The following is a 144,179-nucleotide window of genomic DNA, read 5'->3' as shown; positions in this document are numbered from 1 at the left end:
TTGCTCTACCTCTGTGTCGTCAAGTATACTATCCATCCATACATATGCTGCATTTTAGTTGTGTGCAGTATATAGTAGAAGGACAGTGCAGAATTTTGCTGACCACCAGTATATATATAGCAGTACGGTACAGTAGTCCATTGCTCTACCTCTGTGTCGTCAAGTATACTATCCATCCATACCTGTGATGCATTTTAGTTTTGCGCAGTATATAGTAGGAGGACAGTGCAGAATTTTGCTGACCACCAGTATATATAGCAGTACGGTATAGTAGTCCACTGCTCTACCTCTGTGTCATCAAATATACTATCCATCCATACCTGTGCTGCATTTTAGTTGTGCGCAGTATATAGTAGGAGGACAGTGCCGAATTTTTCTGACCACCAGTATATATATATAGCAGTACGGTATAGTAGTCCACTGCTCTACCTCTGTGTTGTCAAGTATACTATCCATCCATACCTGTGCTGCATTGTAGTTGTGCACAGTATATAGTAGGAGGACAGTGCAGAATTTTGCTGACCACCAGTATATATATATATATATAGCAGTACGGTACAGTAGTCCATTGCTCTACCTCTGTGTCGTCAAGTATACTATCCATCCATACCTGTGCTGCATTTTAGTTGTGCGCAGTATATAGTAGGAGGACAGTGCAGAATTTTGCTGACCACCAGTATATATATAGCAGTACGGTATAGTAGTCCACTGCTCTACGTCTGTGTCAAGTATACTATCAATCCATACCTGTGCTGCATTTTATTTGTGTGCAGTATATAGTAGGACAGTGCAGAATTTTGCTGACCACCACTATATATATATAGCAGTACGGTACAGTAGTCCACTGCTCTACCTCTGTGTTGTCAAGTATACTATCCATCCATACCTGTGCTGCATTTTAGTTGTGCACCGTATATAGTTGGAGGACAGTGCAGAATTTTGCTGACCACTAGTATATATATATATAGCAGTACGGTACAGTAGTCCACTGCTCTACCTCTGTGTCGTCAACTATACTATCCATCCATACCTGTGCTGCATTTTATTTGTGCGCAGTATATAGTAGGACAGTGCAGAATTTTGCTGACCACCAGTATATATATATAGCAGTACGGTACAGTAGTCCATTGCTCTACCTCTGTGTCGTAAAGTATACTATCCATCCATACCTGTGCTGCATTTTAGTTGTGCGCAGTATATAGTAGGAGGACAGTGCAGAAATTTGCTGACCACCAGTATATATATAGCAGTATGGTATAGTAGTCCACTGCTCTACCTCTGTGTCATCAAGTATACTATCCATCCATACCTGTGCTGCATTTTAGTTGTGCGCAGTATATAGTAGGAGGACAGTGTAGAATTTTGCTGACCACCAGTATATATATAGCAGTACAGTACAGTAGTCCACTGCTCTACCTCTGTGTCGTCAAGTATACTATCCATCCATACCTGTGCTGCATTTTAGTTGTGCGCAGTATATAGTAGGAGGACAGTGCAGAGTTTTTCTGACCACCAGTATATATATAGCAGTACGGTATAGTAGTCCATTGCTCTACCTCTGTGTCATCAAGTATACTATCCATCCGTACCTGTGCTGCATTTTAGTTGTGTACAGTATATAGTAGGAGGACAGTGCAGAATTTTGCTGACCACCGGTATATATATATAGCAGTACAGTACAGTAGTCCACTGCTCTATCTCTGTGTCGTCAAGTATACTATCCATCCATACCTGTGCTGCATTTTAGTTGTGCGCAGTATATAGTAGGAGGACAGTGCAGAATTTTTCTGACCACCAGTATATATATATCAGTATGGTACAGTAGTCCACTGCTCTACCTCTGTGTCATCAAGTATACTATCCATCCATACCTGTGCTGCATTTTAGTTGTGCGCAGTATATAGTAGAAGGACAGTGCAGAATTTTGCTGACCACCAGTATATATATAGCAGTACGGTACAGTAGTCCATTGCTCTACCTCTGTGTCGTCAAGTATACTATCCATCCATACCTATGCTGCATTTTAGTTGTGTGCAGTATATAGTAGAAGGACAGTGCAGAATTTTGCTGACCACCAGTATATATATAGCAGTATGGTACAGTAGTCCATTGCTCTACCTCTGTGTCGTCAAGTATACTATCCATCCATACCTGTGATGCATTTTAGTTGTGCGCAGTATATAGTAGGAGGACAGTGCAGAATTTTGCTGACCACCAGTATATATAGCAGTACGGTATAGTAGTCCACTGCTCTACCTCTGTGTCATCAAATATACTATCCATCCATACCTGTGCTGCATTTTAGTTGTGCGCAGTATATAGTAGGAGGACAGTGCAGAATTTTGCTGACCACCAGTATATATATATATAGCAGTACGGTACAGTAGTCCATTGCTCCACCTCTGTGTCGTCAAGTATACTATCCATCCATACCTGTGCTGCATTTTAGTTGTGCGCAGTATATAGTAGGAGGACAGTGCAGAATTTTGCTGACCACCAGTATATATATAGCAGTACGGTATAGTAGTCCACTGCTCTACGTCTGTGTCAAGTATACTATCCATCCATACCTGTGCTGCATTTTATTTGTGCGAAGTATATAGTAGGACAGTGCAGAATTTTGCTGACCACCAGTATATATATATAGCAGTACGGTACAGTAGTCCACTGCTCTACCTCTGTGTCGTCAAGTATACTATCCATCCATACCTGTGCTGCATTTTAGTTGTGCACCGTATATAGTTGGAGGACAGTGCAGAATTTTGCTGACCACTAGTATATATATATATATAGCAGTACGGTACAGTAGTCCACTGCTCTACCTCTGTGTCGTCAACTATACTATCCATCCATACCTGTGCTGCATTTTATTTGTGCGCAGTATATAGTAGGACAGTGCAGAATTTTGCTGACCACCAGTATATATATATAGCAGTACGGTACAGTAGTCCATTGCTCTACCTCTGTGTCGTTGAGTATACTATCCATCCATACCTGTGCTGCATTTTAGTTGTGCGCAGTATATAGTAGGAGGACAGTGCAGAATTTTGCTGACCACCAGTATATATATATAGCAGTATGGTATAGTAGTCCACTGCTCTACCTCTGTGTCATCAAGTATACTATCCATCCATACCTGTGCTGCATTTTAGTTGTGCGCAGTATATAGTAGGAGGACAGTGTAGAATTTTGCTGACCACCAGTATATATATAGCAGTACAGTACAGTAGTCCACTGCTCTACCTCTGTGTCGTCAAGTATACTATCCATCCATACCTGTGCTGCATTTTAGTTGTGCGCAGTATATAGTAGGAGGACAGTGCAGAGTTTTTCTAACCACCAGTATATATATAGCAGTGCGGTATAGTAGTCCATTGCTCTACCTCTGTGTCATCAAGTATACTATCCATCCATACCTGTGCTGCATTTTAGTTGTGCACAGTATATAGTAGGAGGACAGTGCAGAATTTTGCTGACCACCGGTATATATATATAGCAGTACGGTATAGTAGTCCACTGCTCTACCTCTGTGTCGTCAGGTAAACTATCCATCCATACCTGTGCATTTTAGTTGTGCGCAGTATATAGTAGGAGGACAGTGCAGAATTTTGCTGACCACCAGTATATATAGCAGTACGGTATAGTAGTCCACTGCTCTACCTCTGTGTCATCAAGTATACTATCCATTTATACCTGTGCTGCATTTTAGTTCTGCGCAGTTTATAGTAGGAGGACAGTGCAGAATTTTGCTGACCACCAGTATATATATAGCAGTACGGTATAGTAGTCCATTGCTCTACCTCTGTGTCATCAAGTATACTATCCATCCATACCTGTGCTGCATTTTAGTTGTACACAGTATATAGTAGGAGGACAGTGCAGAATTTTGCTGACCACCAGTATATATATAGCAGTACGGTATAGTAGTCCACTGCTCTACCTCTGTGTCATCAAGTATACTATCCATCCATACCTGTGCTGCATTTTAGTTGTGCGCAGTATATAGTAGAAGGACAGTGCAGAATTTTGCTGACCACCAGTATATATATAGCAGTACGGTACAGTAGTCCATTGCTCTACCTCTGTGTCGTCAAGTATACTATCCATCCATACATATGCTGCATTTTAGTTGTGTGCAGTATATAGTAGAAGGACAGTGCAGAATTTTGCTGACCACCAGTATATATATAGCAGTACGGTACAGTAGTCCATTGCTCTACCTCTGTGTCGTCAAGTATACTATCCATCCATACCTGTGATGCATTTTAGTTTTGCGCAGTATATAGTAGGAGGACAGTGCAGAATTTCGCTGACCACCAGTATATATAGCAGTACGGTATAGTAGTCCACTGCTCTACCTCTGTGTCATCAAATATACTATCCATCCATACCTGTGCTGCATTTTAGTTGTGCGCAGTATATAGTAGGAGGACAGTGCCGAATTTTTCTGACCACCAGTATATATATATAGCAGTACGGTATAGTAGTCCACTGCTCTACCTCTGTGTTGTCAAGTATACTATCCATCCATACCTGTGCTGCATTGTAGTTGTGCACAGTATATAGTAGGAGGACAGTGCAGAATTTTGCTGACCACCAGTATATATATATATATAGCAGTACGGTACAGTAGTCCATTGCTCTACCTCTGTGTCGTCAAGTATACTATCCATCCATACCTGTGCTGCATTTTAGTTGTGCGCAGTATATAGTAGGAGGACAGTGCAGAATTTTGCTGACCACCAGTATATATATAGCAGTACGGTATAGTAGTCCACTGCTCTACGTCTGTGTCAAGTATACTATCAATCCATACCTGTGCTGCATTTTATTTGTGCGCAGTATATAGTAGGACAGTGCAGAATTTTGCTGACCACCACTATATATATATAGCAGTACGGTACAGTAGTCCACTGCTCTACCTCTGTGTCGTCAAGTATACTATCCATCCATACCTGTGCTGCATTTTAGTTGTGCACCGTATATAGTTGGAGGACAGTGCAGAATTTTGCTGACCACTAGTATATATATATATAGCAGTACGGTACAGTAGTCCACTGCTCTACCTCTGTGTCGTCAACTATACTATCCATCCATACCTGTGCTGCATTTTATTTGTGCGCAGTATATAGTAGGACAGTGCAGAATTTTGCTGACCACCAGTATATATATATATAGCAGTACGGTACAGTAGTCCATTGCTCTACCTCTGTGTCGTAAAGTATACTATCCATCCATACCTGTGCTGCATTTTAGTTGTGCGCAGTATATAGTAGGAGGACAGTGCAGAATTTTGCTGACCACCAGTATATATATATAGCAGTATGGTATAGTAGTCCACTGCTCTACCTCTGTGTCATCAAGTATACTATCCATCCATACCTGTGCTGCATTTTAGTTGTGCGCAGTATATAGTAGGAGGACAGTGTAGAATTTTGCTGACCACCAGTATATATATAGCAGTACAGTACAGTAGTCCACTGCTCTACCTCTGTGTCGTCAAGTATACTATCCATCCATACCTGTGCTGCATTTTAGTTGTGCGCAGTATATAGTAGGAGGACAGTGCAGAGTTTTTCTGACCACCAGTATATATATAGCAGTACGGTATAGTAGTCCATTGCTCTACCTCTGTGTCATCAAGTATACTATCCATCCGTACCTGTGCTGCATTTTAGTTGTGCACAGTATATAGTAGGAGGACAGTGCAGAATTTTGCTGACCACCGGTATATATATATAGCAGTACGGTATAGTAGTCCACTGCTCTACCTCTGTGTCGTCAGGTAAACTATCCATCCATACCTGTGCATTTTAGTTGTGCGCAGTATATAGTAGGAGGACAGTGCAGAATTTTGCTGACCACCAGTATATATAGCAGTACGGTATAGTAGACCACTGCTCTACCTCTGTGTCATCAAGTATACTATCCATTCATACCTGTGCTGCATTTTAGTTGTGCGCAGTTTATAGTAGGAGGACAGTGCAGAATTTTGCTGACCACCAGTATATATATATAGCAGTACGGTATAGTAGTCCATTGCTCTACCTCTGTGTCATCAAGTATACTATCCATTCATACCTGTGCTGCATTTTAGTTGTGCGCAGTATATAGTAGGAGGACAGTGCCGAATTTTTCTGACCACCAGTATATATATATAGCAGTACGGTATAGTAGTCCACTGCTCTACCTCTGTGTTGTCAAGTATACTATCCATCCATACCTGTGCTGCATTGTAGTTGTGCACAGTATATAGTAGGAGGACAGTGCAGAATTTTGCTGACCACCAGTATATATATATATATAGCAGTACGGTACAGTAGTCCATTGCTCTACCTCTGTGTCGTCAAGTATACTATCCATCCATACCTGTGCTGCATTTTAGTTGTGCGCAGTATATAGTAGGAGGACAGTGCAGAATTTTGCTGACCACCAGTATATATATAGCAGTACGGTATAGTAGTCCACTGCTCTACGTCTGTGTCAAGTATACTATCAATCCATACCTGTGCTGCATTTTATTTGTGCGCAGTATATAGTAGGACAGTGCAGAATTTTGCTGACCACCACTATATATATATATAGCAGTACGGTACAGTAGTCCACTGCTCTACCTCTGTGTCGTCAAGTATACTATCCATCCATACCTGTGCTGCATTTTAGTTGTGCACCGTATATAGTTGGAGGACAGTGCAGAATTTTGCTGACCACTAGTATATATATATATAGCAGTACGGTACAGTAGTCCACTGCTCTACCTCTGTGTCGTCAACTATACTATCCATCCATACCTGTGCTGCATTTTATTTGTGCGCAGTATATAGTAGGACAGTGCAGAATTTTGCTGACCACCAGTATATATATATATAGCAGTACGGTACAGTAGTCCATTGCTCTACCTCTGTGTCGTAAAGTATACTATCCATCCATACCTGTGCTGCATTTTAGTTGTGCGCAGTATATAGTAGGAGGACAGTGCAGAATTTTGCTGACCACCAGTATATATATATAGCAGTATGGTATAGTAGTCCACTGCTCTACCTCTGTGTCATCAAGTATACTATCCATCCATACCTGTGCTGCATTTTAGTTGTGCGCAGTATATAGTAGGAGGACAGTGTAGAATTTTGCTGACCACCAGTATATATATAGCAGTACAGTACAGTAGTCCACTGCTCTACCTCTGTGTCGTCAAGTATACTATCCATCCATACCTGTGCTGCATTTTAGTTGTGCGCAGTATATAGTAGGAGGACAGTGCAGAGTTTTTCTGACCACCAGTATATATATAGCAGTACGGTATAGTAGTCCATTGCTCTACCTCTGTGTCATCAAGTATACTATCCATCCGTACCTGTGCTGCATTTTAGTTGTGCACAGTATATAGTAGGAGGACAGTGCAGAATTTTGCTGACCACCGGTATATATATATAGCAGTACGGTATAGTAGTCCACTGCTCTACCTCTGTGTCGTCAGGTAAACTATCCATCCATACCTGTGCATTTTAGTTGTGCGCAGTATATAGTAGGAGGACAGTGCAGAATTTTGCTGACCACCAGTATATATAGCAGTACGGTATAGTAGACCACTGCTCTACCTCTGTGTCATCAAGTATACTATCCATTCATACCTGTGCTGCATTTTAGTTGTGCGCAGTTTATAGTAGGAGGACAGTGCAGAATTTTGCTGACCACCAGTATATATATATAGCAGTACGGTATAGTAGTCCATTGCTCTACCTCTGTGTCATCAAGTATACTATCCATCCATACCTGTGCTGCATTTTAGTTGTGCACAGTATATAGTAGGAGGACAGTGCAGAATTTTGCTGACCACCAGTATATATATAGCAGTACGGTATAGTAGTCCACTGCTCTACCTCTGTGTCATCAAGTATACTATCCATCCATACCTGTGCTGCATTTTAGTTGTGCACAGTATATATAGTAGGAGGACAGTGCAGAATTTTGCTGACCACCAGTATATATATATATATATATATATATATATATATAGCAGTACGGTACAGTAGTCCACTGCTCTACCTCTGTGTCGTCAAGTATACTATCCATCCATATCTGTGCTGCATTTTAGTTGTGCGCAGTATATAGTAGGAGGACAGTGCAGAATTTTGCTGACCACCAGTATATATATAGCAGTATGGTATAGTAGTCCACTGCTCTACCTCTGTGTCGTCAAGTATACTATCCATACCTGTGCTGCATTTTAGTTGTGCGCAGTATAAAGTAGGAGGACAGTGCAGAATTTTGCTGACCACCAGTATATATATAGCAGTATGGTATAGTAGTCCACTGCTCTACCTCTGTGTCGTCAACTATACTATCCATTCATACCTGTGCTGCATTTTAGTTGTGCGCAGTATATAGTAGGAGGACAGTGCAGAATTTTGCTGACCACCAGTATATATATAGCAGTATGGTATAGTAGTCCATTGCTCTTCCTCTGTGTTGTCAAGTATACTATCCATCCATACCTGTGCTGCATTTTAGTTGTGCACAGTATATAGTAGGAGGACAGTGCAGAATTTTTCTGACCACCAGTATATATATATATAGCAGTACGGTACAGTAGTCCATTGCTCTACCTCTGTGTCGTCAAGTATACGCTCCATCCATACCTGTGCTGCATTTTAGTTGTGCGCAGTATATAGTAGGAGGACAGTGCATAATTTTGCTGACCACCAGTATATATATAGCAGTACGGTATGGTAGTCCACTGCTCTACGTCTGTGTCAAGTATACTATCCATCAATACCTGTGCTGCATTTTAGTTGTGCGCAGTATATAGTAGGAGGACAGTGAAGAGTTTTTCTGACCACCAGTATATATATAGCAGTACGGTATAGTAGTCCATTGCTCTACCTCTGTGTCATCAAGTATACTATCCATCCGTACCTGTGCTGCATTTTAGTTGTGCACAGTATATAGTAGGAGGACAGTGCAGAATTTTGCTGACCACCGGTATATATATATATAGCAGTACGGTATAGTAGTCCACTGCTCTACCTCTGTGTCGTCAGGTAAACTATCCATCCATACCTGTGCATTTTAGTTGTGCGCAGTATATAGTAGGAGGACAGTGCAGAATTTTGCTGACCACCAGTATATATAGCAGTACGGTATAGTAGACCACTGCTCTACCTCTGTGTCATCAAGTATACTATCCATTCATACCTGTGCTGCATTTTAGTTGTGCGCAGTTTATAGTAGGAGGACAGTGCAGAATTTTGCTGACCACCAGTATATATATAGCAGTACGGTATAGTAGTCCATTGCTCTACCTCTGTGTCATCAAGTATACTATCCATCCATACCTGTGCTGCATTTTAGTTGTGCACAGTATATAGTAGGAGGACAGTGCAGAATTTTGCTGACCACCAGTATATATATAGCAGTACGGTATAGTAGTCCACTGCTCTACCTCTGTGTCATCAAGTATACTATCCATCCATACCTGTGCTGCATTTTAGTTGTGCACAGTATATAGTAGGAGGACAGTGCAGAATTTTGCTGACCACCAGTATATATATATATATATATATATATATATAGCAGTACGGTACAGTAGTCCACTGCTCTACCTCTGTGTCGTCAAGTATACTATCCATCCATATCTGTGCTGCATTTTAGTTGTGCGCAGTATATAGTAGGAGGACAGTGCAGAATTTTGCTGACCACCAGTATATATATAGCAGTATGGTATAGTAGTCCACTGCTCTACCTCTGTGTCGTCAAGTATACTATCCATACCTGTGCTGCATTTTAGTTGTGCGCAGTATAAAGTAGGAGGACAGTGCAGAATTTTGCTGACCACCAGTATATATATAGCAGTATGGTATAGTAGTCCACTGCTCTACCTCTGTGTCGTCAACTATACTATCCATTCATACCTGTGCTGCATTTTAGTTGTGCGCAGTATATAGTAGGAGGACAGTGCAGAATTTTGCTGACCACCAGTATATATATAGCAGTATGGTATAGTAGTCCATTGCTCTTCCTCTGTGTCGTCAAGTATACTATCCATCCATACCTGTGCTGCATTTTAGTTGTGCGCAGTTTATAGTAGGAGGACAGTGCCGAATTTTTCCTGCCACCAGTATATATATATATATAGCAGTACGGTATAGTAGTCCACTGCTCTACCTCTGTGTTGTCAAGTATACTATCCATCCATACCTGTGCTGCATTTTAGTTGTGCACAGTATATAGTAGGAGGACAGTGCAGAATTTTTCTGACCACCAGTATATATATATATAGCAGTACGGTACAGTAGTCCATTGCTCTACCTCTGTGTCGTCAAGTATACGCTCCATCCATACCTGTGCTGCATTTTAGTTGTGCGCAGTATATAGTAGGAGGACAGTGCATAATTTTGCTGACCACCAGTATATATATAGCAGTACGGTATGGTAGTCCACTGCTCTACGTCTGTGTCAAGTATACTATCCATCAATACCTGTGCTGCATTTTAGTTGTGCGCAGTATATAGTAGGAGGACAGTGAAGAATTTTGATGACCACCAGTATATATATAGCAGTACAGTACAGTAGTCCACTGCTCTATCTCTGTGTCGTCAAGTATACTATCCATCCATACCTGTGCTGCATTTTAGTTGTGCGCAGTATATAGTAGGAGGACAGTGCAGAATTTTTCTGACCACCAGTATATATATAGCAGTTTGGTACAGTAGTCCACTGCTCTACCTCTGTGTCATCAAGTATACTATCCATCCATACCTGTGCTGCATTTTAGTTGTGCGCAGTATATAGTAGAAGGACAGTGCAGAATTTTGCTGACCACCAGTATATATATAGCAGTACGGTACAGTAGTCCATTGCTCTACCTCTGTGTCGTCAAGTATACTATCCATCCATACCTATGCTGCATTTTAGTTGTGTGCAGTATATAGTAGAAGGACAGTGCAGAATTTTGCTGACCACCAGTATATATATAGCAGTATGGTACAGTAGTCCATTGCTCTACCTCTGTGTCGTCAAGTATACTATCCATCCATACCTGTGATGCATTTTAGTTGTGCGCAGTATATAGTAGGAGGACAGTGCAGAATTTTGCTGACCACCAGTATATATAGCAGTACGGTATAGTAGTCCACTGCTCTACCTCTGTGTCATCAAATATACTATCCATCCATACCTGTGCTGCATTTTAGTTGTGCGCAGTATATAGTAGGAGGACAGTGCCGAATTTTTCTGACCACCAGTATATATATATAGCAGTACGGTATAGTAGTCCACTGCTCTACCTCTGTGTTGTCAAGTATACTATCCATCCATACCTGTGCTGCATTGTAGTTGTGCACAGTATATAGTAGGAGGACAGTGCAGAATTTTGCTGACCACCAGTATATATATATATAGCAGTACGGTACAGTAGTCCATTGCTCCACCTCTGTGTCGTCAAGTATACTATCCATCCATACCTGTGCTGCATTTTAGTTGTGCGCAGTATATAGTAGGAGGACAGTGCAGAATTTTGCTGACCACCAGTATATATATAGCAGTACGGTATAGTAGTCCACTGCTCTACGTCTGTGTCAAGTATACTATCCATCCATACCTGTGCTGCATTTTATTTGTGCGCAGTATATAGTAGGACAGTGCAGAATTTTGCTGACCACCAGTATATATATATATATAGCAGTACGGTACAGTAGTCCACTGCTCTACCTCTGTGTCGTCAAGTATACTATCCATCCATACCTGTGCTGCATTTTAGTTGTGCACCGTATATAGTTGGAGGACAGTGCAGAATTTTGCTGACCACTAGTATATATATATATAGCAGTACGGTACAGTAGTCCACTGCTCTACCTCTGTGTCGTCAACTATACTATCCATCCATACCTGTGCTGCATTTTATTTGTGCACAGTATATAGTAGGACAGTGCAGAATTTTGCTAACCACCAGTATATATATATAGCAGTACGGTACAGTAGTCCATTGCTCTACCTCTGTGTCGTTGAGTATACTATCCATCCATACCTGTGCTGCATTTTAGTTGTGCGCAGTATATAGTAGGAGGACAGTGCAGAATTTTGCTGACCACCAGTATATATATATAGCAGTATGGTATAGTAGTCCACTGCTCTACCTCTGTGTCATCAAGTATACTATCCATCCATACCTGTGCTGCATTTTAGTTGTGCGCAGTATATAGTAGGAGGACAGTGTAGAATTTTGCTGACCACCAGTATATATATAGCAGTACAGTACAGTAGTCCACTGCTCTACCTCTGTGTCGTCAAGTATACTATCCATCCATACCTGTGCTGCATTTTAGTTGTGCGCAGTATATAGTAGGAGGACAGTGCAGAGTTTTTCTAACCACCAGTATATATATAGCAGTACGGTATAGTAGTCCATTGCTCTACCTCTGTGTCATCAAGTATACTATCCATCCATACCTGTGCTGCATTTTAGTTGTGCACAGTATATAGTAGGAGGACAGTGCAGAATTTTGCTGACCACCGGTATATATATATAGCAGTACGGTATAGTAGTCCACTGCTCTACCTCTGTGTCGTCAGGTAAACTATCCATCCATACCTGTGCATTTTAGTTGTGCGCAGTATATAGTAGGAGGACAGTGCAGAATTTTGCTGACCACCAGTATATATAGCAGTACGGTATAGTAGTCCTCTGCTCTACCTCTGTGTCATCAAGTATACTATCCATTTATACCTGTGCTGCATTTTAGTTCTGCGCAGTTTATAGTAGGAGGACAGTGCAGAATTTTGCTGACCACCAGTATATATATAGCAGTACGGTATAGTAGTCCATTGCTCTACCTCTGTGTCATCAAGTATACTATCCATCCATACCTGTGCTGCATTTTAGTTGTGCACAGTATATAGTAGGAGGACAGTGCAGAATTTTGCTGACCACCAGTATATATATAGCAGTACGGTATAGTAGTCCACTGCTCTACCTCTGTGTCATCAAGTATACTATCCATCCATACCTGTGCTGCATTTTAGTTGTGCACAGTATATAGTAGGAGGATAGTGCAGAATTTTGCTGACCACCAGTATATATATATATATATATATATATAGCAGTACGGTACAGTAGTCCACTGCTCTACCTCTGTGCCGTCAAGTATACTATCCATCCATATCGGTGCTGCATTTTAGTTGTGCGCAGTATATAGTAGGAGGACAGTGCAGAATTTTGCTGACCACCAGTATATATATAGCAGTATGGTATAGTAGTCCACTGCTCTACCTCGGTGTCGTCAAGTATACTATCCATCCATACCTGTGCTGCATTTTAGTTGTGCGCAGTATATAGTAGGAGGACAGTGCAGAATTTTGCTGACCACCAGTACATATATAGCAGTACGGTACAGTAGTCCACTGCTCTACCTCTGTGTCGTCAAGTATACTATCCATCCATACCTGTGCTGCATTTTAGTTATGCGCAATATATAGTAGGAGGACAGTGCAGAATTTTGCTGACCACCAGTATATATATAGCAGTACGGTACAGTAGGCCATTGCTATTGATATATATTACTGGCATATAATTCCACACATTAAAAAATGGAGAACAAAAATGTGGAGGGTAAAATAGGGAAAGATCAAGATCCACTTCCAGCTCGTGCTGAAGCTGCTGCCACTAGTCATGGCCGAGACGATGAAATGCCATCAAGGTCGTCTGCCAAGGCCGATGCCCAATGTCATAGTAGAGAGCATGTAAAATTAAAAAAACAAAAGTTCAGTAAAATGACCCAAAAATCAAAATTAAAAGCGTCTGATGAGAAGCGTAAACTTGCCAATATGCCATTTACAACACGGAGTGGCATGGAACGGCTGTGGCCCTGTCCTATGTTCATGGCTAATGGTTCAGCTTCACATGAGGATGGAAGCACTCATCCTCCCGCTAGAAAAATGAAAAGACTTAAGCTGGCAAAAGAACAGCAAAGAACTGTACGTTCTTCTAAATCACAAATCCCCAAGGAGAGTCCAATTGTGTTGGTTGCGATGCCTTACCTTCCCTACACTGGACGGGAAGAGGTGGCGCCTTCCACCATTTGCATGCCCCCTGCAAGTGCTGGAAGGAGCACCCGCAGTCCAGTTCCTGATAGTCAAATTGAAGATGTCGCTGTTGAAGTACACCAGGATGAGGATATGGGTGTTGCTGGCGCTGAGGAAGAAATTGACAAGGAAGATTCTGATGGTGAGGTGGTTTGTTTAAGTCAGGTACCCGGGGAGACACCTGTTGTCCGTGGGACGAATATGGCCATTGACATGCCTGGTCAAATTACCAAAAAAATCACCTTTTCAGTGTGGAATTATTTTAACAGAAATGCGGACAACAGGGGGTATATTTACTAAGCTACCGATTTTGACCAATTTGGTGTTTTTTGTTCAAAGTGTCATCTCGGGAATTTACTAAACTCAAATCTCAGCAGTGATGAGGGCATTCGTATTTTTTTTTAAGTCAAAGAAAAAAAATACGAATGAATACACCATCGGTCAAATACGGCTGTTATTTGATACAACTCGGTAATTTACAAAAAATTCTATTTCACAAACACTGCCGGCAATAGCCAAACACTGCCGTAAAAAAATACAAATCGTAAAAAAAAGCAGTTTTAAAATAGACCTGCTTTTTTTTACCGTGTTCTGATAGGCATGCACGGATCCGTGAGATCCGTGCATGTTTATCAGTGGGAAGGGGTGTGAAAGGGTTACATTTTAAAAAAATAAATACGTGGTGTCCCCCCTCCTAAGCAAAACCAGCCTCGGGCTCTTTGAGCCAGTCCTGGTTGAAAATATATGGGGGGAAAAATGACAGTCCTTTGCAAGGAAGATGAAATATCACAGCAGTCATCATGCTGCAAAGCAGATAACTCAGGCCTTGGCAGCCTGGGTGGTGTTAAACATGTGTCCGGTATCCACCGTTAATTCACAGGGAATTAGACAATTTATTGAGTTAGTGTGTCCCCGGTACCAAATACCATCTAGGTTCCACTTCTCTAGGCAGGCGATACCGAGAATGTACACAGACCTCAGAAAAATAGTCACCAGTGTCCTAAAAAATGCAGTTGTACCCACTGTCCACTTAACCACGGACATGTGGACAAGTGGAGCAGGGCAGACTCAGGACTATATGACTGTGACAGCCCACGGGGTAGATGTATTGCCTCCCGCAGCAAGAACAGCAGCGGCGGCACCAGTAGCAGCATCTCGCAAACGCCAACTCGTTCCTAGGCAGGCTACGCTTTGTATCACCACTTTCCATAAGAGGCACACAGCTAACAACCTCTTACGGAAACTGAGGAACATCATCGCAGAATGGCTTACCCCAATTGGACTCTCCTGGGGATTTGTGACATCGGACAACGCCACCAATATTGTGCGTGCATTACATGTGGGCAAATTCCAGCACGTCCCATGTTTTGCACATACATTGAATTTGGTGGTGCAGAATTTTTTTAAAAATGACAGGGGCTTGCAAGAGATGCTGTCGGTGGCCCGAAGAATTGCGGGCCACTTTCGGCATTCAGCCACCGCGTGCCGAAGACTGGAGCACCAGCAAACACTCCTGAACCTGCCCCGCCATCATCTGAAGCAAGAGGTGGTAACGAGGTGGAATTCAACCCTCTATATGCTTCAGAGGATGGAGGAGCAGCAAAAGCCCATTCAATATTATACATCTGCCTACGATATAGGCAAAGGAGGGGGAATGCACCTGACTCAAACGCAGTGGAGAATGATTTCAACGTTGTGCAAGGTACTGCAACCCTTTGAACTTGCCACACGTGAAGTCAGTTCAGACACTGCCAGCCTGAGTCAGGTCATTCCCCTCATCAGGCTTTTGCAGAAGAAGCTGGAGACATTGAAGGAGGAGCTTAAACGGAGCGATTCCGTTAGGCATGTGGGACTTGTGGATGGAGCCCTTCATTCGCTTAACCAGGATTCACGGGTGGTCAATCTGTTGAAATCAGAGCACTACATTTTGGCCACCGTGCTCGATCCTAGGTTTAAAGCCTAAGTTGAATCTCTCTTTCTGGCAGACACAAGTCTGCAGAGGTGCAAAGACCTGCTGGTGAGACACTTGTCAAGTCAAGCGGAACGTGTCCCGTCAACAGCTCCTACTTCACATTCTCCCGCAACTGGGGCTGCGAGGAAAAGGCTAAGAATTCCGAGCCCACCCGCTGGCGGTGATGCAGGGCAGTCTGGAGCGAGTGCTGACATCTGGTCCGGACTGAAGGACCTCCCAACGATTACTGACATGTCGTCTACTGTCACTGCATATGATTCTGTCACCATTGAAAGAATGGTGGAGGATTATATGAATGACAGCATCCAAGTAGGCATGTCAGACAGTCCGTACGTATACTGGCAGGAAAAAGAGGCAATTTGGAGGCCCTTGCAAAAACTGGCTTTATTATACCTAAGTTGCCCCTCCTCCAGTGTGTACTCCGAAAGAGTGTTTAGTGCAGCCGCTAACCTTGTCAGCAATCGGCGTACGAGGTTACTTCCAGAAAATGTGGAGAAGATGATGTTCATCAAAATTAATTATAATCAATTCCTCTGTGGAGACATTCACCAGCAATTGCCTCCAGAAAGTACACAGGGACCTGAGATGGTGGATTCCAGTGGGGACGAATTAATACTCTGGGAGGAGGGGGATGTACACAGTGAAAGGGGTGAGGAATCGGACGATGAGGAGGAGGTGGACATCTTGCCTCTGTAGAGCCAGTTTGTGCAAGGAGAGATTGATTGCTTCTTTTTTGGTGGGGGCCCAAACCAACCAGTCATTTCAGTCACAGTAGTGTGGCAGACCCTGTCGCTGAAATGATGGATTTGTTTATACAACATAAGGGTGGGTGGGAGGGCCCAAGGACAATTCCATCTTGCACCTATTTTTTCTTTAATTTATCTTTGCATCATGTGCTGTTTGGGGCCTATTTTTTTAAATCTGCCATCCTGTCTGACACTGCAGTGCCACTCCTAGATGGGCCTTGTGTTTGTGTCGGCCACTTGGGTCGCTTAGCTTAGCCATCCAGCGACCTTGGTGCACCACTTTTTTTCTTTGCATCATGTGCTGTTTGGGACTATTTTTTAAATCTGCCATCCTGTCTGACACTGCAGTGCCACTCCTAGATGGGCCAGGTGTTTGTGTCGGCCACTTGGGTCCCTTAGCTTAGTCATCCAGCGACCTCGGTGCAAATTTTAGGACTAAAAATAATATTGTGAGGTGTTCAGAATAGAGTGGAAATTGTGGTTATTGAGGTTAATAATACTATGGGATCAAAATGACCCCCAAATTCTATGATTTAAGCTGTTTTTGAGGTATTTTTGTAAAAAAAACACCCGAATCCAAAAAATAAATTTTCAGGGAGGTTTTGCCAAAACGCGTCCGAATCCAAAACACGGCAGCGGAACCGAATCCAAAACCAAAACACAAAACCCGAAAAATTTCCGGTGCACATCACTAGTTTAAACTAACTAAGTTTAAGCTAACTAAAGTATGGTGGCAGGATAAGAACAGCCTAGAGTAAACAAACCTTAACATTAACTGTAAGAACCGGGGCCAACTGCCCAACAGGCAAGGAATAGCCAACTGCTCAAGCCTTGCGGGGACAAAACCACAAACCGATGAGGCCATCTGCCCACATCAGCATTGACTTGAGGCAGCAGTTCAGCCATGTAGAAGGAAAAAGGAGGGTCCACCTGGTCCGGTGATGCCCTGTGGTCCGCCACTGATTGTCCATGACAGTCCCTGACTGAACTGCCCCCCAGGGAAAAATGTACCTATCCTATCAAGAATTACACATAAGCCGTTCTGAGACCTGCCAACTCGAAGGTTTAACCTAAAAAACCTGTGCCGTCACCATACTCTAAATCCCTATTCTAACTAGCCCTAAACCAAACGAATACCCCTAAAAATGTCATCCACAAACCTATACATACCCTCGTCCGAGAGATGCACACCATCACCCCGGAACAGAGCATGACCTCTATAAGATATGTTCGGGTGTGAAATGACACGTCCACCACCAGCCACCACAGCGTGGCCCACAACCGCGTTCACCCTTCTGCGTACCAAATCTATGGCACCCAGTCTCTCAGCGACATGCCAGATCAAACGTTGGATGATGTCCGACCACCAGATTCTGCAGAAAGGCCATTCTGCAATCAAGAAATACGATACACCCGCAAAGCAACTTATCGACATACACCCTGGACTTACCCAATGCGTACAAATCCCAAACAAAGGCCATAAGTAAGGAAAGATGACTCTTACCTCCACTGGCCCTGCTGATCAAAAATTGGCTCCACTTCTCCCACACGGACAGATAAGCCACATAAGTTGCCAGGGCCAGCGAATGGTGAGCTAGTCCCTCCATGTCGGACGAATAACCTGCCATAGATAAAAGGGGCAAGACTAACCAAATGGGTTAGCGCACGGCGCCAGCCATCTAAAACGCAGTCAAAATGCGACAGAGCATCCACAATGCCATTATCGCTACCCAGCACATGCTGAGCTCTAAGAGTAATGTTACACTCTAAGCATCGTAGGACAATCTGCGCCAGAACCCTTATCACCGGAAGCAACGTCGAGCGCTGCCGATCAATAGCATGCACAACACCCAAATTGTCGCCCCAAAACACCACTTCCCTGTTCTTCAGCCTAGCAGACCATAGCTCCAGCACCACCATGATCGGAAAGACCTCCAACAGTAACTTATTGGTCGTCAGACCCTCCGTCGCCTACTCAACCGGCTCTGGGGCCGCACACCAAGCACCATGAAAAAAGGCCCCGAACCCGGTGGAGCCAGCCACATCTGTAAAGAGCTGGAGAACAGCGCTGGAAATTGGGGAAGGGGGGGGGGACCCAAATCCGCACACCATTAAAACTAGCCAAAAACACATCCCAAACCTTAAGATCCCTCCGGATCTCACTGGCTAACCTAATGTAATGGTGCGCACTCTCCAGCTTCCTGCAGAAGATCCACCCCATTGGGATTACCCTGCAAGCGAAGTTAAACAACCCCAAAAGCGATTGGGCCTGTCTAAGAGTGACCTTGCTACCAGCCAATGCAAGACAAACAATGGTAGCTGCTCAATCATTCCTGGAGATAATTATATATTAGGTGCTAGAAAGAGGGAAGGGTCACAAACAAACAGCAGACAGACAGAGAGGGGTTTTTTTTTTACCCCCCCCCTGGTATCGCCCAGCACACTAAAAATTACATGTAACCATACCTGAACCTGTCATAATAGAATTTCAGAGAAATTGGTCATATGCGTTTGCAAAGACATGTTTAGCTGCTGAGCCGCGTCAAGGCTTCTCTGAACTCAGCAATCCTAACACTACATAATGGCAGTGCCCATATAGGGCCGTGTGATTTGTCTACAGTAAGTCCTCATGATAAAGGCTCATACTAAAACACATCCAGAAAGAGGGTCATCTTACCTAAGAGCACCCCCATGATCTCCCATTAGCACTACAAGGAACAGCATGCCCTCCAAATGCTGCTCCCATTCAGTGCCTTCTCACACATGCAGACAAACAATGGTAGCTGCTCAATCATTCCTGGAGATAATTATATATCAGGTGCTAGAAAAGGGGAGGGGTCATAAACAAACAGCAGACAGAGAGGGGGTGCTTTTTCCCACTGGTATCCCCCCAGCGCACTAAAAATTACCTGTAACCATACCTGAACCTATCTGGTAATAGAATTTCATAGAAATTGGCCACATGCATTTGCAAAGACATGTTTAGCTGCTGAGGCGCGGAAAGGCTTCTCCGATATCAGCAGTCCTAACACTACATAATGGCAGTGCCCACATAGGGCCATGTGATAATTATATATCAGGTGCTAGAAAAGGGGAGGGGTCACAAACAAACAGCAGACAGAGAGGGGGGGTTGCTTTCCCCCCCTGGTATCCCCCAGCACACTAAATGCCAGCAAGACGCCATCATGAAACGCGAGACCTTTTCCTGAGGAAGCCGACACAGGCCAGCAAAGGTATCAATTTCGATACCCAAACAGACAATGACCTCCGTAGGTCCTTCAGTTTTATCAGCAGCAGTGGGAACTCCGAAGACCGAAACAGTGTTTTGGCTAGTCCAGAAGCTTAGCGCAACGCGGGGAACCTGCTGGACCCACTAGAAGAAAATCGTCTAAGTACTGCGCAACCCCAACTTCTCCCGAACTCTGTATCAAACACCAATGCAAATGTACTGAACTGTTCAAAATATGCACAGGAGATCGCACAGCCTATCAGGAGACACTTATCAATATAAAAGCCTTCATCAAGCCGAAATCCCATATATCGAATCGAATGACAGTTGCAACGGCAGTAAGTGAAAAGCCGATTCAACATCCAGATTACACATGAGGGCTTCATTACCAAAAGATCATACAATGTCCAATGCTGACTCAAAGGACTGATATGTAACGCTACAGAGAACGTCATCTATAGCATCGTTCACTGAAGAGCCCATTGGGGAAGACAGATGTTCAGCCTAAACTTACCAAGGGCCTTTTTAGGTACGACCCCCACCTCCCCGGATCAGGCCGTCAATAGGGGGCTCCACAAATGGACCCGCCATATGACCCAACGCCACCTCAGCCATTACTTTGTCACGCAACACCATGGGGAATTCCTTTGCAGAATGCAAGTTACCTGATGCGCCAGTCCTAACTTCCCTATCAACTGGCAGAGAAAAACCCACGAGAAACCCAACCTAAGAAACTCTACCGCCACACGATCAGGGCAAATGTCCAGCCAGCCTAACATTTCCCCCAAACACACCGGAGTTGGGGCTCTACTTAGAAGTGGCCACCGCGGGACCACGGCTTTGCTGACCAGCTGCGAGCCGCCCCCACCGACTGATCATGTGCAATCTTTGATCGGGTGTGTGCCGCCACACCGAATACAAAGGTGCCAAAACTTGTATTTCACACCCAGGGAATATTGCCAATTATTAAATGCAAAACATTTCCCACGGCCGGGTCGTGAGCGCCAGGCCTACCGGCAACCGTCTTAGCCGGCGCACTCCAATGGCCTTGACTCCCCCGCCGCACCGGACCAGCTTCAGGCGACTCATCATGATGAGTAACGTCTACAAACAGCTAGACATACTTTTTACCCAGGTCCATCACCTCGCGTCCATGCTGTTTGCGATGAAACTCCTCATCATAAGTCCTCCAGGCAGCACCCCTCAATGAAAGTCTATGGATAAGGAACATATAACGCACTACATTGATGTGCTCATCAGGTCGTGTTTCCAGATAGCACGCAGCAAAAACGTACATGCCGTGCAACCAGTTATGGTAAGACATGTATGCTTCCTCAGACGCATTATCCTTCTTCCTGGCAACCGCAACCGCCTTTTTAGTTTTGCTTGCTAAAGCAAAAACATTCACATACCGGTCTTTCCTAATTTATTATTATTTATTTATTAACAGTTTCTTATATAGCGCAGCATATTCCGTTGCGCTTTACAATTAGAACAACAGTAATAGAACAAAACTGGGTAAAAACAGACAGACATAGAGGTAGTAAGGCCCTGCTCGCAAGCTTACAATCTATAGGGAAATAGGCATAGATACACAAGGATAGATGCTACCTATTGCATAATGGTCCACCAGATTGCTAGGTTCTTAATGGGTTGTATGATGATACCCCACAAAGTTATCCAAGTGTCAGGAGGGTGTGAGACTAAAGAAAGACAAGATATGTGATGTTATGAATACTCTACAGAGGATGTAATTAGATAGGGAAGCACTGAAGGTTATGTGGGTGGGTCTGGAATTTGATAGGCTTGTCTGAAGAGGTGAGTTTTCAGGGAACATTTAAAGATTTGGAGACTAGAGGCGAGTCTTACTGTGCGTGGGAGGGCATTCCACAGAGTGGGTGAAGCCCGGATAAAGTCCTGTAATTTTGAGTGTGAGCAAGTAATGCGTGTGGATGAGAGACGCAGATCTTGTGCAGAGCGGAGAGGTCGGGTAGGGAGATATTTTGAGATGAGTGAAGAGATGTATGTTGGTGCAGTTTGGTTAATAGCCTTGTGTGTGAGTAAAAGTATTTTATATTTAATACGGTAGAATACCGGTAACCAATGGAGGGACTGACAGAGCGGATCTGCAGACGATGAACGTCTGGCAAGGAAGATTAGCCTCGCAGCTGCATTCAAAATGGATTGTAGTGGTGAGAGCCTATGTTTGGGAAGACCGGTCAGGAAACTATTACAATAATCAATGCGGGAGATAATGAGAGCATGGATTAGAGTTTTTGCTGTGTCTTGTGTAAGATAAGGGCGTATTTTGGATATGTTTCTTAGATGTATGTAACATGATCTTGAGACAGATTGAATGTGGGTAACAAAGGACAGTTCAGAGTCAAGAATGACACCTAGGCAGCGAGCTTGTGGGGTAGGGGTGATTGCAGAGTTCTCAACAGTGATAGAGATATCAGGTTGGAAACTACTATTGGCCGGTGGAAATATAATTAATTCTGTTTTGGAAATATTAAGTTTGAGGTGGCGAGATGTCATCCAAGATGAAATGGCAGAAAGGCATTCAGTGACACGGCCCAATACAGATGGTGACAAATCAGGGGAGGATAGGTAGATTTGAGTATCATCCGCATACAGATGGTACTGAAATCCGAAAGAGTTGATTAGTTTGCCAAGAGATGTGGTATAATTTTCCATCTAACATCAACAAATATTTGATTTACTGGTAATCTGTAGATATTAACATCATTTTAATTACTTGCAAATCGTATTTCTTTCTGCAAACTTCACTGCTCTCTCATACAGCCACCACTCCTCCCCCTATTCTCATTACACTACCAGTTTACACACCATCCACACTATGGCCAGGCTGGCAACCCCCCTTACTCATTGTCCTTCTATTCCTTTATTCTGTCCCCTGTTACCACCTCTATCCCTCTCTCACAGTCTCCTACATCTCATCCTCCCTCCTCTCCTCTGTCTGCCTCCCTACCCCTCTTCTGTTTCCCCATTGCAATTCACTTCTGCCCCTTCACACCACTTATACCCCACCGCTCAACCCTACACTTTCCCTCCTCTGCCTGTCTCCTCACCTCTCCTCCACCAGTATCAAACTGCACTCCCTCCCTGTTTCACGCATGCAGTCTCCCTTCCTAGCCAAGGCCCCAGCACCATCATCACACCCTCTTTATCTTCTCCTTCCAAATTACTCCTACCTCAACGCTACAGCAATCCTGATAATCTCATTCACATCTCTCCCACAAACTCATACCCCCTATCTTGTGCACTCTGGAATGCCCGATCTATTTGCAACAAACTGACCCCCACTCATGACCTTTTCATTTCCAACTCCCTGCACCTCCTGGCCATTACAGAAACCTGGATTACTCCTCATGACACCACTTCTCCTGCTGCTCTCTCTGCTGGGGGCCTCACATTCTCTCACACACCCCGACCCGGGGGTCGCCATGGGGGTGGTGTTGGGATCCTTTTACCCTCAAGCTACACATACCAACTTATACCTCCAGAACCTTCTCTTACATTCTCTACATTTGAGGTCCATGCATTGCGCCTCTACCAACCAACTAATCTTCGAGTTGCTGTAATTTACCGTCCACCTGGCATTTCCTCCAAATTCCTTGACAACTTTGCTTCCTGGCTACCTCACTTCCTCTCTTCTGACATTCCCTCCATTATTCTAGGTGATTTCAACATCCCTATCGATAACCCCACAAAATCACCTGCCTCTAAACTCCTTAACCTCACCTCTTCACTTGGTCTCTCCCAGTGGACCACCTCACCCTCCCATGTGAACGGGAGCTCACTGGATCTGGTTTTCACTCACCGCTGTGATATTTCTGATTTCTCCAATTCCCCTTTTCCCCTCTCTGACCACCATTTGCTCTCTTTCAACTTATCTATCTCTGCTTCCCCATCTCTCCCTCCTAAGGCTACCATCACGAAGCGTAACATTGAGGCTATTGACACCTCATCCCTGTCCTCCCTGTTTGACTCCCTTCTCTCTCCTCTTCTCTCTCTCACATGCCTTGAACAAGCCACATCCCTATACAATGCATCTCTTACTTCTGCCCTTGACTCTGTTGCTCCGCCAACCACTATTCACCCTCGCAGATCAACACCTCAACCCTGGCACACCAAATGCACCAGATACCTACAAAAATGCTCACGTACTGCCGAGCGACAGTGGAGGAAATCACGCTCTAAAGCAGACTTCCTCCATTTCAAATTCATGCTCTCATCCTTCAGTACTGCCCTTTCCCTTGCTAAACAATCATACTTCAAAATCCTCATTTCTACACAGTCTTCCAACCCCCGGCGCCTCTTTGCCACTGTTAACTCCCTCCTCTGCCCACCACCACCTCCTCTCCCTTCCTCATTGTCTGCTCTTGACTTTGCCACTTATTTCACATCCAAGATTGACTCCATACGTCAGGATATCACTTCCCACCAGACCAGCAACCAGCCACCACCCATCCCTTGCCACCCCTCCCCTTCCCTCTTACCAACTCTGACATCTTTCTCCCATGTATCTGGCGAGGAAGTCATGGCCCTCATCCGTTCCTCCCCCCCCACAACCTCCCCGCTCGACCCTATCCCCTCCCACCTCCTCCGTTACCTCTCCCCTTCTGCCTGTTCCCATCTTGCCCACCTTCTCAATCTCTCCCTTTCATCAGGCACTGTCCCCTCTGCCTTCAAGCATGCTCTTGTCTCCCCTATTCTTAAAAAACCTACCCTTGATCCTAACACTCTCTCCAACTATCGACCCATCTCTCTCCTCCCCTTTGCCTCCAAACTTCTTGAGCGTATTGTCTATAATCGCCTCACTGCCTTTCTTTCCTCTCACTCACTGCTTGACCCATTCCAGTCTGGTTTCCGTTCTCTCCACTCCACTGAAACTGCCCTCACAAAAGTCTGCAATGACCTCCATGCAGCCAAATCTAAGGGCCACTACTCTCTGCTTATTCTTCTTGACCTCTCTGCTGCTTTTGACACTGTGGACCATCCTCTCCTTCTGCAAATCCTTCACTCTCTTGGTCTGCGTGATACTGCCCTCTCCTGGCTGTCCTCCTACCTCTCTGATCGTTCCTTCTCTGTCTCCTCTCATGATGCTACCTCCCCCCCACTTCCACTAACTGTTGGTGTCCCCCAAGGCTCTGTTCTTGGTCCTCTCCTTTTCTCTCTCTATACGTCCTCTTTAGGTGAACTCATTAGTTCTTTTAACTTCCAATATCACCTCTATGCTGATGACACTCAAATCTACCTCTCCTCCCCTGATCTCTCCACGGCTCTCCTCACTCGTACCTCAAACTGTCTTTCTGCTATCTCTTCCTGGATGTCTCAGCGCTTTCTTAAACTCAACATGTCTAAGACTGAGCTGATCATCTTCCCACCCTCCCGCACAGCCTCACCTCCCACAATCTCATTATCCATTGATGGCACAACTATCTCCCCTAGCCCCCAAGTACGCTGTCTTGGCGTAATCCTTGACTCCTCCCTCTCCTTCAAACCACACATTCAGCACCTCTCACAAACCTGTCATTTTCATCTCAAAAACATTTCTAGAATCAGACCTTTTCTCACACAGGATGCCACTAAGATCATTATTCACTCACTGATTATTTCCAGACTGGACTACTGTAATCTCCTCTTAACTGGCCTCCCTGACAATCACCTCTCTCCACTCCAATCTATCCTCAATGCTGCTGCCCGGCTCATCTTCCTCACCAAACGCACTACGTCTACCTCCCCCCTCCTACAGGCCCTCCACTGGCTTCCCTTCCCTTTCAGAATCCAATTCAAACTTCTCACACTCACTTACAAAGCACTCACCCACTCCTCTCCCATCTACATCTCTGACCTTATCTCCCTTTACTCTCCCACCCGTCCTCTTCGCTCTGCTAATGCACGCCGTCTCTCCTGTCTTCTGATTACTTCCTCCCACTCCTATCTCCAAGATTTTTCACGTGCTGCTCCATTTCTCTGGAATTCTTTACCTCTCCCCCTCAGACTCTCCACCTCTCTACAAAACTTCAAACGGGCTCTTAAGACCCATTTCTTTACCAAACGTAGCCAAATCTCAACATAACCCTCTGTTCCACGCTCTCTATGTACCCCATCTGTGTCATCCCTGTCTGTCTACCCCTCCCCTTAGAATGTAAGCTCTCACGAGTAGGGCCCTCTTCCCTCATGTGCTTATACTTTTCTTACTTTAATAATCCTCAACCGCCCAGATCCCACAGTTTTTTGACCACCTGGAACTTATCTCTATGTTTACTGGTGTAGTTATGCTTAGCTGCCCTGTACTTGTCCTATATTGTATTCAACTGTAAGTCACTGTTTTCCTATTTTTTATGTGCATTTGTACTCTGTAATCGGGCGCTGCGGAACCCTTGTGGCGCCATATAAATAAAGGATAATAATAATAATAATAATAGATAGAGAAAAGCAGAGGACCTAGGACTGAGCCTTGCGGTACTCCAACTGAGAGAGGTAGCGAAGTAGAGGTGGAATCAGAGAAACGAACACTGAAGGAGCGATTAGATAGGTAGGATGAGAACCAAGAAAGGGCTGTGTCCTGAATACCTAGGGATTGTAGTGTTTGTATGAGAAGAGATGGGTCAACAGTGTCAAAAGCAGCAGAGAGATCAAGGAGAATAAGGAGAGAGAAATGTCCTTTAGATTTAGCAGTGACCAAATCATTCACTACCTTAGTCAGTGCTGTCTCTGTGGAGTGTTGGGCACGAAATCCTGACTGAAGTGGGTCCAGTAGGCTGTGTGAGTTAAGAAAGTGTGTGAGGCGAGTGTAGGCAAGTCTCTCCAGTAGCTTGGAGGGGCATGGGAGCTGAGAGATGGGACGGTAGTTAGAGAGAGAGTTCGGGTCAGAGTTTTGTTTTTTCAGAATGGGAGTAATCACTGCATGCTTGTATAGAGAAGGAAAGATACCAGTAGACAGGGAGAGATTACAGATTTTCGTTAAGGTTGGGATGAGCACAGTAGACAGAGCTTTACTAATTTGTGAGGGTATAGAGTCAAGGGGAGAGGTATTAGAGTAGGCAGATGAAAAGAGTGCAGATACTTCATCTTCATTTGTAGGATCAAAGGAAGAGAAGGTGTTAGAGGGTTCAGGCAGGGAATTGAGCAGGTCACTTGCTGTGGAAGAGCATACCATTTCATTTCGGATCTTGTCAATCTTGTCCTTGAAATAGGAAGCAAGATCTTGCGCACTGACAGTGGCTGGTGGGTTAGGTGAGGGAGGGACAAGAAGTGATTTAAATGTATTAAAAAGTCGCTTGGGGTTAGAGGCTTGAGCAGAGATGAGAGATTGAAAATATGTTTGTTTGGCAGTGTCCAGAGCAGTACGATAAGAGTGGTAGGTGGTCTTATATGTGAGAAAGTCACTTGAACTACGAGATTTACGCCACTGGCGTTCAACTTTTCTTGAGAGTTTTTATAAGTGTCTAGTGTATTTAGAGTGCCACGGTTGACATCTAAGTCTACGTGGAGTGTGATGGGTAGCTGGAGCCACTTCATCAAGTGCTGTTACTAGAGTTTGGTTAAGGTGTGACACAGCAGTCTCTGGAGAGGTGAATGTAGAAATTGGTGAAAGCAGTGGTTGCAGAGAGGTAGATAGTTGTTGAAAATTAATAGCGTTAATATTTCTGCGGGTAAGAGGTGTCCTTGTAGACTTTTGGGACATGGAGTTTGAAGTAATGGAGGAGAGCATGCATGTGATAAGGTTGTGATCTGAGAGAGGGAAAGGAGTGTTAGTGAGTTCAGAAACAGAGCATAGTCTGGTGAATACAAGATCAAGGCAGTGGCCCTCCTGATGAGTAGGGGAGTCAGTCCATTGGGAGAGGCCAAGAGAGGAGGTTAGAGAAAGTAGTTTAGAGGCATGGGGAGATTGTGGACTGTCAATAGAGAGATTGAAATCACCCATAATGATGGTGGAGATGTCAGAGGATAGAAAGTGAGGGAGCCATGCAGAAAAATCTTCCAGAAACTTTTTGGGTTGCCCAGGTGGGCGATAGATAGCTGCAACATGCAGAGAGAAAGGGGTGAAAATCCTAATAGAGTGTACTTCAAAGGATGTAAATGTGAGTGAGGGAACAGGTGGTAAAACAATGTGCGTGTAACATTTGGATAGTAATATTCCAACACCCCCTCCTTTGATGTTACCAGGCCTGGGGGTGTGTGTGAAGTGGAGGCCACCATGTGACAGTGCTGCAGGGGAGGCAGTGTCTGATTGTGTGAGCCAGGTTTCTGTTATAGCCAGCATATTGAATTTTTTTGCTATGAAAAGGTCATGAATAGCTGTTAATTTGTTGCAAACAGAGTGTGCATTCCATAAAGCACATTTTAGTGACTTGGAGGTAGATGGGAGACAAGTGATGTTGATAAGGTTTGTTGATTTTATATTCTGTTGTGAATCAGCTGAATGTGAGCGTGGTATGTGGATGGGACCTGGATTTGGGGATATGTCACCAGCTAGTAGAAGCAGAAGAAGAGAGAGATAGGTATAGTTGGGGGAGGTGTGTGATAGTTTCTTATGGTGACAGGTAGAGGATGTGACAGTTAGTGTACATAGATAGGTTAAAAGCTCATGAGTGTTAATAAGAGGGGAGTGGATTAATGAGGCTGCAATGTGTACAGAGCGATAAATAACAGGAATAGTGAAGGACGATGTCATTTTATAGAGGATACCATGAAGTGCTATGAAGAAAAACAGTTTGTGGAGCATGGTGTTTATAAAGAGTAAAGTATAGATAGGAAAATGCTTATGGAAATTGTTAATTAGATGGTAGATTTACCTGCTTTCCAATGTTTTTCAATGTTTGCGGTCCTTCACAATAATGCGGTCCTTCACCCTCGGACTGAAACCCCTGAGCACCGCAGTGTTAGCACAGTGCACCTCATCGGACTGGACGGACTCAAGGAGCTGGAAGACCGGCGCCGCCTCTTAGCGCCCCTATGTCTGGAAGACCGTCTATGGTCCCTTGACGAGCCAGACAAATCAGACAAAATCAAAGAAAGGTGAGCCCCCTCCCAACCCCGCCTGCACTGTCTACGCTTGCGCCTGCAATCACTTGTTGATGCCAAAGAGCTACAGTATCTGTAGCAGACACTGAAGAAACATCATGACCGGACTCGGAACTAACCCAGTCAGGGTCAGCAGAGAACTCACCAGACACTCCCACAGCTCCCTCAGTCTGAGAAGCCCTCTCGCTGGATACGGCTGCCTGCGCACGGTCCATAACGTCTTCTCCAATCCCGTGTATGTCACCTGCAGACATAGGAGAGGAAACTCATGACATTACAGGCACATTGCCCACATTGGGGGCATGAGACGACCCGCCACTAGTCGCGCCCACCACCGCCGTGGCCACTGCAGGCACTAGCGCCATCGCCTGAACTAAATGGGTGGTTATCGCCCCAACATCAGCCAGGTCCCCGGAGAACTCCCCACCGGACATGGTGGTAAGGAGAGGGACCAACGCTGACACTACAACAGTGCAAATGGAAGACACCCTTTCGGTGTCCGATCTCTGCCCCTGGCCAGACTGTGCCCCCCCCCCTACAGCCTGCACGCGCTGCGTATGCACCTCACACCTGCCAGGTGACCTGACCACCTCCGCATAGGATCAAGAATCCAGAAAAGACAGCTATTATGTGAGGTAGGTGCATACACTCTCGTTGAGGCGCTATCCAAATCTCCCCGCAGTGGCTCCAGCTCCTGAAAGGAGCTGCTAACACTATCAGCCGCTCCCTCACTGTCCTCAAAATGGCATTGGCGTCTAACCCGCCTGCATTGTCTGAGATTCCCACAGGTGACACCCATGTCCTCACACTGCCACTGACAGCCCTGCCACTGCCCTCTAACAGGCCCCCGGTGCCCAGTGCCAAAACTCTGTCACAGGAGACCAAGCTCCCCCTCCCGGCCGCGTGGCTCCCAGCCACGCGACTACGAGGAGGATCCCTGGAGGGAGAGGTACTGTAGTCAGAGGGAGCCGCCGTAAGTCGCCAGACCGTGCCCGCGTCCCACAGAGCCAGAGAGGCCACGTATCGCGGCCCGATCCTGGGGACGTCCACGGCCCCTCACCCCAGTCTCAGCCAGCTTGCTAGCACCCGCAGGGGAAGCCCGCAAGCGCGCATCTGTGACCTGAGCCCCCACTACTAGGCCCAGCTCCTTCCGCACCACCCGCCATGACAGCCGCCCCAGCACCCCTGAGGTAATGGGCGGAAAGTGCTACAACTCTGCGCGGTCTATCCATTGCTCACCAGGTACAATTAATGGCACAGTCAAAAGAAAAAAAGGACAAGGGAGAGGGGAGAGACCAGTAAGATAAGCAAATAAAGTAGGATAAAGATTCCGTCAGAAAGAAAGAAAGAGAAAGGCAGAAAAGAACAAGCTTAAACAGAGAGATCAAAGGGGGAAATCAGTTGCTGTAAAACCTCAGTACTTCTCTGTCCAAACGTCTCAGGAGAAAGAGACTGATTATCTAACAACACCCTAGCTTAACTTCACACAAGTACAACCACTTCTAGCTAAACCAATCACAGTCCCCTAGCAACTAGTTAAAACATTCCCAATAAAAAAGGTAACCCCTGGTGTGCCTAAAGGAAGCCTGAGTACACATAACCGGGAGGTTTATGACACTCCTGTCATATTAATGCCCTCCATGTTCTTACTGGCTGTATCCATTACCATACTCGCCAACATTACACATAAAAATGGAAGTTTGGAAAGCCAAAAATCAGTACAGACCATAATTTTTTTTAGCACATCTATGATCAGGTCTGAATTAGGCTCAATATGTGGTATATTTACGTAAGTGCAAGTTTACAGAAGAGATATTACCCATAGCAACCAGATTCTAGGTATTATCTTCTAGAGGGTACTAGATAAATAAGTAGAACCTAATTGCTACAGGCAACATCCCCACTTCTGTATAACCACACTTTAGTAAATATAGCCTCTGACTAGTGATGTCTTTAGAAGACAAAGATATGAAGCCAGGACACTATATTGACATAATGCTCTTGCCCCTTTGAAGCCAAGTCACTGCTGTGAAAGGACAGGTTCATGAAAGCTGTTAGTAGTAACATAAAGGGGTTGTCTTAGAGAGAGAACAATCCCTTCTCTATTGAAATTTGTTAAGTGATAATAAAATACAAAGAAAGCTGAACCCCCCAAGGGGATAGCTTGGCTGATTATGTGTAACCCCCCTGCACACTCCTCCCCCACCTCTACGCACAGGCACACAGAAGAATCTAGTTCTGTCTTTGGGTGATCAGCCTTATACCACAGATTCATTCTGCATGGCTGATACCCAGCAAAACCAGCTCACAATGGTAAAACATGAATAGGTAGGTCATTTATATTTCTCTATAGGCACATGCCAGTTTCAGCCTTCTGTACAGAAGATATTGTGCATTGTACGTACCCTAATATATGTAATATGTAATATGTATATATATGTAATATGTAATATATGTAATATGTAATATACATATTATCAGCCTGTTCTGCCAATATGGATACAAAGGCAGTAAGAGATTAGAATAACTACTTGTCTGTCTGTCTGTCTGTCTGTCTGTCTGTCTGTCTGTCTGTAGTATTGAGGTTCTTTATACTGTAGTATATGGTTGGTACATCTATACTATCATTCTTTAGAAATAATACATGTTTACCTGATCATATTATCACATTTACAGCAAAGTTAATTCTCTTTAAAATGACCTGAATGAAAATGGATTATCCAGTCATCACCTGTACTCTGGGGGGACCCCAGTCCAGGCGAGCAAGCCATTGCATCTCTGACACATCTAATGCATTCTTAATGAGTTGCACATTAAAATGGTAATGTGAATTCCTTAACCCATATTGCTTTATCTAGTAATCCTTTTTGAGGCGCCATCAACACTGAAAGAATTATTACTGTGACAATGACATTACTTAGCTGTGAGATAACCAGATCGCAGTCCCTGAAGAGCTCATCTAGTCAATGAGACTCTCAAAAATTGCATTAGATCACAAATGCACCTAGAACAAAAGCGTCATTGACATCCTTTATAAACAGTACACCTGAAACACGACCTGACCCACCAGAGCCCACCTGCTGCATGGGGGAGGTAGAGTGAGTGCACAGGCGGGATATGGAAATTGACTATAAAACATTGCAGCCATTTCTTCTGACCCAGGTCAGCGCCTGGAAGTGAAACATAAGGACGAAATGATGCAGTCTGCTTAAGTGTTGGATTCCATTCCTTGAGGGCCCATTCACACCTATCTGCTGTTTCAGCCATGTATGTCTGAAATGCAAATTACAAATAGGAAGAATGGATTCTTGTTGGCAGCTGCTAAGACTACAAAAGATCTGCGTGAATTACTTTTTTTTTTTTTTTACCCATTTTCCCAGCACATGAGTGTGAACTGTTCTGAGGACCACACACATAATAGACTTTAGTGATATAGGGGCCATTTTATCACAATACGCACCACAGACACGGCTGTGGTAAAAAAAAATCGTTCGCATTGTGATGTTAAAAAAAAAAATATTAAAGGAATTTAACAAAATGAAGGTTCCAGGACAGAGCTTTTGAGAAGGTTCTGATCTGGCGTATAAGGGACACACAGGGTACCTGTTTGTTTTAGCATCCTGCTTTCGTAATTGAAGACGTTCTGAGCATGCACAGTAGGTCAAAATCAATGTCCCGAGTCTCTGGACAATGGGCCGAATTCCGTAAGGATAGTTAATTCTGCTAATAGAATTTGCTATCCTTTGGAGCACATGCTGGGGGTCGCCCATCGCTGGGCAAGGCCGCCCAGCATGCTGACCAGAGCTTCCCCCCCTTCAACAAGCAGAAATTGCGATCACAGCAGAAATAGAGGAAGCCTCCTGCCAACTCAGCTTAGCTGCGCCGGCAGGAGACCTGTCGCCATCTTCCCGATTGCGGCAGCTGCATGTGACGTCACGCAGCCGCCGCAAATACACCCCTAACATACCCCCGTTCACGCCGCAACACTCCCGTATGTCCGGATCCGCCCCCGAAACCCTCCTCCCTGGAAATGGAGAGTTGCCTGCCCCGCAACCGCCTCTGCCTGATTGACAGGCAGAGGTGATTGCATATTCTGCACACCCCGCCCCGCAGAAAATGCGGGCGAATGCGCAGGATGGGCGCTGCGCATTCGCCCACATCTTTTTCAGTGGACGTAGTTCAGTGGAAGATTGCCGCAATCGCGCGGCAATTCAATTCCCGCGCATGCGCGATAGTTACTTTCGCATCACGGACGGACGCGATGATTGTATGATCAATTTACAAGTGAATATAAGGTGTTGGGATGCAGGGCTGGCCACCACTAACCCCTGAGGAAGTCCTAATATGAAATAAGGGACGAAACGCGTTGGGAATCCACTGGCACTCCGCTCTTCACTAAGAATTAACAGAAAAGCGTTTATCTATTTTTAAATTGTACGAGTCCACCTATTTGTTTTGTCATTTTTTTGTGTTATTATGTATTAAAAAATAAGATTTTACTTACCGGTAAATCTATTTCTCGTAGTCCGTAGTGGATGCTGGGGACTCCATAAGGACCATGGGGATAGACGGGCTCCGCAGGAGACATGGGCACTTTAAGAAAGAATTTAGGTTCTGGTGTGCACTGGCTCCTCCCTCTATGCCCCTCCTCCAGACCTCAGTTAGAGAAACTGTGCCCAGAAGAGCTGACAGTACAAGGAAAGGATTTTGGTAATCCAGGGCAAGATTCATACCAGCCACACCAATCACACCGTATAACATGTGATAACAACCAGTTAACAGTATGACAAATAACAGAGCATCAGGCCCAACCCTGATGCAACCATAACTTAACCCTTATTGAAGCAATAACTATATACAAGTATTGCAGAAGAAGTCGGCACTTGGGACGGGCGCCCAGCATCCACTACGGACTACGAGAAATAGATTTACCGGTAAGTAAAATCTTATTTTCTCTAACGTCCTAGTGGATGCTGGGGACTCCATAAGGACCATGGGGATTATACCAAAGCTCCCAAACGGGCGGGAGAGTGCGGATGACTCTGCAGCACCGATTGAGCAAACACAAGGTCCTCCTCAGCCAGGGTATCAAACTTGTAGAACTTTGCAAAAGTGTTTGAACCTGACCAAGTAGCCGCTCGGCAAAGCTGTAATGCCGAGACCCCTCGGGCAGCCGCCCAAGAAGAGCCCACCTTCCTAGTGGAATGGGCCTTAACTGATTTTGGCAGCGGCAATCCGGCCGCAGAATGAGCCTGCTGAATCGTGTTACAGATCCAGCGAGCAATAGTTTGCTTTGAAGCAGGAGCACCAAGCTTGTTGGAAGCATACAGGATAAACAAAGACTCTGTTTTCCTGACCCTAGCCGTTCTGGCTACATAAATCTTCAAAGCCCTGACCACATCAAGTAACTCGGAATCCTCCAAGTCAGTAGTAGCCACAGGCACCACAATAGGTTGGTTTATATGAAAGGATGAAACCACTTTCGGCAGAAATTGTGGACGGGTCCGCAATTCTGCTCTATCCGCATGGAAAACCAGATAGGGGCTTTTATGTGACAAAGCCACCAACTCTGACACACTCCTAGCCGAAGCCAAGGCTTATAGCATGACCACCTTCCACGTGAGATATTTCAACTCCACCGTTTTGAGTGGTTCAAACCAGTGGGATTTCAGGAAACTCAACACCACGTTAAGATCCCAAGGTGCCACTGGAGGCACAAAAGGGGGCTGAATATGCAGCACTCCCTTTACAAACGTCTGAACTTCAGGTAGAGAAGCCAACTCTTTTTGAAAGAAAATGGATAGGGCCGAAATCTGGACCTTAATGGAACCCAATTTTAGGCCCAAATTCACTCCGGACTGTAGGAAGTGAAGGAAACGGCCCAGCTGGAATTCCTCCGTAGGAGCATTCCTGGCCTCACACCAAGCAACATATTTTCGCCATATACGGTGATAATGTTGAGCTGTCACGTCCTTCCTAGCCTTTATCAGCGTAGGAATGACCTCATCCGGAATGCCTTTCTCTGCTAGGATCCGGCGTTCAACCGCCATGCCGTCAAACGCAGCTGCGGTAAGTCTTGGAACATACAGGGCCCCTGTTGCAACAGGTCCTGTCTTAGAGGAAGAGGCCACGGGTCCACTGTGAGCATTTCTTGCAGATCTGGAAACCAAGTCCTTCGTGGCCAATCTGGAACAATGAGTATTGTTCTCACTCCTCTTTTTCTTATTATCCTCAGCACCTTGGGTATGAGAGGAAGAGGAGGAAACACATAGACCGACTGGAACACCCACAGTGTCACCAGGGCGTCTACAGCTATCGCCTGAGGGTCTCTTGACCTGGCGCAATACCTCTGTAGCTTTTTGTTGAGGCGGGATGCCATCATGTCCACCTGTGACAGTTCCCACCGACTTGTAATCTGTGCGAAGACTTCCTGATGAAGTCCCCACTCTCCCGGGTGGAGGTCGTGTCTGCTGAGGAAGTCTGCTTCCCAGTTGTCCACTCCCGGGATGAACACTGCTGACAGTGCGCTTACGTGATTCTCCGCCCAGCGAAGAATTCTGGTGGCTTCCGCCATCGCCACTCTGCTCCTTGTGCCGCCTTGGCGGTGTTACGTTCCTGGTGCTCAGAACAGGAGAGATGTTGCGTAGTGAGTCCAGAGCACCAGGACGTGACGCTGAAATAAGGTGTGGTGTGGAAATAGCCCCTAGCACCCTACCTCCATTGTTTTACCCGTGTGTGACTATGGTTTCTTGGGCCCACGGCAGCCGCATTTGAAGGGCGGATTAGGTCTGCCCAACTCCGATGCCCCCAGGTGTTAGAGTGAGACAAGGTGTGAACCGAGACAGGATAATAACAAGGGGACCTCTAACTAAAACAACAGAAGGCTAGGGGCTACTAACTACCCTAAAACTAAATATATGTGCGGCACGCCGCCAAAGGAAAAGAACAACAGAACATACCACTGTCCACACCCCACACGGCACCGTCGTGTACCGGGGAGGACAGTGAGAAGCGGAGACCTCCGCAAAAACACCAGTACAAAACAAAAGCAAGGATTAAACGGCCTAGGCCGCAACACACGGCAGAAGCCGCTACTCACGGAACCGGGAGAGAATCCCAATCAACAAGAACCCCCAGATGACTGCAACAGGTTCAATTGGACTGGAAGGATTCCCAGGACCGGCTTCAGAACTCCAGGACTCAGGAGCACGGGGAGCAGAATCGACCAGATACAGCAGACCAGGAGCAGACTCAGCAAGGCAGGAACAGCGTACAGGAAGCTATCACCGACGAGGCTGCAGTGTGCTGGCTCCCATAAAAAGGCCCTGCTGGCCAATGACAGGAGGGCCAGCAAGACCAGCCCCCAGACACTAATTAATAGTTGTCGTGCAGCTGCCCTGCTGCACGAACAACTGATCCGTCTTATCTGGCAACGGGGAACGCGGTCCGCCAATGGCGTCCCCGTTGCCATGGACCCGGCGGCTGAGGACGCCCGGCGTCCTAGCGTTGCCAGGGACCCGGCGGCTACAGTACGCACGGCGTCCTGGCGTTGCTAGGCGCCGGGCGGGCAGCGAGGGAGGTGCGGCGGCTGTGAGCGTCGCCCGGAAGCAGACCGAGCGGCGCCGCGGACCGCGGCACCTAACAGGCGGTTTACATGAGCCACTGCGGTGATGTTGTCTGACTGAATCAGAACCGGTTGGTCGCGAAGCAGGGTCTCCGCTTGACGTAGGGCGTTGTATATGACCCTTAGTTCCAGGATGTTGATGTGAAGGCAAGTCTCTTGACTTGACCACAGACCTTGGAAATTTCTTCCCTGTGTGATTGCACCCCAACCTCGGAGGCTTGCGTCCGTGGTCACCAGGACCCAGTCCTGAATGCCGAATCTGCGGCCCTCGAGAAGGTGAGCGCTCTGTAGCCACCACAGGAGTGACACCCTGGCCCTGGGGGATAGGGTGATTAACCGATGCATCTAAAGATGTGATCCGGACCATTTGTCCAGTAAGTCCCATTGAAAAGTCCTCGCATGGAACCTGCCGAAGGGAATGGCCTCGTATGATGCCACCCTCTTTCCCAGGACACGAGTGCAGTGATGCACTGACACCTGTTTTGGTTTTAATAGGTTCCTGACCAGTGTCATGAGTTCCTGAGCTATCTCCATCGGGAGATAAACCCTTCTCTGGTCTGTGTCCAGAATCATGCCCAGGAAAGGCAGACGAGTCGTAGGAACCAACTGCGACTATGGAATATTTAGAATCCAGCCGTGTTGCCGTAACACTTCCAGAGAAAGTGCTACGCTGATCAGCAACTGCTCTTTTGATCTCGCTTTTATGAGGAGATCGTCCAAGTATGGGATAATTGTGACTCCTTGCTTCCGCAGGAGCACCATCATTTCCGCCATTACCTTGGTAAATATTCTCGGTGCCGTGGAGAGACCAAACGGCAACGTCTGAAATTGGTAATGACAATCCTGTACCACAAATCTGAGGTACGCCTGATGAGGTGGATAAATGGGGACATGAAGGTATGCATCCTTTATGTCCAGAGAAACCATAAAATCCCCCCCTTCCAGGCTTGCGATGACCGCTCTCAGCGATTCCACCTTGAACTTGAACCTTTTCAGGTATATGTTCAGGGATTTTAAATTCAATATGGGTCTGACTGAACCGTCCGGTTTCGGGACTACAAACATGGTCGAATAATAACCCCTTCCTTGTTGAAGGAGGGGAACCTTGACCACCACCTGTTGAAGATACAATTTGTGAATTGCAGTTAACACTATTTCCCTCTCGTGGGGGGAAGCTGGCAGGGTCGATTTGAGGTATCGGTGAGGGGGCATCTCCTCGAATTCCAGCTTGTATCCCTGAGACACAATCTTTATTGCCCAGGGATCCAACTGGGAGTGAACCCACTTGTGGCTGAAATTTCGAAGACGTGCCCCCACCGGGCCTAGCTCCGCTTGCGGAGCCCCAGCGTCATGCGGTGGATTTTGTAGAGGCCGGGGAGGACTTCTGTTCCTGGGAACTAGCTGTGTTGTGCAGCTTCTTTCCTCTGCCCCTGCCTCTGGCAAGAAAGGACGCACCTCGGACTTTCTTGTTTTTCTGTGATCGAAAGGACTGCATTTGATAATACAGTGCTCTCTTAGGCTGTGAGGAAACATATGGCAAAAAATTTGACTTTCCAGCAGTAGCTGTGGAGACCAGGTCCGAGAGACCCTCCCCAAACAATTCCTCACCCTTGTAAGGTAAAACCTCCATATGCCTTTTTGAGTCGGCATCACCTGTCCATTGCCGAGTCCACAGGACCCTTCTGGCAGAAATTGACAAAGCATTTATTCTAGAACCCAGTAGACTAATGTCTCTTTGAGCATCTCTCATATATAGGACAGCGTCTTTAATATGCCCCAAGGTCTACAATATAGTATCCTTGTCTAAGGTATCAATTTCCTCAGACACGGTATCCGTCCATGCTGCTACAGCACTACACACCCAGGCCGACGCGATCGCCGGCCTCAGTAAGGTACCTGAATGTGTATAAATGGACTTCAGGGTAACCTCCTGTTTGCGATCCGCAGCATCTTTGAGGGTAGCCGTATCCTGTGACGGCAGGGCTACCTTCTTGGATAAGCGTGTTAAAGCTTTGTCCACCTTAGGGGAGGATTGCCAGCATAACCTGTCCGTTGGCGGGAAAGGATACGCCATAAGAATCCTTTTGGAAATCTGCAGTTTTTTATCTGGAGATTCCCAAGCCTTTTCACATAACTCATTTAGCTCGTGTGAGGGGGAAAAGGTTATATGACGGATGGATCTAGCCAATTTTGGCTGTAACTTTGCATCATCGTAATCGACACTGGAGTCAGAATCCATGTCGGTATCTGTGTCAACAATTTGGGATAGTGGGCGCTTCTGAGACCCTGACGGCCTCTGCGACATAGGACCAGGCACGGGTTGGGACCCTGACTGTCCTGAGGCTTCAGCTTTTTCTAACCTTTTATGCAAGGAATTAACATTATCATTTAAAACCTTCCACATATCCATCCAATCAGGTGTCAGCGCCGTCGGCGGAGACACCACATTCACTTGCTCCCGCTCTACTTCCACATAGCCTTCCTCAACAGACATGTCGACACAAGCGTACCGACACACCACACACACAGGGAATGCCCTTTTTGAAGACAGTTCCCCCACAAGGCCCTTAGGAGAGACAGAGAGAGAGTATGCCAGCACACACCCCAGCGCTATCAACCCAGGAATAACACAGTAACTTAATGTTAACCCAGTAGCTGCTGTTTTACATTGATTTTTGCGCCTAATTATGTGCCCCCCCCCCCCTCTCTTTTTACCCTCTTCTACCGTGTATCTGCAGGGGAGAGCCTGGGGAGCTTCCTCTCAGCGGAGCTGTGGAGAAAAAATGGCGCTGGTGAGTGCTGAGGAAGAAGCTCTGCCCCCTCGGCGGCGGGCTTCTGTCCCGCTTAAATATGCAATTTTTGGCGGGGGCTCATATATATATATACAGTGCCCAGCTGTATATATGTTAAACTTTTGCCAAAAGAGGTCCCAAATGCTGCCCAGGGCGCCCCCCCCTGCGCCCTGCACCCTTACTGTGACCGGAGTATGTGAGGTGTGTGGGAGCAATGGCGCACAGCTGCAGTGCTGTGCGTTACCTCAGTGAAGAACGGAGTCTTCTGCCGCCTGTGAAGTCTTCTTTGCTTCTCATACTCACCCGGCTTCTGTCTTCCGGCTCTGCGAGGGGGACGGCGGCGCGGCTCTGGGATCGGACGGCGAGGGTGAGATCCTGCGTACGATCCCTCTGGAGCTAATGGTGTCCAGTAGCCTAAGAAGCAGGACCTAGCTTCAGAGAGTAGGGCTGCTTCTCTCCCCTCAGTCCCACGATGCAGGGAGTCTGTTGCCAGCAGAGCTTCCTGAAAATAAAAAACCTAACAAAATACTTTCTCTCAGCAAACTCAGGAGAGCTCACTGAAAAGCACCCAGCTCGTCTGGGCACAGTATCAAACTGAGGTCTGGAGGAGGGGCATAGAGGGAGGAGCCAGTGCACACCAGAACCTAAATTCTTTCTTAAAGTGCCCATGTCTCCTGCAGAGCCCGTCTATCCCCATGGTCCTTATGGAGTCCCCAGCATCCACTAGGACGTTAGAGAAAATCTTTTTTTAATGATACTACAATATCAGAGGCTTTCCTTCCCATTTGGGAGCTTTGATTTTTTAAGGCACTCCAAATTGATGATGTAATGACGGAAACACCATCCAATATAGTGCAGTTTTTAATGTCAGTGCTTCATATGAGTATTATTTGAATCTTTCTGAACCACTTAGAGATTTGGTGCTGCACCCTTAGTAAATGGTAACTAAGCACACTACCAAAAGTGGGTCAGCACACTCTCAACAACATATATTTGTACTTATCCATTTTTTATATAATATTCTGAGCACTCAAGCACTTTATTGCACATATTCACTTTATTGCAACTATTGCATGAACCTGCACTATGTCACTTTAAAGAGCAGATTACTGATATATTGTCTTGCATATACGTACAAACTCCACACCAATATCCGAACGGATTAAAGAGGAGAAGGAGTATGAATGAGGGACACCCTGATGCAAAGACACTCTGTATAAGGCACCTGTTCTACCTATATCTGGTACACATATTTGAATGTTACCTGAGGATTTTTAATGAATCATCCATTTTTAATGAATCATCCACAAACACTGAAGGCGCGACTGAAAACAAGCCCCGTTGGGAATTGGACTATTTAGAAATCTGGTCGCGACACCATTATAACTGGGAGTGTTCACTTATTTATTTATTGTACTTTATTGTATAATACACCAAAATCTCTTATTGGGAAATACCTGGTTGCAAAATATTAGGTTGTAGCGCTATTTGCACTTTTCTTACACAATATATATATATATATATATATATATATATATATTGTGACAAGAACACTGGAATAGTGTTTGAGGCCAGGTATGTTTGTCCCAGGTTCTTGTCTTACATGTATTAGGAAAATGTTTTCTTTTGTCAGAACCTTTTCAGTTTATTGGAAAAGCTGGATAAGGGCCCTGAAAGAGAGATAGGGCAAGTTCCAGACATTGGGCCCAGTTTGGGTCTTTGGCCTCACAGAGGGCTAATCAGGGTTTCAGCTGTGTAAGTGGGTTATAGGGCTGCTAGCCTGATTAGTGGAGGCAGACTGCCTGGGAAGACTGCAGGATCTCTGTGAGAGAAACACGCTTCCTTATACAAGTGAGCCAAACAGTGTTGACTGGAAAACTCTGTGTTTTTTTGTTTAGAGACAGTTAGGAACGTCTTGTGTTTAGTTAGTGCCGGACAGGCAAGATATTTTCTTTTGATGTTTGTTTTGTTTTCTGTTTAATAAAACTGGTTGTGGCCAGTGGCACCATAAAAACTGGACTTGTATGACTTCTCAGCTGCTGCCGGCTGCCATCTACCCCAAGAAACGGGTTTCGGTTCCCCTACAGCAGGGCTGGCAAAACCGGTCCTCGAGATCTACCAACAGGTCATGTTTTCCAGGCCTCCAGGAGATCTGTAGAATTGTCAATTAGGAATGAATGCAGCACATCTTAATTAGTAATGACTACACCTGTGCACCAGCTAGGTGGTCTGGAAAATATGAACTGTTGGTAGATCTCGAGGACTTGTTTGGCCAGCCCTGCCCTACAGTGTTACAACTTGGTGGAGAATGCGAGCATGCCGTTCTGCGCAAAAGTGAAATCCGCAGCTTTATGAAGCCTGCAGAAAACGGTGGTTTATGCAGATACAGCCCAGTGTGAAGTTGCTGAGACTCACCCCTGAGTGTTTGATATATGTCCTTGGTGAAAGCAGCTACAAAGCAGCCTGAAAAATCTGTCGACATGGAGGAACTGCTTAAAGTCTTCCTGCAAGCTACAGCGGCTCAGCAGGAGGCCATCAGACAGCAACAAGTGGCAATGGAGGAAAATTGGAGGCAACAGCGTCAGGATAGAGAGGCCTTAGCAGAAGTGGTGCAGAGCCTTGCAGCCCTGACTGGAGATGTGGCCATCAGTGCTCCGACCAGCTCTAGTTCTAAATGGGCCAGTCACTTCCTGCAGAAAATGACAGAGGCTGATGACGTGGAGGCCTACCTGACCACGTTTAAAAGGACTGCAGAGTGTGAGAACTGGCCGAAAGCACAGTGGGCCAGTCTGCTGGCACCTTTTCTGTCAGGTGAGCCACAAAAAGCGTACTTTGATTTAAGCCCTGCTGAGGCTCGGGACTATGATAAACTAAAGACTGAGATCCTGACCCGCCTGGGAGTCACGCTGTCAGTACGAGCACAACGGGTGCACCGTTGGGTGTACGCCATGGAGAGGCCTCCTTGCTCCCAGATGCACGACTTTATTCAGCTAACAAAAAAATGGTTACAGCCAGAGACATTAACTGGTCCCCAGATGGTTGAAAGAGTCGTCATGGACCGCTATTTGAGATCTTTGCCCGTGGTCCTGCGCAAGTGGGTGAGCCATGGAAACCCGGATACTGCTGACCAATTAGTGGACATGGTAGAGAGGCACTTGGCGGCAGAGGAACTACTGATGACCACCCAGCAACCCATAGATCCTCGACAGCGCCCTTCCGTAAAGACTGGTAAGACTGTTCCGTGGGAAAACGTTTCTGGGCGGATAAGAGAACGCAAGGCTGGAGAGACTGTAAACACTGGCCCTGGAGACAGGCCAATGGGGCTAGAAAGGTCTATGCTGCCCAAACGGGGTTGATAATCGTGTGGTTAAATGTTTTAGGTGTGGTATGCCAGGTCATGTTATTGCCAATTGACCAGTCACGCAAGAACCAATGCAATATGATGCTGCCTTTGAATGTCGCAGAATGTCTTTCTTTGCTAGGTTAGCCTGTACTGTGGTACCTTCACCTGAGCTGGAAAAACAAATCTGTGACTGTTAGGGTCTCCTGCCCTGTGCTGCCACGTCGTCATGGCAACCGGGAGACAAGTACTAGCGGAGTAACCTGAGCGCAGCTGATACTCCGGTTCGGGTCTTTTGCTGTGCAGTGGTTATAGGCTCTGTGCACGGCAGGGGATCCGGTGCTGGTTTTTGTGCTCACAGTCTGTGAGGTCTGAGTGGGGCGTGGACAGCACCTGCTTTATAAGGCCTCTTTCCAGGTTAAGCAGATGCTGCTGAATCTTTGTTGGTTAGTCAGTTCCTGAAAGTTAGCCAGTACTGTGTAGCTTTGTATTTGTTTGTTGCTTACTGCAAATAGGCCTGGGGATTTGGTATTACACTCTGCCAATCCAGACCTAGCAGTAAGACTGGAGTCAGTCGTTTAGCTTGCTGGGGTTCTGTTACTACTCTGTGAACTTAGCAAGTTTGCGGCTGTATTCTAAGACTTGCCTGTCTAATCCTGTCTCACTGTGCTAGGTGTCAGGGGTCAGTTTAGTGGCAGTAAACTGAACCTGTGCACTGCAAGTGAGAATTAGGATTGTGGAGACTCTCCTTGTGTCTATCATTCCATCTTTGACCAAGGAGTTTACTGCCACACCCGTTGGTAACCCTTTAGGGTTTTGCTGTTGCCCTTAGCAACAGCATTTCGGGTTCTCTATGTATTAAAACACAACATCTTGCTTTTCCCATCTGAGCATTTCTAATACAAGGGAGATACCCAGTTCCTTAGCCTCTGGGCTTCTCTGTTCACTTTGTGTGTATTTTGTTACCCTATCACCTTCTGTGTACGTTATGTCATATTCCCCAGTCTGTCTGTGAGTCCATTTGTTGTGCATAATAGTTCTGACACCAGTACTTTCCTGCAGGCACTGGTGTACATAACATATTCAGCAGCCTAATACTCCTGTTGAAATTTTGTGGGAATATGGAGCATACCCCTCAAAATACGTTGCAACAGGTGGTCGATCAGGTGCAGGTCCTGACTCGACAATTTAATGATCTGTCCATTAAAATGCACACCTCCCAGGCTGCTGGCGGAGCTCCCGCAGCAGCAGCACCTGCAGGGGTTAAGGAGCCGAAAGTAAATCTCCCGGATCGTTTTTCTGGAGATCGCTCGCAGTTCTTTTGTTTCAAGGAGAGTTGCAAGCTATACTTCCGGCTTAGGCCTCAGTCTTCTGGGTCGGAGATTCAGCGGGTGGGCATAGTGATTTCCTTGCTACAAGGAGACCCACAGGTCTGGGCATATGGGTTGCAGCCTGACTGTCCGTCGCTTAAAAGTGTTGATGCTTTTTTTACGGCACTGGGCATGTTGTATGATGACCCTGACAAGACGGCCTCGGCCGAGGCTCAGATTTCGATCCTTAAGCAAGGGCGAAGGCCAGTTGAGGTTTACTGTACGGAGTTTCGGAGGTTGGCCCATGATACCCAGTGGAATGACCCAGCCCTGAGACACCAGTACCGAAGAGGTCTTTCTAACCAGATAAAGGACCAACTGGTACAATATCCCTTGCCTGATAGCTTGGATCAGCTCATGCAGTTATCCATCCGGGTGGATAGACGGCTGAGAGAGCGTAGGCTTGAAAGGGAGACTGAGATTTCCTTCCTTCCCAAGGGAACCTCAGACTCTGAGGAATTTTCCGAGGAGCCTATGCAGATTGGGGCTACCCGCCTCTCCTCGCGTGAGAAGACGCGGAGGAGACAGCAGGGGTTGTGTTTGTACTGTGGGAATAAAGGTCATGTGGTAGTATCATGCCCAGAAAAGCCGGAAAACTTCAGGGCCTGAGGGTGATGGGAAATATCCTGTCAGGCCAGAAGTCAGAATTTCCTAAGAAGACTTTTATCATTCCGGTGACCTTGAAGATCCTCGGTCAAACTGTCAAGACTGAGGCCTTTGTGGACAGTGGGGCCGACGGGGTTTTTATGGACCGCCAATTCGCCCTGAAACACTCTGTTCCCTTAGTACCCTTGGCATCGGAAATTGAGATTTGTGGGTTAAACGGGGAACCATTATCCCAAGGTAAAATTACCTCTTGCACTAGCCAGATTTCTTTGTTTATTGGAGCCACACACTCTGAAAAATTGTCCTTTTATGTGACTGTCTGTACTTTTGCCCCATTGGTGTTGGGGTTACCCTGGTTAAGGGCCCACAATCCTCAATTTGACTGGGTCTCTGGGGAGATTCTTAGTTGGGGTACTGATTGTTTCAGGAGTTGCTTGAGCCTTCCAGTCAGGCTCTCGCAGCTAAGTTTGCCAGGATTGCCAGGGTGTTATGCAGATTTTGCAGACGTGTTCTCCAAAAAAGTTGCAGAGGTACTACCTCCCCATCGCCCCTATGACTGTGCCATTGATTTGTTGCCAAATGCTAAGCTTCCCAAGAGCAGGTTGTACTCCCTGTCACGTCCTGAGACTCAGGCTATGGCAGAGTACATTCAGGAGAACTTGGCTAAGGGATTTATCAGACCTTCACAGTCTCCAGTTGGGTCGGGGTTCTTCTTCGTGGGTAAAAAGGACGGTTCGTTGCGACCCTGCATCGACTTCAGGGAATTGAACCGTATCACGATTAAAAACTCATACCCACTGCCTCTCATTTCGGTCTTGTTTGACCAGCTTCGTACTGCCACCATTTTTTCTAAGATTGACCTACGCGGTGCGTACAATCTAATCCGAATAAGAGAGGGGGATGAATGGAAGACTGCCTTTAATACCCACTCAGGGCATTATGAATATTTGGTGATGCCTTTTGGGCTCTGTAATGCCCCGGCAGTCTTCCAGGATTTCATGAATGATGTGCTCAGGGAATATTTGGATAGATTCTTAGTTGTATACTTCGATGACATCCTAATCTTCTCCCATTCCCTGGAGGAACATCGGAAGCATGTACGCTTAGTCCCCCAGAAACTCAGAGACCACCGGCTTGGGGCGAAGCTGGAGAAGTGCGAATTTGAAGTTCAGCAAATCGCATTTCTAGGATATATTATCTCCCCAGAAGGTTTCCAAATGGAGGGTTCTAAGGTACAGGCAGTCCTGGGTTGGGTGCAACCCACTAGTTTGAAGGCGCTTCAGCGTTTCCTGGGCTTTGCGAATTTTTATAGACGATTTATCGCTGGATTTTCGTCTATAGTGGCGCCCTTGGTGGCACTCACTAAGAAAGGGGCGGATGTTGCTCACTGGTCTTGTGAGGCTAAAGCGGCTTTTGCCCGTCTCAAAAGGGCATTTGTTTCGGCCAAGGTGCTGCGACACCCAGATCCAGAGCGTCCTTTTGTGGTGGAGGTGGATGCCTCTGAGATGGGTATTGGGGCAGTGCTTTCTCAGATGGGAGTGTCTGATAATCGCCTTCATCCCTGTGCTTACTTTTCCCGTAAATTTTCGCCTGCCGAGATGAATTATGACGTGGGTAACCGGGAATTGTTGGCTATTAAGGATGCACTCGAGGAGTGGAGACACTGGCTTGAGGGGGCTAAGTTTGTGGTCTCAATTCTCACTGACCATAAGAATCTGGCATATTTAGAGTCAGCGAAGCGTCTCAATGCCAGGCAGGCACGATGGGCTTTGTTTTTTGCTCGCTTTAATTTTTTGATAACATATCGCCCTGGGTCAAAAAACATCAAGGCTGATGCGCTCTCGCGGAGTTTTGCTCCAATCCAGGAGACCACCGAGGAGCCGTTGCCCATTGTTTCCCCATCATGTATTAAAGTGGGCATTACCCAGGACCTCTTATCATTAGTCCTTAGAGCACAGGAGCAGGCTCCTCCAGACCTTCCGGTAGGTCTTTTGTTTGTGCCTCCTAGGTTAAGACAGTGAGTGTTCCTGGAATTCCATGCCAAGAAGTCGGCAAGTCACCCGGGTATTGCCAGAACTCGGGAGTTGCTATCTAGGGCGGTGTGGTGGCCCTCGGTGGCTAAGGATGTGGATCAGTGGGTTCGGGCATGTGACATCTGTGCCCGAAATAAGACTCCTAGAGGGGTTCCTGTTGGCCCATTACATCCACTCTCTATCCCATCTAAGCCATGGACCCACATTTCAATGGATTTTGTGGTGGACTTGCCCAAATCCTCGGGGATGACAGCCATCTGGGTTGTCGTTGACAGGTTTTCGAAGATGGCGCACTTCGTTCCACTGGTTGGGCTGCCATCGGCCAGACGCCTGTCTGAATTATTTATGCTGCATGTTGTGCGTCTCCACGGGTTGCCACTTGATGTGGTCTCTGACCGCGGATCCCAGTTTGTGGCCAAATTCTGGAGGGCATTTTGTTCCGATCTCCAGATTTCTGTCAGCTTGTCGTCAGGCTACCATCCGCAGTCTAATGGGCAGACTGAAAGGGTGAACCAGTCCTTGGAGCAGTTCCTCAGGTGTTATGTCTCCAAGTGTCAGACTGACTGGGTTGCTCATCTGTCCATGGCGGAGTTTGCCTATAACAACGCGGCTCACTCTGCTACAGGGATCTCTCCCTTCCTTTGTGTGTATGGGCATCATCCTAAGGCCAATTCTTTTGACCCCCTGGACTCCACGCCTGGTGGTTCCTCTGTGGTTTCGGTCCTTAGAGGTATTTGGCGGAAAGTGAAGAAAGCCCTTGTGTCTGTGTCATTAGTGACCAAAAGGGTTTTTGATAAGCGGAAAAGACCCTGCAGCTTCAAATTAGGAGACTTCGTCTGGTTGTCTACCAAGAATTTGAAGTTGAGACAGCCATCTCATAAGTTAGGCCCCCGGTTCATCGGCCCTTATAAGATCACCAGGGTTATCAATCCGGTGGCATTTCAGTTAGATCTGCCCCGTTCTTTGGGTATCAATAAAACATTTCATTGTTCCCTTTTAAAACGGGCGATTAGGAATCCTTCTTCCAGTGGAAGACCTTCCCCTCTTCTGATACGTGGCCAGAGGGAGTTTGTTGTTGAAAGGATTCTTGACTCCAAGGTGGTTCGGGGTCGGCTGTCATTTTTGGTGCACTGGAAGGGGTATGGCCCGGAGGAGCAGTCGTGGGTGCGCAGTTGTGATCTTCATGCCCCCAGACTGATACGCTCTTTCTTCTCGCAGTTCCCCGATAAACCTGGTGGTAGGGGTTCTTTGACCCCTCGTCAGAGGGGGGGTACTGTTAGGGTCTCCTGCCCTGTGCTGCCACGTCGTCATGGCAACCGGGAGACAAGTACTAGCGGAGTAACCTGAGCGCAGCTGATACTCCGGTTCGGGTCTTTTGCTGTGCAGTGGTTATAGGCTCTGTGCACGGCAGGGGATCCGGTGCTGGTTTTTGTGCTCACAGTCTGTGAGGTCTGAGTGGGGCGTGGACAGCACCTGCTTTATAAGGCCTCTTTCCAGGTTAAGCAGATGCTGCTGAATCTTTGTTGGTTAGTCAGTTCCTGAAAGTTAGCCAGTACTGTGTAGCTTTGTATTTGTTTGTTGCTTACTGCAAATAGGCCTGGGGATTTGGTATTACACTCTGCCAATCCAGACCTAGCAGTAAGACTGGAGTCAGTCGTTTAGCTTGCTGGGGTTCTGTTACTACTCTGTGAACTTAGCAAGTTTGCGGCTGTATTCTAAGACTTGCCTGTCTAATCCTGTCTCACTATGCTAGGTGTCAGGGGTCAGTTTAGTGGCAGTAAACTGAACCTGTGCACTGCAAGTGAGAATTAGGATTGTGGAGACTCTCCTTGTGTCTATCATTCCATCTCTGACCAAGGAGTTTACTGCCACACCCGTTGGTAACCCTTTAGGGTTTTGCTGTTGCCCTTAGCAACAGCATTTCGGGTTCTCTATGTATTAAAACACAACATCTTGCTTTTCCCATCTGAGCATTTCTAATACAAGGGAGATACCCAGTTCCTTAGCCTCTGGGCTTCTCTGTTCACTTTGTGTGTATTTTGTTACCCTATCACCTTCTGTGTACGTTATGTCATATTCCCCAGTCTGTCTGTGAGTCCATTTGTTGTGCATAACAGTTCTGACACCAGTACTTTCCTGCAGGCACTGGTGTACATAACATATTCAGCAGCCTAATACTCCTGTTGAAATTTTGTGGGAATATGGAGCATACCCCTCAAAATACGTTGCAACAGGTGGTCGATCAGGTGCAGGTCCTGACTCGACAATTTAATGATCTGTCCATTAAAATGCACACCTCCCAGGCTGCTGGCGGAGCTCCCGCAGCAGCAGCAGCTGCAGGGGTTAAGGAGCCGAAAGTAAATCTCCCGGATCGTTTTTCTGGAGATCGCTCGCAGTTCTTTTGTTTCAAGGAGAGCTGCAAGCTATACTTCCGGCTTAGGCCTCAGTCTTCTGGGTCGGAGATTCAGCGGGTGGGCATAGTGATTTCCTTGCTACAAGGAGACCCACAGGTCTGGGCATATGGGTTGCAGCCTGACTGTCCGTCGCTTAAAAGTGTTGATGCTTTTTTTACGGCACTGGGCATGTTGTATGATGACCCTGACAAGACGGCCTCGGCCGAGGCTCAGATTTCGATCCTTAAGCAAGGGCGAAGGCCAGTTGAGGTTTACTGTACGGAGTTTCGGAGGTTGGCCCATGATACCCAGTGGAATGACCCAGCCCTGAGACACCAGTACCGAAGAGGTCTTTCTAACCAGATAAAGGACCAACTGGTACAATATCCCTTGCCTGATAGCTTGGATCAGCTCATGCAGTTATCCATCCGGGTGGATAGACGGCTGAGAGAGCGTAGGCTTGAAAGGGAGACTGAGATTTCCTTCCTTCCCAAAGGAACCTCAGACTCTGAGGAATTTTCCGAGGAGCCTATGCAGATTGGGGCTACCCGCCTCTCCTCGCGTGAGAAGACGCGGAGGAGACAGCAGGGGTTGTGTTTGTACTGTGGGAATAAAGGTCATGTGGTAGTATCATGCCCAGAAAAGCCGGAAAACTTCAGGGCCTGAGGGTGATGGGAAATATCCTGTCAGGCCAGAAGTCAGAAATTCCCAAGAAGACTTTTATCATTCCGGTGACCTTGAAGATCCTCGGTCAAACTGTCAAGACTGAGGCCTTTGTGGACAGTGGGGCCGACGGGGTTTTTATGGACCGCCAATTCGCCCTGAAACACTCTGTTCCCTTAGTACCCTTGGCATCGGAAATTGAGATTTGTGGGTTAAACGGGGAACCATTATCCCAAGGTAAAATTACCTCTTGCACTAGCCAGATTTCTTTGTTTATTGGAGCCACACACTCTGAAAAATTGTCCTTTTATGTGACTGTCTGTACTTTTGCCCCATTGGTGTTGGGGTTACCCTGGTTAAGGGCCCACAATCCTCAATTTGACTGGGTCTCTGGGGAGATTCTTAGTTGGGGTACTGATTGTTTCAGGAGTTGCTTGAGCCTTCCAGTCAGGCTCTCGCAGCTAAGTTTGCCAGGATTGCCAGGGTGTTATGCAGATTTTGCGGACGTGTTCTCCAAAAAAGTTGCAGAGGTACTACCTCCCCATCGCCCCTATGACTGTGCCATTGATTTGTTGCCAAATGCTAAGCTTCCCAAGAGCAGGTTGTACTCCCTGTCACGTCCTGAGACTCATGCTATGGCAGAGTACATTCAGGAGAACTTGGCTAAGGGATTTATCAGACCTTCACAGTCTCCAGTTGGGTCGGGGTTCTTCTTCGTGGGTAAAAAGGACGGTTCGTTGCGACCCTGCATCGACTTCAGGGAATTGAACCGTATCACGATTAAAAACTCATACCCACTGCCTCTCATTTCGGTCTTGTTTGACCAGCTTCGTACTGCCACCATTTTTTCTAAGATTGACCTACGCGGTGCGTACAATCTAATCCGAATAAGAGAGGGGGATGAATGGAAGACTGCCTTTAATACCCACTCAGGGCATTATGAATATTTGGTGATGCCTTTTGGGCTCTGTAATGCCCCGGCAGTCTTCCAGGATTTCATGAATGATGTGCTCAGGGAATATTTGGATAGATTCTTAGTTGTATACTTAGATGACATCCTAATCTTCTCCCATTCCCTGGAGGAACATCGGAAGCATGTACGCTTAGTCCTCCAGAAACTCAGAGACCACCGGCTTGGGGCGAAGCTGGAGAAGTGCGAATTTGAAGTTCAGCAAATCGCATTTCTAGGATATATTATCTCCCCAGAAGGTTTCCAAATGGAGGGTTCCAAGGTACAGGCAGTCCTGGATTGGGTGCAACCCACTAGTTTGAAGGCGCTTCAGCGTTTCCTGGGCTTTGCGAATTTTTATAGACGATTTATCGCTGGATTTTCGTCTATAGTGGCGCCCTTGGTGGCACTCACTAAGAAAGGGGCGGATGTTGCTCACTGGTCTTGTGAGGCTAAAGCGGCTTTTGCCCGTCTCAAAAGGGCATTTGTTTCGGCCAAGGTGCTGCGACACCCAGATCCAGAGCGTCCTTTTGTGGTGGAGGTGGATGCCTCTGAGATGGGTATTGGGGCAGTGCTTTCTCAGATGGGAGTGTCTGATAATCGCCTTCATCCCTGTGCTTACTTTTCCCGTAAATTTTCGCCTGCCGAGATGAATTATGACGTGGGTAACCGGGAATTGTTGGCTATTAAGGATGCACTCGAGGAGTGGAGACACTGGCTTGAGGGGGCTAAGTTTGTGGTCTCAATTCTCACTGACCATAAGAATCTGGCATATTTAGAATCAGCGAAGCGTCTCAATGCCAGGCAGGCACGATGGGCTTTGTTTTTTGCTCGCTTTAATTTTTTGATAACATATCGCCCTGGGTCAAAAAACATCAAGGCTGATGCGCTCTCGCGGAGTTTTGCTCCAATCCAGGAGACCACCGAGGAGCCGTTGCCCATTGTTTCCCCATCATGTATTAAAGTGGGCATTACCCAGGACCTCTTATCATTAGTCCTTAGAGCACAGGAGCAGGCTCCTCCAGACCTTCCGGTAGGTCTTTTGTTTGTGCCTCCTAGGTTAAGACAGCGAGTGTTCCTGGAATTCCATGCCAAGAAGTCGGCAGGTCACCCGGGTATTGCCAGAACTCGGGAGTTGCTATCTAGGGCGGTGTGGTGGCCCTCGGTGGCTAAGGATGTGGATCAGTGGGTTCGGGCATGTGACATCTGTGCCCGAAATAAGACTCCTAGAGGGGTTCCTGTTGGCCCATTACATCCACTCTCTATCCCATCTAAGCCATGGACCCACATTTCAATGGATTTTGTGGTGGACTTGCCCAAATCCTCGGGGATGACAGCCATCTGGGTTGTCGTTGACAGGTTTTCGAAGATGGCGCACTTCGTTCCACTGGTTGGGCTGCCATCGGCCAGACGCCTGTCTGAATTATTTATGCTGCATGTTGTGCGTCTCCACGGGTTGCCACTTGATGTGGTCTCTGACCGCGGATCCCAGTTTGTGGCCAAATTCTGGAGGGCATTTTGTTCCGATCTCCAGATTTCTGTCAGCTTGTCGTCAGGCTACCATCCGCAGTCTAATGGGCAGACTGAAAGGGTGAACCAGTCCTTGGAGCAGTTCCTCAGGTGTTATGTCTCCAAGTGTCAGACTGACTGGGTTGCTCATCTGTCCATGGCGAAGTTTGCCTATAACAACGCGGCTCACTCTGCTACAGGGATCTCTCCCTTCCTTTGTGTGTATGGGCATCATCCTAAGGCCAATTCTTTTGACCCCCTGGACTCCACGCCTGGTGGTTCCTCTGTGGTTTCGGTCCTTAGAGGTATTTGGCGGAAAGTGAAGAAAGCCCTTGTGTCTGTGTCATTAGTGACCAAAAGGGTTTTTGATAAGCGGAAAAGACCCTGCAGCTTCAAATTAGGAGACTTCGTCTGGTTGTCTACCAAGAATTTGAAGTTGAGACAGCCATCTCATAAGTTAGGCCCCCGGTTCATCGGCCCTTATAAGATCACCAGGGTTATCAATCCGGTGGCATTTCAGTTAGATCTGCCCCGTTCTTTGGGTATCAATAAAACATTTAATTGTTCCCTTTTAAAACGGGCGATTAGGAATCCTTCTTCCAGTGGAAGACCTTCCCCTCTTCTGATACGTGGCCAGAGGGAGTTTGTTGTTGAAAGGATTCTTGACTCCAAGGTGGTTCGGGGTCGGCTGTCATTTTTGGTGCACTGGAAGGGGTATGGCCCGGAGGAGCGGTCGTGGGTGCGCAGTTGTGATCTTCATGCCCCCAGACTGATACGCTCTTTCTTCTCGCAGTTCCCCGATAAACCCGGTGGTAGGGGTTCTTTGACCCCTCGTCAGAGGGGGGGTACTGTTAGGGTCTCCTGCCCTGTGCTGCCACGTCGTCATGGCAACCGGGAGACAAGTACTAGCGGAGTAACCTGAGCGCAGCTGATACTCCGGTTCGGGTCTTTTGCTGTGCAGTGGTTATAGGCTCTGTGCACGGCAGGGGATCCGGTGCTGGTTTTTGTGCTCACAGTCTGTGAGGTCTGAGTGGGGCATGGACAGCACCTGCTTTATAAGGCCTCTTTCCAGGTTAAGCAGATGCTGCTGAATCTTTGTTGGTTAGTCAGTTCCTGAAAGTTAGCCAGTACTGTGTAGCTTTGTATTTGTTTGTTGCTTACTGCAAATAGGCCTGGGGATTTGGTATTACACTCTGCCAATCCAGACCTAGCAGTAAGACTGGAGTCAGTCGTTTAGCTTGCTGGGGTTCTGTTACTACTCTGTGAACTTAGCAAGTTTGCGGCTGTATTCTAAGACTTGCCTGTCTAATCCTGTCTCACTGTGCTAGGTGTCAGGGGTCAGTTTAGTGGCAGTAAACTAAACCTGTGCACTGCAAGTGAGAATTAGGATTGTGGAGACTCTCCTTGTGTCTATCATTCCATCTCTGACCAAGGAGTTTACTGCCACACCTGTTGGTAACCCTTTAGGGTTTTGCTGTTGCCCTTAGCAACAGCATTTCGGGTTCTCTATGTATTAAAACACAACATCTTGCTTTTCCCATCTGAGCATTTCTAATACAAGGGAGATACCCAGTTCCTTAGCCTCTGGGCTTCTCTGTTCACTTTGTGTGTATTTTGTTACCCTATCACCTTCTGTGTACGTTATGTCATCTTCCCCAGTCTGTCTGTGAGTCCATTTGTTGTGCATAACAGTTCTGACACCAGTACTTTCCTGCAGGCACTGGTGTACATAACAGTGACGTGTTCTTACAGGGTAACCGGGTAGGGCCTTGCTAGATTCAGGAAGTTTAGTTACCCTCGTGAAAGCTGGGTTAGTGAACCCCTTAAAGGTCCAGCAAATACCTATTGGGGTAAGTTGCATACATGGGGATACCCAACATTATGTCGCTGCTGAAGTGAATATAGAAACTTGTTGTGGGTCAGCAATTGTTGTGGCCAGTTCCTTGTGTCACACTCACAGCTATGTGTGAGTCTTCAAGCTGAGCTCCCTAAAGCAAAACAATGATAGAAACTACAATCCTTCCTTGAGAAAGAATCCGAATAGGATTCGAAACGCGTTGGACAAAAGGAGCTGACACAAAGGACACTAGAACCGCTACCACCAGCCGTTTCACGAACAACCGGAAGCGGGGACCCGAACTTCCGGTCGCGGCGATTCAGGCGGAAAAACAACCAAGTACGGCCAGCGGGAGAGATCACGGCGGAACTGTCACAGCTATACCTCCCCTTGCATCATCGGAAGCATCTCTCAGGGTAAGATAGGGACAGTTTTGAATACAAAAGACTGAATCCTTTTCCTGTAGAGACAGTGTCACTCGGCTCCACATATCCATAAAGGAGCTGTAAACATTGCATTAATCCTAATCCCTTTTCCCTCGTTTATTTATTTATTTAATTTATTTAATTTACCTTAGTTTATTTACACCATCATCATTATTCTTATTTATCATTCACATTATTTTTACATTCACCACACAGCGCTCGGTCTAAATTAATTTTAATTGTTAAAGTAGGACTGGTCCCCGCCTTGGTGCATGAGCCCATAATAGGGAGGGATTTTCCTCATTTTTGGAAACTGTGGGAATCACTTTTATCAACAGATATGAGAAGTAAAGAGCCAGTTAATAAACACGGTGATTTTATGGATGTACGTGTGTCTTCTGAACTTTCTGACCCTTTGCCTTTTGCTAGCTTGGCTGGGGAAGTGACAGATGGGGAGTCCAGTGAAGACCCTCTTGCTGGGAACAGAGACATAGTAGTTGGAACTGAAAGCGTGCCTGACCTGGAGGTAAAGAAGGATCTGTTTGCATCTGAACAGTTAAAGGATCCTACCTTAATAAAGGCTAGAGAGAATGTTAAGATTGTTAATGGGGAACCTGTGGTACCAGGTGACAAGGTTACGTATCCCCACATGGCCATCTGTAATGAGCTCTTGTACCACATTGTCAAAAGGGGTGAGGATGTGGTGGAACAGCTGGTAGTTCCCCAGCCTTATCGGAGAACGGTACTAGATTTAGCTCATAGTGACGTTACAGCAGGACATTTAGGGGCAGAAAAAAACACTGAAAGAGTTTTACAAAGGTTCTTTTGGCCAGGGGTTTATAAAGAAGTGTCTGAAGATTGTTCTTCCTGTCCTGAATGCCAGTATCATGCCCCTAGACCCCATTTCAGGAGCCCACTAGTTCCCATGCCTATTATAGAGGTCCCGTTTGACAGAATAGCCATGGATCTCGTGGGGCCCTTGTTAAAGTCCGCTCGGGGCCATCAGTATATCCTGGTAATAATGGACTATGCCACTCGATATCCTGAGGCTGTCCCTTTATGCACTATCACAACCAAGGTGATAGCTAGGGAGCTGGTGTAGGTTTTTAGTAGAGTGGGAATACCAAAAGAAATTTTGACTGACCAAGGTACTCCATTTATGTCAAGAAAGAATTATGCAAATTATTTAAGGTCACTCACCTCAGGACGTCCATTTACCATCCCCAAACTGATGGGTTGGTGGAAAGGTTTAATAAAACATTAAAAAGTATGTTAAAAAAGGTTGTTGATAAAGATGGGAAAAACTGGGATTGTTTGTTGCCCTACTTATTAATGGCCATCAGAGAAGTTCCTCAGTCCTCTACGGGGTTTTCTCCATTTGATTTGTTGTATGGTAGACACCCCAGAGGGCTGTTGGACATTGCCAAAGAGACGTGGGAAGGACAGCCCACTCTTTATAGAAGCGTTGTTGAACATGTAACACAAATGCAGGATAGGATTGCAGCCATGGTACCTATTGTCAGAGAGCACATGGAACAGACGCAAAGTGCTCAACAGAGGGTATATAACCGGAGTGCCAAGATATGGGAATTTGCTCCTGGAGATAGAGTTCTTGTTTTGGTACCCACTGTGGAAAGCAAGTTCTTAGCTAAATGGCAGGGTCCATTTGAGATTAGGGAAAAAGTGAATGAGGTTAATTACAAAGTATACCAACCGGGAAAGAGAAAACCGGAACAAATCTGCCATGTTAACTTAATCAAACCCTGGAAAGATAGGTTGTCTCTGTCAGCGGAGCCTTGCCCTTCGGTGTCTTCACCTCGGTTGCTTCCCGCAGTAAAGGTGTCAGAGACATTATCAGCTGATCAGAACAATCAGGTTAAAGAATTTCTCGTCCAAAATAGGGAGATATTTTCAGAGCTGCCTGGCCGAACGACCATAATCAAACATGACATTGTCACAGAACCATGGGTCAGGGTCCATTTAAAGCCATATAGGATTCCTGAAGCTCAGCGAGAAGCTGTTTCTAAAGTAGTTAAAACAATGTTAGAACTAGCAGTTATAGAGGAATTTAACCGTGAGTGGTCCAGTCCCATAGTTCTCATCCCGAAGCCAGACGGTAGCATACGCTTCTGTAATGACTTTCGTAAGTTAAATGAGGTGTCCAAGTTTGACGCATACCCCATGCCCCGTGTGGATGAGCTTATAGAAAGGCTGGGAAAAGCCAGGTTTCTCACCACGTTGGACCTGACCAAAGGTTACTGGCAAATACCTTTATCTGATAGCGCAAAAGAAAAACAGCCTTTTCGGTTCCGGAGGGGCTGTACCAGTATAAGATGTTACCCTTTGGGTTGCATGGGGCTCCAGCAACCTTTCAACGGGCGATGGATAAAATTGAGGCCCCATAGAAAATATGCAGCTGCCTATTTGGATGATGTGGTAATTCACAGTACAGACTGGGGGTCCCATTTGGTTAAAGTACAAGCAGTACTGGAATCAATCAGAGAGGCAGGGTTAACTGCTAACCCAAAGAAGTGCTGCCTCGCAATGGAGGAGGTCAAATACTTGGGCTTCACCATAGGCAGTGGTCTGATTAGGCCCCAATTGAATAAAATTGATGCTATTCAAAACTTGCCTCGTCCAGTGAATAAAAAACAGGTAAGGGCTTTTTTGGGAATAACTGGCTACTATAGACGGTTTATTCCCAATTTTGTGACCACAGCAGTGCCGTTGTCAGACCTTACCAAAGGGAAACAGTCAAATATGGTGAAATGGTACCCTGATGCAGAAAAAGCGTTCCAAGCGTTAAAAGTGGCTTTGTGTTCACAACCTGTATTGATAACACCAGATTTTTCAAAAGAATTTGTGGTACAGACAGATGCCTCAGAGGTAGGGATAGGGGCTGTGCTGTCCCAAACCAGAGATGGGGACGAACACCCTATCATTTATTTGAGTAGGAAACTCAATGAGCATGAAAAAAGGTATGCCATTGTGGAAAAGGAGGCTTTGGCCATTAAGTGGGCACTAGATACCTTGAGATATTACCTCTTGGGTAGACAATTCAGGCTAGTGACAGATCATGCCCCTTTAAAATGGATGTATGTAAATAGAGGCAAGAATGCTCGTGTAACTAGATGGTTTCTAGCATTGCAGGATTTTAAGTTTACTGTCAAACATAGACCGGGTACACAATTGGCCAACGCAGATGCATTATCCCGCATATTCTGTTTGGGGGCTACAAGTGTTCCGGCCCCTAGGTCGAAACAGGGGAAGTGGGATATGCGACAAGAACACTGGAATAGTGTTTGAGGGCAGGTATGTTTGTCCCAGGTTCTTGTCTTACATGTATTAGGAAAATGTTTTCTTTTGTCAGAACCTTTTCAGTTTATTGGAAAAGCTGGATAAGGGCCCTGAAAGAGAGATAGGGCAAGTTCCAGACATTGGGCCCAGTTTGGGTCTTTGGCCTCACAGAGGGCTAATCAGGGTTTCAGCTGTGTAAGTGGGTTATAGGGCTGCTAGCCTGATTAGTGGAGGCAGACTGCCTGGGAAGACTGCAGGATCTCTGTGAGAGAAACACGCCCACCAGAGCACAAAACATTGTATCCATATGTGCTCTGGTGGGTGTAACCGTTTTCACTGTATGTACATATTTGTATGTTGTAAACCTTTATTATATGATATAAGGGTGGGGATATAGTTTTTTTGTTGTATTCATGTTTTTAATCTCAGTGTTTTGCTTCCTGTACCTATAGGGCGCCTGGAGTCCTGTTACCATGGTGATCCGTGGGTTGGAGCATAAGCCGGGGCGTTGGCATGGCAACGCCCGGAAGTGAGTAATCAGAGGCGGACCCGGACTGCTGGTGCATCCAGGTGCGGAGAGCAGTGCTGATTCTGGGTCTGAGGTATATTTTCTGGAGGAAGGAGCTGTAGCTCCGAAACGTTAAAATAAATGTACCAGCGATTTTCTCTATTTACACCCTGTGAGTGCCGTTTGTTTCCGCAATTAGACTGCTATATATATATTATACACTGTATGCACATACATGCAATGTGAAAGCACAGACGTAGAACCAGTGCTTAAAGTGGTCCTAGAGCGGTGGTGGAATTCACCCCCCTCCCTCCCCACGGTTCCCAAGTAATTAAGGTATTGTGCGCGCCACAAAAAAGGGCGTGGTCTCAAAAAGAAAGGGGTGTGGTCACACAATAGTAATAATGCCCACAGTAGTAGCACCCCGTAATACACATAATGCATACCGCAGTAGCGCTTCTTATACAATGCCCACAGTAGTAGTGCTCCTTATGCAATGTCCACTGTACTCGTAGTGCCCACAGTGGAAGTGTCTCTTATATAGACCCCATAGTAGTGGTGCCCCTTATGCAGTGCCCGCAATAGTAATACCCCTTATGTCCCCAATAGTGATGCCCCTTATGAAGTGCCCACTTTACAATTCCCTCATTAGTAGGGCCCCCAGTAGTAATGCCCTTAATGGTAATGCCCCTGTGTAGTATTGCCCCCAGTAGTAATGTTGCCTGTAGTAATGCCCCCAGTCGTTTAGCACCCTGTAGTTTAGCCCCAGTAGTTATGCCCCCAGTGGTAATGCCCCTGCAGTTATGACCCCAGTAGTTTACCCCCCCCCCCCCCGCTTTAGTTTAGCTTCCCAGTGGTAATGCCCCCAGTAGTTTAGCCCTCATGTAGTTTGACCCATGTAGTTTAGCCCCCAGTAGTAATGCCCCCAGTGGTTTAGCCCCTGCAGTTATGCCCCCAGTAGTTTAGCACCTCTGTAGTTTGCCCCCAAGTAGTAATGCCCCTGTAGTTACACCCCCAGTAGTAATGCCCTCCTGTAGTTTGCCCCCAGTAGTTAGCCCCTTTGTAGTTTGCCCACAGAAGATTGCCCCCTTGTAGCTTGCCCCCTTGTAGTTTGCCCTCTTGTAGTTGGCCCCCAGTAATGTCCCCCGGTAGTTTGCCCCCAGTAGATGCCCCCCAGTATTAATGCCCCCAGTAGATATGCGCCCCAGGAGTTTGCCCCCAGTAGATGCCCCTCAGTAGTAATGCCCCCCCATTAGTTTCCCCCCAGTAGATGCAGCCCCAGTAATAATGCCCCCAGTAGATGCCCCTTAGTAGCAATGCCCCCCCAGTAGATGCCCCTTAGTAGTAATGCCCCCCAGTAGATGCGCCGCTACAAAGGAAAAAAAACTGACAAAACACAGACCATACTCACCAAGCCCCGCTCCGTGTCCGGCCACTGCAGTCCCCTGGGCGCCCGCTCCTCGGCACTATGGGAGAGATGTCATGACGTCTCTCCCATAGCGCACAGTGACAGCGCCGGAAGCCGGAGCTCAGTACTGAGCTCCTCCCTCCGGCTGCCACTGTAGTGAGCAGGGACGTGTAGTCAGGGGAGGCAGGGGAGGCAGTGCCTCCCCTGTCATTAATGATTACAGTAATACAAAGAAGATACTTATGACAAACATTCTGTGTCACTAGTATCTTCTTTACATTATTCTAATCATTTTAAGGTGTTAAAGCAGTTTGGGAGGCACTGGTTGCAGTGCCTCCCGCTGACAACGGTAACTGGGATAGAGAGGGGGGCGGGGCTAAGCACTGGGCAGTAAATGCCCATTGAAAATAGCAGTGAAAGCGGCACTTCTACAAGTGCCTCGTTAACAGGGACAGGCTTCCCCTGCCAGCGAGGCACATGTGATTGGACAGCGGATCCAGTGCTGGATCCGCTGTCCAATCACCCATAGGAGGCGGCGAAACACGGCTCACCTCTCTTCATTCCCCCTGACTCCTCTCTCCTGCTGGGGACTCCTCTCTCCTGATGTGAGCCTTTTTGACAGGAGCAGGGTGCGATTCGTGCTCTCAGGCACCCGCTAATGTTCATCCCCCTCCTCATCAAGTGTGCGATTGAGTCCATGCTGAGCCGCCTGTACAGTGAAGCAGAGGGACCCGCCAGTCAGGGAGCTCTGCTTAACAGTGTCTGGCCAGTCCCTCCCACCAGGCTTAGAGTGGGCTGCGTGTAGGGAGGCCAATCCCGGGATCAGGATCGGCGGGATCCCCGGGATTTAGGCCCAAAAATGCCGGGATTTGAATCCCGGGATTGGAGCCTCCAATCCCGGGATTCACGGGATTGCATTGCGCATGTGCAACGCAGCAGCGAGGGAGGGTTGGTGTAACTAACACTTACTATTAGGCTGGCGGCAGTATTAGGTGGGCGGCAGCCATGTACACAGACCGCGGCGGCATTTCAAATGTAGCGCCGGCCGCCAGCCAATCACAGCTGGTGGACCGGCGGCCAATCAGGGAAGCGGCCGCAGCGGCTCCTGATTGGCTGCCGGACTGCCCGTTCTGACTGGCTGAGGGCTAGCACTACAATTTGAAAGTCCTCCGGCGCGCTCATCGCGTCTTGTCCATGGCTGCCGCCTGCCACCCGCCGCCCGTCTAATAGTAAGTGTAGTTTTTCTGACACTAACCCTCCCTCACTGTGGTGCTCGCTTCAGCCTCCCTCCCGCTCCGCTTCCTACACCCTCCAGCGCTGCTCCCTAGTCCCTACACTACACCCACCCTCCAGCGCTGCTCCCTAGTCCCTACACTACACCCACCAGCGCTGCACCCTAGTCCCTACACTACACCCACCAGCGCTGCTCCCTAGTCCCTACACTACACCCACCAGCCCTGCTCCCTAGTCCCTACACTACACCCACCCTCCAGCGCTGCTCCCTACTAGTCCCTACACTACACCCACCCTCCAGCGCTGCTCCCTAGTCCCTACACTACACCCACCAGCGCTGCGCCCTAGTCCCTACACTACACCCACCAGCGCTGCTCCCTAGTCCCTACACTACACTCACCAGCCCTGCTCCCTAGTCCCTACACTACACCCATCCTCCAGCGCTGCTCCCTACTAGTCTCTACACTACACCCACCCTCCAGCGCTGCTCCCTAGTCCCTACACTAGACCCACCAGCGCTGCTCCCTAGTCCCTACACTAGACCCACCAGCACTGCTCCCTAGTCCCTACACTAGACCCACCAGCACTGCTCCCTAGTCCCTACACTACAACCACCAGCGCTGCTCCCTAGTCCCTACACTACACACACCAGCCCTGCTCCCTAGTCCCTACACTACACCCACCAGCCCTGCTCCCTAGTCCCTACACTACACCCACCCTCCAGCGCTGCTCCCTACAGCCTCCATGCTCCCTACACTCTTTTCCACTGCCCTCCACTCCCACTCTCCCTGCTCCCTACTGCAATCCCGGGATCCCAGGAATCCCGGGATTGAGCGTTTTTCAATCCCGAATCCCGGGATTGAAAAAACGGCCCGGGATTGGCCTCCCTAGCTGCGTGTGTCAGCCCTCCTCTGTCTTCCTGCTCCTCGGCTGCATACACTTCCTGGCTGTCTCTGTGCTGGGCTGGCTTCCTGCTATTCACAGGACTACACTAAAAAGCCAGGTAGGGGCTGTGGTTACTGGGGGGTAATATGGAGGAGAAGGGGGATGCTGTGTATAATGTAGCATGGGTGTCCGATGGGGGAGGGGCTTCTGTACAATGTAATATATTATGGATGTGGGGAGGGCTGTATATATTATAATATGCTTTTTTTTTTGGGGGGGGGGGGGGAGGTGTGTATAATATACTATAGCATGGGTGTGCTATGGGGAGGGGGCTGTGTATAATGTTGCATGGGTGTGCTATGGGGGAGGGGGGCTTGTATACAATGTAATATACTATGGGTGTGGGTGTGCTATGGGGGAGGGGGGCTGGATATATTATAATATACTATGGATGTGCTATGGGGAGGGGAGGCTTGTCTATAATGTAATGTAGTATGTGTGTGCTATGGGGAGAGGGGCTGTGTATAATGAAATATAGTATGGGTGTGCAATGCGGAGTGGGAAGCTGTGAATAATGTAAACAAACATGTGTGCTATGGTAAGTGGGGGCTGTGTATAATGTAATATAGTATGGGTGCATTATGGGGGACTGTGCATAATATAATCTATGCTGTGTGTGTACTTGAGTATGTGCTCCCCAGGTCGTTCAGTTGATTATTTATTTTTTTATTTTATTACAGCTGCATGGATAAGGCTGCTGCTGTCAGCCTTCCTCCATGCAGCTATGAATGATCTCAGTGGTGGACTGTAGCCGGCAGTGACAGTCAGGACCCGGCGTGGCTCTGTGGTCTTCATTTTCAGCATCCTCAGCTGGCCTGCAGCCGTGAAGTGGATTGAGCAGCAGTGGCCAGGTGTTGGTGAACCTGTGTGCGTGCTCATACCATGTGGCATAATGTGAATTTTGGCTCATACCATGTGGCATAATGTGAATTTTGGCTCATACCATGTGGCGTAATGTGAATTTTGGCTCATACCGTGTGGCATAATGTGAATTTTGGCTCATACCATGTGGCATAATGTGAACAAGGGGCACTACTGTCAGTAGCGTGTGAGCATGGGTACATGTGTGACAAATGCTGGTGTCCTGCGGAGGAGGAGTCTGATGGTATAAGAAGAGGCAGATGTGGCTCTGATAGCACATGTGTAAATTTTAAACTTTACTTGTGTTATATTAAAACTCAAATGTTTGGCTCCCTAAATATCCCGTAGTTTTCAGAGTAGCCAGCTCAAAATCAGGGTGTAGGTACAAGGGGTGGGGTGTGTGTGGGGGGTGGGGAGGGGAATGCATATGCACCTAGACCCACCACTCTCTAGTTCCGCCACTGGGTCAGGGATAGGTTGGGGAAGTGTAAGCAGCGATAGGGTGCAACAGCAGCTAGAACTCAGGGTTATCCGTAGCGGGCAGTCAGTACCGGCCAGGGGTTGCAGCATTATGTTTCATTTTATTTCTCTGGGGTGTATTATTTCTCTAACGTCCTAGTGGATGCTGGGGACTCCGTCAGGACCATGGGGAATAGCGGCTCCGCAGGAGACAGGGCACAAAAGTAAAAGCTTTAGGATCAGGTGGTGTGCACTGGCTCCTCCCCCTATGACCCTCCTCCAAGCCTCAGTTAGATTTTTGTGCCCGGCCGAGAAGGGTGCAATCTAGGTGGCTCTCCTAAAGAGCTGCTTAGAGTAAAAGTTTCTTAGGTTTTTTATTTTCAGTGAGTCCTGCTGGCAACAGGCTCACTGCTACGAGGGACTTAGGGGAGAGAAGTGAACTCACCTGCGTGCAGGATGGATTGGCTTCTTAGGCTACTGGACACCATTAGCTCCAGAGGGAGTCGGAACACAGGTCTCACCCTGGGGTTCGTCCCGGAGCCGCGCCGCCGACCCCCCTTGCAGATGCCGAAAAGTGAAGGTCCAGAAACGGCGGCAGAAGACTCTTCAGTCTTCATAAGGTAGCGCACAGCACTGCAGCTGTGCGCCATTGTTGTCAGCACACTTCATAGCAGCGGTCACTGAGGGTGCAGGGCGCTGGGGGGGGCGCCCTGGGCAGCAATGATAGTACCTTATTCTGGCTAAAAATACATCACATATAGCCCCTGGGGGCTATATGGATGTATTTAACCCCTGCCAGGTCTCAGAAAAACGGGAGAAGAAGCCCGCCGAAAAGGGGGCGGGGCCTATTCTCCTCAGCACACAGCGCCATTTTCCCTCACAGAAATGCTGGTGGGAAGGCTCCCAGGCTCTCCCCTGCACTGCACTACAGAAACAGGGTTAAAACAGAGAGGGGGGGCACTTATTTGGCGATATGTATATATATATATTAAAATGCTATAAGGGAAAAACACTTATATAAAGGTTGTCCCTGTATAATTATAGCGTTTTTGGTGTGTGCTGGCAAACTCTCCCTCTGTCTCCCCAAAGGGCTAGTGGGGTCCTGTCCTCTATCAGAGCATTCCCTGTGTGTGTGCTGTGTGTCGGTACGTGTGTGTCGACATGTATGAGGACGATGTTGGTGAGGAGGCGGAGCAATTGCCTGAAATGGTGATGTCACTCTCTAGGGAGTCGACACCGGAATGGATGGCTTATTTAAGGAATTACGTGATAATGTCAACACGCTGCAAGGTCGGTTGACGACATGAGACGGCCGGCAAACAAATTAGTACCTGTCCAGGCGTCTCAAACACCGTCAGGGGCTGTAAAACGCTCATTTACCTCAGTCGGTCGACACAGACACAGACACGGACACTGACTCCAGTGTCGACGGTGAAGACACAAACGTATTTTCCTTTAGGGCCACACGTTACATGTTAAGGGCAATGAAGGAGGTGTTACATATTTCTGATACTACAAGTACCACAAGAAGGGTATTATGTGGGGTGTGAAAAAACCACCTGTAGTTTTTCCTGAATCAGATAAATTAAATGAAGTGTGTGATGATGCGTGGGTTTCCCCCGATAGAAAATTATTGGCGGTATACCCTTTCCCGCCAGAAGTTAGGGCGCGTTGGGAAACACCCTTTAGGGTGGATAAGGCGCTCACACGCTTATCAAAACAAGTGGCGGTACCGTCTCCAGATAGGGCCGCCCTCAAGGAGCCAGCTGAGAGGCTGGAAAATATCCTAAAAAGGTATATACACACATACTGGTGTTATACTGCGACCAGCGATCGCCTCAGCCTGGATGGGCAGCGCTGGGGTGGCTTGGTCGGATTCCCTGACTGAAAATATTGATACCCTTGACAGGGACAGTATTTTATTGACTATAGAGCATTTAAAGGATGCATTTCTATATATGCGAGATGCACAGAGGGATATTTGCACTCTGGCATCAAGAGTAAGTGCGATGTCCATATCTGCCAGAAGATGTTTATGGACACGACAGTGGTCAGGTGATGCAGATTCCAAACGGCACAAAGATGTATTGCCGTATAAAGGGGAGGAGTTATTTGGGGGTCGGTCCATCGGACCTGGTGGCCACGGCAACTGCTGGGAAATCCACCGTTTTTACCCTAAGTCACATCTATGCAGAAAAAGACACCGTCTTTTCAGCCTCAGTCCTTTCGTCCCCATAAGCATATCTGCCCAGGGATAGAGGAAAGGGAAGAAGACTGCAGCAGGCAGCCCATTCCCAGGAACAGAAGCCTTCCACCGCTTCTGCCAAGTTCTCAGCATGACGCTGGGGCCGTACAGGACCCCTGGATCCTACAAGTAGTATCCCAGGGGTACAGATTGGAAAGTCGACACGTTTCCCCTCGCAGGTTCCTGAAGTCTGCTTTACCAACGTCTCCCTCCGACAGGGAGGCAGTATTGGAAACAATTCACAAGCTGTATTCCCAGCAGGTGATAATCAAAGTACCCCTCCTACAACAAGGAAAGGGGTATTATTCCACACTATATTGTGGTACTGAAACCAGAAGGCTCGGTGAGACCTATTCTAAATCTGAAATATTTGAACACTTACAAAGGTTCAAATCAAGATGGAGTCACTCAGAGCAGTGATAGCGAACCAGGAAGAAGGGGACTGTATGGTGTCCCGGGACATCAGGGATGCTTACCTCCATGTCCCAATTTGCCCTTCTCACCAAGGGTATCTCAGGTTCGTGGTACAGAACTGTCACTATCAGTTTCAGACGCTGCCGTTTGGATTGTCCACGGCACTCCGGGTCTTTACCAAGGTAATGCCCGAAATGATGATTCTTCTTCGAAGAAAATGGACGACCTCCTGATAAGAGCAAGGTCCAGAGAACAGTTGGAGGTCGGAGTAGCACTATCTCAAGTAGTTCTACGACAGCACGGGTGGATTCTAAATATTCCAAAACCGCAGTTGTTTCCGACGACACGTCTACTGTTCCTAGGGACTGGACACAGTCCAGAAAAAGGTGTTTCTCCCGGAGGAGAAAGCCAGGGAGTTATCCGAGCTAGTCAGGAACCTCCTAAAACCAGGAAAAGTGTCAGTGCATCATTGCACAAGAGTCCTGGGAAAAATGGTGGCTTATTACGAAGCGATTCCATTCGGCAGATTCCACGCAAGAACTTTTCAGTGGGATCTGCTGGACAAATGGTCCGGATCGCATCTTCAGATGCATCAGCGGATAACCCTATCTCCAAGGACAAGGGTGTCTCTCCTGTGGTGGTTACAGAGTGCTCATCTTCTAGAGGGCCGCAGATTCGGCATTCAGGATTGGATGCTGGTGACCACGGAGGCCAGCCTGAGAGGCTGGGGAGCAGTCACACAGGGAAAAAATTTCCAGGGAGTGTGATTAAGTCTGGAGACTTTTCTCCACATAAATATACTGGAGCTAAGGGCAATTTATAATGCTCTAAGCTTAGCAAGACCTCTGCTTCAAGGTCAGCCGGTATTGATCCAGTGGGACAACATCACGGCAGTCGCCCATGTAAACAGACAGGGCGGCACAAGAAGCAGGAGGGCAATGGCAAAAACTGCAAGGATTCTTCGCTGGGCGGAAAATCATGTGATAGCACTGTCAGCAGTGTTCATTCCGGGAGTGGACAACTGGGAAGCAGACTTCCTCACCAGGCACGACCTCCACCCGGGAGAGTGGGGACTTCATCGGGAAGTTTTCCACATGATTGTGAACCGTTGGGAAAGACCAAAAGGTGTACATGATGGCGTCCCGCCTGAACAAAAAACTGGACAGGTATTGCGCCAGGTCAAGAGACTTTCAGGCAATAGCTGTGGACGTTCTGGTAACACCGTGGGCGTACCAGTCGGTGTATGTGTTCCCTCCTCTGCTTCTCATACCCAAGGTATTGAGAATTATAAGACGTAGAGGAGTAAGAACTATACTCGTGGCTCCGGATTGGCCAAGAAGGACTTGGTACCCGGAACTTCAAGAGATACTCACAGAGGACTCATGACCTCTGCCGCTAAGAAGGGACTTGCTTCAGCACGTACCATGTCTGTTCCAAGACTTACCGCGGCTGCGTTTGACGGCATGGCGGTTGAACGCCGGATCCAAAGGGAAAAGGCATTCCGGAAGAGGTCATTCCTACCCTGGTCAAAGCCAGGAAGGACGTGACCGCACAACATTATCACCACATGTGGCGAAAATATGTTGCGTGGTGTGAGGCCAGGAAGGCTCCACGAAGAAATTTCAACTCGGTCGATTCCTGCATTTCCTGCAAACAGGAGTGTCTATGGGCCTCAGATTGGGGTCCATTAAGGTTCAAATTTCGGCCCTGTCGATTTTCTTCCAGAAAGAATTGGCTTCAGTTCCTGAAGTCCAGAAGTTTGTCAAGGGAGTACTGCATATACAACCCCCTTTTGTGCCTCCAGTGGCACTGTGGGATCTCAACGTAGTTCTGGGATTCCTCAAATCACATTGGTTTAAACCGCTCAAATCTGTGGATTTGAAATATCTCACATGGAAAGTGACCATGATGTTGGCCCTGGCCTCGGCCAGGCGAGTGTCAGAATTGGCGGCTTTGTCTCACAAAAGCCCATATCTGATTGTCCATTCGGACAGGGCAGAGCTGCGGACTCGTCCCCAGTTTCTCCCTAAGGTGGTGTCAGCGTTTCACCTGAACCAGCTTATTGTGGTACCTGCGGCTACTAGGGACTTGGAGGACTCCAAGTTGCTAGATGTTGTCAGGGCCCTGAAAATATCGGTTTCCAGGACGGCTGGAGTCAGGAAAACTGACTTGCTGTTATCCTGTATGCACCCAACAAACTGGGTGCTCTTGCTTCTAAGCAGACGATTGCTAGTTGGATGTGTAGTACAATTCAGCTTGCACATTCTGTGGCAGGCCTGCCACAGCCAAAATATGTAAATGCCCATTCCACAAGGAAGGTGGGCTCATCCTGGGCGGCTGCCCGAGGGGTCTCGGCATTACAACTCTGCCGAGCAGCTACGTGGTCGGGGGGAGAACACGTTTGTAAAATTCTACAAATTTGATACCCTGGCTAAAGAGGACCTGGAGTTCTCTCATTCGGAGCTGCAGAGTCATCCGCACTCTCCCGCCCGTTTGGGAGCTTTGGTATAATCCCAATGGTCCTGACGGAGTCCCCAGCATCCACTAGGACGTTAGAGAAAATAAGATTTTACTTACCGATAAATCTATTTCTCGTAGTCCGTAGTGGATGCTGGGCGCCCATCCCAAGTGCGGATTGTCTGCAATACTTGTACTTAGTTATTGGTACAAAAATCGGGTTATTATTGTTGTGAGCCATCTTTTCAGAGGCTCCGCTGTTATCATGCTGTTAACTGGGTTCAGATCACAGGTTGTACAGTGTGATTGGTGTGGCTGGTATGAGTCTTACCCGGGATTCAAAATCCTTCCTTATTGTGTACGCTCGTCCGGGCACAGTATCCTAACTGAGGCTTGGAGGAGGGTCATAGGGGGAGGAGCCAGTGCACACCACCTGATCCTAAAGCTTTTACTTTTGTGCCCTGTCTCCTGCGGAGCCGCTATTCCCCATGGTCCTGACGGAGTCCCCAGCATCCACTACGGACTACGAGAAATAGATTTATCGGTAAGTAAAATCTTATTATCTACTTTATTATTAGGAACTAGAGATGTGCACTTGAAATTTTTCGGGTTTTGTGTTTTGGTTTTGGGTTCGGTTCCGCGGCCGTGTTTTGGGTTCGACCGCGTTTTGGCAAAACCTCACCGAATTTTTTTTGTCGGATTCGGGTGTGTTTTGGATTCGGGTGTTTTTTTCAAAAAACCCTAAAAAACAGCTTAAATCATAGAATTTGGGGGTCATTTTGATCCCAAAGTATTATTAACCTCAAAAACCATAATTTCCACTCATTTTCAGTCTATTCTGAATACCTCACACCTCACAATATTATTTTTAGTCCTAAAATTTGCACCGAGGTCGCTGGATGACTAAGCTAAGCGACCCAAGTGGCCGACACAAACACCTGGCCCATCTTGGAGTGGCACTGCAGTGTCACGCAGGATGGCCCTTCCAAAAAACACTCCCCAAACAGCACATGACGCAAAGAAAAAAAGAGGCGCAATGAGGTAGCTGTGTGAGTAAGATAAGCGATCCTAGTGGCCGACACAAACACCTGGCCCATCTAGGAGTGGCACTGCAGTGTCACGCAGGATGGCCCTTCCAAAAAACACTCCCCAAACAGCACATGACGCAAAGAAAAAAAGAGGCGCAATGAGGTAGCTGTGTGAGTAAGATAAGCGACCCTAGTGGCCGACACAAACACCTGGCCCATCTAGGAGTGGCACTGCAGTGTCACGCAGGATGGCCCTTCCAAAAAACACTCCCCAAACAGCACATGACGCAAAGAAAAAAAGAGGCGCAATGAGGTAGCTGTGTGAGTAAGCTAAGCGACCCTAGTGGCCGACACAAACACCTGGCCCATCTAGGAGTGGCACTGCAGTGTCACGCAGGATGGCCCTTCCAAAAAACACTCCCCAAACAGCACATGACGCAAAGAAAAAAAGAGGCGCAATGAGGTAGCTGTGTGAGTAAGATAAGCGACCCTAGTGGCCGACACAAACACCTGGCCCATCTAGGAGTGGCACTGCAGTGTCACGCAGGATGGCCCTTCCAAAAAACACTCCCCAAACAGCACATGACGCAAAGAAAAAAAGAGGCGCAATGAGGTAGCTGTGTGAGTAAGCTAAGCGACCCTAGTGGCCGACACAAACACCTGGCCCATCTAGGAGTGGCACTGCAGTGTCACGCAGGATGGCCCTTCCAAAAAACACTCCCCAAACAGCACATGACGCAAAGAAAAAAAGAGGCGCAATGAGGTAGCTGTGTGAGTAAGCTAAGCGACCCTAGTGGCCGACACAAACACCTGGCCCATCTAGGAGTGGCACTGCAGTGTCACGCAGGATGGCCCTTCCAAAAAACACTCCCCAAACAGCACATGACGCAAAGAAAAAAAGAGGCGCAATGAGGTAGCTGTGTGAGTAAGCTAAGCGACCCTAGGGGCCGACACAAACACCTGGCCCATCTAGGAGTGGCACTGCAGTGTCACGCAGGATGGCCCTTCCAAAAAACACTCCCCAAACAGCACATGACGCAAAGAAAAAAAGAGGCGCAAGGAGGTAGCTGTGTGAGTAAGATAAGCGACCCTAGTGGCCGACACAAACACCTGGCCCATCTAGGAGTGGCACTGCAGTGTCACGCAGGATGGCCCTTCCAAAAAACACTCCCCAAACAGCACATGACGCAAAGAAAAAAAGAGGCGCAATGAGGTAGCTGTGTGAGTAAGATAAGCGACCCTAGTGGCCGACACAAACACCTGGCCCATCTAGGAGTGGCACTGCAGTGTCACGCAGGATGGCCCTTCCAAAAAACACTCCCCAAACAGCACATGACGCAAAGAAAAAAAGAGGCGCAATGAGGTAGCTGTGTGAGTAAGATAAGCGACCCTAGTGGCCGACACAAACACCTGGCCCATCTAGGAGTGGCACTGCAGTGTCACGCAGGATGGCCCTTCCAAAAAACACTCCCCAAACAGCACATGACGCAAAGAAAAAAAGAGGCGCAATGAGGTAGCTGTGTGAGTAAGATAAGCGACCCTAGTGGCCGACACAAACACCTGGCCCATCTAGGAGTGGCACTGCAGTGTCACGCAGGATGGCCCTTCCAAAAAACACTCCCCAAACAGCACATGACGCAAAGAAAAAAAGAGGCGCAATGAGGTAGCTGTGTGAGTAAGCTAAGCGACCCTAGTGGCCGACACAAACACCTGGCCCATCTAGGAGTGGCACTGCAGTGTCACGCAGGATGGCCCTTCCAAAAAACACTCCCCAAACAGCACATGACGCAAAGAAGAAAAAAAGAGGCGCAATGAGGTAGCTGTGTGAGTAAGCTAAGCGACCCTAGTGGCCGACACAAACACCTGGCCCATCTAGGAGTGGCACTGCAGTGTCACGCAGGATGGCCCTTCCAAAAAACACTCCCCAAACAGCACATGACGCAAATAAAAATGAAAGAAAAAAGAGGTGCAAGATGGAATTGTCCTTGGGCCCTCCCACCCACCCTTATGTTGTATAAACAGGACATGCACACTTTAACCAACCCATCATTTCAGTGACAGGGTCTGCCACACGACTGTGACTGAAATGACGGGTTGGTTTGGACCCCCACCGAAAAAGAAGCAATTAATCTCTCCTTGCACAAACTGGCTCTACAGAGGCAAGATGTCCACCTCATCATCATCCTCCGATATATCACCATGTACATCCCGCTCCTCACAGATTATCAATTTGTCCCCACTGGAATCCACCATCTCAGCTCCCTGTGTACTTTGTGGAGGCAATTGCTGCTGGTCAATGTCTCCACAGAGGAATTGATTATAATTCATTTTAATGAACATCATCTTCTCCACATTTTCTGGAAGTAACCTCGTACGCCGATTGCTGACAAGGTGAGCGGCGGCACTAAACACTCTTTCGGAGTACACACTTGTGGGAGGGCAACTTAGGTAGAATAAAGCCAGTTTGTGCAAGGGCCTCCAAATTGCCTCTTTTTCCTGCCAGTATAAGTACGGACTGTCTGACGTGCCTACTTGGATGCGGTCACTCATATAATCCTCCACCATTCTTTCAATGGTGACAGAATCATATGCAGTGACAGTAGACGACATGTCCGTAATCGTTGTCAGGTCCTTCAGTCCGGACCAGATGTCAGCATCAGCAGTCGCTCCAGACTGCCCTGCATCACCGCCAGCGGGTGGGCTCGGAATTCTGAGCCTTTTCCTCGCACCCCCAGTTGTGGGAGAATGTGAATGAGGAGATGTTGACAGGTCGCGTTCCGCTTGACTTGACAATTTTGTCACCAGCAGGTCTTTGAACCCCAGCAGACTTGTGTCTGCCGGAAAGAGAGATCCAAGGTAGGTTTTAAATCTAGGATCGAGCACGGTGGCCAAAATGTAGTGCTCTGATTTCAACAGATTGACCACCCGTGAATCCTTGTTAAGCGAATTAAGGGCTCCATCCACAAGTCCCACATGCCTAGCGGAATCGCTCCCTTTTAGCTCCTCCTTCAATGCCTCCAGCTTCTTCTGCAAAAGCCTGATGAGGGGAATGACCTGACTCAGGCTGGCAGTGTCTGAACTGACTTCACGTGTGGCAAGTTCAAAAGGTTGCAGAACCTTGCACAACGTTGAAATCATTCTCCACTGCGCTTGAGACAGGTACATTCCACCTCCTATATCGTGCTCAATTGTATAGGCTTGAATGGCCTTTTGCTGCTCCTCCAACCTCTGAAGCATATATAGGGTTGAATTCCACCTCGTTACCACTTCTTGCTTCAGATGATGGCAGGGCAGGTTCAGGCGTTTTTGGTGGTGCTCCAGTCTTCTGTACGTGGTGCCTGTACGCCGAAAGTGTCCCGCAATTCTTCTGGCCACCGACAGCATCTCTTGCACGCCCCTGTCGTTTTTTAAAAAATTCTGCACCACCAAATTCAAGGTATGTGCAAAACATGGGACGTGCTGGAATTTGCCCATATTTAATGCACACAGAATATTGCTGGCGTTGTCCGATGCCACAAATCCACAGGAGAGTCCAATTGGGGTAAGCCATTCCGCGATGATCTTCCTCAGTTGCCGTAAGAGGTTTTCAGCTGTGTGCGTATTCTGGAAACCGGTGATACAAAGCGTAGCCTGCCTAGGAAAGAGTTGGCGTTTGCGAGATGCTGCTACTGGTGCCGCCGCTGCTGTTCTTGTGGCGGGAGTCCATACATCTACCCAGTGGGCTGTCACAGTCATATAGTCCTGACCCTGCCCTGCTCCACTTGTCCACATGTCCGTGGTTAAGTGGACATTGGGTACAACTGCATTTTTTAGGACACTGGTGAGTCTTTTTCTGACGTCCGTGTACATTCTCGGTATCGCCTGCCTAGAGAAGTGGAACCTAGATGGTATTTGGTAATGGGGGCACACTACCTCAAGAAATTGTCTAGTTCCCTGTGAACTAACGGCGGATACCGGACGCACGTCTAACACCAACATAGTTGTCAAGGCCTCAGTTATCCGCTTTGCAACAGGATGACTGCTGTGATATTTCATCTTCCTCGCAAAGGACTGTTGGACAGTCAATTGCTTGGTGGAAGTAGTAAAAGTGGGCTTACGACTTCCCTTCTGGGATGACCATCGACTCCCAGCAGCAACAACAGCAGCGCCAGCAGCAGTAGGCGTTACACGCAAGGATGCATCGGAGGAATCCCAGGCAGGAGAGGACTCGTCAGAATTGCCAGTAACATGGCCTGCAGGACTATTGGCATTCCTGGGGAAGGAGGAAATTGACACTGAGGGAGTTGGTGGGGTGGTTTGTGTGAGCTTGGTTACAAGAGGAAGGGATTTACTGGTCAGTGGACTGCTTCCGCTGTCGCCCAAAGTTTTTGAACTTGTCACTGACTTATTATGAATGCGCTGCAGGTGACGTATAAGGGAGGATGTTCCGAGGTGGTTAACGTCCTTACCCCTACTTATTACAGCTTGACAAAGGCAACACACGGCTTGACAAATGTTGTCCGCATTTCTGTTGAAATACTTCCACACCGAAGAGCTGATTTTTTTGGTATTTTCACCAGGCATGTCAACGGCCATATTCCTCCCACGGACAACAGGTGTCTCCCCGGGTGCCTGACTTAAACAAACCACCTCACCATCAGAATCCTCCTTGTCAATTTCCTCCCCAGCGCCAGCAACACCCATATCCACCTCATCCTGGTGTACTTCAACACTGACATCTTCAATCTGACTATCAGGAACTGGACTGCGGGTGCTCCTTCCAGCACTTGCAGGGGGCGTGCAAATGGTGGAAGGCGCATGCTCTTCACGTCCAGTGTTGGGAAGGTCAGGCATCGCAACCGACACAATTGGACTCTCCTTGTGGATTTTGGATTTCGAAGAACGCACAGTTCTTTGCGGTGCTTTTGCCAGCTTGAGTCTTTTCATTTTTCTAGCGAGAGGCTGAGTGCTTCCATCCTCATGTGAAGCTGAACCACTAGCCATGAACATAGGCCAGGGCCTCAGCCGTTCCTTGCCACTCCGTGTGGTAAATGGCATATTGGCAAGTTTACGCTTCTCCTCCGACAATTTTATTTTAGATTTTGGAGTCCTTTTTTTACTGATATTTGGTGTTTTGGATTTTACATGCTCTGTACTATGACATTGGGCATCGGCCTTGGCAGACGACGTTGATGGCATTTCATCGTCTCGGCCATGACTAGTGGCAGCAGCTTCAGCACGAGGTGGAAGTGGATCTTGATCTTTCCCTATTTTTGGAACCTCAACATTTTTGTTCTCCATATTTTAATAGGCACAACTAAAAGGCACCTCAGGTAAGCAATGGAGATGGATGGATACTAGTATACAATTATGGATGGACGAGCGACTGCTGACACAGAGGTAGCTACAGCCGTGGACTACCGTACTGTGTCTGCTGCTAATATAGACTGGATGATAATGAGATGAAATTAATATATATATATAGATATAATATCACTAGTACTGCAGCCGGACAGGTATATATATTTATTATGTAATGACGGACCTGCTGGACACTGTCAGCTCAGCACCGCAGACTGCTACAGTAAGCTGCTATAGTAGTATGTATCAAGAAGAAAGAAAAAAAAAACCACGGGTAGGTGGTATACAATTATGGATGGACGAGCGACTGCCGACACAGAGGTAGCTACAGCCGTGGACTACCGTACTGTGTCTGCTGCTAATATAGACTGGATGATAATGAGATGAAATTAATATATATATATATATAATATCACTAGTACTGCAGCCGGACAGGTATATATATTTATTATGTAATGACTGATGACGGACCTGCTGGACACTGTCAGCTCAGCACCGCAGACTGCTACAGTAAGCTACTATAGTAGTATGTATCAAGAAGAAAGAAAAGAAAAAAAAACACGGGTAGGTGGTATACAATTATGGATGGACGAGCGACTGCCGACACAGAGGTAGCTACAGCCGTGGACTACCGTACTGTGTCTGCTGCTAATATAGACTGGATGATAATGAGATGAAATTAATATATATATATATAATATCACTAGTACTGCAGCCGGACAGGTATATATATTTATTATGTAATGACTGATGACGGACCTGCTGGACACTGTCAGCTCAGCACCGCAGACTGCTACAGTAAGCTACTATAGTAGTATGTATCAAGAAGAAAGAAAAAAAAAAAACACGGGTAGGTGGTATACAATTATGGATGGATGGACGAGCGACTGCCGACACAGAGGTAGCTACAGCCGTGGACTACCGTACTGTGTCTGCTGCTAATATAGACTGGATGATAATGAGATGAAATTAATATATATATATATATATATAATATCACTAGTACTGCAGCCGGACAGGTATATATATATATTTATTATGTAATGACGGACCTGCTGGACACTGTCAGCTCAGCACCGCAGACTGCTACAGTAAGCTACTATAGTAGTATGTATCAAGAAGAAAGAAAAAAAAAACCACGGGTAGGTGGTATACAATTATGGATGGACGAGCGACTGCCGACACAGAGGTAGCTACAGCCGTGGACTACCGTACTGTGTCTGCTGCTAATATAGACTGGATGATAATGAGATGAAAATATATATATATATAATATCACTAGTACTGCAGCCGGACAGGTATATATATTTATTATGTAATGACTGATGACGGACCTGCTGGACACTGTCAGCTCAGCACCGCAGACTGCTACAGTAAGCTACTATAGTAGTATGTATCAAGAAGAAAGAAAAAGAAAAAAAACCACGGGTAGGTGGTATACAATTATGGATGGACGAGCGACTGCCGACACAGAGGTAGCTACAGCCGTGGACTACCGTACTGTGTCTGCTGCTAATATAGACTGGATGATAATGAGATGAAAATATATATATATATAATATCACTAGTACTGCAGCCGGACAGGTATATATATTTATTATGTAATGACTGATGACGGACCTGCTGGACACTGTCAGCTCAGCACCGCAGACTGCTACAGTAAGCTACTATAGTATGTATCAAGAAGAAAGAAAAGAAAAAAAAACACAGGTAGGTGGTATACAATTATATATATATACAATTATATATATATATTAAACTGGTGGTGATTAATTAAACTGGTGGTCAGGTCACTGGTCACACTATCAGCAACTTGCAAGTAGTACTCCTAAGCAGACAATCACAATATACTGGTGGTCAGTGTGGTCACAATGGCAGTGTGGCTGGCACTCTGGCAGCAAAAGTGTGCACTGTACGTTAAAATATGTACTCCTGCTCTCAGACTCTAACTGCTCCCCACTGTCTCCCCCACAAGTCAGATATACATATACAGTCACACTACACTTCAGCAAGTAGTAGTACTCCTAAAAATGCTCCCCAAAATTACTAAATACTGTGTCTCTCTCTACTCTAGTCTCTTCTCTATAAACGGAGAGGACGCCAGCCACGTCCTCTCCCTATCAATCTCAATGCACGTGTGAAAATGGCGGCGACGCGCGGCTCCTTATATAGAATCCGAGTCTCGCGATAGAATACGGGCCTCGCGAGAATCCGACAGCGGGATGATGACGTTCGGGCGCGCTCGGGTTAACCGAGCAAGGCGGGAGGATCCGAGTCGCTCGGACCCGTGAGAAAAAAGCTGAAGTTCGGGCGGGTTCGGATTCCGAGGAACCGAACCCGCTCATCTCTATTAGGAACTATGGAGAAATTAGATTAAGCCATGTGATTTTACTGAGAGAATGTAAAATTGTGATAGACACACCCCTGGGTGGTGCTAGATACACCCTTCCTGCGGTGCACCCCCTAATAAATTTAGCTGTGCACGCCTATGCCTGGGAGTGCATTGTGCAGCGGAGGCCGGCGCTCTCCTCCTAATCCTTTCAGGTAGCAGCTTCAGCAGCGTCAATGCCTGCTGTAGTCTCCCGCCGGAGGCGCTACACACAGGGTGATGGGGATGTACTGGAGAAGCCAGTGCCTCCCCAGCCATTGAACTCACCGCACGTCACTGGTAGTGAGGGAGACGGGCGCCCGCTGGTAACACAATCTCAGCGGGCGCCCGTCATCTCCCTGCAGCAACGGGGACACATCGCCGGGTTAGGTGAGTCGAACCGTCTCCAAGTGGAACTGACGGAACGCAGTTCCGCCCCGTTCCGGCTCACTTTAACCCCTGCGTAGAACCCAATTTTCTTCCAACACTACCTCAGGGCTCTTGTTAAAACCAAAGTAACTTTTTTTGGTGGTTGGGAGGGATACAGTAATAGTATTTATTTATTTACCAGTTTCTTATATAGCGCAGCATATTCCATTGCACTTTACAATTGTAAACAACCTTACAATCTCATTGTAGCCAATCAAATTTAAATTGTGAAAAAAACTATATATTAAGATAAATTAACCAAAAGCAAATCTTGGCAAAATCCTTTTAAATATGGTTGAAACTCTTGTTCATATTAAGGGGGGAATTCAATTACCCGCGATCAGTCGGGTCGCACCCGAAGCTATTCAGTTTTCTCCTATTCAGGGGGCAGATATAACATATGCAGAGAGAGTTAGATTTGGGTGGGGTGTGTTCAAACTGAAATCTAAATTGCACTGTAAAAATAAAGCAGCGAGTATTTACCCTGCACAGAAACAAAATACCCCACCCAAATCTAACTCTCTCTGCACATGTTATATCTGCCACACCTGCAGTGCACATGGGGGGTAATTCTGAGTTGATCGCAGCAGGAACTTTGTTAGCAATTGGGCAAAACCATGTGCACTGCAGAGGAGGCAGATATAACGGGTGGTCTTCTGTATACCGGCGGTCGGGCTCCCGGCGCTCAGTATACCGGCGCCGGGAGCCCGACAGCCGGCATACCGACACTTATTTTCCCTTGTGGGGGTCCACGACCCCCATAGAGGGAGAATAAAATAGTGTGGCGCGTGTAGCGCGCCACCGTGCCAGCAGCGTGGCGAGCGCAGCGAGCAAGGGGCTCATTTGCGCTCGCCACACTGTCTGTAAGCCGGCGGTCGGGCTCCCGGCGCCGGTATGCTGGTTGCCAGGAGCCCGACCGCCGGCCAGCCGTAGTGAACCCGATATAACATGTGCAGACAGAGATAGATTTGGGTGTGGTGAGTTCAATCTGCAATCTAAATTGCAGTGTAAACATAAAGCAGCCAGTATTTACCCTGCACAGAAACAAAATAACCCACCCAAATCTAACTCTCTCTGCAAATGTTATATCTGCCCCCCCTGCAGTGCACATGGTTTTGCCCAACTGCTAAAAAAATTTCCTGCTGCGATCAACTTGGAATTACCCCCATGGTTTTACCCAATTGCTAACAAATTTGCTGCTGCGATCAACTCTGAATTATCCCCCATGTTTCTCCTGCCTCAGGCAGGAGAAACAAATCCCCCAAAACAGCACCGTTTCAGACAAAAACACATTTTTTTTTCTCTTGCATCCTAGAGGATGCTGGGGTCCACACTAGTACCATGGGCTATAGACGGGTCCACTCGGAGCCATTGGCACTTTAAGAGTTTGAGAGTGTGGGCTGGCTCCTCCCTCTATGCCCCTCCTACCAGACTCCATTTTGAAAATGTGCCCGAGGAGCCGGTCACAGCTAGGGGAGCTCCTAGAGCTTCTTTAGTTTTATTTTTTTCTAAGAGTTAGTATAGGCAAGGGAGACAACAGCCTCCCTGCTTCGTGGGACTTAGGGGAGGAGTAGTTTCCGCCCTGCGGGGTCTGAGCCACTATCTCCGCTGACAGGACACTGAGCTTCTGAAGGGTGATGATCATTAAGCGCCCCAGGCGACCGCTCACTCCCGCAGCACTGCCACCACCCCCTAACAGAGCCAGAAGATTCCAGTGGCAAGTGAGTCACCGGCCCCCCTGGCAAGCGGGGAGCCGGTGTGAAGATGACGGCAACAGGATGGGAGCGCAGTATTAACTGTGCTCCGGAGGCTCAGCGGTACATAGTGCGCGCTGTGAGGGGAGCCCTGAGCCAGCGCCTATACCCTACACTGGCACCAAGGTTGTCAGGGACCTCGGTAATGCTGCCAGCACAATTCCTCAGGCCAGTATAAAGAAGTGGAGAGCGGGAAGCAGCGCCATGTTCAGGGGGCAGAGCTTCTCCTCAAGCAGCGTTCAGCGCTATTTTCCTGCTGCATATACTCTAGAGTGACGCTGACAGGGAGAGTTGGTCCTCCAAGCAACTCCAGCTATCCTGTGCGGTACCAGGGGGTTGTAGAAGGGGGGAAGGCTGTGTAAATACTGTGTAGTCCATTATGGTACACAATAAGCGCTAGGTAGTTGTATTATATCTACCTTGGGAAGCGCTGTGTGTGGGTTGGCTCCAATCTCTGTGTTTCTCTGTGGCATACTTGGGGGGAAACTGTGTCTGACATTTTCCTGTGTGTGGGTGTTTGTTTCTCACATAGTCATGTCTAGGGACTCTGTGTCTTATGCTGCAGAGGACATTTCCTCTCAGGCGGAATCCATTCCATGTACACAGGAATGTAATGCATTGTCTCAGATTCCTATTGCTGAGCCTGAGTGGTTAGCCTCTATTAAGGGAATGATCTCTCAGATCTCTACTAGGGTAGCTCATACTCAGGTTTTAAAGAAGTCTATGGCAGTTTGGTCAGGTTCTGTTCCTATTCCTTCAAAATCACCTAGCATATACCCACAGAAACGTGTACTTGCCCAGATTATGCAAGATGACACGGATACCGACTCTGACACAGCAGACGGTGATGGAGATGTGCTGAGGGGGTGGCATCCCTTGCAAAGGGTGTGCAGCTCATGATTGAGGCCATTAGAGATGTGTTAAATATTACTGACACATCACCTGAGCAGGTTGAGGAGGCTTACTTCACAGATAATAAGAAAGCCTCGCTAACCTTCCCTGCGTCTAAAGAATTAAACGCTTTATTTGAAAAATCATGGCAAAACCTGGAGAAAAAAATTCCAGATTCCTAAAAGGATTCTGGTTGCTTTCCCCTTCCCTGAGGAAGATAGAAAAAAATGGGAAAACCCACCCATAGTTGACGCATCTGTTTCCAGACTGTCGAAAAAGGTAGTTTTACCTGTCCCTGGGTCTACCGCGTTAAAAGAACCGGCTGATCGTAAGATTGACACTACGCTCAAATCCATATACACTGCTTCAGGGGTAGCGCTGAGGCCTACTATTGCCTGCGCATGGATCTCTAAAGCTATAGTAAAATGGTCAGGCACGTTACTAGAGGATTTGGATTCAATGGATAGAAGTGACATTGAATTATTTTTACGTAACATACAGGATTCTGCGGGGTTCATGGTGGAATCCATGAAGGACCTGGGTACGCTGAAAGGAAGGATATCTACGCCAGTGGTCTACAGATGCAGAATCCATGAGAAGTGTGGAGAACCTACCCTACACAACTCAGGCTCTTTTTGGGGAAGCGTTGGATGCGTGGATTTCCACGGCAACCGCGGGTAAATCACCTTTTCTTCCCTCAGCTACGCCTTCTACGAAGAAACCCTTTTCTTCATCTGCATCACAGTCCTTTCGGACCGCTAAGACAAAAAAGTCCAAGCCTCCTACCACCTTCTTTAGAGGTGGGCGGGCAAAATCCAAAAAGCTTGCACCCGCAGGCTCTCAGGACCAGAAACCTGCCTCTGGTTCCTCAAAATCCTCAGCATGACGGTGGACCACACAGCCTGGAGGACGGGCTGGTGGGGACGAGAATCACGCGTTCCGGCCTGGATCCCTGGATCCCTGGGTACAGGATATTGTGTCCCAGGGGTACAGACTAGAGTTTCAAGAAACCCCACCTCACCGATTCTTCAAATCAGGCTTGCCAACTTTATTGTGAGACAGAACTGTCCTACAGGAAGTTATCCAAAAATTGGAAAAGGCAGAGGTCATTGTTCCAGTTCCACCTCATATGCACAGCATGGGTTACTATTCAAGCCTCTTTGTGGTACCGAAACCGGATGGTTTGGTCAGACCAATTTTGAACTTGAAAACGCTAAACCCTTATCTAAGGGAGTTCAAATTCAAAATGGAGTCTCTGGGAGCGGTGATCTCAGGTCTGGAGGAGGGGGAGTTCCTGGTATCCCTAGATATCAAGGATGCGTATCTCCACATTCCGATTTGGCCTCCGCATCAGGCTTATCTCAGATTTGCACTGTTAGAAAGTCACTAGCAGTTTCAGGCACTGCCATTCAGGCTCTCCACGGCACCCAGGGTGTTCACCAAGGTGATGGCAGAAATGATGGCTCTCCTCCGCAGGCAGGGAGTGAACATAATTCCATACCTGGACGATCTGCTGATAAAGGCGTCGTCCAGGGAGAAACTGTTGCAGTCCATTGCTCTCACGACTCATCTGCTCAGGGTCCATGGTTGGATCCTGAACCTTCCAAAGTCACATTTGAAGCCGACAAGGAGATTGTGTTTCCTGGGGATGATCCTCGACACGGAAGTGCAGAGGGTGTTTCTACCAGAGGAGAAAGCGTTGGTGATACAAACAATGGTCCGGGATGTCCTGAGGCCAGCCCGGGTTTCCGTTCATCGGTGCATTCGCCTTCTGAGGAAGATGCTTGCCTCCTACGAGGCTCTACAATACGGAAGATTTCATGCTCGATCCTTCCAATTGGATCTCCTAGACAAGTGGTCGGGTTCTCATCTACATATGCACATGAGGATACGTCTGTCGCCGAAAAAGGGAAACCTTCCAAAGAAGGTGGTCAAGTCTGGAATTCTGTCTTCCAATAAACATTCTGGAACTAAGCGTCATATACAACGGTCTTCTCCAAGCGACTCACCTTCTGCGAGATCGACCCATTCAAGTGCAGTCGGACAATGTAACAATGGTGGCCTACATAAACCGACAAGGCAGAACAAAGAGCAGAGCTGCAATGTCAGAGGTGACAAGAATCATCCTCTGGGCGGAAAAGCATGCGTTAGCACTGTCGTCAATTTTCATTCCGGGAGTGGACAACTGGGAAGCGGACTTCCTCAGCAGACACGATCTCCATCCAGGAGAGTGGGGCCTCCATCCAGAGGTGTTCACGGAGGTGACAAACCTTTGGGGGGGTTCCTCAAATAGACATGATGGCCTCCCGCCTCAACAAAAAACTTCAGAGGTATTGCTTAAGGTCAAGAGACCCACAAGCAGTGGCGGTGGACGCCCTGGTAACTCCGTGGGTGTTCCAGTCGGTGTATGTGTTTCCTCCACTTCCACTAATTCCAAGGATTCTAAAGCTCATAAGGAGAACAAGAGTTCAGGCAATCCTCATTGCTCCAGACTGGCCAAGAAGGGCTTGGTACGCGGATCTTCTGGATCTACTGCTAGAAGAGCCGAGGCCTCTTCCTCTTCGGGAGGACCTGCTGCAGCAGGGGCCGTTCGCTTATCAAGACTTACCGTGGCTACGTTTGACGGCATGGAGGTTGAATGCCAAATGCTCAGAATGCTCAGAAGGGAATTCCGAACAAGGTTATTCCTACCTTGATACAGGCTAGGAAAGGAGTAACGTCTAAACATTACCATCGCATTTGGAAAAAATATGTATCTTGGTGTGAGTCCAAGAAATTTTCAATGGTGGAGTTTCAACTGGGACAGTTTCTCCTCTTCCTGCAATCAGGTGTGGATATGGGCCTGAGGTTGGGATTCGTAAAGGTCCAGATTTTATCCCTATCCATTTTCTTCCAGAAACAATTGGCTTCCCTCCCTGAGGTTCAGACTTTCTTGAAAGGAGTTCTGCACATCCAGCCTCCCTTTGTGCCGCCTACGGCACCCAGGGATCTTAACGTGGTGTTACAGTTCCTCCAATCGGATTGGTTTGAACCTCTACCGGAGGATGAGGTCAAGTTTCTCACGTGGAAGGCTGTCACTTTGTTGGTCTTAGCTTCTGCTAGACGTGTGTCGGAGTTGGGGGCTTTGTCTTGTAAGAGCCCCTACTTGATCTTCCATGAAGATTGAGCTGAGCTCCGGACACGTCAGCAGTTCCTTCCAAAGGTTGTGTCGGCATTTCATATCAATCAACCTATTGTGGTGCCAGTTGCTACTGACTCCTCAATTTCATCAAAGTCCTTGGATGTTGTAAGGGCTCTGAAAATCTATGTGAAGAGGACTGCTCGTCACAGAAAATCAGACTCTCTGTTGTCCTGTATGATCCCAAGAAACTTGGGTGTCCTGCTTCTAAGCAGACGATCTCTCGCTGGATCAGGTTCACTATCCAGCATGCGTATTCTACGGCAGGATTGCCGTGTCCTACGTCTGTTAAGGCCCACTCTACTCGTAAGGTGGGTTCTTCCTGGGCGGCCGCCCGGGGTGTCTCAGCTTTAGAGCTTTGCCAAGCGGCTACTTGGTCTGGGTCGAACACGTTTGCAAAGTTCTACAAGTTCAATACTTTGGCCTCTGAGGACCTGAAGTTTGGTCAGTCAGATCTGCAGGAGCCTCCGCGCTCTCCCTCCCATTCTGGGAGCTTTGGTACATCCCCATGGTACTAATGTGGACCCCAGCATCCTCTAAGACGTAAGAGAAAGTAGGATTTTAATTACCTACCGGTAAATCCTTTTCTCGTAGTCCGTAGAGGATGCTGGGCACCCGCCCAGCGCTTCATGATTCTGCAGTAGTTACTTAGTTCAGTACTGCTTAGTTCTTCGTTAAGTACTTCTTTGTTACTTGGTTAAGTAATCTTGTTTAGCCGTTGCTGACTTTTCAAGCTGGTTAGCTTGGTTTGCCTTGTATGTGTGAGCTGGTGTGAATCTCGCCACTATCTGTGTAAAATCCTTCTCTCGAAGTTGTCCGTCTCTTCGGGCACAGTTTCTATACTGAGTCTGGTAGGAGGGGCATAGAGGGAGGAGCCAGCCCACACTCTCAAACTCTTAAAGTGCCAATGGCTCCTAGTGGATCCGTCTATACCCCATGGTACTAATGTGGATCTCAGCATCCTCTATGGACTACGAGAAAAGGATTTACTGGTAGGTAATTAAAATCCTATTTTTTTGGGTGGCCAAAGTGGATTGGGCGGGGAAAAAAATACAGGGGAAACATTGCGGAAAAACATCATTTTTATTTTTTTATTTTTTTTTGCTCCTGATGTTTCTTCTCCTTTAACTGAATGTTAACTGAATTCACCACTAAATGTTTTTGTTTCCTGTATGAAAACTGCTTCTCCCACAAAACAGATTATTTCACTCTATTGAGTACATAGAGCCTGACAGATACATTATAATATACTAGCCTTACCTTTGGCAAACACACCTAAAACCACACATATTCTGAGTTGTTCCTGTTTTTTTAAACATTGTTTTTATCAGTCACTCGATTATCCAGTTTCATAGGATTCAGTTAATACAATAACACTTACATTGATATTTAATGCATGTATACTATTCTACAGGAGGGTAATTCTGTGTCAATTGCAGAAACCACTATGCCTTGTGTGCTGGTAAGTATGGTTAGGTCAGTTTTCCACTATGGACCTGATTTGGGTTTGTAAGTAAAGCAAAAAAAAAAAACCCACCTTACTTTGTCTGGAACAAACCATGTTGCCGTGCATGGTGAGTAAATACATATGTTTTCTGTGCAGGGTAAATACTAGTTGCTTTTACATGTACAGTAGCACACAAAAGTTAGACAGCTTGATTTTTCCACTGCCATTTAGATTTCAGCTAGAACATGCCCCACCCAAATCTAAGGATGGCTACACACTCTAGTGATGTGTATCCAGCCAATATGTTGGCCCTACAAGCCGACATACCGCAACTTGGGTACACATTGAGAACGAACATGTTCCATCCTTACTACAGGACGTTAGCAATATCGTCAGGTTTGATGTGCAGCACATCAAACCTGACGATGTCGCTAGTGACCGCGGGCACCCACATATAGTGCATACAAACTGCCCAATATGCACTGTTCTGAGTAATATGTTGGTCCAATCTGCCGGATGGGACAACATATTGCTCAGTGTGTACCTAACATTAATCTCTCTGCACATGTTACATCTGCCCCACCTGCAGTGTAACATGGTTTTGCCCCGTTGCTTGCTTTTTTACTTTATTTACAAACATGAATCAGGCCTGTGTCTATATATCGCTCAGTTTTGTAGTTATGGAGAAAATGTAGCCACTGAAATACTAGTAAATTGCAGTATATATAATAATGATATTGTCATGTAGCTGGATATTTTTCCATTTTGGGCAACCGGCCCCATCTTGCAGCATGTAAAGCCTGAAAACTATCTTCATCCACAGTAATGATACTATGGTAATCATTAGGCTCATCTGGCATATTTGTGAACGTTCAAGAAGACCGATAAGAAACACAAAGTTCCCCTGGCAGTGCAAACAGAACCTATTATGTCCAGGTAAAACATAATAACCTTTTTTTACTATTTATTATACAAGGAAAAATATGAAAAACAAAATAGACAGTGCTAGAAAATAGAAAGTGATTAAAAACCAACCCCTGTGTGTAATAACCACTATTTTGATCAATGAATGTCTATATTGGCTAATGACACGGGTGTGGATCATAGCATAGACATAACTAGGTCGACAGTCATTAGGTTGACTACTATTGATCGACAGTGACTAGGTTCACTGCTGAAATAGGTCGACATGGTCACTAGGTGAACATGAACAAGGTCAATATGGAAAAAGGTCGACATACGTTTTTTACGGGTGGGGGGGGGGGGGAGTTTGTGTAGTTTACTTGGTAGAATGACCGGGAACCCCAATTAGTGCACCGTGTACAAGGTTCTCAATTGTAGTCCACAAAAAAATGTGAAAAACTCATGTCGACCGTCTTCATGTCGACCTTCTTCAAGTTGACCTAGTGACCATGTCGACCAATGCATACTATAAAATTATACAGAGCAGCTGATTGGTTGCCATGGGCAAACTTGTTATCTGGCTCACTTCTCCACTCTTCACTGCTTAGTACATCTCCCCTTAAGTGACCCGACCAATGGACATAATCCATACCTCCCAACTTCTTTGTCCCTTGATTAGGGACATCTTCGCCGATATTAGGGGACGTGGCCTCTGGCCAGGGGGTGTGGCCTTGTGACAAGCACCATGATCGCTAACCACGCCCCCGTTTTCATCACTATGGGAGCTTGGACAGCACTCCGTGAGCTACTGGCCATGCCCCCTGTCCCTCTCTCCCGGGGAATAGACGCGAGTGTCGGGGGGGGGGATCCTCCAACTGCCCCACCCCCACCGCGGGACACTGCGACCCGTAGGTGGGACGGCGGAACAGATCGTGAAAAACGGGTCTGACCCACCAAAATCAGGACAGTTGGGAGGTATGCATAATCTTAATGCAAATTCAGTTATGCTTTCTATACTCACACAGAATAAGTGCACACTGTACAAGAGAAGTGATAGTGTGCAGTCTGTCAGTATTGAAAATCAGGGACTTTTCCAGAACACTGCTTCCATGACTTCCACATCTCCTGAAAGATCTCAATAAAAAATGATTTGTGCAAGATAGCCTGGCTAATTAGAAATGGCACACGTGCCTTTATTGGGCTCTTTCTATGTAAATGAAGAGGCAGCTGCAGAGCACTGTGACTCATTTCCTGCTCTAGTGTCAGATTATGGTCAGACTAGTTCAGCAAATGATTCAGTCCATAACAGTGCACTGTTCTCTGTATGTTCCCCTGTCTATCTAGGTCCTGGAACTGAACCATTCAGCTCCTGGCTACGGCCAATGACTACAAACACAGAGCGCTAACCCTTTCATTGATAGAACTGTTTTTAGATTACAGTTGCTGCAGCCATATTAGGGGGCGGATTTACGTATGGGCAAAAAGTCCTACAGCCGACAAGTTAGCCATAGTACTCTATATCCCTTCACTCATACATGAAAGGTTAATTGCAGACGATGACGGGTGTAGTATGTTATGCTGGCGGCTGGGCTCCCAGCGGCCAGCACACCGGCGCCGGAATCCCGACCGCCGGCATACCGACAGCTGGGCAAGCGCAACTGAGCTCCTTGCGCGCTCGCATTCGCAACGCTGCGGGCACAGTGGCGTGCTAAGCCACGCTATCTATTCTCCCTCCAGGGGGGTCGTGGACCCCCAAGAGGGAGAAATGGTGTTGGTTTGCCGGGTGTCGGGATTCCGGTGCTGGTATACTGTGCGTCGGGATCCCAACAGCCGGCAAACTGAAGAGCTCCCAACGAGAGGTGTAGTATGGTATGCCGGCGGCCGGGCTCCTGGCGGCCAGCATACCTGCGCCGGAATCTCGACTGCCGGCATACAGACAGCTGGGCGAGCGCAATGAGCCCCTTGCGGGCACATAACATTTTTTTTCTTTTTTACAAATCTTAACATATTTTCTCTGACGTCCTAAGTGGATGCTGGGGACTCCGTCAGGACCATGGGGATTAGCGGCTCCGCAGGAGACAGGGCACAAAACAAAAGCTTTAGGATCAGGTGGTGTGTACTGGCTCCTCCCCCTATGACCCTCCTCCAAGCCTCAGTTAGGTTTTTGTGCCCGTCCGAGCAGGGTGCAATCTAGGTGGCTCTCTTAAGGAGCTGCTTAGAAAAAGTTTTTAGGTTTATTATTTTCAGTGAGTCCTGCTGGCAACAGGCTCACTGCATCGAGGGACTTAGGGGAGAGAAGTTCAACTCACCTGCGTGCAGGATGGATTGGCTTCTTAGGCTACTGGACACCATTAGCTCCAGAGGGAGTCGGAACACAGGTCTCACCCTGGGGTTCGTCCCGGAGCCACGCCGCCGACCCCCCTTGCAGATGCTGAAGATTGAAGGTCCAGAAACCGGCGGCAGAAGGCTCTTCAGTCTTCTTGAAGGTAGCGCACAGCACTGCAGCTGTGCGCCATTGTTTGTCACACACTTCTCACCAACGGTCACGGAGGGTGCAGGGCGCTGCTGGGGGCGCCCTGGGCAGCAATGTAATAAACATCCTAGTGATATTTGGTGGACCCCCTTTATTAAAGTAAACCTTAGTTACCTTCTAAACCAGTAAATAACGACACGGAGACATGATTTTGGCAGAAAAATTGCTAGCTATTTATTTGACCCTAACCATAGCAAACCTGTAAATGGAAAAATTTGTTAAGCTGCCGAATTCCCGGCAAAAATGGTGGCAGAAAAAAGAACGGCTCTATAAAACTATTGGTGAACTTAAATTGGTAAACTGACCGAAACCGTCCAACACCTTATCAAAAACCGGTAATAGGTGTCAACACAACCCCCACAGTGACTTCCCACCGCTCCTGGGTGCCCTGCCGCTGCCTCCCGGATGGGTGGTCGAGCGGCCATTAAGTCGATGGAGGTGAGTGCACCTAAACCAAATAAACTGAAACTTACTACCTAAATAAGCGATACAACTACAAACTGCCGTTCTTTTCCGCCTATAAATAGCCAACGAATGAAAAACCAGCCAGCAATCAAAACGCCAATGCACTCCGCATCACCAAAACAACCACATCCCATAGGGCGGGAGGGCGGGAAGGAAATTTGAACAGCCAAGAGGCTCAAAATGGCCACTACAGTGTCTATATACCCTAACCCTCCCCCTTTTCCTAAGGCTGTACTACCTCACAGCTAGGTCAACCCCTCACAGGATGTTTAACCCATTCCTCTCCTATGCAGTCAATTCTTTCTCCTAAACATCCTAGTGATATTTGGTGGACCCCCTTTATTAAAGTAAACCTTAGTTACCTTCTAAACCAGTAAATAACGACACGGAGACATGATTTTGGCAGAAAAATTGCTAGCTATTTATTTGACCCTAACCATAGCAAACCTGTAAATGGAAAAATTTGTTAAGCTGCCGAATTCCCGGCAAAAATGGTGGCAGAAAAAAGAACGGCTCTATAAAACTATTGGTGAACTTAAATTGGTAAACTGACCGAAACCGTCCAACACCTTATCAAAAACCGGTAATAGGTGTCAACACAACCCCCACAGTGACTTCCCACCGCTCCTGGGTGCCCTGCCGCTGCCTCCCGGATGGGTGGTCGAGCGGCCATTAAGTCGATGGAGGTGAGTGCACCTAAACCAAATAAACTGAAACTTACTACCTAAATAAGCGATACAACTACAAACTGCCGTTCTTTTCCGCCAAAAGCGAAGGACTCCCTCCCAGAGTCCTCGCACCGCCACCATAAACTACCCTAACTCCTGCAACACTAGGAACAGATCCTCCAGGAAAAACATCATCCCCTCATCGGATAGATGTACACCATCAGGCCGAAAAAGGTGTTTGTCTCGGAACCGAATCCTAGGGTGGCGAACCACTTTGCCCCCGTGGGCCAAGACCCACTTCGCCACCGCGACATTCACCTTTATCCTGGCCTCATCTATAACGCGTCCGTCCTCCACACCGCGCCAACTCAACCTTGGCACCATCAGGGAAAAAACCAATACGCAATTGGTCCATGCTGCGGCCACCTTTGCCAGATCCTGTATCATGGCCCACCTTAGCTTCAAGGAAGTCCTCCTCCCCAGGTCGTTGCCACCTAAGTGGACAACCAACACCCTGGGAACACCATGCTTCCTAGCTTGACTGACTAATCTACTCAATAGATCTGTCCACATCATTCCTCGCCAACCAAGCCATCTGATTCCCTGACCTCCAGGGAACCTCTGAGCCGTATCAGAGGCCAAGAACCTAGCTGCCCAAAAGACATAAGAGTGGCCGACCACCCAAACGGACAAGCCATCAGCGAAACAACCTGAATGGAAGAAAAGGGGTAAAATGTGTTACTAAAATCTATACCAGAAATAGAAATTGCGTTAACCTGAAGGATCTGCCAAAAAGAAAAAATTTTTTGATTATAGCTCCTAAGTCGCAGCAGTCACGGCCTAGCCGATCACCCGATGTTCTAATGAATTTGAAGCCGAGCATTAAGACTTTAAGGGAAAGGTAAAAAAAAAAAGAAAAATTCAAAACGAAATAAAAACAGGGGGGGGGGGGAGGGAGGGAGGGGGGGGGGGGGGGTATGAAAAAGGAGGGTAGAACATGAAATAACTCAGCTGGAGGTGAAAGCATAAAAACCTGCTGAGGGACTTTGATAGCAACAGATTAGCCGAATTAATGATTAGAATTCAGTCCGTCAAGTCAGGCAAAAATAGCAAAATAACTCCAGACCCCCGCTGCCGGCTCACGCCCGCAGCGGCAAGTGGCTAATCCCTGAGTAGGATCACAAACGGGTAACCGAAACAACATATAGGGAACATAACATATGCATAAACCAAGCAAAACTTTAACTTACTCTAACTTATCGCTGCCAGCTACGCTTATGCAAAGAATCTCAGGCGACGGGGCGAATGTATCGCTTATAACAGGACGACTTCCATCGTCCCACCGCCTGGATCTGGGCTCCCGAAAAACCCGCTGCCGCTGCTGCCGTAGCAGCCCCAATGCGGAAGGAGTGTGTACCGAAGTGGGAGGGGGAAAGGCCCAAGCTCGTCAGACAGCGACCCATCATCCACCGAAATTGGAACTTTGTCACTGGCAGCCCATCATAGTGCAGCAGCCACGACCCCCGACAGTCGGGCCTTACTGCCTCATATTGTACCGCCAACCGTACTGGGCATATGCTCTCCTCCAGTGCCGGAACCAGGGTGACCCATCGGCCCTTCCCCACCTGGTCCGTCTTAGAGCGTCGCAATCTGCACAGCAGGGACCCCCCACTCACCACTACGTCACCCACCAGCATGCGCGAATCCGTCTGCTTAGAAGGCGCTACCAATTCCGAAATCCTAAAGGCACCGTGGTAGGCCATAGAAAAAGCCAATCTAAAAAGCAGCGATTCGAACATAGACGATGCTATGTCCCCTACCGACCCAATGATGTCAGGCAGCAAAGCTGCATCAATGGGCCGCCTCCTGTCAGGTGATGTAGGTGCAACTCGTGCCCATCCTTTCATAGCCTTAAGCAGAATCCCGCTTTTCGTCAGGTCGGGAACGCCCTTAATTCTGGAGAAAAACGCAATGCCAGCCAAGTACCGGGACACCACCGCTCTAGACCTACCCGAAACATAAAGCTGCCAAATAAAAGAAAGCATCATCCGATGCCCCCTCTTACCTCGTTGCTTCCGTCCTCTAGCAAATTCTTCCCATTCGCTCCAGGCCTGTTCGTAAGCCTTAAGCGTGGATGGCGCGACCGATCGCAGCGCTAGACCTTCCATTCCGGCTCGATGACCTGCCGGACATAACCGGGACAATAAAAACCCCGTTGGTCGGCCTCTGGAGCCAACAAGTGAAACCTATCCCAATGTCCTCGCGATAGCGCATCAGCGACCCCGTTCTCCAGACCCGGCACGTGCTGAGCGCGGAACCACACATTCCTGCGCAGACAAGTAAGCAGCAACTGCCCTAGGACCCGCAGCACAACCAGCGACTTAGCCCTCTGGTTGTTAATCGCGTGCACCACGCCCAGATTGTCGCATCTGAACAGGATGCTGCGATGTGCTAGCCGGTCGCCCCAAATTTCCAGCGCAACCATGATGGGAAAAAGCTCCAGGAGCAGAAGGTCCCTAGTGAGACCAGCCTGATGCCATTCCGCTGGCCACGCTGCCGCGCACCAAGATCCCTCAAGATAGCACCCAAAACCGGATGCTCCCGCCGCGTCGGTGAAAAGCTGCAATCTGGCGCTATCTGTCGTTGGTGTTTGCCATATTCGAACCCCGTTAAAATCTTCCAGGAACGAGGCCCACACTGCCAGATCTCTTTTTATCTCGGCTGGCAACCTTACAAAGTGGTGCGGCCTGGCACATCCCGCGGTTGCTCTTTCCAGCTTCCGGCAGAAAACCCTGCCCATCGGGATGACCCGACAAGCAAAGTTAAACATGCCCAGCAAGGATTGCGCCTGTCGCAGCTTAACCTTCCGCGAGCCCAGGAACTGTCCAATGACCTCGCGAAGCTTAGCCACTTTGTCCAAAGGCAGGCGACACTCGCCCGCCACTGTGTCGATCTCGATACCCAGAAATGACAGGCAAGAGATCAGCCCCTCCGTTTTGTCTTCGGCAACTGGCACGCCGAAGTGACAAAACAAAGCTCGTATACTGAAAAGCAGGTTGCCGCACCGCGGCGAACCTGCCGGACCCGTACAAAGGAAATCATCGAGGTAATGGGCAACTCCGTGCCCACCCGACGAAGACTCCACGCACCAATGTAGGAAGGTGCTAAAGCGTTCAAAATACGAGCATGAAACGGAACATCCCATCGGCAAACATTTGTCGATGAAATATTCCGATCCAATCCGGAAACCCATAAAACGAAATGAGTCCGGATGGAGGGGTAGCAACCTGAAAGCGGATTCGACGTCAATCTTTGCCATGAGGGCCCCATTTCCGTAGCTGCGGACCAAATTGAGCGCCTCGTCAAACGATTGATATACCACCGAGCAATGGCCCTGAGGTATAGCGTCGTTTACCGAGGCCCCCGGTGGGTAGGAAAGGTGCTGTATCAGACGGAAGGCCCCAGGTGTCTTCTTGGGCACCACCCCCACCGGGGAGATGACGAGGTCAGCCACGGGGGGTGCAGCAAAAGGCCCCCCCCATCCTGCCCAGCTTGACCTCCTTATCGACTTTTTCCCGCAACTCTAAAGGCAAGGACCTAGCCGACTGAAGGTTCCTCTGCGCCCTAACTGTAACCTCGCTTGCAACAGGCAAGCGGAAACCAAAACTAAAACCTTCGAACAAAAACCTGGCATCCTCCTTATTCGGATACCAATTCAGCCATTTTCGCATAGCTTCTAGCCTAATTGGCGTTGGTGCCCTGCGGAGCACTCCCGCCGGGTGCTCCTCTAGCGTAGGGTTGTTTAGCGCGGGGACCCTGCCGAGTATTCTTGAAACAGGAGGAGGCCGGGTGGGAACCCCCGCAATGCATGCAAGCGTGGCGGAACCGACACTGCTTGCCGTAGGTACATGCCGCGTTGTTAAACGCGAAGCATAACCCCTTAGTTCCTGCCTGTTTACCAGTCCGGACGGCCGACCTAACTGGCTTGGCCGACCCTCCGACCCCGCCGAGCGCTTGGGCGGACGGACCGACCCGGTGTCCGTCCGCCCCAGCGCTCCGGGGCTCCGTGGCCTGTTGTGAGGCCCTGGTGACCCTAAGCCAGACCTCCACGTCTTTGAACCCGAAGTCCATAACGTACAACCCATCCTGTTTTTCTCTGAACTCCTCGTCATACCTAAGCCATTCGTCACCCGCCGACGTGCGCTGCATATCATGCACGAGGTGCAGGTACCGGATGATGTTCATGTGCTCGTCTGGCCTGTCCTCAAGGTAACAAGCCGCGAAAACCCAGAACCCTGCCAGCCAGTTATCGAACGTGCGAAATGCCTCGGCCCCTATGCCCTTCTTAGCGGTAGCTGCCTTGAACTCCTTCTTCGCGCTCTTCGTCAAGACGAAGATATCTACGAAGTCCCCTTTACGAATGCTTTTGCTGCAGCTATCCCTGAGCCCTCGCATGACCGCTGTATACTCGCAGCGAACCACACCTGGCAAGTCGCGTCGCTTCCTAGCCTTGCGAGATTCTTTGCTAATCCGCCTTCGCCTCTTGTGCCTTTCCTGCCTCCCGGCCGCCTTTTTGGCGTACTTAATCGCCCGTTTCCTTGCCTTAGCCGTGCTACTTATGTCGGACACCGCCGAGGAAAGGGAGGAGGAGGAAGAAGAGGAAGAAGAGGACGAAGGGGACGAGCTGCGAGAACTCGAGGGAGTACTCGCGACCGACACAGACTGCTCCGCCTCACCTGAAGCCGTAGAATGATCGGATCCAGATTCATCCGGGGCGATGTATGAAACGTCCTCAACCTCCGATTCCGTTTCTTCCGTATCATTCTGATCAACTGCGGGCAAAAAGAGGGAAGAGGACCCAAAGACACCCCGTGGCGAGGGCCTAGCCCTACCAGGAGATGGCGTGCTGGATGAACGCACCGTCTCACCCCGCCGTGGCTGCCGCTGCAGCTGAGCCGCGGCCGCACCAAGCTCACGGCACGTACGCGCCACCCTCTGCGCGGCAGAGCCCGCGCCCAAGCCCGATCCGCTAGGAAACCCTCTTGACCCGACCTCGCGTTCTGGGGCCGCTGAGAGCGGACCCAAAGCAGCCACCACCGTGGCGAGGGCCGTAGTGAACGCGTCCTGATTCAAATCTGCACCCCTTGGCGACGGAGCGTTCCCTGCTGGTTGCCGAGCAGGCGGAACGCGCCGTGTGGACCCGCTGATGGGCACGGGAAGCCAAGACCCATCAGGACCACAAATAGGTCGGCCCTGAGGGGAAAGGTCCATATTGACCGGGTAACCCACCCCGGACCTAAACCCCCCCCTACCTGCCGTGCCCGCCCGACTAGGGACCCCGGAAGTGACGGATGAGCCGCCCCGTCCCGCCCGGGAGGCCCTGCTACGTGCTGCATGCGAAGGCCGTGGTGCAGTGCTGTGTAACCCTTCCGCACTGTTGGCGGACAAGCCCATCAAACCTGGTTGATCACCACCAGGGCCCTGAGCCCTCCCCGCCCCGCCGGTATTAACCCGCAGCGAGGAGGGCTGAGGGGACACTGAACGATGCAGCGTCGCTGCGCGCACCCGGGCGCGAGCGACGCCGCCGGAGCCGCGCGTTGGTGCGCGCGCCCGTCGGGCGCGCGCCCTACCGCCTCCCGCCCTGGCGTCCCCCACTGACAATGCATCCTGCTGTTCTGCACTTCCACCCACCGATCCCGCGCTGGGCGCCCCAACGGGCCCAGGCCGGATCGCCGTCACCTCTGTTGCTCGCACAGTTCTCCCCCGCCGTGTGGGCCTAGAGAGCGGCCCTGGCAGGGGGAACTGGTTGGGAGAAAGTTCGACGGGTGCCGTGCGGCGTCCCGCGAGGCGCGCCAGCGCGCGCCCGCGGGCTACCACCGTCCCGGCGCTCCCAACTGCCCCCGGAGGTGAGGACCGCTGGTCCCCCCCGCCGGGCGCTTGTCTATCCAGCATGCCTGACCTCGGGGCCGCCACGCGCCGCACACCGCGGCCGCCAGCAGCCCCACTCGCGACCGCAGGGTCGCCGGATGAGCGCGTCCGGCGCCCTGCACCCAAAGGCTCTGCAGCAGCCTCCAGCACAGACACGGCCTCCCCCGCGCCGGACGTCCCGGCCCCGGGTTCAGCCTCGCTGGCCTGGTAACGAGCTGGGGCGCCCGCAGATCGGCGTGGGCGGCTGGAGGTCATGGCTCAACAGTGCACTAAAATTCAAAAACAGGGGGGAACAAACTGCTATGCAGGACTTACCCCAAGGAAATTTGAACAGCCAAGAGGCTCAAAATGGCCACTACAGTGTCTATATACCCTAACCCTCCCCCTTTTCCTAAGGCTGTACTACCTCACAGCTAGGTCCACCCCTCACAGGATGTTTAACCCATTCCTCTCCTATGCAGTCAATTCTTTCTCCATACCTTTTATGGCTAAAAAATACATCACATATAGCCCTTGAGGCTATATGGATGTATTTAACCCCTGCCAGATATTACAAACTACGGGAGAAAAGCCCGCCGGAATAGGGGGCGGGGCTTATTCTCCTCAGCACACAGCGCCATTTTCCTGCTCAGCTCCGCTGTGAGGAAGGCTCCCAGGACTCTCCCCTGCACTGCACTACAGAAACAGGGTAAAACAGAGAGGGCACTTTTTATGGCGATATTTTATATATTTAAGCTGCTATAAGGATACAACACTTATATAAGGTTGTTCCCATATATATTAGAGCGCTTGGGTGTGTGCTGGCAAACTCTCCCTCTGTCTCCCCAAAGGGCTAGTGGGGTCCTGTCTTCGATAAGAGCATTCCCTGTGTGTCTGCTGTGTGTCGGTACGTGTGTGTCGACATGTATGAGGACGATGTTGGTGTGGAGGCAGAGCAATTGCCGGAAATGGTGATGTCACCCCCCAGGGAGTCGACACCGGAATGGATGGCTTTGTTTATGGAATTACGTGATAATGTCAGCACATTACAAAAATCAGTTGACGACATGAGACGGCCGGAAAACCAGTTGGTACCTGCCCAGGCGTCTCAGACACCGTCAGGGGCTGTAAAACGCCCTTTACCTCAGTCGGTCGACACAGACCCAGACACGGACACTGAATCTAGTGTCGACGGTGAAGAAACAAACGTATTTTCAAGTAGAGCCACACGTTATATGATCACGGCAATGAAGGAGGCTTTGCATATCTCTGATACTGCAAGTACCACAAAAAGGGGTATTATGTGGGGGGTGAAAAAACTACCTGTAGTTTTTCCTGAATCAGAGGAATTGAATGATGTATGTGATGAAGCGTGGGTTAACCCAGATAGAAAAGTGCTAATTTCAAAAAAGTTATTGGCATTATACCCTTTCCCGCCAGAGGTTAGGGCGCGCTGGGAAACACCCCCTAGGGTGGATAAGGCGCTCACACGCTTATCAAAACAAGTGGCGTTACCGTCTCCTGATACGGCCGCCCTCAAGGATCCAGCTGATAGGAGGCTGGAAACTACCCTAAAGAGTATATACACACATACTGGTGTTATACTGCGACCAGCCATCGCCTCAGCCTGGATGTGCAGTGCTGGGGTGGTCTGGTCGGATTCCCTGACTGAAAATATTGATACCCTGGATAGGGACAGTATTTTATTGACTATAGAGCAATTAAAGGATGCTTTTCTTTATATGCGAGATGCTCAGAGGGATATTTGCACTCTGGCATCGAGAGTAAGTGCGATGTCCATATCTGCCAGAAGAAGTTTATGGACGCGACAGTGGTCAGGTGATGCGGATTCCAAACGACATATGGAAGTATTGCCGTATAAAGGGGAAGAATTATTTGGCGTAGGTCTATCGGATCTGGTGGCCACGGCAACTGCCGGAAAATCCACCTTTTTACCTCAGACCCCCTCCCAACAGAAAAAGACACCGTCTTTTCAGCCGCAGTCCTTTCGGTCCTATAAGAACAAGAGGGCAAAAGGACAGTCATATCTGCCCCGGGGCAGAGGAAGGGGTAAGAGAGGGCAGCAAGCAGCCCCTGCCCAGGAACAGAAGCCCTCCCAGGGTTCTGCAAAGCCCTCAGCATGACGCTGGGGCTGTACAAGCGGACTCAGGAGCGATGGGGGGTCGACTCAGGAATTTCACCGCACAGTGGGCTTGCTCACAGGTGGACCCTTGGATCCTGCAGGTAGTATCTCAGGGTTACAGGTTGGAATTCGAGAAGTCTCCCCCTCGCCGGTTCCTAAAGTCTGCTTTGCCAACGTCTCCCTCAGACAGGGCGACGGTATTGGAAGCCATTCACAAGCTGTTTTCTCAGCAGGTGATAGTCAAGGTACCCCTCCTACAACAGGGAAAGGGGTATTACTCCACGCTATTTGTGGTACCGAAGCCGGACGGCTCGGTAAGACCTATTCTAAATCTGAAATCTTTGAACCCGTACATACAAAAATTCAAGTTCAAGATGGAATCACTCAGAGCAGTGATAGCGAATCTGGAAGAAGGGGACTTTATGGTGTCCCTGGACATAAAGGATGCTTACCTGCATGTCCCAATTTGCTCTTCACATCAAGGGTACCTCAGGTTCGTGGTGCAAAACTGTCATTATCAGTTTCAGACGCTGCCGTTTGGATTGTCCACGGCACCTCGGGTCTTTACCAAGGTAATGGCCGAAATGATGATTCTTCTGCGAAGAAGAGGCGTATTAATTATCCCTTACTTGGACGATCTCCTGATAAGGGCAAGGTCCACAGAACAGCTGGAGGACGGAGTAGCACTAACCCAAGTAGTGCTGCAACAACATGGGTGGATTCTGAATTTTCCAAAATCTCAGTTGACCCCGACAACACGTCCGCTGTTCCTGGGAATGATTCTGGACACGGTTCAGAAAAAGGTGTTTCTTCCGGAGGAGAAAGCCAAGGAGTTATCCGAACTTGTCAGGAACCTCCTAAAACCAGGAAAAGTGTCTGTGCATCAATGCACAAGAGTCCTGGGAAAGATGGTGGCTTCTTACGAAGCAATTCCATTCGGCAGATTCCACGCACAAACTTTTCAGTGGGATCTGCTGGACAAATGGTCCGGATCGCATCTGCAGATGCATCAGCGGATAACCTTATCGCCACGGACAAGGGTGTCTCTTCTGTGGTGGTTGCAGAGTGCTCATCTGTTAGAGGGCCGCAGATTCGGCATACAGGACTGGGTCCTGGTGACCACGGATGCCAGTCTGAGAGGCTGGGGAGCGGTCACACAGGGAAGAAACTTCCAGGGAGTATGGTCAAGCCTGGAGATGTCTCTTCATATAAATATACTGGAGCTAAGAGCAATTTACAATGCTCTAAGCCTGGCAAAACCCCTGCTTCAGGGTCAGCCGGTGTTGATCCAGTCGGACAACATCACGGCAGTCGCCCACGTAAACAGACAGGGCGGCACAAGAAGCAGGAGAGCAATGGCAGAAGCTGCAAGGATCCTTCGCTGGGCGGAAGATCATGTGATAGCACTGTCAGCAGTGTTCATTCCGGGAGTAGACAACTGGGAAGCAGACTTCCTCAGCAGACACGATCTACACCCGGGAGAGTGGGGACTTCATCCAGAAGTCTTCCACATGATTGTGAACCGTTGGGAAAAACCAAAGGTGGATATGATGGCGTCTCGCCTCAACAAAAAACTGGACAGGTATTGCGCCAGGTCAAGAGACCCTCAGGCAATAGCTGTGGACGCTCTGGTAACACCGTGGGTGTACCAGTCAGTGTATGTGTTTCCTCCTCTGCCTCTCATACCCAAAGTACTGAGAATTATACGGCAAAGGGGAGTAAGAACGATACTCGTGGCTCCGGATTGGCCAAGAAAAACTTGGTACCCGGAACTTCAGGAGATGCTCACGGAAAATCCGTGGCCTCTACCTCTAAGACGGGACCTGATTCAGCAGGGACCGTGTCTATTCCAAGACTTACCGCGGCTGCGTTTGACGGCATGGCGGTTGAACGCCGAATTCTAAAGGAAAAAGGCATTCCAGAAGAGGTCATTCCTACACTGGTTAAAGCCAGGAAGGAGGTGACTGCACAACATTATCACCGCATTTGGAGAAAATATGTTGCGTGGTGTGAGGCCAGGAAGGCCCCCACGGAGGAATTTCAACTGGGTCGATTCCTACATTTCCTGCAAACAGGATTGTCTATGGGCCTCAAATTGGGGTCCATTAAGGTTCAAATTTCGGCCCTGTCGATTTTCTTCCAGAAAGAATTGGCTTCAGTTCCTGAAGTCCAGACTTTTGTAAAAGGAGTACTACATATACAGCCCCCGGTTGTGCCCCCAGTGGCTCCGTGGGACCTGAATGTAGTTTTGGATTTTCTCAAATCCCATTGGTTTGAGCCACTCAAATCGGTGGATTTGAAATATCTTACATGGAAAGTAACCATGCTACTGGCCCTGGCTTCAGCCAGGAGAGTATCAGAATTGGCGGCTTTATCGTATAAGAGCCCATATCTGATTTTCCATTCGGACAGGGCAGAACTGCGGACGCGTCCTCAGTTTCTGCCTAAGGTGGTGTCAGCGTTTCACCTGAACCAGCCTATTGTGGTGCCTGCGGCTACTAGCGATTTGGAAGATTCCAAGTTGCTGGACGTTGTCAGGGCATTGAAAATATACATTTCAAGGACGGCTGGAGTCAGAAAATCTGACTCGCTGTTTATACTGTATGCACCCAACAAGCTGGGTGCTCCTGCTTCTAAGCAGACGATTGCTCGTTGGATTTGTAGCACAATTCAACTTGCACATTCTGTGGCAGGCCTGCCACAGCCTAAATCTGTCAAGGCCCATTCCACAAGGAAGGTGGGCTCATCCTGGGCGGCTGCCCGAGGGGTCTCGGCATTACAACTCTGCCGAGCAGCTACGTGGTCGGGGGAGAACACGTTTGTAAAATTCTACAAATTTGATACCCTGGCTAAAGAGGACCTGGAGTTCTCTCATTCGGTGCTGCAGAGTCATCCGCACTCTCCCGCCCGTTTGGGAGCTTTGGTATAATCCCCATGGTCCTGACGGAGTCCCCAGCATCCACTTAGGACGTCAGAGAAAATAAGATTTTACTTACCGATAAATCTATTTCTCGTAGTCCGTAGTGGATGCTAGGCGCCCATCCCAAGTGCGGATTGTCTGCAATACTTGTACATAGTTATTGTTACAAAAAAATCGGGTTGTTATTTGTTGTGAGCCGTCTGTTCAGAGGCTCCTACGTTTGTCATACTGTTAACTGGGTTTAGATCACAAGTTATACGGTGTGATTGGTGTGGCTGGTATGAGTCTTACCCGGGATTCAATATCCTTCCTTATTGTGTACGCTCGTCCGGGCACAGTATCCTAACTGAGGCTTGGAGGAGGGTCATAGGGGGAGGAGCCAGTACACACCACCTGATCCTAAAGCTTTAGTTTTGTGCCCTGTCTCCTGCGGAGCCGCTAATCCCCATGGTCCTGACGGAGTCCCCAGCATCCACTACGGACTACGAGAAATAGATTTATCGGTAAGTAAAATCTTATTTTTTTTTATTTTTTGGACCCTTGTTCTTAAGTCTTTTCTCCACATTTATGTGCATATCTACAGACTAGCCCTGTGATGCAGTAAATTTACAGCGCCAGGCCAGTTTTACTAAGCTGCAAAAGATTTATATTAAACTGCAGTATTAAGTGTTATTATTATTATTATTATTATTATTGTCAGGATAAAAGGCATACAATAATCAGCTTTAGTAACAGACTAATGTCCTATTGATAAATAGAAGCCCCATAAGTATCAGTCCATTGTTAATTTTTTGTATGTCTCTGCATGTATTGTATTTCCTACATTAGATTGCAAGCTATTTGGAACATAGGTCATTCCGTCATGTCTCCTGTATTTTGTATTTGTTTCTTCTAGGTACCATCATTAAGTGCAAAGGGGTGTGAATATTTTATAAACTACACATCTTAGAAACAGTATGTATTATTAACCTCATATACTTTAAGATAATAGTCTTAATACTTTTTGTGAGCGGCTGCTAATTGACAACCAGAATGACTGAAATGCGCACACGTGTTTTATATGTATTTGGAAGACAGTAAATGAGGGAGTACATATTTAACAAATATGTATTTATTTTGGCCTAGGAGCGCTGTGAAAAAAATTGCTGAGACACTAAGGGTGCCATCAGCCGCAAACATTTGGGAACCACTACTTGAGAGCAGAGCCGGCCCTAGGCATAGGCAAACTAGGCAATTGCCTAGGGCATCTGCTATGCCTAGGGGCACAAGCAGCTTCTGCTGATTAAAATGATATGCGGCATGTCTATATTCTGTGTGTAGCATTTCATATGAAGATACAGCCACAGTTGCACACAGTATATAGACATGCCGCATATCATTTTAATCAGCAGAAGCTGCTTGTGCATCCTATCCACATAGCAATGCAAATAAGATGCATTTTCAAAAAAAATAGGCACCAGACGTTAGCAGAGCTGCCAGTTGACTCACGCCAGGAACTATATGTGTCATTATGTGTACAAGGACATTAATAATGTGTAACACATGTGTAAGGGGCACTATGTGTGTCATTATGTGTATAAGAGCACTAATAATGTGCGGCATATGTGTTAAGGAAATTATGTGTATAAGGGCATTAATAAGGGTTGGCATAATGTGTAAGGTGCATTATGTTTATAAGGACATTAATAATGTGTGTCATATGTGTAAGGGGCATTACTGTGTGGTATTATGTGTCTAAATGCATTACCAATGTGTGGCATTATGTGTATAAGGTGCTCTACTGTGTGGCGTAACGTATAGAAAGGGCACTACTGGGTGGTCTAATGTGAATAAAGAGCAATATGGTGTGGTGTAATGTGAATAAGGAGCAATATGGTGTTGTGTAATGAGAATAAAGAGCAATATGGTATGGTGTAATGTGAATAAGGAGCAATTCAGTATTGTTATGTGAATGAGGGACACTACCGTGAGGAGTAACGTATATAAAGTAAAGTGACACTACTGTGTGATGTAATGTGAATAAGGGACACTATCGTATGATAAATTGTGAATAAATAAAGTTGCACTACTGTGAGGCATAATTTTAATTAGGGGTACTATTGTGTGGCCATGCCCCTTGCCAGCAAAAACACATACCTTTTTGGGCTGTGCGCCAAATGTGCACACTGTTCTTATTTAAATTACAGGGGTAAGAAAAAAAAAAAGGACTGCTATGGGTGGGGGGTAATGGTGCTGGGAAAGGTGTGCAGGGTCAGAGGCGGAACTAGCGGTGGTGCTAGGGGGCACCAGACAAAATCTTGCCTAGGGCATCATATTGGTTAGGGCCGGCTCTGCTTGAGAGCAGGACTCGGGATTGTGCAGATGCGGAGCTTCCATGTAAACAGGGCCTTTGATAAAGATACATGCTTACTGAAACAAGTCAGCAAACATTGAGGTGAAATCATTAGGACGGGCTACCGGGGAATGAACATCTGAAGGTGGGAGTGCGGCAATTACTGTAAAAACCCAGGACTGATCCATGTTAAATGTGTAAGTGCAACCTATTACAAATGATATTGTTTTACCTGGAGGTGCTACACTAGATTCTCTCTGGGGGTTTTTTCCTACTGCCTATTGATGTTGGGAGATCTGTGGAGAAAAATCCATACTAAAGGCTCATAATTACTAAAGGCCCATATAGACGGGCCGATGCTGGGAGAGATGTGTGCTGAGCGAACCGCTCAGCACACATCTCTCCCGCCGCTCAGCACAGCGCGATCTGTGCTGAGCGTGCGGGGGGAGATGGGGGGGGCCGCTCATTTCACCCAGCGGGTGAAGTGAGCGACCCGCTAGATTGGCCTGCATGCAGGCCAATCTAGCAGCAGCGATAGCGATGTGCGGGGCCGCGCATCGCTATCGCTGAGGGGGCTACACACGGAGCGATCAGGCTGATATTCTAAGCAATCTAGTCAGATTGCTTAGAATATCGCTCCGTGAGTACACCCCTTTATATTCTAAGCAATCTGCACGGCAGGCCAATCTAGCAGCAGCGATAGCGATGCGCGGGGCTGCGCATCGCTATCGCTGTAAGGAGTACACACGGAGCGATCAGGCTTAAGGCCCATATAGACGGGCCGATGCACGAGAGATGTGTGCTGAGCGAACCGCTCAGCACACATCTCTCCCGCCGCTCAGCACAGAGCGATCTGTGCTGAGCGTGCGGGGGGAGATGGGGGGGGCCGCTCATTTCACCCAGCGGGTGAAGTGAGCGACCCGCTAGATTGGCCTGCATGCAGGCCAATCTAGCAGCAGCGATAGCGATGTGCGGGGCCGCGCATCGCTATCGCTGAGGGGGCTACACACGGAGCGATCAGGCTGATATTCTAAGCAATCTAGTCAGATTGCTTAGAATATCGCTCCGTGAGTACACCCCTTTATATTCTAAGCAATCTAGTCAGATTGCTTAGAATATCGCTCCGTGAGTACCCCCCCTAAGCTACATGAAGAGTATCCAACCATATAAATGTCTGCAATGTGGGGCTATCTGGACCTTTATGTTGGACTGGAGGAGCTTAAGTGTTCTACGTTCTGGTTCATCCACAGGTGTCTTTATGTAATGATTAGGGTAATGTATTATTGTCAGTGCCAGATTAAGGTCCACATGGGCCTGGTGCTGAAATTTACAAAGAGCCTAATTGTGTGCCGCCACATGGGGTGTGGCTAGTGATGTAGGGGGCATGATCAGTGGTGTGGGGATGTGGCCTTCCTTCAGTCACCTTATTTGCCATCTCCACTTCACTTATATCAACAGTGTAATGTGAAAGTTAACAAACAAAAAGGAAACCCTCTGTAAATAGCAGTGCCGCTTATACACATAATGATGCCCACGGTAGCAATGCCCCTTATACGCATAATAATGCCCACGGCGGCAGTGCCTCTTATATACATAATACATTTCCGCGGTAGCAGTGCCACTACATACATAATAACGACCACAGTATCCGTGCTGTTTATACCCATAATGCCCACAAGGTATCAGTGCCGCTTATACACATAATAATGCCCACACAGTATCAGTGTCGCTTATACACATACTAATGGCCACGGTATCAGTGCCTCTTATGCCCATAATAATGCAGAAGTATCAGTGCCGCTTATACACATAAGAATGGTCACGGTATCAGTGCTTCTTATATAAATAACAATGCCCGCTGTAGCAGTGCCGCTTATACCCATAATAAATGCCCATGGTAGCAGTGCTGCTTATTCCACATACAACTGACGCCCCGTTCCGACCCACTTTAACTCCTAACAAAAAAATAAGGTCATAGGAAATTGGAATACTTAGTGAGCACAATAACAAATTTATTAAAAATTAATATTAGATACACATTATGCACACATAATAACAATATATCATTAAAAATATATTAAATGAACAATTGAACAAGACTCCTTTTATCTTCAAATGATTAAGGTTACCCAATAAGGGTTTATGGACAGAAATCCTTAATCGATAGTATCCAATCCTAAAAAGTGCCATATAGAATTTAAGTTTCAATAGTTGTATTCCAATAAAGTTAGTTGTGCTTATTTATTCAAGCAATGTCAGTCTCTCCACCTCCTAGATGTTAAAGTTATCCCCACAGCATCGTGGGTAAAGTACTTTGGCAGCATTGTGAGTTTGTGCAGCTGCTAGCCTTCTCCATTCCCAATGTTGGTTAACAGCATGTTGGATATACAGTAACTTTGTACAGTAACTACAAACATCAAAGGCGGAGCAATAGCGCTGGGACGTTTACATGCAGAGCCCCGGCGACCTCTTTTTGTCAGCATAAAAGTTATTCCGTTACAACATTGCTGTGGGAATAAGTGTAACATCTAGGAGGTGGAGCATAGCGCCATGCTCTTTTTTGGGTAAATGTATGAACTGGCAATATGGGGGATAAGCGGTATGAGCGCACATCATATGCGCTATACCACTTCTCCCCTATGTATGATGGCTGCGGTGCAGCTATCTAAAAGATACAGTAGCAGGCCGATATGCACGGGCAATGTATGAACGGTCAGCGTCGCTGACCATTCCGACACCTGCAGCTGTCGATTTCGGCAGCTGTATGGTGGCGATGCCCATACACTACAGCAGTGATAGAGCTGTCCCTGCCTGTGGTAGGTGCCGGCTCCGGACTGCGCTGGGGTTCTCACGTGAGTAGCGAGATCCTGCCCATGCGCAGAGGAGCTGGCCGGGCAGGAGACACAGTGCGTCAGCACTGAGCTGATGCGCTGTGTGATCAGGGGAACATTGATGGAGGGGGGAGCGCTTCGGCAGACAAGATGTTAATACATCTTTGATGATGTCCCTTCCTGCTTTGCCTCGCTAATGAGGCAAAGCAGAAAGCGTTATAGCGGCACGATGCGTGCGGCTATAATACATTTACCTATTTGAGCCGTACAGTCAGACGCCGTCCCTCCAGAGACTGACATTGCTTGAATAAATAAGCACTAACCTTGGGCCTAATTCAGATCTGTTCGCTCGCTAGCTATTTTTTGCAGTGCTGCAATCAGATAGTCGTCGCCCACAGTGGAGTGTATTTTCGCTCTGCAAGTGTGCGAACGCCTGTGCAGCCGCCCTGTACAAAAACAGTTTGTGCAGTTTCTGAGTAGGTCTGACCTTACTCAGCCGCTGCGATCACTTCAGCCTGCCCGAGGCCGGAATTGACGTCAGACACCCGCCCTGCAGACGCTTTGACACGCCTGCGATTTTCCAAGCACTCCCTGAAAGCGGTCAGTTGCCACCCACAAACGCCTTCTTCCTGTCAATCTCCTTGCGATCGACTGTGCGAATGGATTCTTCGTTAAATCCATTGCTCAGCAACGATCCGCTTTGTACCCGTACGATGCGCCTGCGCATTGCAGTGCATACGCATGTGCAGTAGTGACCTGATCGCTGTGCAGCGAATAACGCTAGTGAGCGAACAGATCTGAATTAGGCCCTCTGTGCGATGTAATGTGAATAAGGAGCACTACTGTGATTAGTAATGTATATAAGGTACAGTGGTACTACTGTGTGATGTAATGTGAAGAAGGGACACTAGTTAGCGAACAGATCTGAATTAGGCCCTCTGTGCGATGTAATGTGAATAAGGAGCACTACTGTGATTAGTAATATATATAAGGTAAAGTGGTACTACTGTGTGATGTAATGTGAATAAGGAGCACTACTGTGATTAGTAATGTACATAAGGTAAAGTGGTACTACTGTGTGATGTAATGTGAAGAAGGGACACTAGTGAGCGAACAGATCTGAATTAGGCCCTCTGTGCGATGTAATGTGAATAAGGAGCACTACTGTGATTAGTAATATATATAAGGTAAAGTGGTACTACTGTGTGATGTAATGTGAAGAAGGGACACTAGTGAGCGAACAGATCTGAATTAGGCCCTTTATCGGAATACAACTGTTGAAACAAAAATTCTATATGGCACGTTTTTAGGATTGGACACCATCGATTAAGGATTTCTATCCATAAACCCTTATTGGGTAACCTTAATTATTTGAAGATAAAAGGAGTCTTGTTCAATTGTTCATTTAATATATTTTTAATGATCTATTGCAGTGGTTCTGAAACTCGGTCCTCAGGACCCCACACAGTGCATGTTTTGCAGGTAACCCAGCAAGTGCACAGGTGTATTAATTACTCACTGACACATTTTAAAAGGTCCACAGGTGGAGCTCATTATTTCACTTGCGATTTTGTGAGGAGACCTGCAAAACATGCACTGTGTAGGGTCCTGAGGACCGAGTTTGAGAACCTGTGAACTATTGTTATTATGTCTGCATAATGTGTATGTACAGTAATAATCATTTTTAATAAATTTGGTATGGTACTCCCTAGGTATTCCTATTACCTTTTTTTGTTGTGACTTATCCCTGGCATCACAGTACTGCAGCATTACATAAGAATTATACATACAATAATATAGCGATTGGCCAAACAGTACACACTACACACACACATATGCCACATATATACACTACACACTCACACACATACAATACACACCTACACCACCACATATACACACACACACACACACACACACACACACACACATACACAGTACACACTACGACATATGCAGACCCTCCAACATGACCCGCCCCACTAGGTACAAAATGCTCTGTTCCTGGACTTCCCTCTTAATTTTTGAGTTCCATCACCTGTGTTGAACTAGTTGAATGATAAGAAAGCTGTTTCTTCACAGGTGATGGCAATAATAAATTAAGAGGGAAGTCCAGAAACAGAGCATTTTGTACCTAGTGGGGCGGGTCATGTTGGAGGGTATGCATATACACACTCATAGTAAACACACCACCACATATACACACACCCACAACCATATATACACACACATAGTGTACACACACACACCACTGTTGCATATACACATTCACAGTATACACTACATACACATACACATACACATACAGTACACACACCACCATATATATACACACACAGTACACACTACACACACAGTACACCCATCACCGCTGCATATACACACGCACAGTACACACTACATACACATACAGTACACGCACATACATCATCACATATACACACAGTACACACTACACACACAGTACACCCATCACCGCTGCATATACACACGCACAGTACACACTACATACACATACAGTACACGCACATACATCATCACATATACACACAGTACACACTACACACACAAATAGTACACACAAACACTATAAACACACATACAGTACACACCATCACATATACATACACGCACAGTACACACACACACGCGCACAAACACTACACACACAGTACACAATCCAATCGATGCTGCTCATCAAGAAGCCATCATATAACTTACAATTAAGAGGCTTCAAGCAGCAGCAGCAGCAGGAGCTCCTCGTGTAGTCTGGGGGGCGGAGCTTGTGAGAGACGGGCTCAGTCAGGACCTTGGAGAAGGAGAGAATGGAGGGGAGGGGCAGCTACCACACTGCCTGAACCGTTCTGTGACTCATCTTGGTGAGAGTGCTGGAGTCGGGGAGACGGGGCATGGGAGAGAGGAGGCCGCTGGCAGTCTGTGACAGGAAAAAGTTTTTTTCCTGTCAATGCTGTCAGTCTCCTGTGGGCAGAGCCAGCCCTAGCCAATTGGATGCCCTAGACAAACTTTTGGCTGGTGCCCCCTAGCACCGTCGCTAGTTCTGCATCTGACCCAGCAACACCCAGACAGTGGGGCCCACTGGGGGGTTGCCCTGTGGCCCACTTCAGCCCTGCATAATGCCGCACATTAATGCCCATAATACACATAATTCCACACAGTAATGCACCTTACACATATGCCCCACATTAGTAGCGCTAGTAGCTTTTTTTTTTATAAAACTTACTTTTGCTTGCTGGTGTGCTTGCAGTCAGTGTGTGCGCCCATGTAGCTCCCTAGATCCGTGACTGCGTTTTATGGGATGGGGGTGGCAGGATGGGTGAGTGCTTGCGCTTGCACCCGTTAAAGGGGCACCCGTATAAGGGATGTGACCTCACAGGGTATGCCGTCCTTTGCAAGCCTCATCCTTTATTTTAGCTTGCTGGTTGGACACAGATGGCAGCAAAGTCCAGATACTGCCAAACTTGTTGATTATGCAAAAGACCAGTATCAAACATGTAGCAACTGTCCATTCTCTTCACTGTTCAGTGTGTTTGCTGGTGTCTGTTACTCACGGCAACTGCATGCCCTTTATTTTATACTGTAGGAGCAATATGCTTTGCTCTCCACTCTGATACGTATGAAAGTCACGCTGCACTGACGTTTCATATAGAAATAGTGCAGCGCAACTTACTGACCACGTTACAGTGCTGGATGGCAGGGGAATATTACAGCATGGACTGACTGAGGAATAAAGTGTGGGAAGAACACTGCCCATGTTTTATCCCTGCAGACACCTGGGGTTTGCACAGAGATAAGGGACACAGGATTGCAGGGTCCCCCTCCCCCATGTGCACAAGCAGTATAGGTGATGTCAAATTTATGTGGAGCAGTCTTCCAAAATACACATGTGGTATCATAAGGAGCCATCTAGTAATAATCTTATATAGTCAGTGAAAATGTCACAGGTCCAGTAATTTCAGTTACCCGGCTTCTGCTGTTTGATGTCTCACAAGTCAGGGGCATTCAAGCATGTCGGAGGGAGTTCAAGGGGCTGTCTGCATTCTATTTGAGAAATGTAAACAGCAGTGTATACAAGTACTGATTGAATACATTTAGAAAGTAACAGATAGTTTGCAGACTGTCCCTCCCAGGGACATGCTTGGATGCCCCTAGATATGCTTGGATTCCCTAGGCAAATGCCTAGCCTGCCAATAGCTAAGGCCGGCTCTGCCTGTGGGCCTATTTGCAGTGGGGGGCCTGGAGCTGCAGCTCGATTTGCCCCATTGTTAATCCGGCCCTTATTATTGTCAGTGCTTAAAGTGGTCCAAGAGAGGTGGTGGAACTCACCCTCCCTTGGTCGCCCTAGCTCCCCCACCCTAATGAACCTACTCCCCTTAGCCCCTCACCTTCCTGCCCAACTGGTGGGCATTCCTACTAGAAAAGATGATTTGTGACACTAGCTGAGTACCAATGACTTTTCTTCAATATGCGATCTGGAAAAAGTCATGAGAAGGTGGGGAAATCATCCTGAACCTCTAAAAGTGGCAACTGAGATAGCAGGTCAATATAGTAGGATGCTAGTGGCCAAAATGAAAAAAGGGTCAATTGCGTAATTTTTTTATTTCTCTTTAATGGTGGAAAAATTATAGCAAGTTTTTTCTCTCAGAAATTTTAAAGCCTTTTCTGTATTTTGGTGCACAGAAAAATGTTTCAAAAGTAATTTTTCAGTAATTTTAGACTAATTTCATACCCCTACATTATTTACGTTGATACACCACACATCCATGCCCTTTTGCAACAAATGCCAGTATATAGCAATATATAGTAACCACAGTTTTGTTTTTTCAATATAATATCTAAAAGCATTGTATTATTCAAGAAATGTTAATATATCACATATTTTGGCAGTTTGCTATCTCTTCTCACTGCTGTTCGCTACTATATATACACATTAAATGGGAACTTCACACCAGGGAACCCTTGCTTGGTTTTATGTGGTGTATATGTCAAAGTCAAAAATATTACATAAAAAGAACATACAAACTACACACATTATAAGTCGCTATACTTGCAAATACGCGCAGCGAGCACAGCAATATATGGTAACACACGCATTTACATGGACATGCCACAGAGATGGATTCGACAGTTATTTCATGCAGTACATAATTATAATATTATCAAGCGCCAGACATGATGATTTAAAATTATATAATGAAGTAATGTCATGTATGTGTATTATTTGAACGAAACCAGATAACACCTGTCATATTTAGTATTAAAGCAAGCAGATTAATGTGTAGATTCATTTGATACTTGTTATTAAGTTGTAGGACATTGCAACAAATAGTTATGATTAAATGTATGAAAGGTAAAATCACTTTTATTAGAACAATAGATATTCCAAACAGGTAGTGGACAGGAAGCTCAGGCCAACCCCTTTGGACGTCCCCAAGGCTGAACCTGTTCAGCACACGAATAGACTAGTGATTCATCATGAATGAGAAAGTCCCCTCCCCCAAAAACTAGATAACACATTGCTGATAACACAGGAGTCCGTTGCTGTTTTGTCTCAGAGGATGATGGAGTTGCTTCTACACCAGTTCCTGCATGATTTTACAGAGAGAGAGAGAGAGAGAGTGATATGGAGAGACGAATTTATATAACTTAAGGATAATGGTATTGTATGCTGGACTGTAACTGTATGTTTTAACTGCTTACTGTGTGAGTTGTAACCATGTAACTATAGGTATACTGTACATTGTAATATATTGAATCCGTATCCTTTTAATAACAAATATATACATCAATGAGCTTTGGAACTCCGATAATGTGTGGGTGTATTGTTTTCTCTTATGGGATGCAGTGTTTTGCGATATACAGCGCACATTCATGGCAAATGGTAATAAGATGTGCAGGCATCTACAATATATATTAGAGCGGGCATTTTAAATATTTGTAAGGAAACAATTTGGCATTCACAGATGGGGGCTGTTCCGCGATATCATGGTCTTAATGATGCACTGTACAATATTAACGCGATGCTGTGGTCGATCAGCTTGTGGTGGACGCATCGTAAAGCTGAGAAAATCATATCCGTGTGTATTGTTGTGATATCAGTAAGCCAATGATATGAAATTTCATATCTAGTGGGCTGCACCCAATCCCAATCCAGGACTGCCTGTACCTTAGAACCCTCCATTTGGAAACCTTCTGAGGAGATAATATACCCTAGAAATGCGATTTGCTGGACTTCAAACTCGCACTTCTCCAGCTTCGCCCCAAGCTGGTGGTCTCTGAGTTTCTGGAGGACTAAGCGTACATGCTTCCGATGTTCCTCCAGGGAATGAGAGAAGATTAGGATGTCATCTAGATAAACAACTAAGAATCTATCCAAATATTCCCTGAGCACATCGTTCATGAATTCCTGGAAGACTGCCGGGGCATTAGAGAGCCCAAAAGGCATCACCAAATATTCATAATGCCCTGAGTGGGTATTAAAGGCAGTCTTCCATTCATCCCCCTCTCTTATTCGGATTAGATTGTAAGCACCGCGTAGGTCAATCATAGAAAAAATGGTGGCAGTACGAAGCTGGTCAAACAAAACCGAAATGAGAGGCAGTGGGTACGAGTTTTTTATCGTGATACGGTTCAATTCCCTGAAGTCGATGCAGGGTCGCAACGAACCGTCCTTTTTACCCACGAAAAAGAACCCCGACCCAACTGGGGACTGTGAGGGTCTGATAAATCCCTTAGCCAAGTTCTCCTGAATGTACTCTGCCATAGCCTGAGTCTCAGGACGTGACAGGGAGTACAACCTGTTCTTGGGAAGCTTAGCATCCGGCAACAAATCAATGGCACAGTCATAGGGGCGATGGGGAGGTAGTACCGCCGCAACTTTTTTGGAGAACACATCCGCAAAATCTGCATAACATCCTGGCAATCCTGGCAAACTTAGCTGCGAGAGCCTGACTGGAAGGCTCAAGCAACTCCTGAAACAATCACTACCCCAACAAAGAATCTCCCCAGAGACCCAGTCAAATTGAGGGTTATGGGCCCTTAACCAGAGTAACCCCAAAACCAATGGGGCAAAAGAACAGACAGTCACATAAAAAGACAATTTTTCAGAGTGTGTGGCTCCAATAAACAAAGGAATTTGGCTGGTGCAGGAGGTAATTTTACCCTGGGACAATGGTTCCCCGTATAACCCACAGATATCAATCTCTGATGCCAAAGGTACTGAGGGAACAGAGTGTTCCAGGGCGAATTGACGGTCCATGAAAACCCCATCGGCCCCACTGTCAACAAAGGCCTCAGTCTTGACAGTTTGACCGAGGATCTCCAAAGTCACCGGAATGAGAAAAGTCTTTTTAGGAAATTCTGACTTCTGGCCTGACAGGATATTTCCCATCACCCTCAGGCCCTGAAGTTTTCTGGTTTTTCTGGGCATGATACTACAACATGACCTTTATTCCCACAGTACAAACACAAACCCTGCTGTCTCCTCCGCGTCTTCTCACGCGAGGAGAGGCGGGTAGCCCCAATCTGCATAGGCTCCTCGGAATATTCCTCAGAGTCTGAGGTTCCCTTGGGAAAAAAGGAAACTGCGGTCTCCCTTTCAAGCCTACGCTCTCTCAGCCGTCTATCCACCCGGATGGATAACTGCATGAGCTGATCCAAGCTATCAGGCGAGGGATATTGTACCAGTTGGTCCTTTATCTGGTCAGAAAGGCCCCTTCGGTACTGGTTTCTGTTACGCACACCAGTGCTAACAGGAGTATACCGGTGTATGAACAGAGAGGGAAGCGAAGCAAACGAACTCACAGACAGTATAACATAACATACACAGGAGGTGATGGAATAACTAATAAACACAAAGTGAACGGAGAAGCCCAAAGGCTCAGGAATTGGGTGTCTCCCTAGTGTCAGGAATGCTCAGATGGAATAGAGCGGACAATGAAGCGATGTGTAGTGATTTAACATGTGGAGCACCTGAAATGATGTTGCTAAGAGCAACAGAGAAAACCCCAAAGGGTTACCAACGGGTGTGGGAATAAACTCCTTGGTCAGAGATAGAAATATAGACACAAGGAGAGTATCCACAATCCTAACCCCCACTTGCAGGGCACAGGTTCAGCTTACTGCCACTAAACTGACACCTGGACGCCCTGCACAGTGAGGGAGGATTAAGCAAGCAGGTCTGAGAGTACAGCCGCAAACCTGCTGGGTTCACAGAATAGCAAAAGAACCCCAGCAGGTCAAACAACTGACTCCAGTCTTACTGCTAGGTCCGGATTGGCAGAATGAAGTACCGAATCCCAAGGCCTATTCGCAGTAAGCAACGAGTAAATACAAAGTCACACAGTACTAGCTAACTCTCTGGAACTGACTAACAAACAAAGATTCAGCAGCATTTGCCTAGCCTGAGAGGTTGGTTTATATAGCAGGTGCTGTCCATGCCCCACTCAGACCTCACAGACTGTGAGCACAAAACCAGCACCGGATTCCCTGCCGTGCACAGAGCCTGTAACCACTACACAGTAAAAACCTGGACCGGAGTATCAGCTGCGCTCAGGTTACTTCGCTAACACTTGCCCCCGGTTGCCATGGCGACGTGGCAGCACAGAGCAGGAGATCCTAACAGTACCCCCCCTCTGACGAGGGGTCAAAGAACCCCTACCACCGGGTTTATCGGGGAACTGCGAGAAGAAAGAGCGTATCAGTCTGGAGGCATGAAGATCACAACTGCGCACCCACGACCGCTCCTCCGGGCCATACCCCTTCCAGTGCACCAAAAATGACAGCCGACCCCGAACCATCTTGGAGTCAAGAACCCTTTCAACCACAAACTCCCTCTGACCCCGTATCAGAAGAGGAGAAGGTCTTCCACTGGAAGAAGGATTACTAACCGCCAGTTTTAAAAGGGAACAATTAAATGTTTTATTGATACCCAATGAACGGGGCAGATCTAACTGAAATGCCACCGGATTGATAACCCTGGTGATCTTATAAGGGCCGATGAACCGGGGGCCAAACTTATGAGATGGCTGTCTCAACTTCAAATTCTTGGTGGACAACCAGACGAAGTCTCCTAATTTGAAGCTGCAGGGTCTTCTCCGCTTATCAAAAACCCTTTTGGTCACTAATGACACAGACACAAGGGCTTTCTTCACTTTCCTCCAAATACCCCTAAGGACCGAAACAACAGAGGAACCACCAGACGTGGAATCCAGGGGGTCAAAAGAATTGGCCTTAGGATGATGCCCATACACACAAAGGAAGGGAGAGATCCCTGTAGCAGAGTGAGCCGCGTTGTTATAGGCAAACTCCGCCATGGACAGATGAGCAACCCAGTCAGTATGACACTTGGAGACATAACACCTGAGGAACTGCTCCAAGGACTGGTTCACCCTCTCAGTCTGCCCATTAGACTGTGGATGGTAGCCTGACGACAAGCTCACAGAAATCTGGAGATCAGAACAAAATGCCCTCCAGAATTTGGCCACAAACTGGGATCCACGGTCAGAGACCACATCAAGTGGCAACCCGTGGAGGCGCACAACATGCTGCATAAATAACTCAGACAGGCATCTGGCCGATGGCAACCCAACCAGTGGAACGAAATGCGCCATCTTCGAAAACCTGTCAACGACAACCCAAATGGCTGTCATCCCCGACGATTTGGGCAAGTCCACCACAAAATCCATGGAAATGTGGGTCCATGGCTTAGACGGAAAAGAGAGTGGATGTAATGGGCCGACAGGAACCCCTCTAGGAGTTTTATTTCGGGCACAAACGTCACATGCCCGAACCCACTGATCCACATCCCTAGCCACCGAGGGCCACCACACCGCCCTAGACAGCAACTCCTGAGTTCTGGCAATACCCGGATGCCCTGCCGACCTCTTGGCATGGAATTCCAGGAACACTCGCTGTCTTAACCTAGGAGGCACAAACAAGAGACCTACCGGAAGGTCTGGAGGAGCCTGCTCCTGTGCTCTAAGGACTAATGACAAGAGGTCCTGGGTAATGCCCACTTTAATACATGATGGGGACACAATGGGCAATGGCTCCTCGGTGGTCTCTTGAACTGGAGCAAAACTCCGCGAGAGCGCATCAACCTTGATGTTTTTTGACCCAGGGCGATATGTTATCAAAAAATTAAAGCGAGCAAAAAACAAAGCCCATCGTGCCTGCCTGGCATTGAGCCACTTCGCTGACTCTAAATATGCCAGATTCTTATGGTCGGTGAGAATTGAGACCACAAACTTAGCCCCCTCAAGCCAGTGTCTCCACTCCCCGAGTGCATCCTTTATAGCCAACAATTCCCGGTTACCCACATCATAATTCATCTCGGCAGACGAAAATTTACGGGAAAAGTAAGCACAGGGATGAAGGCGATTATCAGACACCCCCATCTGAGAGAGCACTGCCCCATACCTATCTCAGAGGCATCCACTTCTACCACAAAAGGACGCTCTGGATCTGGGTGTCGCAGCACCTTGGCCGAGACAAATGCCCTTTTGAGACGGGCAAAGGCCGCTTTGGCCTCATAAGACCAGTGAGCAACATCCGCCCCTTTCTTAGTGAGTGCCACCAAGGGGGCCACTATAGACGAAAATCCAGCGATAAACCGTCTATAAAAATTCGCAAAGCCCAGAAAATGCTGAAGCGCCTTCAAACTAGTGGGCTGCACCCAATCCAGGACTGCCTGTACCTTAGAACCCTCCATTTGGAAACCTTCTGAGGAGATAATATACCCTAGAAATGCGATTTGCTGGACTTCAAACTCGCACTTCTTCAGCTTCGCCCCAAGCTGGTGGTCTCTGAGTTTCTGGAGGACTAAGCGTACATGCTTCCGATGTTCCTCCAGGGAATGAGAGAAGATTAGGATGTCATCTAGATAAACAACTAAGAATCTATCCAAATATTCCCTGAGCACATCGTTCATGAATTCCTGGAAGACTGCCGGGGCATTAGAGAACCCAAAAGGCATCATCAAATATTCATAATGCCCTGAGTGGGTATTAAAGGCAGTCTTCCATTCATCCCCCTCTCTTATTCGGATTAGATTTTAAGCACTGCGTAGGTCAATCTTAGAAAAAATGGTGGCAGTACGAAGCTGGTCAAACAAAACCGAAATGAGAGGCAGTGGGTACGAGTTTTTAATCGTGATACGGTTCAATTCCCTGAAGTCGATGCAGGGTCGCAACGAACCGTCCTTTTTACCCACGAAAAAGAACCCCGACCCAACTGGGGACTGTGAGGGTCTGATAAATCCCTTAGCCAAGTTCTCCTGAATGTACTCTGCCATAGCCTGAGTCTCAGGACGTGACAGGGAGTACAACCTGCTCTTGGGAAGCTTAGCATCCGGCAACAAATCAATGGCACAGTCATAGGGGCGATGGGGAGGTAGTACCTCTGCAACTTTTTTGGAGAACACATCCGCAAAATCTGCATAACATCCTGGCAATCCTGGCAAACTTAGCTGCGAGAGCCTGACTGGAAGGCTCAAGCAACTCCTGAAACAATCACTACCCCAACAAAGAATCTCCCCAGAGACCCAGTCAAATTGAGGGTTATGGGCCCTTAACCAGGGTAACCCCAAAACCAATGGGGCAAAAGAACAGACAGTCACATAAAAAGACAATTTTTCAGAGTGTGTGGCTCCAATAAACAAAGGAATTTGGCTGGTGCAGGAGCTAATTTTACCCTGGGACAATGGTTCCCCGTTTAACCCACAGATCTCAATCTCTGATGCCAAAGGTACTGAGGGAACAGAGTGTTCCAGGGCGAATTGACGGTACATGAAAACCCCATCGGCCCCACTGTCAACAAAGGCCTCAGTCTTGACAGTTTGACCGAGGATCTCCAAAGTCACCGGAATGAGAAAAGTCTTTTTAGGAAATTCTGACTTCTGGCCTGACAGGATATTTCCCATCACCCTCAGGCCCTGAAGTTTTCCGGTTTTTCTGGGCATGATACTACAACATGACCTTTATTCCCACAGTACAAACACAAACCCTGCTGTCTCCTCCGCGTCTTCTCACGCGAGGAGAGGCGGGTAGCCCCAATATGCATAGGCTCCTCGGAATATTCCTCAGAGTCTGAGGTTCCCTTGGGAAAAAAGGAAACTGAGGTCTCCCTTTCAAACCTACGCTCTCTCAGCTGTCTATCCACCCGGATGGATAACTGCATGAGCTGATCTAAGCTATCAGGCGAGGGATATTGTACCAGTTGGTCCTTTATCTGGTCAGAAAGGCCCCTTCGGTACTGGTTTCTCAGGGCTGGGTCATTCCACTGGGTATCATGAGCCAACCTCCGAAACTCCGTACTATAAACCTCAGCTGGCCGTCGCCCTTGCTTAAGAACCGTAATCTGAGCCTCGGCTGAAGCCATCTTGTCAGGGTCATCATACAAAATGCCCAGTGCCGTAAAAAAAGCATCAACACTTTTAAGTGACGGACAGTCAGGCTGTAACCCATATGCCCAGACCTGTGGGTCTCCTTGTAGCAAGGAAATCACCATGCCCACCCGCTGAATCTCCGACCCAGAAGACTGAGGCCTAAGCCTGAAATATAGCTTACAGCTCTCCTTGAAACAAAAGAACTGCGAGCGATCTCCAGAAAAACGATCCGGGAGATTTACTTTCGGCTCCTTAACCCCTGAACTTGCCACTGCTGCTGCGGGAGCTCCGCTAGCGGCCTGCGGGGTGTTCATTTGAATGGACATCTCATTAAATTGTCGAGTCAGGACCTGCACCTGATCGACCACCTGTTGCAAAGTATTTTGAGGGATATGCTCCATATTCCCACAAAATTTCAACAGGAGTAGGGCTGCTGAATATGTTACGCACACCAGTGCTAACAGGAGTATACCGGTGTATGAACAGAGAGGGAAGCGAAGCAAACGAACTCACAGACAGTATAACATAACATACACAGGAGGTGATGGAATAACTAATAAACACAAAGTGAACGGAGAAGCCTAAAGGCTCAGGAATTGGGTGTCTCCCTAGTGTCAGGAATGCTCAGATGGAATAGAGCGGACAATGAAGCGATGTGTAGTGATTTAACATGTGGAGCACCTGAAATGATGTTGCTAAGAGCAACAGAGAAAACCCCAAAGGGTTACCAACGGGTGTGGGAATAAACTCCTTGGTCAGAGATAGAAATATAGACACAAGGAGAGTATCCACAATCCTAACCCCCACTTGCAGGGCACAGGTTCAGCTTACTGCCACTAAACTGACACCTGGACGCCCTGCACAGTGAGGGAGGATTAAGCAAGCAGGTCTGAGAGTACAGCCGCAAACCTGCTGGGTTCACAGAATAGCAAAAGAACCCCAGCAGGTCAAACAACTGACTCCAGTCTTACTGCTAGGTCCGGATTGGCAGAATGAAGTACCGAATCCCAAGGCCTATTCGCAGTAAGCAACAAGTAAATACAAAGTCACACAGTACTAGCTAACTCTCTGGAACTGACTAACAAACAAAGATTCAGCAGCATTTGCCTAGCCTGAGAGGATGGTTTATATAGCAGGTGCTGTCCACGCCCCACTCAGACCTCACAGACTGTGAGCACAAAACCAGCACCGGATTCCCTGCCGTGCACAGAGCCTGTAACCACTACACAGTAAAAACCCGGACCGGAGTATCAGCTGCGCTCAGGTTACTTTGCTAACACTTGCCTCCCGGTTGCCATGGCGACGTGGCAGCACAGAGCAGGAGATCCTAACAGGTAGCTGTGTGACTAAGCTAAGCGACCCAAGTGGCCGACACAAACACCTGGCCCATCTAGGAGTGGCACTGCAGTGTCAGACAGGATGGCACTTCAAAAAAATACTCCCCAAACAGCACATGATGCAAAGAAAAAAAGAGGCGCAATGAGGTAGCTGTGTGACTAAGCTAAGCGACCCTAGTGGCCGACACAAACACCTGGCCCATCTAGGAGTGACACTGCAGTGTCAGGCAGGATGGCCCTTCAAAAAAATACTCCCCAAACAGCACATGATGCAAAGAAAAATGAAAGAAAAAAGAGGTGCAAGATGGAATTGTCCTTGGGCCCTCCCACCCACCCTTATGTTGTATAAACAGGACATGCACACTTTAACGAACCCATCATTTCAGCGACAGGGTCTGCCACACGACTGTGAAATGACTGGTTGGTTTGGGCCCCCACCAAAAAAGAAGCAATCAATCTCTCCTTGCACAAACTGGCTCTACAGAGGCAAGATGTCCACCTCATCATCATCGTCCGATTCATCACCCCTTTCACTGTGTACATCCCCCTCCTCACAGATTATTAATTCGTCCCCACTGGAATCCACCATCTCAGGTTTCTGGAGGCAATTGCTGCTGGTGAATGTCTCCACGGAGGAATTGATTATAATTCATTTTAATGAACATCATCTTCTCCACATTTTCTGGAAGTAACCTCGTACGCCGATTGCTGACAAGGTGAGCGGCTGCACTAAACACTCTTTCGGAGTACACACTGGTGGGAGGGCAACTTAGGTAGAATAAAGCCAGTTTCTGCAAGGGCCTCCAAATTGCCTCTTTTTCCTGCCAGTATACGTACGGACTGTCTGACGTGCCTACTTGGATGCGGTCACTCATATAATCCTCCACCATTCTTTCAATGGTGAGAGAATCATATGCAGTGACAGTAGACGACATGTCAGTAATCGTTGGCAGGTCCTTCAGTCCGGACCAGATGTCAGCACTCGCTCCAGACTGCCCTGCATCACCGCCAGCGGGTGGGCTCGGAATTCTTAGCCTTTTCCTCGCACCCCCAGTTGCGGGAGAATGTGAAGGAGGAGCTGTTGACGGGTCACGTTCCGCTTGACTTGACAATTTTCTCACCAGCAGGTCTTTGAACCCCTGCAGACTTGTGTCTGCCAGGAAGAGAGATACAACGTAGGTTTTAAATCTAGGATCGAGCACGGTGGCCAAAATGTAGTGCTCTGATTTCAACAGATTGACCACCCGTGAATCCTGGTTAAGCGAATGAAGGGCTCCATCCACAAGTCCCACATGCCTAGCAGAATCGCTCTGTTTTAGCTCCTCCTTCAATCTCTCCAGCTTCTTCTGCAAAAGCCTGATGAGGGGAATTACCTGACTCAGGCTGGCAGTATCTGAACTGACTTCACGTGTGGCAAGTTCAAAGGGTTGCAGAACCTTGCACAACGTTGAAATCATTCTCCACTGCGCTTGAGGCAGGTGCATTCCACCTCCTTTGCCTATATCATGGGCAGATGTATAGGCTTGAATGGCCTTTTGCTGCTCCTCCATCCTCTGAAGCATATAGAGGGTTGAATTCCACCTCGTTACCACCTCTTGCTTCAGATGATGGCAGGGCAGGTTCAGGTATTTTTGGTGGTGCTCCAGTCTTCTGTACGCGGTGCCTGAACGCCGAAAGTGGCCCGCAATTCTTCGGGCCACCGACAGCATCTCTTGCACGCCCCTGTCGTTTTTTAAATAATTCTGCACCACCAAATTCAAGGTATGTGCAAAACATGGGACGTGCTGGAATTTGCCCAGATGTAATGCACGCACAATATTGCTGGCGTTGTCCGATGTCACAAATCTCCAGGAGAGTCCAATTGGGGTAAGCCATTCTGCGATGATCTTCCTCAGTTGCCGTAAGAGGTTTTCAGCTGTGTGCGTATTCTGGAAAGCGGTGATACAAAGCGTAGCCTGCCTAGGAACGAGTTGGCGTTTGCGAGATGCTGCTACTGGTGCCGCCGCTGCTGTTCTTGCAGCGGGAGGCAATACATCTACCCAGTGGGCTGTCACAGTCATATAGTCCTGAGTCTGCCCTGCTCCACTTGTCCACATGTCCGTGGTTAAGTGGACATTGGGTACAACTGCATTTTTTAGGACACTGGTGAGTCTTTTTCTGAGGTCTGTGTACATTTTCGGTATCGCCTGCCTAGAGAAATGGAACCTAGATGGTATTTGGTACCGGGGACACAGTACCTCAATCAAGTCTATAGTTGGCTCTGAATTAACGATGGATACCGGAACCACGTTTCTCACCGCCCAGGCTGCCAAGGCCTCAGTTATCCGCTTTGCAGCAGGATGACTGCTGTGATATTTCATCTTCCTCGCAAAGGACTGTTGTACAGTCAATTGCTTACTGGAAGTAGTAAAAGTGGTCTTCCGACTTCCCCTCTGGGATGACGATCGACTCCCAGCAGCAACAACAGCAGCGCCAGCAGCAGTAGGCGTTACACTCAAGGATGCATCTGAGGAATCCCAGGCAGGAGAGGACTCGTCAGACTTGCCAGTGACATGGCCTGCAGGACTATTGGCTTTCCTGGGTAAGGTGGAAATTGACACTGAGGGAGTTGGTGGTGTGGTTTGCAGGAGCTTGGTTACAAGAGGAAGGGATTTACTGGTCAGTGGACTGCTTCCGCTGTCGCCCAAAGTTTTTGATCTTGTCACTGACTTATGATGAATGCGCTGCAGGTGACGTATAAGGGAGGATGTTCCGAGGTGGTTAACGTCCTTACCCCTACTTATTACAGCTTGACAAAGGCAACACACGGCTTGACACCTGTTGTCCGCATTTGTGTTGAAATAATTCCACACCGAAGAGCTGATTTTTTTTGTATTTTGACCAAGCATGTCAATGGCCATATTCCTCCCACGGACAACAGGTGTCTCCCCGGGTGCCTGACTAAAACAAGCCACCTCACCATCAGAATCCTTCTTGTCAATTTCCTCCCCAGCGCCAGCAACACCCATATCCTCATCCTGGTGTACTTCAACACTGACATCTTCAATTTGACTATCAGGAACTGGACTGCGGGTGCTCCTTCCAGCACTTGCAGGGGGCGTGCAAATGGTGGAAGGCGCAAGCTCTTCCCGTCCAGTGTTGGGAAGGTCAGGCATCGCAACCGACACAATTGGACTCTCCTTGGGGATTTGTGATTTCGAAGAACGCACAGTTCTTTGCTGTGCTTTTGCCAGCTTAAGTCTTTTCTTTTTTCAAGCGAGAGGATGAGTGCTTCCATCCTCATGTGAAGCTGAACCACTAGCCATGAACATAGGCCAGGGCCTCAGCCGTTCCTTGCCACTCCGTGTCGTAAATGGCATATTGGCAAGTTTACGCTTCTCCTCAGACGCTTTTAATTTTGATTTTTGAGGCATTTTACTGATCTTTTGTGTTTTGGATTTTACATGCTCTGTACTATGACATTGGGCATCGGCCTTGGCAGACGACGTTGATGGCATTTCATGGTCTCGGCCATGACTAGTGGCAGCAGCTTCAGCACGAGGTGGAAGTGGATCTTGATCTTTCCCTATTTTTTTAACCTCCACATTTTTGTTCTCCATATTTTAATGCGCACAACTAAAAGGCACCACAGGTATACAATGTAGATGGATGGATAGTATACTTAATGGATGACGAGTGACGACACAGAGGTAGGTACAGCAGTGGCCTACCGTACTGCTATATACAGTATAATGGACCTGGTGGACACTGTCAGCAAACTGCTAAACTAGTATAAAGAAAAAAGCCACCACAGGTATACAATGTAGATGGATGGATAGTATACTTATTAATGGATGACGAGTGACGACACAGAGGTAGGTACAGCAGTGGCCTACCGTACTGCTATATACAGTATAATGGACCTGGTGGACACTGTCAGCAAACTGCTAAACTGGTATAAAAAAAAAGCCACCACAGGTATACAATGTAGATGGATGGATAGTATACTTATGGATGACGAGTGACGACACAGAGGTAGGTACAGCAGTGGCCTACCGTACTGCTATATACAGTATAATGGACCTGGTGGACACTGTCAGCAAACTGCTAAACTAGTATAAAAAAAAAGCCACCACAGGTATACAATGTAGATGGATGGATAGTATACTTATTAATGGATGACGAGTGACGACACAGAGGTAGGTACAGCAGTGGCCTACCGTACTGCTATATACAGTATAATGGACCTGGTGGACACTGTCAGCAAACTGCTAAACTAGTATAAAAAAAAGCCACCACAGGTATACAATGTAGATGGATGGATAGTATACTTATTAATGGATGATGAGTGACGACACAGAGGTAGGTACAGCAGTGGCCTACCGTACTGCTATATACAGTATAATGGACCTGGTGGACACTGCCAGCAAACTGCTAAACTAGTATAAAAAAAAGCCACCACAGGTATACAATGTAGATGGATGGATAGTATACTTATGGATGACGAGTGACGACACAGAGGTAGGTACAGCAGTGGCCTACCGTACTGCTATATACAGTATAATGGACCTGGTGGACACTGTCAGCAAACTGCTAAACTAGTATTAAAAAAAAAGCCACCACAGGTATACAATGTAGATGGATGGATAGTATACTTATTAATGGATGACGAGTGACGACACAGAGGTAGGTACAGCAGTGGCCTACCATACTGCTATATACAGTATAATAAATGGACCTGGTGGACACTGTCAGCAAACTGCTAAACTAGTATAAAAAAAAGCCACCACAGGTATACAATGTAGATGGATGGATAGTATACTTATTAATGGATGACGAGTGACGACACAGAGGTAGGTACAGCAGTGGCCTACCGTACTGCTATATACAGTATAATAAATGGACCTGGTGGACACTGTCAGCAAACTGCTAAACTAGTATAAAAAAAAGCCACCACAGGTATACAATGTAGATTGATGGATAGTATACTTATTAATGGATGACGAGTGATGACACAGAGGTAGGTACAGCAGTGGCCTACCGTACTGCTATATACAGTATAATGGACCTGGTGGACACTGCCAGCAAACTGCTAAACTAGTATAAAAAAAAAGCCACCACAGGTATACAATGTAGATGGATGGATAGTATACTTATTATTATTAATGGATGACGAGTGACGACACAGAGGTAGGTACAGCAGTGGCCTACCGTACTGCTATATACAGTATAATGGACCTGGTGGACACTGTCAGCAAACTGCTAAACTAGTATAAAAAAAAAAGCCACCACAGGTATACAATGTAGATGGATGGATAGTATACTTATTAATGGATGATGAGTGACGACACAGAGGTAGGTACAGCAGTGGCCTACCGTACTGCTATATACAGTATAATGGACCTGGTGGACACTGTCAGCAAACTGCTAAACTAGTATAAAAAAAAGCCACCACAGGTATACAATGTAGATGGATGGATAGTATACTTATTAATGGATGACGAGTGATGACACAGAGGTAGGTACAGCAGTGGCCTACCGTACTGCTATATACAGTATAATAAATGGACCTGGTGGACACTGTCAGCAAACTGCTAAACTAGTATAAAAAAAAGCCACCACAGGTATACAATGTAGATGGATGGATAGTATACTTATTAATGGATGATGAGTGACGACACAGAGGTAGGTACAGCAGTGGCCTACCGTACTGCTATATACAGTATAATAAATGGACCTGGTGGACACTGTCAGCAAACTGCTAAACTAGTATAAAAAAAAAAGCCACCACAGGTATACAATGTAGATGGATGGATAGTATACTTATTAATGGATGACGAGTGACGATACAGAGGTAGGTACAGCAGTGGCCTACCGTACTGCTATATACAGTATAATGGACCTGGTGGATACTGCCAGCAAACTGCTAAACTAGTATAAAAAAAAAGCCACCACAGGTATACAATGTAGATGGATGGATAGTATACTTATTATTATTAATGGATGACGAGTGACGACACAGAGGTAGGTACAGCAGTGGCCTACCGTACTGCTATATACAGTATAATGGACCTGGTGGACACTGTCAGCAAACTGCTAAACTAGTATAAAAAAAAGCCACCACAGGAGTGTTTTTCAGGCAGACAAACGTATACTGGTGGTCACTGTCAGCAAAACTGTGCACTGTACTCCTGCTATAGCTGCTCCCCAGTCCCCACAATTAAGCAGTGTGAGCACTCAACACAGATATATCATGCAGCACACTGAGCACAGATATGGTATGGAGCGTTTTTTTCAGGCAGAGAACGGATAAAAAACTGGTGGTCAGGACTCACTTATCAGCAAAACTCTGCACTGTACTGTACTCCTCCTAACAGCTGCTCCCCAATCCTCCCCACAATTATAGTAAAATAAAACAAGCAATCAGATCAACCAACTGTCTCGTATTAGTAGTAGTACGGAGAGGACGCCAGCCACGTCCTCTCCCTATCAATCTCAATGCACGTGTGAAAATGGCGGCGACGCGCGGCTGCTTATATAGAATCCGAATCTCGCGAGAATCCGACAGCGGGATGATGACGTTCGGGTGCGCTCGGGTTAACCGAGCCATACGGGAGAATCCGAGTATGGCTCGGACCCGTGTAAAAAGGGTGACGTTCGGGGGGGTTCGGTTTCTCGGAAACCGAACCCGCTCATCACTAGTAATAACGTCACTGCGCCGTCTCATTCCCACCACTGCCGCCATTGGAGGAGAACTGACGGAGGCGGGAGGCGGGACTTGTTCCTAATCACTTTCACTTTCTAGCGGCACACAGCTCGGACGGAACCCTTCATAATCAGGCAGCTGCCTGTACTTAAATGCAGTGGCCAGGGCAAAGTGGGTGGGCGGAGGCGGAATGCGTTCCACATGCAATTACAACTGACGAAACGCAGTTCCGCCCCATTCCGGCCTACTTTAACCCCTAATTATGGAATGTTTCAGTGAATCTCAAGAAGATTTAACACAGCAACAACAGAATAAATACCCTTACCAGGAGTGTATTAAACTGCACAGCAGGTTTCATACTTCTAAAGATCTATATAATAATGCAGAATAGCTGTACTGCCTCCAACAGGCACAATGGCTCCCCACAGAGGCCCACACTGCCAGCAACCAAGACATGAAGCACGCACAAGGGGGGTGATTCAGATGTGGTTGGAATGAGCCTCGCTGCTACTTACTTGGAAACAGCAGCAATACTAAGATTGGTAATGCAGCAGGAGGTGTCTGATATAAGTAGATGCGTCCTGCATGTACATGTGATCCTGTGCTGCGTCACAGGGCGCAGCATCGGATCTCCTGCGACACCAACAACTGAGTGACCCATGAGGTTGCAAAGAGTGGCTGCCGCAGCTCCGTTGCTTGTGCCAAGAAATGACCACCGGAAGAGAGACCCTGGCCTAGGCACTCCCACAAAATGGAGGCACCATGCAGACATTCTACATCCGATGATGCAGGACCCTGGCTTACTGCATGTACGCAATGTCCCGGCCATCGCTACATTGCATACTTTTTTCAGTTGCGCCTGGACCCGAATCCATTACATTGTGTACTTTTTTTAATTTGTGTTGGGACCTGAATCAGGTACATTTGTAATAATTTTAAAATTTGTGTTGGGACCTGAATCAGGCCTATTATAAGTATCGTGGGATGGGGACTAGAGCTGGGGAGGAGGAGGAGGAGGAGGAGGAAGAAGGCAGGGATGGGTCGAAAATGACTAGTTTATCAAAGCAGCAGGAAAGTCTCCCCAAGTTTATTGGAGTACACACAGCTCCTCACTTTAAGTTCACTTTACTAGGTAGTATTTGTACTACTGGATTTAAATGACCAATTTCTATCATTTCGGTACCACAACAGAGTAGGCAGTTTGGGGGAGTCGCTGGCCCCTCCAAAGGTCCAATGCCCTAGGTTGCAGCCTGATCAACCTGATCTGGCCCTGGCTAGGCAACCCTGGGTCCAGGACAAATGCCTGTAAATATTGAAATAAAGTAAATAAACCAGCACATGGTAAAGAGTTTTAGAGACGTACATTTCACCACACTGAAACTTAATTCTCTTTATATATAAGCTTACTGCTACCTTCTATCTTTATTTGATCTTATATAAACCTAACTATACATGCATATCTAGTGCTGAAAAAAATATATATATTAGGTTGCTTCCAGAATGGCCAGGTATATCTACCAGTTTCATCACCAATAGCCATTTAGTGAGTATTTCTAGGACAGTGGATGTCATCTAACAGTGAGCAGAGCCGGCCCTAATCAATATGATGCCCTAGGCAAGATTTTGGCTGGTGCCGCCTAGCACTGCTGCTAGTTCCGCCTCTGACCCTGCACCCCTTTCCCTTCACCCCTCAGTCATAACAGTCCTCATTTTGTTGCTCCTACCCCCTATATTTTAAATAGGAACAGTGCGCATATTTGGGGTGCAACCCAAAAAGGGGTGTGTTCTTTTGGGAAGAGGCATGGCCACACAATAGTACCCCTAATTCAAATTATGCCACACAGTAGTGCAACTTTATTCACATTATATCATGCAATAGGGTCCCTTCTTCACGTTACATCACACAGTAATACCACTTTACCTTATATACATAACTAATCACAGTAGTGCTCCTTATTTACATTGCATTGCACTGAATTGCTCCTTATTCACATTATACCACACCATATTGCTCTTTATTTACATTACACCACACAGTAGTGCCTTTTCTATACATTACGCCACACAGTAGAGCACCTTATACACACATTAGTAATGCCTTTATACACATAATACCACACAGTAATGCCCCTTACAGATGACACACATTATTAACGTCCTTATAAACATAATGCACCTTACACATTATGCTACCCTTTATTAATGCCCTTATACACATAATGACACACATAATGCCCCTGACATATATGTCGCACATTATTAATGCATTTATACACATGACACACATAATGCCCCTTACACATATGCCGAACACTATTTCACAATGAACCAACTACCCACACACAGCACTCACACAGCCGCTAACACTGTGACCTCATTCATCTTGCCTCAATATGCCAAGCAGCTCCCGTCCAGCTCTGCTAACGTTGGGTGCCTTTTTTTGCAGAAAATGCATCTTATTTTCATTGCTATGTGACTAGGACGCACAAGCAGCTTCTGCTGATTAAAATAATAATTAGCATGCCTATACTCTGTGCGACTGCGGCTGTATGTGCATACGAAATGCTACGTTGCAGTGATTTCCAGGAATACACTGTAATGTAGCATTTCATATGCAGATACAGCCGCAGTCACACACACAGAATATAGGCATTTTAATCAGCAGAATCTGCTTGTGCCCCATGGCATTCCAAATGCCCTAGGCATTTGCCTAGTTTGCCTATGCCTAGGGCCGACTCTGACAGTGAGACAGAACAATAGAATGAGTTGGTAAACTTTTCAGTGCACCAAGAGTGGGTCTGAGGTCTACTTTATTTGACCACTAAAGATCTGGAATCTGCAATATGTGGTCTACAGGAATCTAGATCTGCATGTTACACAACCAGAGACCTGTGTTCTGCATTTTAAAACCAACAGAGATTTGGGTCCTAGAAGGTTTCCTGTATTGTATACTGGTTACTATAATAGGCTCTCTGGATGGCATACTGGTTACTATAATAGTCTCTTTATATTGTGTATTGGTTACTATATTATAGTTTCTATTGTATACTGGTTGTTGTTATTATAGGCTCTCTGTATTGTATACTGGTCACTATAATAAGCTCTCCGTGTTGAATTGTACTGTGGCATGTGTACTATAATAGGGTCTTTGTTTTGTAAATTGGTCATTAGTGTGAGCTTTTGTATTGCGTATCGGCTACTGTTACACTCATAGAGTATTCATTTTATAACATTTAAATACAGCATTTTAGTACCACCTTAATGCACTTCTGCCAACAGGGGAAGAACAGTGCATCACTGAGCACAAAATATAGGTAGGGGAATAGCAATGTCGAACTAGCCTCCCATGACCACTTATCAGAGCAGAATGGGGTCTGTTCTGATCATGCAATATCCGGTGAGTGCACAGAGGGTACATGGGTTGAACTACAAATGCCCAGAATAGGCTGTCAAGAGAGTAGGGAATCTTTATGGGGTTCTGCAGCCCCTGCATCCGCCACTGCCTGCCAATATCACCAATTGCAAAATCTGGAACACTCAGTTCCCCCAATCCATGCTGTGGTAACACACCCTTTTTGTATGAGGTTACACCCCTAACAGCAGGTATGCATAATGTGCCTGATTCCAATATGGTTGGTATAGCGCAGCCAAGGGAAGCAGCTGTGCAATACCGTACAACAAATAATCTAATGCCGCAGCAGCTGTGCAATACCGTACAACAAATATTCTTGCCAGCATCTGCCTTCACAACCATCGATCATGATGGTCGCAGTCCTCGGTCAGTCTGCGCAACCCTTCTCCATTGTCCATGAAATCTGTGTCCGATGATGCAGACTTTGGCCTTGGCACACCTACAAAACGGGGATGACCCACCTCTGTTTTGAAGAACGGTCCCGGTCGCTGCCCCCCTAACGCCACAGCTTGTCAATCTCATGCTGCGGCTAAGTGGGTACTGCAAGCGACCAAGCAGGACCCATTCTGCACATCTGCATGGTGTTTCCGTAAAAATCTGAATCTGACCCAATGTGTGGTTTTGCTCACCATATTTCCAATAGCCCAAATTTGTTTTGCGGGACAATACCTACTTACCAAGTAGAGTGTGGTCTGCCTAAATATAGCATTACCGTACTGAAAATTTAATGAACATTGAAAAATGAAACCATAAAAATAGGATTTTTATTAAAATAGAAAAACATTTATGATAAGAGGCACACGAACCCGTACACCATACAGAGTTACAGACATCTCCACTTATCACGGCAGACTACATTAGGAAGGTTATGTAATACAAACCATTGTCCCTGTGACATAATGACAGTGCCCTGTGGCAGGGGCGGGTCCAGAAATGTGTAGGCACCATAACAACATATTGAAGGATCCCCTGTCCCAATGAATCTTGAGAGACACCTCTCCGCAGCAGTTATTTGATACATAATTGTGCTCTAATTAACATTATACGTCTGAACCATAGTAGTGCCATAGTTAACATTATGCCCCATAGAAGTGCCCTATGTCATATTGTAGGGCTGCCAGTACACATTATGCTGCACATTATCCCCAATTCACATTATTACATACAGTGTCTCCAGTTCATATTATGTGGTATAGGTCGTTGGGTCGACCCAACTAAGGTCAACAGTCATTAGGTCGACCACTATAGGTTTACATGCATTAGGTCGACAGGGACACTAGGTCGACATGGTCATTAGGTCGACATGTGCTAGGTTGACCGGTCAAAAGGTCGACATGAGTTTTTGGACTTTTTTTGGTGTCGTAGTTCGACGTAGCTCGACGTCAAACATTGTTTCCCTCATTACTGCATTGTGTTTCACCCATCCTATCTTTTACATTACTTTCCCCATTGGGGAGAGGGAGGATATTCTAATTTAAAGAGCTGTAACTCCTCTCTCCTCTCCCTAATTGCCTGCTAGGTGTATACGTTTATGGGAGGCGAGTGACACTGAGGGTAAGTTTGTCATAATCTGAATATCTGCTGAGTGTAATTTAAGAACCATTCATATCTCAAGGGTTTTACTTTTTTTTCCTCTCTGTCTGAATTGTAAATGAAGGTCCTGATTTTATTTTCTTCTGCTGCATGCATTAGGGTTACTTTTTATTCCAGAATACTCTCTGCAATTTTTTACATACAAATGAAGCATCTGTGTAGCATTCTAAATATCATTTGTATTCAGCAGTCTGAGTTATGCAGTATTGAATACGCAATCGAGGAACGATTTGTCTTTGATAAAAACCGCTTCTTGATCAAGGTAGTAGTGCCGGCCTACTCTTTGCAGACTCCGCTGTCTTTATCACTAAATATATTATGGACTACTCCTGATTTCTTTCTTTTTTTACTAGTTCTTAGTGCTAGTCTACTGGATTCAGTGATTTGCTTCTTTATAAAACCTGTACCTACAGTATATAACTATTAATCAGTTTAAGTTGCGCATAGCGAGATGGAGGAAGCCCCTGTTCCCTCCCTCTCTTCATAGCTCTCATTGGATTTCTGACACCTGGACACAGCCTCTCTTCTCTACCAGCAAACTGGGCCTCAATGAGGAAGGTAGTAAAATGAGATGTGGGAGAAAGAGAGATGAAGAAATTGGAGGAAGAGGAGACAGAAAGAGAAAGTGAGGAAGACAATTAGAGAGAGAGATGGGATGAAGATGTAGATGTAGAGAGGGCACACTTGTCTACTCTCCCAGAATGGCTAGGAGATTATCGAAAATTGAGTGGCCCTCCTGGCCCCCTGGAAGAGCAGGCAAGTCTCCCGATTTTTAATATCCTCTCCTGCTTGGCCACCCACTTAGTAAAGTGTGCGGTTCGGGCAGTCGATGACGCAATCCTTGCTGAATAGCGTCATTATAGCCACTCCCCCTGCAGTATAATGAGGTAATATCGGCATTACAGAGCAGGGGGGCATGGCTTCAATGATGCAGCGGCGGTAAACATGCCCCCATTCCACCCCCGCTCCTTCTCTAGCCATCATAGTCCGGCCCCCCTGCTGAGCCGACCTGGCTAGGGGGCCATTTACCATAGATGGCATATTCAGAGATCCAGCACATGCAGTGTCAAGTGCTCCGAAAGGAGTCAGGGCTTGCAATGTGCTGGGAGGGCTGCCGAGGAGTCTGTACATGCGCAATCAGCTAAGAACACACAAGCACAGAGGCCACTTCCAGTGAGGGTTTCGCGGGAAAACCTCTTCTGGCTACAATGCGACGTGTAGCCCATAGGCTGCAATGGGCTACCACCATATTCAGATGGCGGTAGCTGCGGGGGCCAATATTGAGAATGCTTTGCATTCCGGATTGGTAAATCAGGCAGCATTGCATCCCCCACAGAAACCTATGGGGGATACGGCTGCCAGCGGGAATGGAGGGATCACAGCAGGTATCGGAGATATCTGCTGCAGTACCTCCTTCTTACATTTGGGGGATACCTAATATTTGCTGCTAACCCACGAAAACGGGTGTTTTGGGGGATAGAAATAAATACACAATGATAAATGGGTACCTTTAAATCTTTAGGCAGATTTGCTGGGAACTCTGATACCTGCAAGTCGCAGGCTGTTACTTTTACCCCAAAAATAGAGAGCGAGAGAGAGAGAGATGGGAAGAATATGGGGGAGAGAGATGGGATGAAGAATGGGTAGAGATAGATGGGTGGAAGAGGCGTGAAAGAGATATTGGAGGAAGAGAGGAAAGAGAGATCAGAGGGGAAAGAGAGATGACAGGAAGAGAGAGACTGGAGGAATGATGGATTTTTAACCCGGCTACAACCTGTGTCGGCCCGGTTTTAGACGCCATTTCCACTGCACTTCAACCCAGGTTATTCCCGGGTCAGATTTGTTTCCACTTAACCCGCGTAAGCTCTGTAAAAGCCTATTGATGTAATTAAATATGGAGTTTTGACTGTCTCAACAAGATGATGTGACGAAAAGGAACAAAAGGGAGGGGTGGGGCCTGCTCACAGTATTGCAGCAATGGAGACCGATGCAGTAGCTGTGTCTAGCATGGAGTTGCAGACTGTTTGCAGTTTGTTGCTGCTTATTTCTGCTACAGACAACTTGATACAGCTTCTCACACTGTGCTACCTACTGCTGAGCTGGAGGAGGAGGGCACAATTCTTTGCGGAGAGGGCTAGTTCTCTACGCCATTATTTGAAAAGGAGGAGAGTGTTGATATCAGCCAGCGTCACTTCTATCATAAGAATGAGCACTACACCAAGGTGAAGAATGTGGGGAGAGATCGCAGACATGGAGAAGCATCCATGCAGACCATTTTAGCTTATCAAGCGCCTTGAGTCCTATTGGAGAAAGAGCGCTATATAAATAAAATTATTATTATTATTATTATTATTATTATTATCAGGAGGAGCAGTGGATGGCACATTTCAGGATGTCTCGTGCTACATTCTACTATATTTTGGAACTACTGTCCCCCGCAATCACCAAGTTCCGGAAGCCCATTGAGATGAGCAGGATATTAGCGATTGCTCTCTGGTGCTGTGCTACCCCTGGAGAGTATTGCTCTCCTGTTTATTTGGAGTAGGGATTGGCATGGTTTGCAAGATTATCTACCAGGTCACGCGGGCATTGCTGGATACCATGTACCATTGCTTTATTTCCTTGCCACGAGGACAGCGGCTAGATGAGACTTTAAAAGGCTTTAAGAACCATGGCCACGCCCGCCATTTGGGGGTGCTGCGGGCACAATAGTCCCGAGCCCGGCCTCTCTAACAGAGAGGAGAGGGCCCGGGTTGCTCATGTCGCCGTCCACGGTCCATCCACCACTCTGCTCCGCCCCTTTTTTGTTCCCGAGATCTGACTGTTACTGGAGGGGGAGAAGACACTGGAAGCATCAATTGTAAGCGTCCCTCCCAAAATGGCTGCCGCCTCATTGGAGACAGTTATTAAAGATACTAGAGGAGGCTCCTCTAGTATCTTTAATAACTGTCTACTTTGAGGTGGTGGCCATTTTGGGAGGGTCGTTTTCAATTGAAGCTTGCAGCGTCCTCTCCATCCTCCTGTGACAATGTCACAACTCAGGCATGAAAAGGGGCAGAGCTACTGGAAAGCAGGGGCGGGGATACACAGGACCAGGCTGACTACTAAGACAATGACAAGGACAGTGAGCAATAGAGAAAGTGTGTATGTATGGGTATGTGTGTGTGTGTGTATGTATGGGTGTGTGTGTGTGTGTGTGTGTGTGTGTGTGTGTGTGTGTGTGTGTGTGTGTGTGTGTGTGTGTGTGTGTGTGTGTGTATGTATGTATGTATGTATGGGTATGAGTGTTAATATGGGGCATTAATATGGTGTTGTTCCATATGTGCGCAGGATTTATTTTTTAAATATATATTAATTTATTTATTTTACTTTACCCCTTTATTTACTTTTTTTTTTAACTCTACCCCACAATTTCTGATGGCAGCCCTGAGCATGGCTACCCACAGTGTGCTGGTGCCATAGATGGGACCCACATACCCATCATCGCCTCCCGTGACAATCCAGCAGACTACTATAATCGCAAGGGTTGGCATTCCATTGTCCTGCAAGCCACAGTGGACCACAAATACTGGTAAGCACTGATTTACTAATGTGTTTGAAATAGGCTTGGGCTTTTTTTTTGATGAGGCATAAACTGTAATAAACCTTTATTTTTAGTTTCCCAGATGGTCACATGATGCGAGGGTTCTCGCAAACTCCAATCTCTACACTATTGCTGAGGACAAGCTCGTGGATGGCTTTTCCCTAGAAAGTTAAGGATAGTTACTCCTTAACCTAATGTTCACCCATAAACCCATATTCATGTTTTATACCAGGAATAATATCAATATTTTATTAACAGAAATCGGTGATCGTAGATGGTGTGGACATCCCGGTCCACCTCATGGGTGAAGCAGCCTACCTGTTACAAGTGCTGGCTGATGAAGGGCTACACCCAGCATGTTCAGTTATCTCCCAACCTGATATCATATACCCATGCCCTAAGTTTGGCCCGTATGGCAGTAGAGAATGCATTTGTTAATTTAAAAGGACGCTGGTGCTGCCTCATGGAGAGGAATGATGTGGACTTGAAAATCATGCCAGATATAGTACCAGCCTGCTGAATTTTCCATAATATATGTGAGATACAAAAGGAAAACTTTCTCCCTGAGTGGAATGTGCATGATTGTGAGGTGGGGGGCACTGTATATGATGCATCAGGCTTGGTGGTGGGGGGGGGGGGGTATGACATAGGCAGCGAGTGTATCAGGGCCACTATTGCAGCCAATCTTCCCTCAATGTTGCAGTAGAGAAGACAGGCAAGTTTTTGTGTGCAGTTTTGTGTTTATTTTGTTTTCTACAATTTTTCAGTTATAAAAGTTGTTCAAAAGTCATTAGTTGTATATGTTTTTCTTTTAAGCAGTTGGCAAACAGTTGGCATATATTTTTTGAGGTAACAATACAAAATATTGAAGTGCAAAGAGAACACTCTGTAAAAATCCCCATAATGCAGTTGGTCTTCAACATGTGTCCCTCCAGCTGTTGTGGAACTACATGGCCCAGCATGCCTTGCTGTGTATTTTCACAACAGCTAGAGGGCCACAGATTGAAGACTCCTGCCCTAATGTTTGGCAGGTATCAGGGTAACCCATATATTTGGATCTCACTGCCGCACATTTTCTGAGGTAACATTATAAAATAATAAAGTGCAAACAGAGCACTTTGTAAAAATCCCCTAATGTTTGGCTTTCTAGGTATCAGGGTAACCCATATATTTGGATGCCACTGCCGCACATTTTCTGAAGTAACATTATAAAATAGTAAAGTGCAAATAGAACACTATAAAAATCAGGAGGCACTCGATATACCGGCTGACGGGTTCCCGGCGCCGGGATCCCGGCAGCCTGTATACCGACAACTATTCTACCTCTTGGGGTGTCCCTGACACCCCTGGAGGGAGAATAAAGCGTCACCATGCCTGCAGCGACCCTGCAAGGGGCTCTTTTGCGCCCACCCTGCTGACGGCTTTCTGACGGTCGGGATCCCAGTGCCGGAATGCTGGGCGCCAGGATTGAGACAGCCGGACAATCATAGTACACCCGTAAAAATCCCCTAACGTTTGGTTTACTAGGTATCAGGGTAACCCCAATATTTGGATCCCACTGCTGCACATCTTTGAGGTAACAATATAACATAGAAAAATGTAAACAGAACCTTAACACCCAAACATTGTTTTATTGACAACTGGCTTTATTTAAGGCAATTGTCTATACACCCAATATTCTGAGGGTTGTGGGATTTGAGGGAGGCTCATAGTTGTATGGACCATATGGGTGCTAGGGTAGGCTGGGTCTTGCTGTTGTGCTTGTGTGGTATTCCCTAGAGTACGTGCAAACAGACGCTTAAAAAATGACATCTGCCTATCATGCATGGTCATTAACTGCGTCATAAATGATTGATGCATTTCCTTTTCAGATGCAAGATATCTCTCAATTCATGCATCTTCCTGGGAATTCAACTCGCTATCCGCCTCACGCAGGTGCTCCACGATAATGGACGTCATTGCTCTGACCGTTTGTCCTGTTCGGTTTCTTTTTCTGCTGTGGAACGTTATAGACTGTGAAGGGGATGAAATTTTTTTTTCATCAACAATGATTATAAAAATATACGTGTTTGTGGCCTTCTACCACCTGCACACTAGCTATACTCTGTAACATTTGATTGTTCCAATCATTGACAAGGCAAAACCACAGTATTGACTGGAGCACCCTCACTGCGACTCCTGGAGAAGTGGGCGCAGCCTCGCAATTTCATATTATCAAACTATAAATAAATATATTTTAAGCCACCCTCTACGCACACAATTATCAGCCTTACACATAACAGCCACAGTAGTGTTCCTTATACATATTATTGTCTCCAGTATAGTGACAGATACATATAATGTCTTGTCGAAGTCAAAAAAATATTACATAGAAAGAACATACAGACTCCACACATATAAGTCGCTATACTTGCAAATATGCGCAGCGAGCACAGCAATATATGGTAACATATGCATTTACACGGACATGCCACAGAGATGGATTCGACACTTATTTCATACAGTACATAATTATAATAATATCAAGCGCCAGACATCATGATGATTTAAAATTATATAATTAAGTAATGTCATGTATGTGTATTATTGGAACGAAGCTAGATACATCTGTCATATTTGGTATTAAAGCAACCAGATTAATGTGTAGATTCATTTGATACTTGTTATTAAGTTGTAGGACATTGCAACAAATAGTTATGATTAAATGTATGAAAGCTAAAATCACTCTTATTAGGACAATGGACAGGAAACTCAGGCCAGCCCCTTTTTGATGTCTTCAAGGCTGAACCTGTTTAGCATACGAACAAACCAGTGACTCATCATGAATGAGAAAGTTCCCTCCCTTAAAACTAGATAACACATTACAGAGACACACAGTTCCCAGTTGCTGTTTTGTCCCAGACGATGATGGAGGTGCATCTAGACCAGTTCCTGTATTTATTTGCTGAGAGAGAGAGAGATATTAAGAGGAAGATGCATTGAGGGAATGGTATGGTATGCTGGCCTGTAACACTAACTGTATGTATGTATTAACTGCTTACTGTATGAATTGTAATCATGTAACTATATGTATACTGTACATTGTGATATATTGAATACATCTCCTTTTAATAACAAATATATACATCAATGAGCTTTGGAACTCAGATAATGTGTGGGTGTATTGTTTTCTCTTATGGGATGTAGTGTTTTGCAATGTATAGCGCACATTCATGGCACATGGTAATAAGATGTGCAGGCATTTACAATATATATTAGAGCGGGCATTTTAAATATTTGTTAGAAAGCAATTTGGTATTCACAGATGAGGGCTCGTCCGCAATATCATGGTCTTAATGATGCACTGTACATTACAAACGCGACGCTGTGGTCGATCAGCTTGTGGTGGACGCATCGTGACGCTGAGAAAATCATATCCGTGTGTTCTGTTGTGTTATCAGTAAGCCAATGATATGAAAATTCAAGGGACAATGTGTTTCTCATAATATTTAAGATGCTAAAGCGTATTTTTATTGTTGCAAAACAAAGTTCAAATAAGTCATATTGTGTTTGATTCAGATTGGATTGTTTATCTGTTAAGTAGGTTTAAAAGTACATTTAAAAGTTGCTGCATAACCTTGATATAGTTTTTTTTTAAACTCAGGCCTAAAATAACTTCTGGTGCTTGTATAATTGTGATCTCTTTGTGACAAAGGAAGCCGCATGGTCTGTCCTCCATTTTGGACTAACCACATGGCCTGTCCACCATCTTGCGTAAACCTCATGGATGTGGAAGGGGGAGGAGCAGTGGCCATTTTAGGAAGGTCATTTTCTAAATAGCTGATTTTCAGTCTGCTCAGAACAATCAGTTTCTTTTGTCACATCAAGCACCATTTATGAGTTACCAATGCATTTATTTAACCCATGCCATAGTCAATTACAAATAGTTTCAGTTGGGCCTAGTGAGAGTAAATGGTGAGATAAATGCTTGGCTTGGTGTAAGAAATTGCACACAGATTGAAAAAGGAAAGAAAGAGTTGTTTTTTTCCTTCCAAGACTTGTAGAATCTGCTTACTAGGGAGGATAGCCATTGAAATGCAAATTAACCTGTGTAACTGCTTTTTTTTAGCAGTGAAAAGCACATAGCTTTGATATACAAATAAGAGGTAAGGTATCACATAGAAGGCCAGTGAATTATACATATATATATAATATTATTATAATTATGTGTATATTTATATCAGTGCATGTTCTGCAAGATAGCTATCCAATCTGAATCATATCATTTAAATTATAGATTATTGCAGTCATTATAGTTCTGTGTGAAATCTGATACATTTGTTGCTATATAGGTAAATTTGAAATAACAGTATTTAAGGAAGTAAGTGTAAAGACACAAATGCAGTTCTGGCTTGGTTGTTAAGGTTTATACAGAAAAAAAACTGTATGTTGTGTTAAGTGAGCGATTATAGTTAGTATTGCTCACATTTATAGAGACTGTATGGTTTGTTGAATTGCGTACGAACATTGGTACGGAACGTGAGGACAGCATACAAAAACGTGCACGTGGCGCAATGCCGCACACGTGGCATAGAGGTATGCACGGTTGCGTAATTACGCAAGTTTGCATAGGGTTGTGTGCGCATAATAAAACCACACGATAGTTCGTTTAGTTAAAAGGTAGGACAGTAGCCATGCTACAATAGCACAAAACTACCCGGTTTCTAAAGCAGATTAGTATAAAACTTTTGTTTAAACTGTATTGCCTATGGGGGTAAAGCTGCCAATCAGAACGAGTGAAAATTTTCTGTACAGAAAAACAAAGTATATTTGAATGAGTGAAAGCAGGAGTGAGTGGAGCTGAACCCAGAAACTAAGTGGTCTAAGTGGCTGAAGTGGTAAAACTGGGTTAGTAGAGGCCCGGTGGCGTAGGGTTCGCTACCTTGCGTGATCAAAACTAAGTGGTCTGAGGTGGTCTAAGTGGTCCCATACAACTAAGTGATCTGGAGTGGTCTAGGCTAGGTGGTCTACAGCAATCGTAGGGCATATAGATAACTAGTATCTATAGGCTGTTCTATTGCATCGCATGTCCGTGTGTTCTGCACAGCACAACGTGATACCATTGTGTCATATGCGCTGTGGAAGAGCATACGCAGACGTGATTGTATAGACAAAGGGGTTTTTCTTTGATAACATTGGGAAATCTCCCTGGTGGTCTTCCACTGGAAAGGGCAAGGATAGTTATCTAATTTCTCTGTTTTTCACCCAACAAACAATTCCAGTTGAAAGATACCGAAAAGGAATTTTTCGCTGCCTCTCTCAGGAAAATATTCCAACAGAACCTCCACCGAAAGAAATTACGGTGCTGTAAGGTCTGATAGGAGCCCTAAGTCAGGTACATTGCCTTCGCTATCGACAGTGTATGGTAGTACCGGCCAACATGGGCGAGAGTGGGTGGAAGCGCTCAGAGAACTTTCACCATTGCCTTATATTGAGTATTTTGGTATTTGTGGGATTAGCCGAGAAGGCAAGCCCCACAAATTATGGGAGCCAGTTGCTCAACTAAGGGACGTATGGTAGCCAGGGTCCAGGCAGAAGAGTTGGGACTGAGAAGGTCAGACTCGGGACCGAGAAGGTCAGAATTGCGGCCGAGAGGGTCAGCAAGGTTTATTATGTGGAAAATATGGTCCACACGCTGAAGTTTACTGTGACGAATGGGTACATATGACTGACAACGATAGGGTATCATTCCCTGGGATGGGCAGCTTTGAGCCAGAGGTACTGCAGAATGTAGGTATTAAAATATGTCTGATAAAATCCAGAAAACAATACAAATTGTTTAAATCTGTGGCAGCAAGAGGGGTTGGTGAGTTTGATCCTAAGGTATTGCAGGTGGTAGGTCTAACAAAAGTCATGTAAGACAAGAATGGAAATATAAGAACTGTTTGAACTTGTAGCAACAATAAACAAGTAGGAAGAAAAAATAGAATGCAAGTACACCACCTTATGTAGATGTGGAAGCAGTTACAGCCAGCATACAAACTATAGAAAATAATAAAAATATGAAAAATATGACTGTAACCTATATATGTACTAATGAATGTTGAAGTTTTATTTAGGAGGAGAAGGTGACCTGATTGTTTTCAGCCATTTCTCATGCACCCAGAGTATCCAACCGGTAAAAGAAGAGCAGTAGCCTGCGGGGGAAGTGGCTGAGACCAGTGGAACTGGTAAGTATGGTATACTTCGTGTACATATATAGTAAAACCCAAAAATAAAACAAAAATCAAGAAATTAACATGAGAAATGGAGAAAAACCTGTCCGCACATTAGTATTTGCCAGTAGGAAAGCGGACAGAGACAAGGTAACCCCCGGGTATTTCTTTCAGTTACCATATAAGAAGTATTCATTCCTAGTAATGCCCCTAGTCAAGATGAGCTCGGAAATGTTTGTTGGACCATGTACAGACCCTTAGTACGGGATGAGAAGGATTGAATGAATACTTCGCATGACCTAGAAGCTTGAGGGCAGGGTGCAGACTTCTTTGCAAAATTGGAAAGGGGTCACAGTAGCTAATCTTAGAAAGTGTGCTATTGAACATCATAAGAATAGTGCTAGGCGCAGAGAACAACAGGTGGAGAGGTTGAGGACGGCAAGTATACTGGCACATACAGGAAAGACCCATCAGTCCAAACCCCAGATCCCTAATGGTCAATAATATGTTACACTTGTAGGAAGGAAGGGCATTTTGCCAGAGACTGTAGGAGTAGTAGAACACATAGTCAATATAGACCCCTAGACAGAGAAAACAAGCCACATTATTAAACACACAGACGGGATCAAGGGACATATAGTAAGGAATCACAAGCCATATAGTAAACACAGATTCAGGCAATGGGAGTAACATGAACGGTGCAACAATACCCTTTGAGTAGACCTGCAAAGACTACGATAGGGCCCTTGCAAGCCAAACATTCTTTTCTGCTGGCTGCATCGACTCCGACTAATCTACTTGGCAGAGACTTATTGTGTAAAATGCGATGTGTCATATATTGTACTCCTGAGGGAGTCTTCTTGGATATACTCGAGAACCATGCACAAGAAGTACAAGATATACTAGACACCCCTCAAAGACTAATGTTACATATCACTGTTCTAGATGCATGTCCATCACAGGTAGAGGAAATTATCTCACAGATACCGGGTTCCCTATGAATTTAGGATGGACAGGACACTGGATTGATGGCTGGGATAGTCCCAATAGCGATACGACAAAGACAGAATTTTTTTAAGGGAAGTAGACCAAGTAGAGAATCACTTCCCCGTAGTGCCCAATCCAGTTGTCAAATTTTTATAAAATCTTCTCCACCTCTACAAACTCATCTGTCACCAACCTCTATTCTGTTTCTCTACAGTTTCCTCTTCATCTTTTGCATTCACACAGGGTGGTACAATACATGGACCCAAATACAGTTCAAACTCCACATGCCTAGGTCCTTCAGAGTTCCGCCCAAACCCAGTATATCTCAACAGCACGATAACACCAGTATTACTGCAGTGTGCCTTGTCATGCACAAAGGGTGGAGTAAGGATGAGAATACTGGTGAAGGGAAATTTTGTATAGACACTGATATGCCTGTTGGTGAATGGCAAACCTGACATTTTCTTTTTCATTTTCTACTTCGTTCTCTCCACTAGAGATGTTTTTTTTTCCTTTTTTTTCTTTAGTTATGCTCATGGTACTCTACATTGCAAACACACAATGACTTTGTACAGTTAACACCCTTTAGGAATTATTGTTATGTATTGGTGTGCACTGATGTTTTCTCAAACTGGGTAGAGGCATTTCCTGCCGCCACGGATGCTGCTGTGTTTATCGCAAAGAAAAATTGTGCAGAAATTTGTGTGTAGATAATGGTACCCCTAGAAGTAGAAGCAAAGCTTGAAATTGTACCATTGTGATCATACATACTGCCACTAGTATTATGTAGCATTGGAAACACTCCCAGATCTTCACTTAACGAATCACCCTCTTCGAAATTTGTTTTTGTTTTTGTTTTGGTATTTGTGTATTTTTTGTTGTTTTTGGAAGACAACCTCATGTCATGATTGATCCGCACAATGATCAGAAATACACCAATGAGGTGACAGTACAGTACTTTATCGAGAGGAGCCAGCATTTGAGAACTTGACAAAAGAACTTGAAACTGTTGATTGCTGGTATGCCAAATACTGTCTTGATTGTGAACCAAGAGACTGTGTGGTTGTTCTTACGCTCATGTTGCCTAATAGACAGGTGGGAAGGTCCATACCAAGTCTTGTTAACCAGCACGACAGCACTAAAGGTCACTGAAAGAGAGACTTAGGTCCACGATTCCCATTGCAGGAAAGTCGGTAGTCCGGAAGGAACTCGTAAATGGAGTGAGATCGCAAAAATACCACCAGAGACTCTGTTCCATGAAGACTGAGGAGGCGGCACTTTTGAACACTACCTGAGTGTACTAAAGGATTGCAGAAAGACCAGTCATTGTAATTGATTTGTTATGAACAAGAGTTGTTTTGTTCTATTTCTCTTTTCTCTCTTTCCCGCTGACAAACATTTTTTTTTCAGGACATTCTATTTTTGCAAGGTTTTTTTTATGAGGAGTCGAGTGTGGGACTGGAACTGGTTCTGGAGGAAGAAGTGATTTCCTTATAGGATCCCAGGATTAGCCGATCAGTTTGATAAATGTCAGAGAAAAATCAAAGGTCTAGTAGTTATGGAGTTCGGAGGTAATCAGGAACAATCAGACAATGGCTATTCACACATTGCAGATAAAGAGCTCATTAATATATGTGGAAGAAAGGTTTATGAGTGGCTCTCCCCGAACTCCGAAGGTTTATGTTATTTAGGAAGGACACTACTTATAACCCTTGTTCAATTATTAAACAGACCTAGCATACGTTCCAGAAATGGAAACAATGTTCAGAAAATGATAGGAATATGTAGATCATGAAAATTTTATATGTCACTTTCACGATTTGTTTGTGTCTTCTTCATCTACCCAGCAGAACCTCAATCGAATCCCAACATCAGTGTACAAAGACGTAGGTACATGTATGTGTGAAATGTTCGTCGCAAATCAGACATTATAGGCCAAAGTAGGTGGAACAACATATTAAAAGATTGCTCCATACAACTTATGCATATCATAATAGAGCAACATGAGAAAGACCTAGAAAAAATAGACCAAGAGATCATCACAGTACATAGACAATTAGAGCAGTATCAACAAGACCAGGAATATAAAGAAATAGAAACACTGACAAAAAATAGACTCAAGAAAGGGGAAGACATCATCATTGAGAGGAAAAAGAAAAAATTCCTAAGGGACAAATGGGAAGTCAAAACACATAAGAACAAAAAAGGAACACCCTTCAAACCCAAGGCATCAACAACCCAGAGGAACAGACCACATACATCTAAAGACTCCAAATTCAGAACTACACCCAGGAAATACCAGCATCCAAATACCAACAGACTCTTGACATATCAAGAGTACATGACTGTCCTACATTCACAGGAATCTCACACAAACAAGTCAGAATCAGATACTGA

At 46.9% G+C, this 144,179-nt stretch overlaps 1 long non-coding RNA gene across 3 annotated transcripts; it reads left to right on the top strand.

Moving 5' to 3' along the window:
* The first annotated feature begins 31,320 nt into the window (after positions 1 to 31,320).
* On the top strand, positions 31,321 to 137,752 carry LOC135058164 (uncharacterized). Of its 3 annotated transcripts, none has more exons than XR_010244647.1 (4): positions 31,321 to 31,411; positions 58,374 to 58,523; positions 134,443 to 134,589; positions 136,473 to 137,752. It is a non-coding gene; the product is annotated as an uncharacterized LOC135058164 (long non-coding RNA). The 3 variants fall into 3 exon arrangements; XR_010244648.1 differs by lacking the exon at positions 136,473 to 137,752 and adding an exon at positions 134,676 to 135,174; XR_010244649.1 differs by lacking the exons at positions 31,321 to 31,411; positions 58,374 to 58,523 and adding exons at positions 85,697 to 85,822; positions 101,321 to 101,379.
* The last annotated feature ends 6,427 nt before the right edge of the window (positions 137,753 to 144,179 follow it).

Source organism: Pseudophryne corroboree, chromosome 3 (assembly GCF_028390025.1).
Source record: "Pseudophryne corroboree isolate aPseCor3 chromosome 3, aPseCor3.hap2, whole genome shotgun sequence".
Lineage (NCBI taxonomy): Eukaryota > Metazoa > Chordata > Amphibia > Anura > Myobatrachidae > Pseudophryne > Pseudophryne corroboree.
Note: the sequence above shows the minus strand (reverse complement) of the source record. Positions and strands in the feature narration are given on the sequence as shown.